Source organism: Scomber japonicus, chromosome 15 (assembly GCF_027409825.1).
Source record: "Scomber japonicus isolate fScoJap1 chromosome 15, fScoJap1.pri, whole genome shotgun sequence".
NCBI classification, from domain to species: Eukaryota; Metazoa; Chordata; class Actinopteri; order Scombriformes; family Scombridae; genus Scomber; species Scomber japonicus.
In genome coordinates, this window is record NC_070592.1 from 26,894,751 (window position 1) to 27,009,673 (window position 114,923).

At 39.6% G+C, this 114,923-nt stretch overlaps 3 protein-coding genes across 3 annotated transcripts; 2 read left to right on the forward strand and 1 right to left on the reverse strand.

The window, feature by feature from the left end:
* The first annotated feature begins 7,851 nt into the window (after positions 1-7,851).
* maneal (mannosidase endo-alpha like) lies at positions 7,852-18,786 on the forward strand. The gene is made up of 4 exons (XM_053334117.1): positions 7,852-8,356; positions 9,410-9,519; positions 16,470-16,546; positions 18,150-18,786. Exons 1-4 carry the CDS (start codon positions 7,852-7,854, stop codon positions 18,784-18,786), a joined length of 1,329 nt encoding a protein of 442 aa, XP_053190092.1.
* An 11,926-nt stretch (positions 18,787-30,712) lies between these two features.
* Positions 30,713-39,542, reverse strand: sf3a3 (splicing factor 3a, subunit 3). The gene is made up of 17 exons (XM_053334115.1): positions 39,340-39,542; positions 39,198-39,245; positions 38,231-38,283; positions 37,925-38,030; positions 37,756-37,828; positions 36,592-36,683; positions 36,423-36,505; positions 36,202-36,340; positions 36,019-36,087; positions 35,864-35,931; positions 33,187-33,294; positions 33,016-33,085; positions 32,722-32,886; positions 31,409-31,519; positions 31,218-31,308; positions 31,076-31,131; positions 30,713-30,954 (listed from the first exon to the last, which is right to left on the reverse strand). The coding sequence occupies exons 1-17, from the start codon at positions 39,433-39,435 to the stop codon at positions 30,877-30,879; spliced, it is 1,506 nt and encodes a 501-aa protein (XP_053190090.1). The 5' UTR covers positions 39,436-39,542; the 3' UTR covers positions 30,713-30,876.
* Positions 39,543-42,108: 2,566 nt separating this feature from the next.
* Positions 42,109-114,297, forward strand: LOC128373929 (ubiquitin-conjugating enzyme E2 E2). Its single transcript, XM_053334130.1, has 6 exons — positions 42,109-42,223; positions 46,294-46,491; positions 53,802-53,852; positions 97,839-97,971; positions 106,124-106,271; positions 114,071-114,297. Exons 2-6 carry the CDS (start codon positions 46,301-46,303, stop codon positions 114,166-114,168), a joined length of 621 nt encoding a protein of 206 aa, XP_053190105.1. The 5' UTR covers positions 42,109-42,223; positions 46,294-46,300; the 3' UTR covers positions 114,169-114,297.
* Positions 114,298-114,923: the final 626 nt, after the last annotated feature.

Below are 114,923 nucleotides of genomic sequence, written 5' to 3' on the forward strand. Positions count from 1 at the left end.
GAGTGTCTTTTTTCCTTCATGATTAAATTGAATACACACTGACAGCTTCATTAAAGATGAATCAAACATTTATAATGACTGATGGTGAATTTATGAATGTGAAGTAGCCTAGAGACTAATTATGAGACAGAATAAGAACAGGATGTAAGGGTGAAGAGATTATATTTTTAAATTGATATGTAAAAATTGAGAACCCATTAACAACAACTTCAATTCATTATTACTGAATTAGTGAAATATTTCATATCAGTGGTTAAATTAGATAAAGTTGTTGGGTATTTTTTTACAGCTAAATTAAATATGAACTATTAATTATGAGAGTATTTTAAGCTCTTATTTTGTAGTGATGGCTGTTTCTGACAAGCATTAAACAACATTGTGCTGTGTAGTAAATGATTAGACATACCGTGGGTCACCATGCTGTCATCTTAGAAGACACTCTGCTCCTGAATGCTCTCTTTATGTCTACATGAGTGAAGATCAGTGCTGTATTTATGTCCTCAGTGATAAGTACACACACTAATAGATGAAATTCAGACACCAGATGGCATCTTCCTCTTCCTTTAATCTCTAGGATGAATCATATTTGAGCATGAGACGCATCTGCTCGCTTTTTGTCTGCTTAGGTGAGTCACGTCCACCTGTCAAGGGTTGCAAGAAAAAGGCAAACGGTGGCCTGTTAGGGTCAGTTCATTCACTCACGCTCATTAATAGGTAATTAGTCGCTTTCAAGCTGCTGTATAGGACCACAAACCTGCTCTGGTTGCAGCTGAGTCATGGGACTTCCAGTAATCACACAAAGACACACACACACACACATACACACACACACACACACACACACACACACACACACACACACGTATGCACACACACACACACACACACACACACACACACACACTAATACACAACGTGCAAAAGAGAATAAGATATCTAACCGTTTTTCTGACTTCCTCAGTGTCTGTGTGTGTGTGTGTGTGTGTGTGTGTGTGCATACATGTGTGTGTGTGTGTGTGTGTGTGTGTGTGTGAATGACAAACTCAGAGGGAGGAAATGAATAAACATAAATAGTCATCACATAGTAATAATTTATTTCTCAGATGTCTCTTTATTATCTTGCAGTGTGCTTGTTTTGCCTGCAGGGGAGCTGGCCTTGTCACAATTCACTCACATGGATGTGTGTGTGTGTGTGTGTGTGTGTGTGTGTGTGTGTGTCAGAAAGAGTGAGAGAGATAGATGTTGCCTAATTAAAACCAAATGACTCCCTCCATTCATGCATCCTCTCTGAAAGTCACCATGGAAATGGAAAGCCCCACCGGCTGCTGCACAACAAAACAGGCCACCCTAAGGTGACCCAGGTCACTCACAGGGGCTTGTGGGAACAAAGCCTTGGCACGTGCTTGTTTAGCAGCCATCACTGAAAGAACACACACACACACATATACACACACTCATTTTCTTTTCAGTGGAAGTGGAGTTCTTGAACAGCAGAGCGTTTGCCTGGATCACACACATATAGGAGCTCCATTAAGACTGCAGTATTTATAGTGTGTAATGGTGTGGTGATGGTTGAGAGCCACACTTTGGGAATGATTGCCGTGGTCGTTGTGTGTTGATGGGTGAGAAAAGGGGGAGGGAGAGGTGGGGTGTGGGTGTATAAGCAGCGGCCCCACTGGGAAGCCTGTCAGCTCACCTTTCACCCCTTCCTCCAGAGGGAAATCAATCGATAAGCCTGATCCATAGTAAATCTATAAGCCGCTGCCATGTTGTGACAGATATCCCTCCTACAACAAGCCTTGAGGAAGGGAAAGCTGCTACAGATCACCTCAACTCCAAGCAGGCAACCATGACAACCACCAAAGCTTCAGGTAAAGGAATATGACAAAGTTTTTGATTGTTGTTCTGAGTTTTCTTATCTTTCACTCATGAAAAGAAGCTCATTTTTACTAAAGCTAATATTAGACTAATGCAACTTAAAAGTGTCTTCCACTTGACCCTCACTTAACTCTGCGCATACATTATTCTGAACAATGGAGCTCAAACACCTCAGTTAAATAAGCATTAACTATAAGGGGGACTTTCGTTTTCACAAAGTCAAATTGTAAAACAGTGAGTTTTCATTGGCTGAGACTAAAAATAATTTAGTCTGTAATAGAGAACTATGAGTTTGATTGGTTTAAGTGATTGTTCATGTTTTGCTGTTGGGCCATACTGATATTCTACAGTAACACATAGTTTGACAGCTTCCCTCATCAGGTGAGCTGATACTGCTCATAGGGTTGTCAGCACATTTTCTTTTCATTTGCACCAGATAGCTGTGATGGACGTTTCCCATTTCACTAACAAAGACCATGCCAACTTAGATATGAGTTTAACATTTTTTTTTAATACTTTATTTATTGTCATCAAAATTTTAAAATGTGATTTGGTGTATCACCCACTGTATACAACACAATAAATACAATAAATAAATAAGTAAGTGAAAATAAATAAAATAAGTAATGAGTTTAGAGATGTATTGCGACAAAAGTAGAAGGGTTAGGGGTTGAAGAATGAAGAGTGAAGGGATAAGGGTTGAAGGTTTAGGGATGAAGAGTTGAGGGATGAAGGGTAAGGGATGGAGGGATGAGGGTTGAAGGGTTAGGGATGAAGAGTTGAGGGATGAAGGGTTAGGAGTGAAGGGATGGAGAGATGTGGGTTGAAGGTTTGGGGATGAACAGTTGAGGGATGAAGGGTAAGGGATGGAGGGCTGAGGGTTGAAGGTTTGGGGATGAAGAGTTGAGGGATGGAGGGATAGAGGGATGAGGATTGATGGGTTAAGGAGGGAGGTTTTAGGAATGAAGGGATAGAGGGTTAAGGATGGAGGGTTGAGGGATGAACTGTTAGGGGTGAGGGGATGGAGGGATGAAGAGATGGAGGGTAAGGGGTGAGGAATGGAGGGATGAAGGGATGTGGTTAGATGGAGGACGATGGGCCAAGCTCATGGTTGGTATAGGAACCAATAGAGTTAGAGGTGAGACTCTGAATAGAGCTCCAGTTATTCCTGAAATCAAACAAAAGAGAGCAAATGTTCCAATGGGTTTAGGAGAGAGGGATGTGAAAACTGAGATAAAGGAGAGAGGAGCAGATAAGGTGACTTAAGTCCTACTTGTCAGGAAATAAGGTATGACGTGTTGTCTTTGTTCCTCAGCTTAGTAATAAAACTTCATCTATAAAACTACAGTGTGCAGATGTTAAAGTCATCATGTGGTGTGTTTAGCCTATTAGGACAGATGCGTAGAGGCATTACTCTCTACATAGTACAATTCTTGATACATCCACAAGAGGGCGTTAATAGGAAAACATTTCAAATCCTACACGTGGTGACTTTAAAATAGGGAAATACAAAATGGGCATTGGTCATTATCTGTATGTGTTTGGCCTTGAAAGTTGAGTCTATTGCATAAACCTCCACTTTTTTAGAGTTGAGGAATCTAATAGTGCGGGATAGGAGAAGGTACAAATGATTTAAGTCATAATTTTGGAAGCCATCTGAAATTCTGATATGTAGAGAATGGACATTTTCAGAGGTATGTCAACAAGGAGGACAAAATATTAGGAACACAGCTCATCAATAACATCCATCACAATAAGGGTGGAGGGCCTTTTTTTTATTTCAGGACCATAGACAGCTCCACTAACAATGCAAAGCACTTCAAACTGGCTTTTGTGACATTTCTATTACTTTATGCCTCAAGATTAAATCTATAAATCAAGAAACTGTTATTTTTTTAACTGTGGCCATTTATAGCTGGTATATACTGTAATAACTCACTGCTGTCACATCACAAGGCTAACATTTTTAATTTGATATTGGAGTGTGGCACCACGTTTCAGATCAGAAACTCTATTGTCTGCCATGACAGAAACAGCATTAAAAACTCAGACATAAAATACATCCTTCTAAAACAGAATAAAATATACAGCATAAATAATAATAAGGAAGAATATAATACATGGTATGGGTGCATATAAGTTGGGTATACAAGAGAATACTGTTGTATATAAGGATTCATGCATTTATACAGTCAGAGATGCTGCTAGGTAAAGATGCTTCAATCCCTCAATATATTATCAAATGTCAATGGAGTTAACATACCATGTCTAGCAAGCATTGTGCTGATGAATGACAACTCATGGTCATTTTAATTGTGTGACTGCAACTCATTTGCAGATTTTTTTAATTTAGTCATTTGGTTTTAAATCCTGTCTGTGAATCACTTCAGCTAAATCCTTTGTTATCACCGCCCTGTGAAAACCATGTATCAAAAACACATCTATTTTTAGATGATGAAAGAGGCTCTGTGTTCAGCTTTGTGCCAATTCAGTTTAAATAATAATCCAATAGGTTTTGTAACCCTTACATACTGCTCATATTCTGATTCATAATTCATGAATATTAATCATTTGATTAATCCTTAATGAAGCTGTCAGAGAGTGTATGGTATTTATTTATGGGAGGAGGAAAGACATTCACAATCACTATTTTATGGTCCAGGAGAACATTTGAACATGTTTGAAAGCTGATTTTGTATTTTTTGAATGAACATGGGTCAAATTTATATATATTTGCATATACTAAAATGTGTATCACTTAGACACACACACACACACACACAAACATAAAATATAAACATATTAGGTAAAGTCCAGCTAAAAGAAATATGTTTAGATTGTTTTTACAGCTCTGAAATGTAAAAATGGGTGACATTTGACCCTGAACAGTATGTAGGGATTAAAATGATTTATTTGGCATAAGATAAATAGGAGACATTTCTTAGGGCACACTTCTTCATTCTCTTTATCTGAAATATTTAGAATCAGCACAGCTGTAACAACAGCAATCAATATATGTTCTTATATAAACATATCCTCTGTGTGGATAATAATAAAAAGTTGGTCACATAAAACTGCTTCACCTAAAGTCATCAGTGGTTTCAAATGTATGGATCTTCTGTCAAGTGCTTTTAATTTATGCAAAAACATCCATTTGAAAGCATGGTGGGGGTCAACCTGTATTCTCTTGTGTATTTGACTCTATTTCAAACACACACACACCATCTGTGGGTGACATTTGGACTTGCACTTTATCCAGTCATCATCATCATCTCCTCTCAAACACTGTTAGATAATAACCAGCCTTACACACAAATAGGTGCAAACACACAATGATGAATGCACTATTTGATCACTCCCACTAGATGTCACCTCTACCATGTACTGTGCTGTGTGTGTGTGTGTGTGTGTGTGTGTGTGTGTGTGTGTGTGTGTGTGTGTGTGTGTGTGTGTGTGTGTCTGTGTGTGTCTGTGTGTGTGTGTGTGTGTGTGTGTGTGTGACTGTAATGGAAAATGTATTTGACCTTTTAACTTCATACTCTGGTGTTATGTGTCAAAGCTCCCAGACGGTGAAAGGTGTTGCGTCTAACTCAGTTCCTCTGCACCGTACACACACACTCACACACACACACACACACACACACACACACACACACACACACACACACACACACACACTCACACACACACACACACACATACAGTGTACGGGCTCTTAAAAAAAACAGGACGTTGTGGTTAAGACGAGGCAGCAGCACGGTGCTGACTCAAACACCTTTGTGTGAAGGCCTCTCATTTACATGCTCACTATTGTATGTTTAGAAAAGCGCCTCGGAGAGAAGCTCTGGGCTCTTGTGTGGATCTCTGCATGATTGAACGCATTTGTAAATACTTTGAATAAACTGACAGAAAGAAAGACCATTGTCATTTTTCTTTATTACACAGATTTCCAGCACAGATTATACCCACAATTATATAAGAATGATTGGTAATCCAGTAAGAAAGGGAAATGTATGCATCACATACAATTAACAAGCAGGAATGACTAAACAGTCCACTATTCATCTCTTTAGAATAGATGTTAGTGTACTGCTGCAGCTGAAGACACATTCAGCTTTCCATCCAAGCTGAAAATATTTAAAGTCATAATGTATTTCATGCTAATAATATAGCTAGCTCAAGGGCCTTTATAAATTCTACTGAATAAAATATACTTTAATATTTATGATGTTTTCTATGCTCCTTGTTTGTTGTTCAGTGTGTACATGATTAAATAATATATGTTAAATTAAGCATTCACTTAGTACACCAGCAGATTTATAATAGAGAGAAGATTATAAAAAGCCATGTTGATTGTTTTGCAGGATTAACTGAGCTCTGTTACTATTAATAGTGACTATTAATACAATGGGGTACAGTTCTTTTGATAGTAAATGTGTCTCTCTGTTAAATGACAGAAAAGTACATAATGTGTGATGTTATGTTGTGGGCTAGAATAAATAGCACAGTCAAGAAGATGGAAGTGGAAATGTCTTTTAAGGAGTTATTAATTAATGTAATATTAACTGATTGAATTTCATTTCATCTTTTGCACTAAACCTCAACTACAACTACCATTGCCTCATATTTTTGACAAATTGATATAAACTGTATATGAAGCATGTGAAATTATGGTTTGAAAACATGCTTTTAGATATTTTTCAAAAGTAAGCAAAATGAAGATTTTTTTTTTTTTACATTACAAGTATGAAATATGAAATATGTTCTACAGCTGTACAACACAGGATTGTATTTTTAAGTTTATTATGATGCAATAATAACTCTTTGTATCACCCTTCATATAAATAATAACAAAGTACAATTATTATGGGATTGTTGGCAATGTTGATTATTTTATGCTGAATGACACAAAACTAATAAACATTTACTGCTACATGTTAGAGCAACAAACTGTCATTCATTTTATTACTGTTTCTATAGCTACCAAATGTTGCCAGCATACTTTTCATTATAAGTGTTGACAGTGTGGGAGCTGATTTATTACTTTTACCACTCAGCACATGCATGTACAGTATAGACCTATACGTCACTTTTCATATATGACCTTTCACCAGTTGCTTATTAAATTGTTCTTTCCTGCAATGTAATTACAGAACAGTAAAATAAAGCCTTGCCAACATAATAAAACCATTCTCTCATTCTTTTATACAGAAATATCTCTTTATATCCATGATAACATGAATTCATAGAGAAATCTCCACCTCCTGCTCCTCTGTGGCATTAATCACCTCTCATACAGCTCTTTCCGGTCGGGGTTAATCCCTCCCTCCCTCCCTCCTGCCTCACCACACCATCAAATGCTTCATCCTCTCGTTTTGTGAGAAAAAAAATAGTATTTCTTCAATTCAAGACTCAAACCACTCTCTTACAAAACAGCTGTGTTCCGTCATAATAAGGATGGGATAAAAACAGGAGGAGCAGATGATGGAGAGGAACCTACGATTGGATGCAATACAAAGGTAACCAGCGTCGGTTTATTACAGCTTTAATAAAAGCCTCGGCTGTGAGCTTCAGTTTTCTATAGACACATGCGGAGATTGTTGAAGGATGGAAGAAGAAATGATGAAGAGAAATAAAATCATCATGGCTGTGTTCGGGGTGAGCAAGAGGTGATTTGTTGAAGCGTTGTAGAGCGGGATGCCCTCAGGTCCTGATTATGGAAGTGAGATGAGATCGCTTTGGTTATCGTGCGTGTTACAGGCTCGATTTGTGTGCCAGCCGCAGCACTGATTGAACGCTTTCCTCTGCTACCTGCTTCGACGCCTGTTGGTGCTGACAGACGATGACTGCATTGATGGGATGTAGCAGCAGCAGCAGTTGGTACTAACAGGAACCCCCCCCACCCCAGTGTTATCCCTCCTTTCTTCTGGCTTCTGGACTGGCTGTTCTCTTGCAGCACCACGGACAGCGACAATGACTCGGCTGCGTAGGAAAGCTCTGGTGGCACTCTTCCTCTTCACGCTCTTCATCTTTGGAACCATGATGGGACTCAGGACTCTGAAGCCAAGCGATGGTTTCTCAGACCTGGCTCCAGGGATGGACTTCGCCGGGGAGAGATCTGACAAGAGGAGGCTGGATGTGAAAGATGTGATGGTGTCGCCGGGACAGTTCCATATGGGCAGTAGCGACACCAAGGTTGTCTTCACCAAATCGGACAGAGAATACAGTATTTTCTACGACGTGCACATCTTCTACTACCTGTGGTATGGCTCTCCAAGCATGGACAATAAGTACATCCACTGGGATCACGTCCTGGTGCCACACTGGGACCCTAAGATTGCAGCCAGTCATGCTCAAGGAAGGCACACACCTCCAGAAGACATTGCCTCAAGTTTTTACCCAGAGTTGGGACCCTACAGCTCCAGGGACCCAAAGGTGCTGGAGTCACACATGACCCAGATAGAAGCTGCAGCAGCAGGTAAACTATTCTCACATCAGTGGCTCCACATGTTTCCTTTGTTATGGTCAAATGTTGATACTGTTCACTGCCGTAACCAAGACTTACAGGGGCTTTGAGTCCAAGCCCCCCCCCCCCCCCCCATGTTACAGTAGTAAAAATTGTCAAAGTTAAAGGTAAATTTAATCTAAAAAACTGGAATAAGCGTATAAAATAACTACATGTTTTATTAATTGGAAAGTGTAAGCGAGCTAAGTTAATTAATCGTAGTTTTTGTAATCATATAACGTAACAGCAGACGTGGATATTGGACGATAAAGCAAATCGTTGGATAAAAAATAATGCCAATTATTTTTTAAATGGAAACTGTTGAAAACAATATAACATACAGTATACATGATAATCATCATTAACAAAGTTAATTACTTGTTTGTTCACTTTACGATGTAAAAAAGTACAAAAAAAAGTTTCTTCTTTATTCATCTTTAATTAGTTTTGTTGTTTAATCAATTGTTGTTTAATGTGTTTAATTCATTTAGTTCGCAATAACTCCCATCATCCCCTTCATACTTCTAGTTCTACTAATGATCCAGTTTCATCGCAAATTTTGGTAAAAAAAACAATGTGTATGTGTTCCAATGGCCACTAGGGGACATTAGTGCATTATTGTTAATCATACAACCTCCACTGAAATGAGTTTCCGAAAATGTGACTATGTATAAAGTTTTAGGTGTGATGGTCAGCCTCGCTACACACCCAGCCACCAAGCCAACCTCCACACTGTTATTCCACCTGGCATTGGAATTGAACATTGGCACCACCAATACATTATAAGGTTTACATTTGTCCAATATGGACATCACTTCTAGGATACTGGGCTAAGTAAAAAATGAGGATTGAGATTCAGAAACCCAACTACTTTACCATCACATGAGTTAGGAGACACAGAAGGGGGGTCTGCTTTTAAGATTTTAATAATACAAATTGATACCTTTACTTTTAACATCATTACATTCAAACTTCATGTCTTACTGCAGTCAGACCAGACTTTGTCCCCATGCTATGGTGTTGTAGGGGTTCTAGTGTTGTCCTGGTATCCTCCCGGGGTGGCAGACGACCACGGGGAACCCACCGAGGATCTGGTCCCTGCTGTCATGGACGCTGCCCACAGGCACAGCATCAAGGTAACTGGTGAGACAACCGGTATGTTTTTTTCCTTTCTGATGATTTGATAAATGAATGACTGCAAGTGTTAATTGTGTGGTGCCGCGAGCAAAACTGAGAAAGACATTGATCTGAATGTTATATCATCAGCGCTGTGTTCTCACTGTCATACTGTTGGCCCAATGGACCTTTTTCAAAGCAGACATTTTGACTTGACATAGTAGTCATGTTAGTAATACCGTTAACAACGGCTCCCTTCTATCCAAATGTTCCCACAAACCATGACAGTGTGACAATGAGCCAGGACATGCAATACCAGCACCATGAAACTGATTCATTTTATTAAGTACACCTTTGCTTTTACTGTGACATGTCAAAATGTAATCCGTGAAAAAGGCCTGTTGGTTGAGCCAGTTTAAGCATGCAGAACAGAATAATGTGGGACAATGGAAAAGAGAGTGACACAGAGTGACAAGAGGAGCTTTAAAGATGATAATTCAGTCAAACTTCATTATATTGAAAGAAATATTGAGGTGACATTGTTTGTCATTTGTTGAGTTTCTTTTTGACACGAGTGTCACTTCATGTTGCTATCAGATGTGGGTTAGCCTACATTGTGGAATAGATTCACAGGGCCATTCAAAAAAAGGGGGAAAAAACAGATATGACAAATAGATGAGTTCTGGGCATGAGTCCATGCAAACACAACAAACACAAGAGTAAAGCTGCCAAATGATGTATATTTAATCCACTTAATTAATCCACCATGTGGATTAAAGCACACTTCTAAATTCAGAATATCCTTTATTCAGTTATTCTAAATAAAACATTGTTGTGTTTCTTTGCATCCAACCTCAGATATGAAGAGAGGAATAGCAAGAGTAAAAACCACCAGAATTAACACATCTTCACTATTTAGGTGTTAGTGGAAACTACTGTAGGTGACATAGTGACTATACACCAGGCTAGCTGGTTAACTATCTGCTAACTATCTCTAGCTGCTGACCTAACAGCTACAACACTGGCTAGTAGGGAACACACTAGCACTACAGGTTACTCTCAAAGTTATCTGGCTTGCAAATTAAATATAAGTTTTGAATAAGCTACGCCAGCTAAGCTCTCTTTTGCTTACTGGACAATAAATTCACACTGCTTATTCAAGAGATGAATTTATTCTGTCGTACAAAGCACCCAAAGTCCCAAAAGTCCCTTTTGCACACACATTTCTTTCAGGACTTCTGGGCTCTATACCATTGGCAACTGTCCCATATCTGTCTGCGGCCTATTTCTCTTCTGTGGAGCAGTTTATACCCAGCAGAGCCAGGGTTATATAAACGTAGATGGTGAAAAACAGCAAATAGGCTGTGATAGCTTCCACTGTTTTGGACTCTCCGGCACTGTGTTCCCTCAAAGGTCAGCACACTCAGGAAGTTTGCTGTTTTATCAACAGAGTGAATTAAGGTGTCAGAGTGAATCAAAGTTGAATTCACCATGATAGATTTGCCAGATTGAACCCAGCCACCACAAGCAAATCTATCAGTCACAACAACCCCATTAAAGTGGAATGATACCACTGGTAAATGTTGCTGTTTTAAATGCTGGTGTGACCATGCCTTAAGGCTCAATTTTTTCCAGTTGAGAGAAAGTGTGTCACGCCCTTTATTTTAAATGAAACCACTGACAGTGATGAAATTTGTACCTCCATGTTGGGTCCCAATGGCGGATTTGATGATGATGCCCTGACCTGCCCTGACATTTACAGTAATGTAAGCACATACATGTACTGATAATGCCGTGATAATGAGCCAATAGCTGTTTGAAGGGTGGATTTCCCCTTTCAATGCACAACTCCAGCTAACCAAATCTACTTTAGCATTAAGGGGCTTTCAAATGCCATTAAGCCATAACATGCTGAAGGTGCCTGAGAAGCAGTGGCAAAAACAAGCTGAGGACAGACTGTAGATTCAGCGTTAACAGGACAGAAGAGCTTTCCCTCAGTCTATTTTCATACTCCTTATATGGAAGTCTTAGACCGAGAACTGGGTCTCTCTGTGTGTCTCAGTAAGACTTACACAACAGCGTGTATCTCACAGCTGACCTGAGGGCTAATGCTCTAGTGTTTCAGAGCACCAGAGCTGCCACTGACAAAATACAGGCTGAAGTCTATGTGTGTGAGCAGTCATGTGTGTGTGTGTGTGTGTGTGTGTGTGTGTGCATGTTCTCTACAAATGTCATATGTGTGTCTACAGATGTCGCATGTCATCCGATGTATTGTTTTTGATACAGCCGCTTCAACGTTAAAAGGTGGAATGAGGCGTAACAATGAATCGCCCGTCTAAGTTCCATCCAAACTAGACCACCAGTGTCACAGAAAATCAGTTGACGCATCAGATATGACACATAGGAGGACAGAGAGTGATCCATAATCCCCCCCCCCCCCCCCAGTGCTCCATCATCACTAATTAAGCATAGATTGACCCTGTTTTCCCAGTGAGAGTTGCTGTTGGGATGCTCGCTGCAAACTAGAGGAGAGAAATCAAAAGTTAAGTAGAGCAGAGCAGCACTATGTTCTCTCACCATCACCACAAGATTTCATATTTCAGTGAGATCTAAATATTTTATATTGAATATAATGTATATGCAAATGTGACTAAGTTACATCACATGCACTCGTCCATATATTTTTTATAAATATATTAACAATGGGTCAAATGAGTGAGTGTCGCTCATTTCCCCCAAAGGAGAATTATCATACAACTCTGCAGTTCCTCTCAGTTCTATGAAGTTATTTAGCATTTTTAAATTATTCTTTTGGTTTTTACAGCGTTTGCAGGTCATTTTAGTGTACTCTTTCTCATCCACCTCTTTTCCAGCACTAACTATCAGCTGTTTAAGATACAGTGTACTGCAAAGGACCAAACAGCAGACAGATAAAATTAGTGATTAGCTGGTGAACGATGCTAGTAGAACATTTAGCAGCTAAAGTGCCAGAAAGCCTTCTTTCAGGAGTTGGTGGAGACCAAAACCAAACTAAAAAGTAGGAATGAATATTAGAATTATATTCATGACGTGGCCAGACACTCAACTTGAATGATAATGGTGCTTCTGTGTTTTCTGGATGTTAAAACAGTCAATAGTTTGCTAATAAATTAACCATATTAACTTTATTATGTCCGACGCCTTCAGGAAATGTGGATTAATGCAGTTTAGGAGAGTAAAAGAAAACATGTACATGTATAGAATAGAATAGAATTTTATTGTCCACCATGGTGGAAAACTTGACATAAAATACATAAATACATAAAATATGTAAAGAATAAAATATAAGTGCATATCTGTTCCTGTTCCTGTATGAATTGCTCTGTTGAGTTTCCTATACCATTAACTCCATTTGATGGAAGGTGAATGTGAATATTTTGCGTGTAGTTTACTCACATTGCAGGATTTCTTATTACTCTTGGTACACCTGCCATTTTCTGCACTCCATTTAGAGTGGCTCCCTTTTTTTCCCTTCCGTTATAGTATTTTGCATCATCTCAGTATACATTACCAGCTGAATTCATGTAGTATATTTCAACATGATGATATAACATTGCTTCAGGTTAGTGTTTGTCATCATCTGAAGAAAAAACAAACATCAGTGAAAACTGTAGGAGAGGCTTGTTTGTTGCGGCATCATCTATACACCTGAGGCCTGGAATGTAAATATGAGAGTCTGTCAGCATCACACAACACAGAGCCATCTGAACAAACAAAGCACTTTTCATCCACATTCATCTGTGGTTCATTCAGCCAAACAGGAACAGATTGAACAGCGTCTTACCTGGCTGGCCTTTCATGATTTCCAACCAGTCGAGACGACTGACAAACCCGAGCCCAGGCGCCAACGCTGCCACGTTACCATGGAAACTGTTTATGAAGACCTTGCAGCCTCTTTGGGAAGATGGAGTGGGGGCGTTGAGCGTTCAGTGTTTGTGGCTCGACAGCTCTGTCGATGCTTTACTGTTTGCTGCTGAGCTGCAGTAGACCTTTTTCCACCTTGTGACTGCCGTAGTTTTTCATTGATGACAGAAGGCATCCATCACTCAACCCTAAGCTGCTGCTAAAGAAACACAACACACTGCTCTATGTGACATTATTTTCAAACCTCCAGTTTTCATGATTCAGTTGTTTGAATTTGGTTCCTCTAAAAACTCTGTGAACTTAAATCCCTTGGGGATCGCATAAATCTGAAAAAATAAGTCTGATGATAGTCTCTAAAATTATAATTATTACCGAAGGCAGCTACAAAAGATTTCAGAGACACTCTTGGTTAGTTGAGTAGATGCCATCCCGTGTCACCTGAATGTGCTGACAGATGGGGTGACAATGCAGGACAAGCCTGCAGGGATGGTGAGCATCTGCTTCACTTGTTTGCTCCTCCTCCTCCTCCTCAACTCAATTTTCAAGAAATACTCATCAACCTGCCGGCTAAACTTAGGCCCTGTGAGTTTATTTTTAAACCATTTTCCAGGCAAGGCAGAATTTCAAGCACACTCAGTCCATGTCGATAAGAATGTTGAACGCTGTGTCGATAACTGCACTGAAATTTTGATGTATTCAAGATTCTCCAGTGTAACAGTAACAACACATGAGAATGTTAATGATGTTTTGCTGTCTTTTATATTGTCTTGCACCAGCCTAGAATGAGAACATATGTTATGCAAGTATGGGGTTGATGTGGATAACTCTGCTAGCTGCAGGTGGTAATGAGCAGTAATGTAAATCAACAGTTAGCAGTGATAATGTGCCACAAAGTCTAGCAATTTCCCAATAAATGAGAAATAAAAATGTGTAAAAATATAATAAAAATGCAAGTACAAAAAACAGGTTTCAAAACACTATGAATATTTAAAAGGATAGCTCCACAGGGTTCATCTAACAAGGAATATTTGCATTGAAGTGCAACTTCACAGCTCAAATTGATGTGTTTCAACATTTACAATGCTATTATTGTCAAGCAATGGTGAAAATCAAAGTTTAAAGTCATGCTCTGCAGTTAAACTTGAAGGTTCATTATTATTATATTATAAATTATCATCATTATTCATTAATGCTTGACAGTGTTTTCACTGTCATGCTGACATAAGATCTCACGGCTGAAAAGATATTTGCTTTATCTCTTATAACAATACTTTGCAGATTACCCCTGAATAAAAAACTAATTATAAAGTGTGAGTCAAACATTTACTCTGTCAATTATAAAGACACACACACATTTGTCTTTATATCCTTGTGGGGACACTCATAAACACAATGCATTGCCTAGCTCCTTATCCTAACCTTAACCATCACAACTAAATGCTTAAACCCAAACTTTACCCTAAACTGAACCTAAACCCAATTCTAACCTTAACCCTAAAACCAAGTCTTTGAAGTTGTAAGGACCAGCCAAAATGTCCTCACAACACCAAAATGTCCTCACAACTCTGGTTTGAAATTGGTTCTCTCAAAGATAGAAAGACATGCGTGATTACACACATGCACACACACACGCATAACTTCCTTGCAGGTGCTGAGTTATGATTATCACCACAAAAGAACAGGATGGTACTCAGTGGATATGATTGACAACATTTCAACTACAAATGCTCTTGAAGACGACAAATGATTGACAACTCTTTGAGAACAAATGTCATTAATGGTTGAAATGTTGTCACTCTCATCCGCGTACAATAAAAGAAGAATCTGGAACAAGATAGCAACATGCTGTTTTTCCTTTTCTGACAGTCTGTGCAATGTGAAACTTTGTGTGCAATATGCTTATGCTTAGGCTTCAAGACTGAAACAATTATGTTAAGGTGGTTTAGAAATACTACAAAGTAAACACGTTACGTCTTGGACATTTGGGAGGTATTCTTATTCACTTTCTTTATGAGAATTAGATAACCTCACAACAAAACCCAGGAAGTCACAGCGCACACAACCCCCCTATAAAACCACAACTTGTTTTTACACTTTGGTTTTTGTACACACAAGACAAAATGTGTTAATAAGCAGTAGCTTTATATAGTATTTAGCTTCATATTTAGCATACATACAAGAGTTGTAACAAGCTTCGCATCAAACTCCCGACAAGAAAAGCATATGTCCCAAATGTCAAACTGTTATTTGAATATATAGGTAGATATACATGATATCTACCCAACACTAACCTAGTTTGAATTGCTAAGCTTGACCATAAACAACATTAATCAAAGACAATGACTGTTTTGTTTACCTGGAAGAACACAGAAGTGACTGTAAACTTGTGTAGACTTGTATTGTTTGGATATGAGAAGGCAAAGTACAGATTTTGTCATTGAGTTCATAATCATAATTTACATGTGCATCAACAAATGGTCCATTTTCTCTTGATTAGAAGCTTCATTTGATTTGATTTGGTCACAGTAAATGGAGCTGATTTGCCTTTACCTATTCAGCTGTTTTATGACTACACATTATTGAGGACCTAAATAGAACTGCTTCACAGGAAGCCATTGCAGAGCTCCTCACAAAAGATTTAGGATATAACATTTTCATTGTGTCCTCTAACTGTCCATCACTACACTTCGTTGGATTGGTCCTTAAAATGAAAATGATGCTGTCATTTTGAGCTGAGCAGTTTGGTATTTGAGTATTCATACAAAAACATGCAATCACTGTGACAACAAGTACCTCCGGAGTCGGCATGGCATGACACTTCAGTCAACACTCTAATTCACAGACAGCGAGTCCAAATAATTAGCGATGTCCAAAGATTACTAATTAAATGTTGCCTTCATACTGGCTGTCCATCAACACAAACATTGCATTGGAATAATGAGCAACTGAGTGCTAAGTTTGAAAATCATTGTTTAACCTCTTATTTTCCAGGTCTTTGTGTATTTGTGTTGTTCAGTGTGATTTATTTGACATCACAGTGTCCCGCTGTTTGTTTTTTTTTGCACAGGTGGCCTTTCACATACAGCCATACAAAGGGCGGACGGACCTGAGCATGCATGACAACATCAAATATATTATTGACAAGTAAGTTTTTCTAGGCATCCACTTTCCTCTGTGCCAGAGAAGGAATAGTTGCCTTTCACTAACCAAAGGCTCTGCTTTCCATATCAGTGGTGCTGACGTTAGAAGCCTACTGATCTGGTGAAACATGAAGCCTGATGTGGGAAGGTGAGGAACAGGTAGTTAAATATAGATGTCTCCCCTGTGATCCTGCTACAATGGATCCGAAAGTGGCTTTTGCCCCTGACTTCAACTAGTCTGAATATATCTCAAAAGAAACCCGACTCCTAATCAATCTCATTTAATTTGATGATATTTAGCTTTTCCTGTGGCTTAAGGAGGATGCTTGAAGAGGAGGACATGGAGAAATGCTGCGAGGCTAATCAGATAGTGTTTCATCTTATAAGATATTCAGTGGTTATCTGAAAAAATAGACAGTTATGATCCCACACTGTGTCTAGGAATGGGAATAAAGGGTTTCAGTGATGCCATGTTTGTACTCATACTAGATTGGAGTCAAATAAAAGGCCAAGCTGGAGGGCTTTGAGTTGAATCCTATTCCTTTATATTGCTGCCAGTACTCCCAGAAACCCACTGTGCTGACCATCTGTGTGAAATGGAACAAAAACTAGAGAGACAGAAATTTGAGATGATGGTTTTAGAGAGTCATAAATATTTTCTGAAGTCTTCTTGTGTGGCACAAACTGTGAAATCTTAGCTGTATTGAAGGTGCTACATTATCAACTGAGTGCAAGATCTATTGAATCTTCCCATCCCCACTTCTGATTGCTGATGGATTCTGCTAATGTGCACCTTATATTTTGAGTATCCTGAATATATTGAGATATGTGTGTATTTGAATATGTGCACTTTGCTGCATATGCTTTTCATTGCCTCCCACTTGGGATACATTAAGTGCATTAAATTTGAGACATTAGTATAGTTACCATCAAACAAACAAGACCAATTGTTTTACATCATAAGCATGAAGGTTGTTCACTTAACTGCCTGACATTGTTGTTCTAGTTGAAAATGGTAAAGGGAGAGTGGAAAGAAGCTGGACACATTACTTAACCAATGTGGGGGCTTAAAAAGTGATTCATATCTGACACCTTAAAGCTGCAGTAATATTTTACATGGATATTGATTCAAAAGACCATGCAATGGGTATCATTGGTAGTGGCAAACCCACAGAGGATTATCACCCAACCCTTTGGTTTTCTGGCCAGAAAATCATCACTGTCATCTTGTTTCCAGCAGCAGTAGGTGACACCCATTGTTCACTACCTGGCCTGCACCAAAAAGCAGACAGGGAAATGTAACTGGTGAGCATGCATAGAAGACAGCAGCACAAACTGACAAATCAAAGCGTGTCATCAGTCAGCCTCGTCAACCTAATCTTATTTTTAGAGGAATTATACCAGAGACTCTTAATATGACAACAAATTAAAACCCCATGGATTTGAAGATTTCCAGTTTAATACCCTACAGTGGCAGTGTCAAATTAAGACAGTGTTGCAGACAGCAATGTACACTGCAACCATAATAATCTTCTTATAACAGCTTTCTTATGCAACACTCGTCAATGCTTTTTTTCTCTATTATTTTTTTGTCTTATTTTTCTTAGGTATGGAGAACATGGCGCCTTCTACAGATTCCGGTCCAGCACGGGGCGAGTCCTGCCCCTGTTTTATATCTATGACTCCTATCTGACTCCACCAGAGTCCTGGGCAGAGCTCCTGACCACTCAAGGCTCCCACACCATCAGAGGCACACCATACGACGGGGTTTTTGTTGCCCTCATTGTTGAAGAGCGCCACAAACATGACATCCTAGCTAGTGGCTTTGATGGCATGTATACCTACTTTGCCTCCAACGGCTTCTCCTTTGGCTCTTCCCACCAGAACTGGAAAGTCATCAAGGCCTTCTGCGACTCAAACAATCTGCTGTTCATCCCCAGTGTTGGTCCGGGATACGTAGACACCGCTGTTCGACCGTGGAACAACCATAACACCAGGAACCGGGTCAACGGACGTTACTATGAGACATCCCTGCAAGCAGCTCTGTCTGTCAGACCAGAAATTGTCACCATTACTTCTTTTAACCAATGGCACGAAGGCACGCAAATAGAGAAGGCGGTACCCAAGAAAACAGTGACCCGATTGTACCTGGACTATCAACCCAATCAAGCAGAACACTACTTGGAACTTACGCGCCAGTGGGCAGAAAACTTCAATAAGGAAAAGGACAAGTGGCTAATGTGAACATGGCTTTATTTACCCTGGTTGATGCCCTGAGCGTGACCAGAAATGGCATTAAGTCAGCTCTCTCTGTTGTAAGACAGCAACTTTATAGTCATCCATCTACCCTGTTTCTCTCTCAGCAATCCTTGAGATTTTCTCCAAATGTTCACTTTACCCTCACTGTTTTTAATCTCTAAAGTTTTTTGTACAGGATTGTGATTGATAATATCACTGATATGTTGAAGCTACAAGGTCATGATGGACAGATAATCATCATTTCCTGATATGCTAACAACTCGGTTAAGTATCTGTTTTTGCGACGTCAAGTGCGGCTATGTACAGTAACTCTCCTCTGTAGGATTTCTTTCTTATTTTCTTATGATGAAAAACTGTTCTTTCCTGTATTTCCTTAAAGAACAATTAAAATGTGTCAGTTTACTGTTGTGGAATGAGTGACATGTTTGAAGAAAAGTGACAGAAGGGGTCACTGGGCAAGAAAATGAACTTTTAAGGAAAGGTTAGAGATCTGCGCAGAGCCCTGGGTTCTAGACAGGCGTGTGTTTGCTTATGAAATGCAGTACTTCAGTCAATTCCTCCAGACAGACTCTAGTTTCGAGGTTGCATTTGTTTGTACATGGTGAAGTAATCAATACAGTCAAACATAAAAGCGGGCTGTGCAGACAAAAACATTGGCCTCAAATAGAAGCTGCAGAGAGCTGCTCCAGCTGGTCTAAATTATGGGAGCAGTGAGGATCTGAATCAGAATGGATTTGTTTTCTTGGTATACTGTTGTATTTGGTTTGTTTTAGGTCACACAGTCTAATTATAATCCAATCAGTGCTTAAAAAACAAGTCACACAGCCTCTCCAGTTGTTTATTCCTTGAACAGAGATTTGGTTATATGCTGAAAAATTTCAGCAGTGGGGAAATCAGAGCACACAGTTCTGAAGGATTCGGGTGTAATTGGCTAGCATTTCTATTTGTTGTTAACACTGAAGCAGAGATCTGAGAACACTACAACAAAATCCAACAGGGCAAGGAGTCAGATCATAAGACAGGTTGTAAACAAGTTAACATTTTAGCCAGATGAAAACCACTTTATTTGGAGATAAAACTGACAGATAATGCACCAGAAACCCTAACCCCATGCACAACTTTGGTATAAGAGATAAGTGTTAAAATAGAAGCTAAGTCTGTAAACTGTGTTGGATGGCTTTGGTAAGAACGTTGAATTGTCTGAGTTTACAGAAAACTAGCCAACCTCTGGGTCTGATTGTTTGGTCAGTTGTACTCCTGTACCCATTGGACAACTTTTAAGCTATTGTTCAGCATTTGCAGAGCTCAACAAGTTGTGATAAACTGGAAATAGTAATCTATTTCCCAACAAAGACTGTGCTATTTATATATGTAAATAAATAAATTGGAATGACAACTAATGGGTTTAAGGGGTGGGATGAAATTGAGTCAAACTGAGATCTATGATAGGCAACAGAGTGTTGCAGTGAAGAACCCAAGCAGTAAGACTCAGGGTGGTGGCATGTCTCAATGAGGCATCGTAGGTTCGTCAATCCCACTGTGCTTCCTATAATGACATAGAAGAAGAAGAAGAAGAAGAAGAAGACATAGAAGAGGGGAGAACTGAGACAACTGAGAAGGGGGGCATAGATCCCACATGGTAACCATAAGAACTGTGATTGGTCAGATTTGACTGCTTGTGTTTTGTGGACTACAAAATAAAATTTGCACCATAGGCATCTGTGGCAGTTAACCCCTTGTGTCTAGTATAAATCCAGTTTAAGGCACACCTACTATATGTAGGAAAGGAAATCAGGTAAGGCTTGGTCTTTGTTCCTTTAAACTATAAAAATATTAGAATATATAAGATAGTAAGTAATGAGCTCCTTGGTGTAATATAGAAGTGGTGGATTTTTTCCTTGCTTCTTGGACACTGGAGTTAACTCCTGCGGATTTAGATTATGTTTCCAATCCTGCATTGGTAAGAAACCAGGTAACTTATAAAAAGGATGAAATCTCTGTTTTCAGGCATTTCATGCAAGTAGTTCAGTAAACTGAAAACTCTGGCTGTCAGCACTCCCTTACTAACACCTAGACATTTCAGGCAGTTCTAATCCATACTAAATTCATAAACCACCGAAGCAGCTTTCAGTATGTAGAACCGACTTTAGTCTGTTGATGAGGGGCGACATGTTCATGTGTAATTTACCAGTGAAGCCTGAGGAAATGACTCTGTGCCAGGCAGTTGGAAGTAGAACAGCTCAGGCGTAGTGAACCAACCAGTGTCCAAGTAACCTGGCTTCAGCCCTCATCTGAATGAGAAACCACTGGAGCAAAGATGATCCCCTAGGACACTCTAATGCTACGCTTTAATGGCTGTGCCCTCATAAAGCCTGTGCCCACAAAAATGACATGTTAGCACCAGGCTGCTGGCAGTCCACTTTCAAATGCCAGGCCTGGGAGCAGCTAATCATCGCTAATCTACAGTTCTGGGTTTTAAAAGGCACGTAGAGTGCTTTTTACTTTGGAAACTAAAATAGTGAGGGTCAGGACCAGGATAATACTGCCACTATCACCTTTGCAAAAACTGACAATAAATGTATCCAGCTACTGCTGCTGCTATTACTGCTACTATTGTTGTCAGTGTATCTTGGTGATGGGGATCACTTTTAGCCATTCTAGCACCAAGAAAGTAGCAATACCAATGTCAGTCAGTCTTTTCACCTTTTTGGTCCAGAAATATCTCAACCATTGGATGGAATACTAATGAGTACAATTTCCTGACTTTTCATCTTGTACCACTATCAAGTCCAGATTTCCATTTGCCAATACTTGCTTATTCAACCTGTGTTTGAGTCAGACTCACCCATCTATGTCAGTAGACACTGCAAATTTGCAAATACCTGCAAAACTCCCCATCAGCCTCAACTTCATCTTGTGTTTTGTACTGATTAGCAAATATTGGCATGCTGCTCAATATCTATTGTGGAACCTCCTTCTGTTACACAAATTCTGAACCAGATATGAATTAAAAGTAAGATACCAATGGTGTTACTATCAGAAAGTAATATAGTGAGGCCTAACCCTCACCCTAAAACTGTCTGTCTGGCACTAAATATTCACGGAGTGTCTTTATCTGAACACTTGGGTACAGAGTAACATATAATTAGGGTTAGGGTTAACTGCTAACCAGATTGTCATGACACTTTTTGTGGATATACTTCAGGCATGTCCAAACTATTCCATAAAGGGCAGTGCACCTGTGTGAAGAACTGCTTGGTTGGAATGAAAACCTGCAGCTACATGGCCCTTTATGGAATAGTTTGGACACCTATGATATACTGAGTCAATTTTTAGTCTATTATTCCGAGACTTTATGGCCAGATTTCCATGAAGTTTGCTCTGGATTGTCCCATTTACATTTAGGAGGCAGGAACTTTACAGGAATGTCTAGAGACATGACTGACTGTGTTAACAAAGTGTAGAACCTGTTGATGAGGTGTAGACTGAACCAGGTGTATATGCAGGACTAATCATGCTGGTGACTCCTGGACACCTGTCTCCACTCCTGTAATCAAACACAGAGGCACAAGGAAGGGTGAAGACAAAAAGACAGAGAAACTGCAGACTAGCAGGCAAAAGTGAAATGCATGACAGTACCTTGAAATCTAATTGTCAGAAAACCCTGAAATGTGTTATGACTGAGCACAGTCATCTTGGCTCATGCACCAATAGTGACACCTCAGGTACAACAGATTGAGTTGTCACTTGTTTCGACTCAGTTAAAAGGTTTTTGTTCAAGGTTCATGTTTACTACACTAGGAAACAAAGAAGCTAAGGTATACAATACATCATCAAAGATAGCTAATCAAATTTATAACTACGTGTTTTTTCTATAAAGTCTCGATGAAGATGAGATGTTTTTCGATACAATATCCACACTGTAAATATGCTGACAATGTTATAATGAAATTAGTAATTGTGCTGATATGTATGAAGAAAAATATATGAGTCAAGCTTTTCTTTAAAATGGAGCCATATGTCTCAGGCAGGAAAACATCAGATAAGGACTTTCCAAGCACCACTTGAACATCTGCTACATGACAGGTCATTGATCAAAGGAATCCTCTTTATCCAGTGTGTGTGTGTGTGTGTGTGTGTGTGTGTGTGTGTGTGTGTGTGTGTGTGTGTGTGTGTGTGTGTCATATAATGTATGTAATGACTTTTCAATAATTCAATGAATTAAAAAAACTATTAATTATATTCTGTACTTATTAATCCACAGAAATAATGCTTCATCACTTGTTTGCGGCACAGAAATGTAATCTAATGGGATTCAGGAGAGACTCTGTTGGCATTTGCACTGTTAAAAAAGAAAAAACATATAATTAATGATATGAAAATAACATTTTAAGAAGAATAGCAAAGGTCCGAGAGTGAGAGAGATTACATTACTACAACAAACTATTTTAGCTATTATTTTTACTGATTATTTACAACCAGTGAATTCAAAGGGGTGATCAGCTGCAGAGCCAGTGATACCATGGCTACCTATCACAGGTGTAAGCTAATGACCATAGTAACCATATCTCACTGCAGAATAAAGGAATGTGTCAAATAAACATAATTATAGGTGTACAGTACATGAAAACCATGACAGTATGCAAAAGAGGGGGCGTTCACTGGATCACGTGACTGGATATCTCTCTATCATATATACTGTACATACATGTATCTGCAGTGTGCATGTGGAGTCTGTGTGTTGCCTTGTATATTATGTAATCCATAATAGATATAGAAGCCCTGTTTAAAGTGACAGAAACATTTGCTGCAAGTGTCAACATGACTATGGTTCAAGTGCAATTTCTACAATGCTAACATTACAGATATAACGTTATAGTATAATGATACACAAAAATATTGGTTCCATCCCACCTTTAAAAAAAAAATTACATACATATTTGCAGTTTTCAAGTTTAAACTGACAGAAGTACTGTTTTTGGTGTCAATCTTCTTTACTTTATACACTTTATACATTAAATATTTATGAAACTTTGCTTTTGATTTACAAATAAATATTGCTACCCTTAACTTTAGAGGTAATAACTGTAGTCAAGCTCTTTCTGTAACTGTGAATAAGGTTTCTACATACCTCCACTGGTAGTTTAGCTCATTCTTTTTGAGCAAACTGCTCCAGTATTCTGAGGTTTGATGGGTGCCGTCTTCAAACTGCAAGTTTAATCTCTTTCCACACATGTTCAGTGGAATTCAGATCAGGACTCATGGCAGGCTGCTTTAGAACAGTTCAACGTTTTCTTCTCATCCACACTTGAGTGCTTTCTGATGTATGTTTGGAGTCATTATCATGCCTGACACTAGGCTGCATGTTTCATTTCAAAATGATGAAACTGGTTTATCAGTGATTCAGAGATTAAAGGGAAAGCTAAAGGATATATAACTGGTCATATTTAATATTATCACCATGGTTACTCCACTTAAGGTTGTACTAGACGTCATAATGCAACACTGTTCAAAAATCCAACTTGTTTTTAATATCCTGACCTCATGAACAGATGTGTCTGAACAGTGTCTCAGCTACATTAACACAGAGACACCACAGATTATTTCAAATATCATTTTAGATGTATGAATCTTTAAAAAGTAGATTAAAAGGGTGATTTTTTTTCCAGTTTAAGTGAACCCTTTATTCTTTTAGTGAAATCACCTGTTTTTCTCAAACCCAGATCACATTAAATTAGACTAATATTGCAGTCTGTCAAAGGCTTTGTAGATGTTTAGTGCATGGGAATATACATACAGTACATTAATAACTCACAATAATACAATGTATACTTCATTCATTTAAGTGGTCGTTTAAGAAAAAAGATGAAAAATGATGACTAATGTCTTAGTCATATTTATATGAGTCATTGATAGTGTCCATGGAAAGCTATAATATAGATCATTACTGCTGATAATGCAATGAACACACTGTAATGTTACAGAGTGAGCTGAGTGCATCATTAACAGAGACTGTCAGTGCCTTATTATGGCTCCGGCAGTGCAGATGTATAATGAAGACCATTAGAAGGTTATCTGCACGGTCATATTGGACAGAATCCAGCAGATAATACAGAGGCCTTGTCTGTCTCTAATCTTTCTCTCTATTATTTTTTCATAACCTCACTGTGCACGTCAGAGTATGCTGTATCTATTAAAGCACTCCGACTGTTTCTACTAGACAGTCATGGCAAAGCAGCACCATCTGCAGGCTTTGATGAATTGGAAAAGGGTGAACATTTAATTTAATGGTTAAATTTGCAGCTTTAAATAGACTGGAGGCTTTTAAACCTTATATTGTCCTCAGGTCAATTTTGACCCAGGAGGACAACAGGTATGAGGTATAATGTCATTTAAATGAAATCCATCATTTCTAATAATATATGTACAACCTGTGGTAATAAATTGGAATGAAGAAAGCTGGAAAGGTCTAACAAAGAATTGGGTAAACCAAACAGTCAAACCAAACTGGGTCACTTTTGACAGGAGGGTTAAAAATGACTATAGGACACCACAGGACTGAACCAATCAAGTTTGTGAAAGCCAGTTCTTTTATTTCCCCAATATTTGTTACAATATCTGTCAGGGCAAGATGGAATCATCTCATGCAACATGTGACACCACACCATAATACGCAAAGCAACATATTCTAAGTTCAAATCTTGCTGTGTCATGTGTTATGTAAAGCATTATGTTACATGAAGACTATGCAGCTTAAAAACAATAGCTGTGTCTCCTCAGTCAGCAGCATGTGTTGCTTTAATGATCACAGGCATGTGATGTGGGTTTAATTCACTTTAAAAGATTGCTGAGAATCCAGCAACCATCACATCTCTCCATCACCACTGGAACCAAAGACTAAAGTTGAAAGTAAAAACTGAGTCAAACAATAATTCACATGACTGATTTCTCTCATATTTTATGAACAGAAATGGATGCAACACTAATTTGAAACATCATAATTACACTATCAACCATTCTCTGTGATGTCTCCCTGTCTCACTGTGATGTTAGACAGCTGCTCAGTGGCAGTAAAGCAATGTGCTAAAGATGAGTTATTCTACTATCATCCACCGCCGTTTGCAGACTACACCGCTTCGTTGTCTATCGATCGAATTCATTGATCAAAACCTCTAAAGGTGGTGAGACAAACAGACTAGTGTTTCCTCTGCAGCCACCAACAGGTCAACAGGTTTGACTTATCAGGTGAGATATCTCTATATGGAGATGACAGACTGGCACAACAAAAAGACAATTCAACAGGATAATCATAAAAGTTCAATATTTTACACTTGTTGCATTCAGTCCTGGGTTTTATTTCAGAGATGCAGTAGAGGATATCTTCTCTACAGAATCCTCCGTCTTGATTTACTTTGGCATTATAATGCAATGAATGACTTCATATATATTTAAATAAATGTTAATGTTTTGTTACCCAAAATAAGCCTGCACACCAAACACGGGGATACAAGAGCCCCATCTGCTGGACTTAAGAAGCCACTTGGAGACATTTTACTGGCTACAAACCCTCAAGCTGTTCTCCTCCAGCCAGTCTTCCAAAAAGCAGTGTGTAGTCAGCCTCACATTTCAGATGTCTATGAGTTGTTAACAGCTCCACCAAATACTGATTCTTCCCTCTAAACTTCTCACATGCTTTCATTTCAATAAATGTTCAAATGATCCAATATTTCAGCAAAAATTTAAGATTAGAGAAAAAGTCCAAAAACTGAAAACACATTTGTGTATCAGAACTTAGTTTTTTCTTCTTTCCTCTCCCATTAATCATCTCACCACCCCTCACATTTATCTGCTGACCCTTTGGAGGGGCCCCACCCCTAGGTTGGGAAGCACTGGACTAAACTAGCTGACTTTATATAAAGTAGTATAAACTAGCTAACTGTATATAAAGTAGTATAAACTAGCTAACTGTATATAAAGTAGTGTAAACTAGCTAACTGTATATAAAGTAGTGTAAACTAGCTAACTGTATATAAAGTAATGTAAACTAGCTGACTTTATATAAAGTAGTATAAACTAGCTAACTGTATATAAACTAGCTCCACCTCCAGCAGCTACAACAGTAACATGCTGCTCTAACACTGATGCTTCACTATTAATAATCTAATGATGTCATATATAATAATATATCACTACTTTTACTGTAATACTGCATACTACATCACTATAATACTGCAGTACTTTTACTGTAATACTGCATACTACATCACTATAATACTGCAGTACTTTTACTGTAGTACTGCATACTACATCACTCATAATACTGCAGTACTTTTACTGTAATACTGCATACTACATCACTCATAATACTGCAGTACTTTTACTGTAATACTGCATACTACATCACTCATAATACTGCAGTACTTTTACTGTAATACTGCATACTACATCACTCATAATACTGCAGTACTTTTACTGTAATACTGCATACTACATCACTCATAATACTGTAGTACTTTTACTGTAATACTGCATACTACATCACTCATAATACTGCAGTACTTTTACTGTAATACTGCATACTACATCACTCATAATACTGCAGTACTTTTACTGTAATACTGCATACTACATCACTCATAATACTGCAGTACTTTTACTGTAATACTGCATACTACATCACTCATAATACTGCAGTACTTTTACTGTAATACTGCATACTACATCACTCATAATACTGCAGTACTTTTACTGTAATACTGCATACTACATCACTCATAATACTGCAGTACTTTTACTGTAATACTGCATACTACATTACTCATAATACTGCAGTACTTTTACTGTAGTACTGCATACTACATCACTCATAATACTGCAGTACTTTTACTGTAATACTGCATACTACATCACTCATAATACTGCAGTACTTTTACTGTAATACTGCATACTACATCACTATAATACTGCAGTACTTTTACTGTAGTAAGCCTACTGCATACTACATCACTCATAATACTGCAGTACTTTTACTGTAATACTGCATACTACATCACTATAATACTGCAGTACTTTTACTGTAATACTGCATACTACATCACTCATAATACTGCAGTACTTTTACTGTAATACTGCATACTACATCACTCATAATACTGCAGTACTTTCACTATAATACTGCATACTACATCACTCATAATACTGCAGTACTTTTACTATAATACTGCATACTACATCACTCATAATACTGCAGTACTTTTACTGTAATACTGCATACTACATCACTCATAATACTGCAGTACTTTTACTGTAATACTGCATACTACATCACTATAATACTTCAGTACTTTTACTGTAATACTGCATACTACATCACTCATAATACTGCAGTACTTTTACTGTAATACTGCATACTACATCACTCATAATAGTGCAGTACTTTTACTGTAATACTGCATACTACATCACTATAATACTGCAGTACTTTTACTGTAATACTGCATACTACATCACTCATAATACTGCAGTACTTTTACTGTAATACTGCATACTACATCACTCATAATACTGCAGTACTTTTACTATAATACTGCATACTACATCACTCATAATACTGCAGTACTTTTACTGTAATACTGCATACTACATCACTCATAATACTGCAGTACTTTTACTATAATACTGCATACTACATCACTCACAATAGTGCAGTACTTTTACTGTAATACTGCAGTACTTTTACTGTAATACTGCATACTACATCACTCATAATACTGCAGTACTTTTACTTTAATACTGCATACTACATCACTCATAATAGTGCAGTACTTTTACTGTAATACTGCATACTACATCACTCATAATACTGCAGTACTTTTACTGTAATACTGCATACTACATCACTATAATACTGCAGTACTTTTACTGTAGTAAGCCTACTGCATACTACATCACTCATAATACTGCAGTACTTTTACTGTAATACTGCATACTACATCACTATAATACTGCAGTACTTTTACTGTAATACTGCATACTACATCACTCATAATACTGCAGTACTTTTACTGTAATACTGCATACTACATCACTCATAATACTGCAGTACTTTTACTATAATACTGCATACTACATCACTCATAATACTACAGTACTTTTACTGTAATACTGCATACTACATCACTCATAATACTGCAGTACTTTTACTGTAATACTGCATACTACATCACTCATAATACTTTTACTGTAATACTGCATACTACATCACTCATAATACTGCAGTACTTTTACTGTAATACTGCATACTACATCACTCACAATAGTGCAGTACTTTTACTGTAATACTGCAGTACTTTTACTGTAATGCTGCATACTACATCACTCATAATACTGCAGTACTTTTACTGTAATACTGCATACTACATCACTCATAATACTGTAGTACTTTTACTTTAATACTGCATACTACATCACTCATAATAGTGCAGTACTTTTACTGTAATACTGCATACTACATCACTCATAATACTGCAGTACTTTTACTGTAATACTGCATACTACATCACTGTAATACTGCAGTACTTTTACTATGGTAGGATTTTTCATGCAGGACTACTTTGAATGGACTATGTGTACATTGTTTTATTGCTGCTTTTACTGAATATTTCCTCTAGCACTGCTGTATGTCTGTCAGCACAGCAAATAAATCTTGCATATTTGTGGATTTTTTCAAGGACCCCCACCCAAAAAAAGTTTCCCCAAGTTCTTTCCATTCCAGTACAGTACACTACAACTTTTTCATAGCAGATGTGATTGTAAACTATTCCCATATATTGAGAAAACTCTACAGTGTCAAACATTACACAGATGCTATCAGACATGGTAGAAAACACATTCCTCAGGTTGGTAATATACACTTCACTCCTGCTGGGACACACATTCACTGCAGCAGTAAAATAAGTCTCATGCCATCTCCTACTTTTTTTATTCCATATATTGAAAAGAAATCACTTTGTCATTCCACCATACTCTAGTGGACAAATCTGACCAATTTACAACCTTCATGAATCATAAATATGTTGAATCATAAATGTGTTTTTCATCTGGTTGCCTCAGGATATCCTTCACACTGGGCATTTCAACATATAAAATTGCTAATCACCACTCTCATTGAATTTTGAGTGGTTTAGTAAACATAGTTCCACCTGTGATCCACCATAGGAAATAGATGGATAAGACTATACTATGGTTATTAGCCTTAAATAAAAGCAGTGCCTATAGTACAACTTCATAAATATGTATCTCAACAATCACTTGACTATCAATACTTATTTATTAATTATCAGACAGCTCTGTGTATCCTGGAAACAGCACAAAAGGCTTTCTTGAATTTTAAGTTGTCATATTCTGATAAAAACTGACTTTTTTGGTGGGGCCTGTAGGAACAATACACTTTATTCTATCTCCTCTGAAATCAATTATTCATAACACAGAAAACTATGGTGTTAAACTTGTGGAAAAGATATGGAAGGTTGTCTTTCCTGTTACTGTTTACTGCAGCTTGTCAAATCTACTGTATGATTCTCTCATTCTTTGCCAGCAGCTGTAAAAACCGTAGAGTTTTTTTTTTGTTAGTGTATGCATCGATTATATGGCAGAAAATCTCTCCCGCCTCCAGCAGCGGGTTTTGCTTGTGTAAAAAAATTACAGCTACCATGACTTTAATCTATTACTCAAGTATTTAATAGCACCATAAAACCTACAGTAGTAAAGCACCCTGGGTAAAGACAGTTAAAATATGCTTACGAGTCAGTGGCGCCGTTAAATCAGTGTCTGCCTCTGTAAAAGTCCAAACGATGCTGATAATAAACCTCCTGATTCACTGGCAAAGCAAACAGTGACAAATATGCAGCGGTGACAAAAAGTTTACAGTTTATTAGAATGATCGACGGTTGCCATGTTACAAAGTTATCAAAGAGAGGGAGGAAGGGATGGAGGGCGATCTGTAAAACAACATGACTGCTTACAAATAAAAAGAAACGAAGGGAGACATGAGTGATAAAAAAAAATCTTGATCTTTTACAGCAGGCCTTGTCTCTTCAGATCCTCGTAGGTCTTCTTGTTGACCACATTGCCGCTTGAGTCCTCGTACTCTTCCTGAAACACACACACACACACACACACACACACACACACACACACACACACACGAGTCATGAGAAGGGCAGGTTTATTAATTACTAGGATGTGTGTCAGCTGTTCTTGAGTGTGTACTTACTTCTGTGTCAGGCTGCCACCGCTCTGATGCCTTCTGGGACTTCAGTTTAGCCCACACTGGATGGAATAACACATACACACACGCTTATTAAAACTTCCAAAATCCACACGGGTCGATGAGAAAGTGACGAGTCGACACTTACGAGAGACGGCGTCCTCGATTTGTGTGACGTTGGCGAAGTGAGCCGTGTTGGGGATTCCCAGGCAGCGCATACCGTGAGCGTGCCTCCATTCCTAATACACACACACACACATATTCCACACACTTTAGTTTCAAGAGATGCCACACAAAAAAACCTCTTATTGGTGTTTCTTTGATCAAACTGGAACGTACTGCGAAGTGCCTCTGGAAGGCTTTGGGTCCTCTGTAGGTGTAGTTTCCACAGATCTCACAGTTGTAGTTGATGTTCAGTCCGTGGAGTTTGTAGAGCCAGTATGGAATGGGCTGCAGGGAATTAAACACACAGTAGCTCAGTCACATGGAAGATTGTGGAAAGTTTAGATGAATCAGATACATTCAGTTTCTAACACAGACAGATAAAAGCAGGAAGACTTATCATAGTGTATTTAAGAGCTACTTAAGCTATTTACTGCTGCGCTGTATTCATTTGCAACTATTTTAATAATCAAATAATCATTTTTAGTTTAACATTTGATGGTTTCAGCCTCTCTAATGTGAAGTTTATAAGCTTTTTTGTGTCATACTGGACTGATGATCAAACAAAGATCTGAAAATGTGAAGATGCAAACATGAGCTCTTAGAAATTAAAAACGGGCACCTTTCACTATTCTTTAACAATAAACAGACTAATGAACTACATGATAATGAAAATGATCCTTAGTTGGAGCCCTAAATATCATTTTGAGTCACTTCTACTCCAGTGTTTTCATTTTATGCTATTTTATAATATTAATCCACTACATTTAATCCATTTCAGAGGGAAATATTGGAGTGTATCCTCCACTACATTTAATCTGTGGAGGAAAAAGTAAAATATTTGGACCGTAGCTTTAGCTCCTTTTTACATCCAGATTTTGAGCAGCAGAACTTTTCTTCTTCTCTCTCCCATTAATCATCTAATGACCCCTCAGATTTATCAGGGGACCTTTTAGGACCCTGAGGAGTTTCTAACCGCTCAATGAAGCAGTATTTAATGAGTCCATGGTGTGTTTGTCTCAGGCACGTGCACGAGGAATGCACATGCACGTGGCTGACACGTTCCTGCTGAGGATTTTCACACTAGTCCAAAGATCAGCAGAGAAGACTGTAAGCTAGTAAACATGGATGTAAAGAATAAAAGATGTAAAGAATAAAAGATTTAAAATATGTTTCTTATATTTTTTTTATTATTATTATTTTTATTATTATGAGATTTATTTAAAGTCATGTGGCGTTTCCCACACAGATATCTGTAGCAGCTCCCAAAACAGAATAACACTGCTGATAAAAGCTCTTGCTTATGTAATACAAGTATCTTCATCATCATCATCGTCATCAGTGCACAGCCCACCATCAAGCAACACTTTAAAGTTTGACACGTCTCTCAGCATCTGGTTTGCACTTCATTTTCAACATCGTACCTCTGAGCTTGTGTTTGCTGAAGCTGGAGAAAAAGCAGCTATTTTTGTGTAGGAGTGAGACCTCACCTTGCCGTCCCAGCCCAGTGGCAGGTTCTTGGGGTTGTAGATGATCTCGTTGTCTTCATCCTCACTCTCGCTCTCGCTGAGCTGCTCTTCCTCCTCTTCCTCGCGCTCCTCTCCCGTGCGGGCCTGCTTCCTCTGCACGTTCTCGTGAGTCAGCTGCCTCTGCTCCTGTAACCCATGGCGACCACCGGATAGAGAGAGAGGGAGAGAAAAAAAGAGTCCTATGTGAGCCTACGCTATAGATAAAGGAGGCTGGTTACCTCACACTTAATAATGTTTGAATAAATTGAGTCTTACCCCGAGGATCTCCACATATTCATAGACCTGAGCCTCCAGGAAGGCGATCTCCTTGTTCCGCTCTGTGTCTCTGCACATATGATGGATGGATGGAAGCAGTTAGGAATTATATCATAAATGTTATGACACGCTTTCAAATGTTTTCATCTTTTTTTACAACCTCTCGCTTACTTTTTGGGCCCTTTGGCTTTGGGATTCTTGGCGAACAGGGAAGGGTCCAGTGATTCCAGAGATTTGCCCTTTGTGCTGAAAAGTCTCTGAGCTCGCTCCTCCAGAGTCCTGCTCAACACACACACACACACACACACACACACACACACACACACACACACACACACACACACACACACACACACGTCAGACTGCTGCTCCACTGCCTGACAACATGCTCTATATGGCCAAAACCTGCTGTCGGTGATGTTCAGCAGAATGTGCACTGACAGCTGTACAGTCTGAGAGTCTTTTTTTTCCCACTGCAGCAACATCACCTGAAGCACTCCCAAGCTTCAGAGAGTTCCTCTGTGTGTTTCCACTGTTTAACAAACATTCTGCATATTTATTAAAGATGTGACATATTTTTTATGGGTGATTTGCTGCATAAAAATGAAAAACAACATGTAATAAATCATTCTCATGCACTAGCAGAGAACACAGTGAAAAGATAAAAGCTTGTTAGTTATTCACTTAAAGCAACAGGACAGTGGGCTTGAACTTATTAGTAGCAGCTCTGATCAGTGTTCACATTCAGTCCTGTATGGAGCTTTATAAGCCTTTTCTTACATCTTTTTTCTTTCTTGAACACTTTTCTCCTTCTTTCAACAACTGACGGAGCAGAGACCTCAACTGTACATTTGCATGTAAAGGGTGTTTTTTTAAAACTAATCAACCAATAGACATTAATTGCCAGTGATTATGATAATCAGGTAAATGTGATTTATTAAGTAATTATTAGATATGGGATTTTTGAAACCCATACTGATTTTACAGGTGAAAATTTCACCGATATTGTGGCCGATATAATGAATGAATTTTTGAATGGGAATTAAAATAGACCTTCTCTATGTGGATTGATCACTGATATGAGGCTGCTTTATTAAACAAGTAACTAAGTAACATTGACGAAATTAACTCTAACTAACTAAATAAAGAAGAAATAAATAATAAAATAGTAAAATAAACATCAGTACTGTACCATATCAGTCATTATTTCAATTGATTGAAATCCAATCAGAATTTTTTTTCTTCTTGATTATCAATAAATGTCATTATCAATTTTTCACCTTTCATGTAGAACTACAGTAAAGTTAGTAAAGTTATTCTGTTACACATGTTCATGGGAAACTTTCAACAGTGGAAATTTGAACTTTAGTAAATGTAACGAGTGTAATTGTTCAGCTGGAGACAAACTGAACTGTGAGTCCTGAACAAAAAGTGTTTGCTGTGAATACACGTTCACACATTAGCTTCCACTTAGCTGACGAGCTATGAAAGTAGCTACGTGGTTAGCTGGCTAGCTAATGTGGCTAACGGTTAATGTGGTTGATGAGTTTGATGAGCTGGTCGTCACACACAGAGTAAAAGTTGGGGGAAGTTGTTTCAGTGTTGTGTCTCATCAGCTCGGTCACAACCTAGTGTGAAATCAACAGTGAACACACTCAGTCCATCGCTGTCTGCTGAGCTGCACAAAGCTGCTCTGATGCTAACCTTTCAGTCTGCTACATTACTGACTACTGACATTATCAGAAAACATGTGCACTGATACTGATATATCTGTGAAAGGCTCATATAGGTCGTTAATATCGGTCTGGCACTTTGAATATTTGGTGGATAAAACAGACTGTGGCTCAGAGATACTAATCAGCAGGTTGGTGGTTCAATCCCTGGCTCCTCCAGTTCACATGTCAAAAATGTCCAGGAGCAATACATTGAACCCCCGATTGCTCCTGAAGGCTGTGTCATCAGTGTGTGTGTGTGTGTGTGTGTGTGTGTGTGTGTGTGTGTGTGTGTGTGTGTGTGTGTGTGTGTGTGTGTGTGTGTGTGTGAATGAGTGAATATTGACATGTAGTGTAAAGCACTTTGAGTGGTTGGAATATAAATGCATCCTGTTTATCATTTAGCATTTTAAAACTGTGGGCTCTGGGGAAATCATGGAGACATGTTTTAGTATTTTATAACACTTCAGAGTCTATAAACAAGATAAACACACTTTATATTTGCAGTCCAAGTGGACAAAGATACTCTGAGACTGTTAAGGAAAGGAAAAGTTAAAGACTCTTATTGATAATGAGATGACTCGTAATGAATCTGATGGAAACTGATTTATGTTTTGTTTATGTATACTTATTATATTATATACTTATTTATTTTTTAAATATATTACTTTTTTTTACATGAAGCAAAACACTTGTGGCTGTATTATAAAACATCTGGCTACAAATAAAAATAATATATTAAAAAAGACGAAGACATGAACTGACAATGAAAATAATAACTAGTCTTTTGGCCTGTACCGAAATTTTTTCATTCTTACATCATGTGCCTCTTTCTTCCTCAACCCAACTCCTCTCTTCCTCTCTGCTTTGATAGACAGCAGTGAGTCTCCATTCTCTTGCAGTGTAACACACACACAGACTACATCATGTAACAGTGTGTCAAACAGTACGATGACACCTGTAGCAGACAGTAGAGGCTCTGTACAGACTGTAGCAGTGATCAGGTAGCAGAGGAGAGAACACCACGCTGCCTTTGTGTGATTTTATAGAAGAAATAAAAAGGTGCAGGTGTTCTGACTTGACAAAAAGTTTGCTATCATCAGAATAATGGTGTGTAATATTAGAACCATGCTCACCCTCCACACTTCAGCCCCAACGCCATGAGAGCAGACTTCAATCTGTCCAGACCCAGAGAAGCCAACTCCTGTGAGACAGTCACAATCATTAATGAGCAACATTTGTATTAATATTACATCATTCATCTTCATGTATGAGAAGTTTGATGTCTTACCTCCCAGGAGGAGAAAGCAGAGAGATCCAGATGAGCTCCGGCATGAGTCATGGCGCTGCTCGTCTCTTTCTACGCTCCAAGAAAAACAAAACGGAAGGAAAAAAAAAACATCAGCTGAGCTACAACAACTAAAATCTGAAATATCATCACACATGAAAGAGGAGAACTGAGAGGAGATCTTACAGGCCAGCCAGGAAATGTGCCGTTCTCCCATTTCTTCTCAAAGTCTATGAGCACTTTGCCGTAGAGCTCGTTCTGGTCCAGCAGAGGTTTGACCCGGTCTGTGTAGTCCTGCAGGTACTCCAGCATCATCTCCAAATACCTGCACCGACACCACACATCACAGCTCAGCATACAAGTTAAACCTCACAAGATACTACACGTAAAAAGCATGCTGGACCTACTTTTTGTACTCAGCGTTCTTCCTGTCTTTTGGGATGTCAAAAAGCTGGTCGAATGAGGACAGGTAGGTGATGTACTCCAGTTTCTGTAGGAGAGATCACACATGGTGGTTAATGAGAGATCGGTCTGAGGGTGAAGAATGAATGAAGCAGAGAATAAAGGGATCAGAACCTCAGCTCCCTTCAGGTTGATGTACTTCAGGTAGCAGTCATGCAGATCCAGGTAGCGGCCGTATCCTTCCTCGTCGGTGAACTCCACGAGATCTGTGGAAAATAGACCCCTGCTTTATAATCTGTGCAATACCAGTATCACACTCATGTACATAATGTTACTATACTTTACTACTATTGCTTTTATTGCTTGTGTAATTACTTCTTATGTGTTGTTCTTCTTTTTATTGATGCTCTTATTTCTCCACCGTGGGACTAATAAAGGATTCTCTTATCTTACACTACTGCTCTACTTTTAAAATGTGCTATCTTTTTTTAATACTTTCTTTATTGTCATCATTTCATTTTATGCATCTTGCACATGTTATATAAGCTACATAGTGATGACAACCGTGAAGTAATGTGAATAGGTGATTAACTGATATGGCAGTTCAAGTAAATCAATAACAGTATTATAAACATCATACTTTTTTTGCAGCTTGTTCCCTTATTTAGCTCTGCCTTTTTGTGTGTGTGTGTGTGTGTGTGTGTGTGTATAGTTGGGTGGGTGAGGGGGGAAAAAAGCAATATTCACAGTACAGTACATTGTAGTCATTTTAAATTCATAGAAAGTTCAAAGAAAAAAAAAAGAAAAGAAAAAATGTTGCATCTAAATTTGATTTCATATACTCTATATATTGTTTATTCTTTGATTTGACTACTTTTAGTTGTACTTTTTACTATTTCAAAATGATTACTATTTGAATTATTACTGCTATCACAATTTCTATGTTTAAATTACTATTTTTATTTTTATTATTATGTATTATTCTTATTAATTGCCATTTGTATTATTAATATTTTTAAAATAGTATTATTTTATTGTTATTATTATGATTATTATTATTTTCCATCATATATTAATGTTTCTGTTCTTTTTAACATTGTTTTATGCTTTTAGGCTCTTAATGTGAAGGACTTGTATGTCATTTATTTTGTTGAAAAGCACTTTGAGCTGCATTTATTGTATGAAAGGTGCTATATCAAGTTATTATCATTATTATTAAAAGTGCTGTGTGAGAGCAGTTCCTGTAAACATTCTCATTATTAGACAGGAACATCCAGGCGTCAACAGCTTTTGTTAAACTAGGTGAGATGAAACGTGTTGCAGAGGATTGAGACGTACTCTGAGCCTCCTCGCTGGGGTTGTCTCTGGCCTTCATCAGCTCCTCAAACTCTACAGACATGGGGATGGAAATCTACAAGAGACACAACAACAACATTAGGATAAAGTAATCCACTGCTAAAGCTTTTACGTGTCTGATCTGAGGGTTTTACAATCAGAGATGTATTACCTCATTTGGGTGTTTTCTGTGAAACTCCTTGATCTGTTTCAGTCTGTTGTAGAACTCTGCAAACTCATTTGGTCCTGAGATGGCAGCGAGTTCATCCCTCCTCATTCTGACAAAGAGAAACATTTACAATACTATTCAGACTATTAAGCATGATATAATCCACCATATACACAATAAATAATTAAATCTTTTATGGGGAGTAAAGTTTCTGTTTCAAAGTGATACAAATGATTCAAATGAGAGTAAAAGCAGGAATATCCACTCATTACTGGAGCAGGTTAGTAGAGTCACTGGTTAATGACTTACCCATCTTTGTCTTCATAGGAGTCTCTGAGATTTGCGCTCACTTCCATATACCTCTATAAAAACACAGATAGAAGGATTGTCACCACTTTATCTTTGCCATTATGACTTCTCCAGAACACATTTTTGTTTTACACAGAAAAGTCACAAATCTCTCTAACTACATCTTTCAAATTGCAACATCTACGAGTTCACTGCCAATTTATTGTGTGCCATTTCTGACTTAAGAGCACTTCTGAACTGTTAAAGTCATTTAAAAGTTGAAAATAGTTACGTTTACAAAAGGATGACTACAGAAGTTGGACTCATTTTGATAGAATAAAAATGATGGAGGGACTTATAAGTCAACCAATCACAGAAGTTAACTTTTTTCCTATTATAAAATCAACAAACACTAGTATCAATACTTAATAAAGCTTGACATTGTGTGATACAGTCATATGTATCTATTAATAATCAAAGACACGTTAAATTGACAGATTTTCAAGTGGAGTTTGGCACAGCATTAACTCCAGCAGCATAGAATGATGGAGGGAATTGCGAGTCAACCAATCACAGGTGACTTTATTCCTGTTATAAAACCTGACCGGCGGATCACTTGTATGCCGAATGTTACAACAAACACTATCAATACTTAATAAAGCTTGATATCATGTGAATGCAAGCGTATTCATCTGTTAATGATCAAAGACACGTTAAATTATTTTTTTTTTTAAGATTTTAAAGTGGAGTTTGGTGCAACGTTATCTATCGGATAATTTCCTAGTAGATAAATGAAGCTATTAACTTACATATGCATGTTTCTAATCTTGAATGAGGTTATTATATCTTACATGATCATGCAAATCATATAAAAAATGACTCTATAAGTGTCTTTAATACGTTAATATGTTAGTAAAGTGTAACTGTAGCCCGACGAAAGCTTTTCTATAATTAACTATTAGCTTATAGATGAAAAACTCTCTCTTACATCCAGCATTGCTCTTGTTCGGTGGTCAGAGTTAATCTGTTCCCGCAACTGTCAAGAAAAAAAAGAATATCATTAAAAAAACACAAGTTAACTTCCAGACGCTATAGATTAGCAACAATGCTAACGTTAGCGGACAGCTCACCGTAGACTTCTTATGTAGCATTTCTTTAGTTTTAGCATCCATTAGCCGCTCTTTCTCTTCATGGTAGCGACGCTGCTGCTCTAAAATAGTCTCCATGGTTAATGAAGCTAAACTGTGTTCACTACAGACAATAACAGACAATATCAGGCTCGTAACTAGCTAGCACATAAATGAAAGAAACGTTAGCTACGGCTAAGTTACGTTTGTTTTCAATGGCGCATGTTGAGAGCGCTAATGTCCGTCACTGAGCTCGGCGTAGAGAAACATTGAATACTTTCAATGGTTCCGCATTGGTGACCGCGCAGACAAATACACCCGACAATATTTAATGACATTTAAATCGTTTTTGAAAGAAAATTGTTGTTCGTAATCAAAATAATGAAACATAAATAATAGTTAATTATTCATGTTCATAAATGTGACTACAGGTTAATATTCAGGCATCTACCTGAAGTGTTTTCCTGTTAATTTCAACTAACCTGTTTTAGATTATTAAATAAATAATAAACATGGAGCCCTAACAATCTCCCACCAGCAACAGGTCACCAAACCACAGACATAATGAATAAGTCCACTGAGGCTCTGTGCATAACCTGAAGGAATGGCTGTAAATATTTAATAAGTAGGAAATAGCTTCTGAGATCTTCATTCACACTTTAAAGCGTCGCCAGCGTGATATTCCTCTCCTTTGCACTTCCTTTGTAGTCCACACTATCATCAAAGCTGCCATAACGCTTCACAGAGCACACAGTCTGCGCGCATTCGCGTGGGAGCGCGCACGGAGGCGGTCTGATTTGTCAAGCTACTGCAAACAAAGAAAAGAGCGGAAGTGAGAAGTCCCTGCCTAAAGGTAAAAGACTTTTGATGAAGCATAACAAAGTCATCACTACGGTGTATAATAATGTGTGCCTTTGTGGTAAAATGTGGATAAAATGACTCTGTTTGTATGTATGTTTCCTACACATTTAATCTTCTTTTTGTTTTTTCATCACCAGATTAAGTTCAATAACAGCTTAAATAGTGTTAACCACCTTTAAATCACTCCAAATTTTGGATGCAGTTTTGTAAATGTTATTTGGTGAACTGACTCCCTGTACAATTAACACCAATCAACATTCGAGGCCTAACAGGGCCAGGCTCCTAATTATATCTCACAGGTGCCCTATGAGACCCTCAATGCTACCTGAGACCCTCAGACAAGAACATTCTGTGTGTTCTCTTTACCTGTCTTTTAACCAAAAGGGGACCGGGCCTTATCTGTCCGGCCCTTCAGTTGTGAGACTCGTTGCTTGAGTATCTCAGGTGAGCACAATCAGTATCATCTTTTAAATTTCTTCTTAAAGCTCACTTTTATGAAAAGGCCTTCTTTTTACTCACTATATTCCTCATCCTTTATATGTTTTTAATTCTATATTCTATCTCTATTTCATGGTTTTGACTATTGTTGGTTTAAGGGGCGATTTTAGACCCATTTTAGGGAGGCTCAAGTACCCCTAAATTTGATCTCAGCACCCCTAAAAATAAATAGTTTTTTCCCCTAAAAATTCAAATGGTTTAATTAACAGCTTTAATGTACTTTGGATAGTTCTGTCATTTATATTGTCTTTTCCTCAGGGTTCATTAACTATCTTTAGGTCCTCTCCGTAGTCTACTATAATTATTATACATAGTAGATCACTCTACTGTGTATTGTTGTAATTTACATTATCCAGTTAAATGAATTATCTAGCAGGGGGGGCATTTCCACATTCCAATTAGGAGCTGAGCCCCTCTAAAGGTCTGAGAATCCCCCCTGGTTGGTTTTACTGTTTTATGATTTGATGTTTTATCATTTAACTATAATCTGTAGGCCACTTTTATCAGAATTATCAATTTTGCTCATTCTGTTTTATTTGATTTTATGGAAAGCACAGTGTAACATTATTTTGAAAAGTGCTATATAAATCAAGTTATTATCATTATCATTATATATCCCAAAAGGGCAAATTCACGTCAACAGTCTAAAGATAGATAGATAGATAGATAGATAGATAGATAGATAGATAGATAGATAGATAGATAGATAGATAGATAGATAGATAGATAGATATACTTTTATTGATCCCAAGCTGGGAAATTACAGTGCAGCAGCAGCATTACACACAGTAACGATAACAACATATAATATAAGAATATGAAGAACAAACTATACATAATGAAATAGCAAAATATCAATAGCAAATAAAATAAAATAAAATAAAATGTACAAAAGTATATACAACTAATTGACAGTGTTGATTTTAGTGCAAAGTAAAATAATGTGCGATGTGTGTAACTGTAGAAAATAAAGTGCGTAGTGACTATAAGTTTTTTTAGCTGTTATTATACAGTGTGATGGCATGTGGCAGGAAAGATTTCTTGTATCTGTCCCTTCGACAGATAAATAACTATTTAAAACAATTCATACAGCAAAATAGGACAAATGTAAACATATCATCTACATTCAAAAGCCATTTTTATCATAGCCTATATATTCGCCTTACTATTGCCCTCTATACAAGTATATAATGTAAATATATACGCAGAAGTAATGAGTTAAGCAGTGAAACTCTTGAAGAAACCAATGTTTTGCTGCTATAATGACTTCACGTGCAGTTTTGTCACCTTGTCTCGCACCTCTTTTGAAACACGCGCGAGACGGGCACGCTCATGCTTTTATTTTGTCATCTCGCGACCGGAAGCGGCTCTCTTATCTTCTGCGACACTTCACAGTCTCGTTTCGGTACATTCTCCAGCAGTCAGTCAAAGCCGCGGACAGCCAGCCAGCGTACGGATTACGGAATATACCGCTGAGGACATTCTCACGCATTTCTCCCGCCGCCGTGCGTCCAGCCCGCTTACAAAGGTCAGTGCTTCTTACCATTCCTTTCAAAATAAACCTTCAACTCCACTGATAGCGGAGAGGTTTGTTATCGCTGTCTCCTCTGAGAGAGCGAGAGAGAGAGAGAGAGGGCGAGAGAGAGAGAGAGAGGGCGAGGGGGGCGGTGGGTGGTGAAGAGGAGGAGGGGGGGGGGGGTGAAAGAGAGAGAGAGGGAGAGAGAGAGAGAGGGGGGCATCCGCTCCGTCTTTTGTGCTGGAGCTGATTTGGCAGCGGTCAGTGCTTCAGCTCCATCGTGTCCTCTCTCTCTCTCTCTCTCTCTCTCTCTCTCTCTCTCTCTCTCTCTCTCTCCTTACTGTATGAAGATGTCTCACACTCGAAGCTGTCCGTCCTCTCACCCAAAAAAAAACCAAAAAAAACGTGTGAACCTACCTCACACAAGGAGGCCTCTGAATGATCGTTAGCAGCCACCGTTTAATTCACCCTCTGCTCTAAACAGCACTCAACTGTAATACATGTCAACTTCTGTCAACCTATTATAGCTATACCCCCCCCAAAAATGCGCGAGCTTAGGTAACAGCGCGAGACAAATACAAAAAAGTTGCCCCCCCCCTCAACTGCCCCCGAGCTGCTTTGTTTACTAGGAGATAATTAAATTGATAAAAAAAAGCTTGTATAGGAATGTGTAGGGGGTGTGTGATATTTCTCTAGGCCTCCTCAATTACACACACACACACACACACTTTCCTGGAGCTTTTTTCTAACGTATGTGTGTGTGTGTGTGTGTGTGTGTGTGTGTGTGTGTGTGTGTGTGATGTTTGACAGCTTCACTGCTGAATCTCTTGGGGCAAACATCTAAAGTCATCTGCAACTTTTACCTCCAATTTTTGTCCTCACATGACAGCTGGAAACACATCATTTCCTACATTGTAACAACTCCCCCCCACCCCACCTCCTCTGCGTTATCCTAACCCATATAATCCCCCCCCCCCACATAATTATCTCCTGCATCAACTCACCACCAAATGCAGTGAATTGCATCAGATAGAATAGAATAGCTTTATTGTCATTGCACACAAGATACAATGAAATTAGGATAGGACATTCACATAAACACACATACATTTTACACACATCCATACAAATAGCCTGTGTGTGTGTGTGTGAGTGTGTGTGTATGCAATGGCTGTTTGTCTAATGTCAAACGCCAAGTCAAGCTTGCCAAAACCCGCTGTCATGTTTATTGAACAATCTGCCCTTACTTCTGTCCAATTTGATATTCCTTTCAGCAGCAAAAAAAAAAGAAGAGCCCTCACACTCATTCATCTGTAGCATGCATTTTTCATAGAGAACCTGGGAATGTAAATAGAGGCATTCACCTTGAGGCTCATACACACACACACACATACATACATAAATAGACACACACGCCCACGCAGCCAGGCAGGCAGAGTGATGGGGGGGGGAATTGGATTTAGTGAACATGACCTTGTAGGCGTCGTTTAATATTGAGACTTGAGGCTTGTGGCGATTCTTAGGACGAGTGTTAAAAGATCTGAGGTGTGTGTTTCACTTTTTTAAAATCCTCTTCTCCACAGAGGAAAACAGGAATAACCTCGGCGTTGCTACGACTAAACGCGCTTCATTTCCAGATTGTTTTCTGACAGATGTTTTCTAACGTCTCCATTTGTCAGTTTGTGGAATAGCCCAATCCCTTTCTCCACCCACCCTCCATCCCTCCATCCCTCCCCTCCCTCTCCCCCAAAGGACAATCTGACATCAGTGTTTCCCACAGCTTGACAGTGTACTCTGTGGTGGTGGGTGGCACAGCGTGTGATGGGCGGGTTCGGTAATAAACTAGTCAAACAAAGCTTTATGTATAAATCTTATTTATCGCTTCATGTGAAATGATCTCATTTTCCCAGGGTGCATCATTTCTGACATTTTCATTTTCAGAAGAGTTTGCATCCTACTTGTGGTGCTCTCTTCATCTTCCTGGCCGCTTAGTAGTATTAAGTAGTTAATCTTTAGGAATCTCACATCTGGATTTAAGTTAACAGGGTTAACTGATGAATAAATGAATTTGAACGCATCTTAAAGTCTCCTGCCTTTATGAGCGGGGGGGGGGGGGGGGGGGGCAGGCTGCTCCTCTGTGTTATTAACATCATCACTGTCCAGCACTGAGCAGGTGCAGGGTTAATGAGGTGAGACGAAGCTGAGCACCAAGTTATTTTCTCAACCTCCAGAGTTGGTTTGTGTTGTTTAATGCTGCAGAGTGTGTGTGTGTGTGTGTGTGTGTGTGTGTGTGTGTGTGTGTGTGTGTGTGTGTGTGTGTGTGTGTGTGTGTGTGTGTGTGTGTGTTGGTCAGCTGCTCTCCTTTGTTACAGCTGAACTCTGCTGCTCTTCTGCGCCAACGTTACTCTCTGAGCGACGCTGTAGAAAGTGTACAATATACTTAACATTTGTCTCGCATCCCTCTGCTGCCTGACTATAAGATAATTCAGGTGTGTGCGTGCTGTAGACCGTCCAGATGTTACACTGCCCTCACAGTTTAGTTCCACCTTTTTCGTTCCGTCAAAATCACATCAACGGACATTAAGAAAATCAATTTTTGAATTGGCTCTTATGTGTGTCTTCCTTCTTCTTATATGACAGTAAACTGAGTATCTTTGGGTTAACGAGACATTTGATGACATCATCTTTAACTTTGGGAAACAACGATGAACATGTTTCACTTATTTTCTGACATTTTTATGAACCAAACAACTAATCAGTTAATTGGTGGCGGCAGCTCTGCTTTTGGTGTGAACAGTGCAAGATGATTGACTGACATCCAGGAGAGACTGTCTGAAAATATGTGTGTATATATTACCTCATTTAAACTCTCCCCCTCTCTATGACAGCTGACTGCTGACTTCACCCTGGAGTGTATCCATCCAGAGCATAAAGCAACATTAACAGTTCCAAACCCCAAATATTCAGGTGATTATCTCAGAACAGGAAGAGAACCTGCAAAATTTACTTTATTTAGTATTTAACAGAGTACAGCTGAGGCATTTCACAAATACCTAGTAGTTCTTAATTAAAGATATATACTCAAAACCAAAGAGGAAAAGTCTGAGGATGACTAAAGTCAGTAGAATACATCATCAAGGAAATGTGAATGTGAATGTGTGTGTGTGTGTGTGTGTGTGTGTGTGTGTGTGTGTGTGTGTGTGTGTTTATGTCTGTGTGTGTGTGTGTGTGTGTGTGTGTGTGTGTGTGTGTGTGCCAAAGGGGGAAAAAAAGACAAACAGCAAACTAAGGACAAAAATGATGACTAATGCTAATAACATTAAGCTTTAAATAGCAGTTTGGTTAACAGAAGGTTCACTTACTCATTATTTCTGAAGCTTTCAGACATAAAAGTCAGAGAATTAGTAGGAAAATGAGGTCAGTAAGAACCACTACTCATCATTTCATGTCCCATCAATGGAATAAACTCACACTACACATGTGGAAATGAATGATTTAACCAGACTAATACACTAACCCTAAACATCAAACCAAAGTTAACACTTGTGTTGAAAACTAAATGATAGAAAATCAATTAAGAATGTAATGAATTGTTATAAGTCATGTATCAACTTTCACCAGTTTAAGCTTTTCCTCGATTTGATATGACTGTAAATGGAGTATGTTTGGGTTTTGGACTGATTCTCTGACCAAACAAGCCATTTAAAGACACCAGATGTTCTGAGCTGTGAGACATTATGATGGACATTTTTAACACTAAGGCTGATTAATCATGACAGTTCAATCTTGATGTTGGAAAATAGTAGCTTGACGAAATAACTCCAAATCAAGGTCCTGTTACCGGACTTTTTAAATATCACCATGACAATAAAATAGCAATTGTTATTTGCAGCTATATTTGAAACATCCTCCTCCTTTATAACAAAGGATCTGACTGATTACAGATTTATTCCATTACTTCAGTTCATAAATAGCAGCATTACAGCATCGACTGTAACACTGCAGCAAATCCTGTTAGGTGTGTGTTTGTGTGTGTTCAGTAAGTATGCGTAACACTACCTGTGTGTGCAACCTTCTGCCAGTGTCAGCATGTCCAGTGAGGTGCAGCCGAGGCCGGACGACAGCCCCAACACCAGTGGGGGAAGCTCAGATGCTGAGCAGAGGGAGGCGGCCCCTCCGGAGCAGCCGGGCCCCGAGCAGCGGGACCAGACTCAGCCCAAGAAGAAGGAGGCCAAAATCTCCAGCAAGACTGCTGCCAAGCTGTCCACCAGCGCCAAGAGGTAGATCTGCACTAGCTCTCTTTTACTTAGTGTTCCTCGTCTGGGTCTCTGCCCGCTCTGCCCCGATGGCTCTCTGTAACCGCTCGAGTGCTCGTCTGTCGCTCCTTCTTTGGTTTTTCTCTTCGCTGCTGAGTGCTCACCGTCTTTCCACGGATCAGCTGTCAGTCAAAGACAGCTGGTGACACTTGTTTAATTCATTGTTATAAGTCAGGATGAAATGAAAAATGCATTTTTAACCCTTTCTCAGCCAGCATGTCCATCTGGGCCCCACATGTCAGTAACATGGGCCCTACATGTGAAACACATGTGGGCTGACTGTATGAGCCCCATAAGGGATGGAAGCGGGCTAAGCAGGCATGGGCATAAACAAAGCAAATTGTATGGGCCCAATATTGTTTCAGAAACATGGGCCCCCCATGTGAAGCCCATGTAGGCTGGCTAAATGGACCCCATTTAAGGTCCATTCTGATCCCACTTAGACTCCATATGGGCAAACATATGGGGTCTACATGGGTTTCACCCATTGGTCCCCACCTGAAACCCAGTCAGAACCCACTTGAAGCCCATATGGGCAAACACAGGTAGGAAGTGCGGTGCAACCCACTTGGGACCCAAAATTGAACCCAAATTGAACCCTTACAGTATGTAACCCACATGGACATGCTAGATGGGTTTTAGATCACCCTTGTGTTCTTGCATCAAAATCCAATCATGTTTTCCTACTGTAAAATAAAATATGTGTGTGTGTGTACATAGGCTTGAATCAATTTCAACCAATTATATCATGATGTCCACCCATCAATCAGCCTACACACCCACTTTTCAACATTTAATACTCTGGAAATGCAGTTTCATTTTGACTTCAAGATGATTATAACAGAAACATCTCCAATAGTCTCCGATAGTTAATCATTCAAGTCATTTATCAAGCAAAAAATACCAAAGATTGACAGCTGCCAACCTGTGAAATCTGAGGATTTGAGAAAATTTAAAACACACCAAAATGAAACACCCTCTCCAGTTTTTGATCATCCGTACAGCACAATGTTTCAGGGGTTTTTGTGGAGCCATTTCATGGAAACTCAGCACTGTTAGATTATCATCAAATGCACTTCATGAAAGAAAGTGGGACTTTCCATTTCACCCTGCTCACACAGCTCATACTATCACTTTTCCTCTTATTGGTTGGAAAAAAATAAGTAATTTAAGGGGTGTCTCAATTAACGTTTGTCATTCTAAGAACCAAACCTAAAAAAAACACAGTTGAGATTGATCAATAATGAAAATAATGACTTGTTAGAGTCCTTAATGAGGCTTGATTTTCTGTGAGTGGCGCTGTTCTCTTTGTCTGCTCAGCTGCTAACTTGTACATGATTGTTCCTCTATTTTCTGGATAGAAGAAGCACCACTTCCCTCTGCAGCAAGAGACACACTAAACTGCCAAATCATGACTATGAATTACTTTTAGCCATTTCCTATGACACTAACCTGAGTATCTTGTGTTTTTTTTTACTGTTGATTAGACATCTGGGGACTTGTGATGGACATTTATCACTATTTGATGACAGTTTACAGACAAAAACCAGAGTTCTGGGTAACCTCTCTGTTACTGCAAGGGAACTCAATGATGTGTTGATAGCTGTTTGGCACTCCTGTTAGGTCACTGCTCTGCTGGGTTTTTATCACCAACATAATGGCTCGAGCTCCTCTACACACATCCAGTCCTACGTTAAAGGCTGCTGCACAGCTGGGAGTAAACACATCATTCCACAGAAAGGAACATATTTATATCAAAGGTCGGCACTGTGAAGATGGTTCGCAGTCGGTCAATTGAGCAAATTTGTGGGTCCAAGTTTACTGATCACAGCTATTCCTTTCAAATACTTTGAGTTAGGTTAGAGCTAATAAAGACTGTTGAGACTGCACCCTAAGGTTTGTGGGAGGGAGGAAAAATAAGTGTGGTTTAGTCCTTTTATTTCACTAACACACTGTTTCAAAGACCAAGAATATTTGCTCATCTACCAGACAACCTTGTCAAAATAAAGCAGCAAATTCTCACATTTGAGAAGTAGTGACCAAGAAGTATTTGACATTTTTACCCAAAAAATGAGACAAAAATGACCATTGTATTATTATAATAGTTGCAGAACAATTTTCTAGGCCCCAACAGATACTGGAATTTTTGGGGCCGATGCTGATACTGATATTAGAAAGGTTTTTGTCAAGACTATATAAACACTTTTTTTAAAAATGTGGTTACCAAATACTGTGTTGACAGTAATATGCAATGGAGGCATATTTTACAGTTTAAGGATAAACTTTATTTAACATTTAACATGTATATATTAAACTTGAAATATACATAAAATGCAGCCTATACATTAAAAAAAGTGATTAAGCTAATATCAGCCGATAATATCAATTGACTGATATATTGGTCGGGCTCTATAATTTTTTATCATCGAGCACTCATTGTAGCTCCAACGCTGAATTTGTTAGCAAACACCAGCTTATTTACACATATAGCAGAGCGACAGTTTTGGAGATTAATTTCACTTAAAGAATGTAAATCGTGACTTTATTCTCCTTTTTAGATCTGTTTTGGTCTCCACCATGTAATTGAAAGCTGCTACATGTTCACCAGCTAGTTGACTAACAGTGATGCTTTGAGCTCTGAAACCAAAACAATGAACTGAAAGACGCTAAAAGGCTGAAACACAGGAAACCACTGTCACATCACACACATTTGATCCATTGTTAATATCTGCTAAATGTCAGCAAAGCATCTGCAATCCAGTGACAACCGGGCATTTTCCATGTGCTGAGGAAGACTGTGTAATACAATCAAAAGCTCCAGCATGCCACTATTATGCCATAACCCCCCCTGGGATCTATAACTCACTGAAACTGAAAGCTTCCACAATGACTCCTACAAACAGTCTTTAGCAGGCATTTCCTGGGAAAAACATCCTCCAGTCCGGCTCAGAGGAAGCGTGCAGCGTACGCCTGTCTGACAGCGTGGAATAAATCCAGCGGTGACTTCTTATCACCAGAGACGGCCACAACATAAAAAAATAAGGACCTTGAGGGCTACCGCTTTTATAGGAAGTTTGGCAGGCGTGAGGTTTAGATGCTCTACACTCATAGTTCTTGTCAGTGGATGCACACGAGCCAAAGATGTTGTTTTCCAATATAAGGAAATAAAAAAAAAAAAAAAAAAAAGTAGACTCAGATGACTTATTTGTGGAGGATGCAGAATGTGATAGTTTAGTGCTGGCGGTGTCTCGAGGGATTATCAAACGCAATGAGCTGCGGAGCATTAGAGGAAGCCAGTGTTTGGTTAAAGAGGCCGTGTGTGCGTGTGTGTGAGGAAGTTACGGCGTAATCGGCGTCCCCCCCCCCTCACCCACTACTGTAGATCCTCATTCAACACGCCTCTGTCTCTCTCTCTAACAGCTCCCCAGTTCCAGCTCCATCAAAAATGTGCCACCTCAGGAAAAAAAATAAAGTAAAAAAATACAGCAGATAAAATGACACAGCATGCACTCAAGCTGAGAATGAATCCGTAACCGTGGAGATTGTATTACAGGCTTCTTTGCAAATATACCCCCCCCCCCCCTCCCCAAGTGAATCGTGTGCAGTCATTCCTCCCCTACTGAGGGGAGTTTAAAGGCAAATCCCCTGTGGATACTCTACTCTATTACTCTACTCGCCGATGTATCATCAAGCTGTGATGCACAATCCATGATAAAGTGTTGACTTGTTTCTTCAGCTGACCTCAGACCCCCCCCAACAGGAGAAAATAGCACATTTTTTATTTAGGTGCTTGAGACAACGTGTATTTCAAACCATGGCCTCACCACACCCTCAGCAGCCTTTAATAGCCCTGTGGCCTCGATTTGAACACAAGCTGCAAAATATAGTAAATGCATGTGACGTACAGTACAGCATGATAAGAAGTCAAGAGAGCAAACTCTCGAAGGGTTTGTCATGTTCCTGTTTAAATAAAACCTATGGCAGAGGTTTTAAAGTAAATATGTATGATTTGGTTAAAGAGATAGTTCAGATACAGTAGTTTTGGGGGAATTGGACTGTTTTTCTAACTTTCCCAGAGTCAGAAACTAATAAAAGCCTTCACACAGACTTTTTGATGTATATAGTGTAGTCTGAAGTTATGTCAAACAGCAATATCACACTATCCTGGCTCAATTGTTGAGTGTCTATGGGATCAAATAACATAATCATGATCCCTAGGCAGGCAGGAATTGAGCCAAGTAAAATATTCATATTCAATACCATCATGTCTGCAGCTGCTGCTATGGCTATAAAGCCTTAAGGCACAGTCAGAGCATTAACATAAACGTATCTGCGTCCTCCTTAGCATAAACTTTCACTTCAACTTTAATGCCAAATTTGTTGTACTAATGAATAAGGAACTCTCTGGCCAGTGCTGTCTTTTGAGGGAACATAGCACTAAAGAGTTAAGAATGCTGGAAGCTATTTGAGCCTATTAGCTGTTACTCCATGTACCATCTACTTTTATAACCCTGCTCCACCTAAAACTGCTCCACAAAAGAGACACGGCTTACAGACTGGTATGAGACAGAGAAGTCAATTGGAAACAAGAAACAAAGGGACTGGACAAGGAAAGAATAAAAAAAATAAAAAGATCTAAATACAGTTCAACATTGGCAAGTTGACTTCAGCAGTCCAAACTTGAAAGAGTGGAGGACATGAAATATGAATTCTGTTTATTGCAATATTCTTTCTAATCACCCACTGAGATGGGATACGTTAACACAACTGTAAACCTGTTCTCACTCTCATGTATATTTACAATACTTTCTATTCTAAGATCACATACCACACTGCCCCACTTCACTTTAATTTCTGTATATTTTAACATTTTTCTTGAAGGGTGGCTTAATCTCTACATGTATGGAGCTAAAAGAGCCAATATCTGTAAGGTCCAATAAAAACATGGATCTTAATTTTCAATTCTATGATATGTTCAAACACTATGGAGACATCAGTGTCTTTGATTAATAACCAGAGATAACTGAGCTCAAACTCTTGTCATTGGGACAATCATAGAATTTGACTGGCTGCTTGTCTCCACAGCTGGCCTCGTAGCTGCTATGATTTTAGACCAGGTTTACCTGTCAGCAGGTCATCACATCTTCAGAATAAAATCAGTCAGTGTTGATGGTTCATTTCTGAAAAGTTTCTCTAAGTGGTACACCTCTGTGTCTGAAATGACTCATTCATCATTCACTCATTGATAGTAGACACTTTATTGTATTATTGTATATAGTGAGCACTATATTGGACACTTTACATCTATAAAAAGAGAATGATGGTTAACAGAAAGTAGAGTACATGTTACAACTTGTTTATTTAGAGTTGATTTAAAGCCCCGTTTCCATCAAAAGTTCTAGGTACTTTGCTCCCAGGGGGACTAAACTTGGAACTTTAAGCCCCTGTTGTGCATCCTGTTTGCATTTCCACTGTATCTGAGGAAGCAGGTAGATCATGCAAATTAGACCCATGAGGAATTTAAAAATGATTGCAGCGTTTAGAGAAACAGAGGATCCTCAGACACACTTCCTCATGTGTTTGAGGATGTGTTCTCAGACATGAGGAAAGACAGATTTGTCCTGCTGTTCTTTGTAGTCACTGCTGCATGAGTTAGATGTACTGAATGCATGAAAAGGAGAACTGCAGAGATGGAATATGAAGCTGAAACTAAGAGCGTCTGTGTCCACATTAAAACATCTGCTGAATGTTTGAAGCTTATTTATTAGTGCTTTCAGAAACAATCAGAAAACATTTTATTTCTCTCATTCACTGCTTTGTTCTCTCTACAGCAGCTCCCTCCCCTCACTCAACTACCAACGTGCTGGCTCTCTTTCTCTCCCAGATCTCTTTTTTTTCTCTTACTCTTTTTTAAAAAAGTTGGGAAGCTGACAACAAAGTCGTACTTTACTATTAACATCAACAAACAAAGAGAAATGTCCTCCTTTTGTCCAAAATAGATCCTAAATCAATACTAGAGTGTCTAATTGTTTTATGGTTTTATGAATGAAGCAACACCTAAGTTGAAGCAGCTGAGCTGTGTGTGTTTGACCAATCAGCAACAGTCATCCCTGCAAATCTTGCCCCCAAAGTTCCTGTACTTTTGGAAAGTACCACCCCCCAAAGCAGGGACTTATTCAGGGGTGAAACTATGGATCCTGATCCTTCTAGTAGAAACACAGGAACTGAATTCTCCAAAAGGTTCTTAGTACTGGAGGAAAATTCCAGCAGTTAAAACACATTACATGGGGCAAAGTTTCACTCAGAATTCAAACACCCAAATAAGATGGTGAGGCATGGCACGCACTATCTAGTAAATATGGAGTGATTTTGGACATTTTTCGGCAAAGCTAAGATCAATACATTTATAGAATATCACAGAATTTGACTTTAGAATATTCCAAACGTTCCACATATTTTGTGTTTTTGTGGTAGTCCACTAAACTGGATCAGAAAAAAAGAATATTCAACCTTCTAGAAATATCACACAAAGAAGAAGAGAAGAAATAGTTTAGGTCATATAAGCACATTTACTTCCAGTCTAAGGAAAGTCATGGAAAAAGCTGTTCAGTACTGTAGAGAGATCAAGACCTCGCAGAGAAAAAAACCCCGGTGTGAAACATTTTCGAGTCGCTCCATTTAACAAAAGCAGGAATGTAAATGTAAATGAGGCAGAGGTGCTCTTTCTCCACACAAGAGGGAATAACTGCAGCGTTCATAGCTGAGTGACTGAGTGTAAAATATAACACCTGGCTGCTGGATCCTTTTAGGCAAATCACTGACACAGTTATGTCATGAATACTTAACCAGGGAGGAAATTTGACCCTTCTTCGGTCTATTCATTAAACCTTTTTTTTTTTTAATGTGCCCTTTGAGGGAAATGCTCCCAATAGCCTCCTGAAATCATGAAGGGTGAGATCAGCAGCCAAATGAATTTCCTCAGATATGTCAGATATGATTCCTTCATCCGACGCGCCCTTATGACATCAATATCAATTTATGCGCGCCATAAAAAAAAAAAGGCAAATATTCCTCCGTGCGTCTCCGTGTTGATCTTGCGTGACAGGACTTATTCCTGTGTTCAGTCGCAGCGCTCGCAAGCTCATTAGAAAATCAATGAGGTATTCAGTGTGTACACTTACAGATTGATTTTTTTTACAGGCAGGATTTATATAACTGTCTGTGTCTCGTGCACGTGTGTGGTGATTGTAACTCAGATCTTGGTCTCGTTTCAGGATCCAGAAAGAGCTCGCAGAGATAACCTTGGACCCGCCGCCAAATTGCAGGTAGGAGCCTGTTGATTGTGGGGTTTTTTTATGTGTGTGTGTGTGTGTGTGTGTGTGTGAATGGATTGCGTCAGCTCGGTGAGTCACATGAATCGGTGGATTATTGTGCTGCTCCAGCTGAAACGTCATGAACGGACCTCGTAAGCAGTCTGAGGCATGAATCAAGACTCACGGGCAAAGAAGGGAGAGTAAATAAATAAACATCTGTGCAATTGAGCTGATTGGCAGTGTTTACCATTAGGATCACCGTAGCAACACTGTCATGTTTGCTCACGCTCCCTAAGGGTGGGAAAGGCCCGCTCTCTCTTTCTCTCTCTATCTCTCTCTCACCGCAGCTCAAACTGGTTCGCATGGTTTATTTTTCCTTCCAGAGGTGAAAGGTAGGCAGAAGGTGCCAATCAAGATCTGCGTTTAAGAGCTTTCATTGTGTGGAGGTTTTGTTGAGTCAGCATTTTTCTCAGCAGCGTCAGAGGGCGAGGGGAAGGTGGAGGTGCGGCCCAAAGTCACTGAAGTCCAGGCATTTCCTGTAGGGCTGAAAAAGTCAGTGATGCGAAGACGCTGGCAGGGCTGTTGGGCTGAGGTTACACACTGCAGATAGTTGTAAAAGCAGGTATACACATCTGACTTCTTCCCTCTCCCATGGCTGACCTAAACTTAAGAGTGTCTACCAACAACTTCTGCAGATGTGGTACCAGAGCTGTCTATAAACCTCACTCAGTGAAATTTATTGGGATACTTCTCATGTTTAGTTTAGTTTAGACTCAGATGCACATGTAAATAAATAAAGTAAATGATCATACATCCTTGTTTTTTTTATCTCCTTTAGAAACAGTGGCTGAAAAGGTGTAGGCTGAAGCATTAGCTTATAACACCAACGCTTTTTACATTCACCTTTTTAAATAGACTCCTACGTACATAACAGTACAAAACATTTATAATAATATTTACATAATGTACATATACTAATACAAATAAAAATATACACATATACATATTTCTTCATATAAATATGCATGGTTATAAATCTCCAAAAGTATCAAGGTTCAAATACATAACGAAATCCATAACAGCATTCATATATGGCTCAGTGACACACAAGGGTTGGCGAGATGAACAATACAAAAATATAATAAAAAATATATTTAAAAGCAGCATCATTTATATTTTTGTAGGTTTTATGTCATTTGAAATGACATTTGCACCATTTTTTACCTAACCTTGAAAATGTCAAATGGTGTAACCACAAAAGAATGATAAATACTAAATATGTTATCCACCTAGATTGTATTTAAGTGGACTTATACTAATAATTACTTTTTTACGTTTTAAGCAAGTTGAATTATTTGGTACAAAGTTTTTATGGTTACACCACTTAGACATTGTTTCCATAATCCTCTAATATATTCTCTCAAAATGGATTAAAAGCAGAAATTTGAGCTGGGTCCACAAAAAAAGAATGTGTGCAAGTTAATCATACATGTATTTTCATATTTTAGCCACTTTAATTTTGACTAAACCAAATGGACACAAAAAACCTCATTGACCCATATACCATGATATTAATAGCTTATCTTAAAATCTGTGTAGTGTGTTACACATTTTCAATTATATTCCACAATTGTACTCCTTTAACTGATATACATTTTTGCTTTGCTAAGTTAACATGAGGTTGTGAAAGCCGAACCACATAGCGGAACAGACTGGCTTTAATCAATTAAATCTTATCAATCCACCGACCCTGAGACACGTGTGAGTGTCGTACGTCTCTCGGAGTCCGCCTGTGTGTTTTTCTTCTTTTTCTTTTTCTTTTTCTTTTTGAGTCTATTTCTGTCTCGTTTAGTGAAGCTGAATCTGAGCAGGCAGCTGTTTAAATCACACAAATATGTGTTTAAATCATACAAATATCCAGCTGTATATATATGTGCTTTGAACTTATTAAGCGTATCTATATTGACGATCAAAGCTCCTAGTCTGTCTGTGCGATTCCTCTCTGCCTGCTACACTCAGGAAATAAAATCACTGGATCAGTAAATACAGACGCTGTTGATTTCTTCCCGTAAAGCCGACATGAAGATTATTTAGCTTCTGTACATTTCTGCTGCTGCTGCTGGTCAGGAGCTGCTGCTGTGGACAGAGATGTTGACCTGACCTGCATGTGAATTTCCAGTTAGACGTCATTCCTTTCAGACTTATGCATATCTTTGTTATATTGTTCTAGTCCATTTCTAAGATTGTTTTGTTCTAATGCATCCACATCCATTACATTTTTATATATCCTGACCTAACAGCAGCACACGATCACCTTCAACTTGTCTAGCACAATCCCTTCTGTCGGATCAATGAGACATCCGAGACAAAAGGTGTCCTCCAGCTTAATTACATGCTTCTGCAGCTTTTCTGTAATCACCTTTTTTTTTGGCTCACAAACCAAAACTGATTGTATCATATCTGCTAAACCAACATTACAACACTCCTCTGCAGTGCATTTTGACACCAGTTGCTAACTATTCATCACTAATGAGCTGTAACTTGCTCCTTGCTTTCAAGCTTTGTTTCTTTCCAACAAGTGCAGAAAATGTACTACTCAAAGTCGTTTTTTGGTGAGGCTGATGAACCCCGAGTGGTGCTGTCAGTACTATCGGTTTCCAATAAAGGCCTTCCAGTGCTTTCACATTAAAATGCACTTACTGTTGAGGCACATGAAGGATGTGATGAGTATCAGTAGAAGCTTAATGCATCAAACCAGTCCAGCTTTTTCCTCCTCCTGATACCAACTCTTATACCTCGACTCAGGGTTTCAATCTGTCAGCCTCACTATGCGGATCTTTTTCATGTGAGGCCAAGTCTACTGTAGCACTAAAAACTGATGATGGAACTGGCAAAGAAAATGACTTCCATTAATTACTTCTACTAATAACCTTAAACCTCTAACCCTAACCCTAACCCTAGACACTAAATCCACTTAATAAGATCACTATTGGTGCCAATACTGATCTGATAAATCAGATGGCTGCATCCTTAATACACTTTTCCAGTGCTAGAACATTCTCTGACCACATGTTGCCGACATACAAATGATCCCAAAGGCTTCCAAACAGTGACATACACAGATTTTAATGTTTGGACAAAGAGAGCTCAGGTATTGGATTGGTGTTGGTTCTGCCATGCCTCTACACCAGAGTGATTTAACTACATGAACAATAGTTCCACCTGGACAGCGTACAACAGACCAGCTGACAGCAGCCATCCATCCAAAGCAGTAGGAACAAGCCTCTGGAGAAGATCTGCATCCATTGTTTGATTGGAACATGAACTCTGAAGTCGTGTTAGTGATTTTTCTCTTGTGTTGCCGCTGCCGTTGTAACTTTGAACAAATGCTTTGTGTTCAAGACTTCCTGTCAAAAAAGGTGACATTTCATTTTGAAAGGTGTTAAAGCAACTTCTGCGTTCAGAGGTTTGTTTCTGCAGACAGCCACATCTGTACAACTACTCCACCTGGTTGCTTGTAGAAGATGAGATTCAGTAGGTGAAAATAAGTTCTCTTTATAAAGGGACTATCCATCAGAGTCTCGATTTGTTTTGTCGGCTCTTTCCGATCTCAAACACGAGGCTAAGCACAACCATTATGTTTCCTGACAATAGGCCAAACAGCACAAAGGAAAAAAAGACACCGGCAGACATTTGTATTAAATATTACATTTTTTGTGTAAGGGAGGCTTCCTTGAACAGAACATCCACACTGAAAGGAGCTCCGGTGACAAATGGATTCAACCCGGCTGCAGCCCTCAATCATAAGTGAAAAATTAGACCTCGAGCGTAGTTCAGCGGCAGGTAGAGATACGAGCCGGCTCTACTTGAAATGTAGATTCCTGTATTCATACGCCCCTTGGGGTATTTGCCTCACTCTAACAGCTCCCCAATTCCCCCCCCCTCCCCTCCCCATTCCTTCCCCACCTCCCACAAGGCTGTCACAATCCCCGCCGTTTGATTTAGCCTACACCTTTTCACCGCGACAATCCTGATTCAGGCTGTTCTTTTGTGCCGTAAGCGAAGCACAATCGCACATTGTGAGCGTAAAAAAAAAAAAAAGAAAAACTCGCTCGGGATGAATCCCGTACCTCGGCTCTCGCACCGTTTGTCCATTTTGAACAAAAGGGCTTCCACGTCCCCGCAGCCCTTTCTTCACCTGCTAATTGATCTGACAGTGTTAAATAGGCTGCGTTCCCCTGAAAGACATCAGATGTGTTGGGGTTATGAACGGACGCTGTGATGCAGCTCATTACCCTACAGGCTCCCGCTCCTCTCTCTTTTTTTTTTTTTTTTTTTTTTTTCTTCCTCTAGCCAGAATAAAAGCACAGCTCATGATCACAGCCACTCCTACAAACATCCTCTCTCCGGCTGGCTCATTTTCTGCATTCCCCTTCTGCAATAGAGGGAACGGTGCTGTACTGTAATCCCTCTGGGGAGAACCAACAGAAAAAACACCTTTAACTTTTAGAAAGGCGACGGGCCTCGTTTTTTAGATGTAATTTGGCTTCGTTTAAAAGGACTTGTTGTGGGGATTTTTTTTTGGAGGGATATGAGGAAATATTTTTCCATCATTCTTTTTAATCATCTTTGTCACACTGCCAGAGAGTAATTAATTGAATGTGACAAGCGCTCTGGAAGGGTATGTAAATAGCCCCCACACCAGACACATTATATTAGCCCTGCGCTTGCTCGGCCTTTCTGCCTGCCTCTGTGTGTGTATGTGTGTGTGTGTGTGTGTGTGTGTGTGTGTGTGTGTGTGTGTGTTTTCCATAATTACCATATCCTTTCATGATCATCCTGGCAGCGTTTTGATAAGAATCCCCCATCGGCTGAGGGGGGGAAACAATGTGTGGATTCCAAGGGGGAATTGGCCATGCTTTCTCTCTCTCTCTTTCTCTCTCTCTCTCTCTCTCTTTCTTAATCCCAATAAGACGTGTGCGTTCCAGAGGAAGAACTCCTCAGCGGATATCAGTGAAGATCTTAAGAAATGAAAGCAATAAGGCAGAAGAAAGTATCGGCACAGAATGGCTCTAAATGAGAGAAATGTGAATTCATCCGTGACTATCAGGCTGGAGATATGATTGACTCAAAACACAATTCAAGCTTTCACCGAGAGCCGGTTTCACTTTCTCAAAAAAGGGGAGATAATAGACGCTGAGCTGAGCTTTTACTGTGACCAAATACTGCATTTCCATTTAGCTGTCAATGGGAATTATGTTTATGTCATTTAAGTTAATGCGAATGATTTGCTTTGTTCAGTTTCACTTGTCCCTCAACAGGTGATGAATATTGAGAAATGCACTCAGAAGGATTACAGCACAGGGGTGACTGACACTCTGACAGCCGTATTTAATTAAATAACTGATCTCAGCCCAGCCGCATCATTCACCTTCAGTACCTCAAGCTCTTAGAGACCAAAAGGTGTCACAATGATCTTAATGCTCTTTTAGGTTTCAGATTTTCCTCCTTGATGATAATAACATAGTGGGTTATCATCGGGGCTCCACAGTGAATTGTATTGAAATGCGACTGCAGCTAAGGATTATTTTAATTATCTGTTCATGTTCAATATACTTTCTTTAATTGATTAATCCACAACTAATCAGTCCATGGTGATGTCTTCAGATCTCTTCCAAAAGATATTCCATTTACTGTCATTTAAGACTAAAGAAGCAGCAAATGATCATATTTATAAAGCTGCAGCACATTTACTTGAGAATTCTTGCTTGAAAATTGACTCACATGATTGTCAAGGGTTAGGGTTAGGGTTAGGGTTATTTTCTCCCTAATTAGTTCATTGACCAGTTGTTAAAATTGCAATTGATCATTTTTCTCAAAGTAGTTGAGTACTGCACAGCATCAAATTGACCCTGATCATCTTTTTATCAGCCACCCTGCTCCAGTGAATAAAGCCCAGTGTTGTGGAGAAGAGATGAAGCTCCCACCACTCTGCACCTCACAGTGTTAAAAATTACAACATTTAAATCTAGCAATCTGTGCAAGCACCCGCTTGTTGTGCTGAACAGCATCAATTCTTCCTCTCTGGTGACCTTTTCAGGGTCTCCCACTATGTTTTATGGCCTAAAACACAGACAGTCATAAATAATAAATACACTTCTATGAGCTAAAACATTAACCTTCAAGGAAAGCGGATGTGTTTAGGCTATTATCTAAATTGATAATGAGGCCAAATGTGTGTGAAACTGGAGGGCTTACAACCTGTACTAAGCATGGACAGCCAGGTGTGGTGTTTTTAACAGGGGCCAAACAGCAGGCTTTTACCCTTAGGGCCCCTCATATGGTTAACCCAACCATGACTATCTGCTGCATTATTTATTGCCACCATGCAGTCAGTACAAACATATAAAGCAAACAAGCAAATCAAACATCAGTTTAACATTAGCATGAGTCACTAAGTTTAGTTCTCACCTAAAGTCCCTGACAGCTGCTATATTTAAATGGAACCATTTTCATGTGAGATCTTTAAAATCACATCTGGGTAGTGCAGCACATGGTTTTCCTGGTCCTTGTTCTGGTCCTGGTCCTGGTCCGGCCAGCTGGACTGTGAAAAGTAGTCTGAGTCAAGGATTCCACATAAAAGCTTTTTCTTTTTTTTAAATTTTCGGGATCAAGCCCATGACAGACTTTTGAGTCGGTAAAAGGAAGAAAAGATGTTTTATTGGCAGCGTTTCTCGCAATGACTCCTCTCATACATCTGTCTCGTAACTCTGTGTTTTTAAGAGGTATCAACAGCTGTTACGGTTACAGTGCGAGGACTGTAAAATACATGCATATCAAAGTCAGAAATAGGAGTTCTATATCTATATCTTCAGGGGTTTCTAGTCCCCTTAAGTGTCTGATGCGACCACGAGGCAGGAGTTTAAAGATGTCAGTAAAATGTACATGAAGAAAATTCCCCACAGCTGTCTCACAGTGATTGACAGAAGGGAAATTAGTGCTTCTGTATGTTGCTTGTCAGCTCTTTACCAGCCATAGTAAAGCAATATAAACGGAGCTTTTACTACAGAGATGATAAATCTACAAGCCAACAAAATGTACATGTCAGAAGCAAAGGAGAAACATTTTATACACAGACCACAGAGACATCTTCTAACAAACAGCATTTTAAATGATTTTTAAATGGGAACCTTATGGATTATGCAGCGCACTGAGCCGAGCCTTTTCAAAAACATGTTGTTTAGAAGATGCACGAAACATGCGCTCCTCAAAACAACCAAACACGCCTTCATGTTTAACTTGTCTAATACATGCAACACACACACATGTAGTTGCTGCTGCAGGATTCCTGATGCGGTGAGCAGATAGAAACCTTACAGACAGTGCAGACAGCCGTCCTCGCTGTCCTCTCCGTCATCGCTATGTCTGCAGGACAGCTGAGGCTAAGTGCAGCCTTCAGCTTTATTACACACTCCTGTATCTCCATTTTCTCCAAACCAAACACCATCTGCCACAATGTAGTTTCATCAATAGCTAGGTTTAAATCATGCTTTGTTAAAGAGGTAGGTATTTTCTCAATGCTCTTGTCCAATAAGTTTATTAATAATTGATTAGTAGATTGACAGAAAATGAATCTGCATTGTTTGCAATGTTCTGGTAATTGAACATGTGCTGGTTCCACCATTTCATGCTTGTGTTTGTGGAACATGATAGTAAAGTGAATGTATTTGGGGTTTGTAATGTTCTTCAGACAAAACGAGACATTTAAGGAAGTGGCTTTTGGTCCTAGGAGTTACACACTCTATTACGTCACTATTGTCTGTCATTTTACAGGTAAAATGACTAATTGATCATCAGATTAATTGCTAATGAAAATAACAAAATAATTATTTGCAGTCCAACTTTCCACTGAAAAGAGCACAAAATGTCCAAAACAACAGTTTCAGACACAAACTTTAATCCAGACACAAATGTGTTATCCCCACATTGAACTTTGTTCCAGTGACAGATGCTATTATCACCACCTCTGCTTTCACAGTCAGGTCCCACCTCTGCTTTCACATTAACATGCCGTTACAGTGACGCACATGAAGGATGTGATTTATAGGACCAGCACATGCTTTACCCATCGGCATCAGCTCAGCGCGGCACATGAACAGAGCTGAACACAAGAGTGCATTTAATGTATATCAGTCACATATACCCGATCTGCTTATAAAAAAGGTCAGTCTCAACTAACCCATCAGTGGATCCCTCATTTCATGTACATTAATGTTGAACTGTTGAGGGGAACAATACATTCTGTTAATGATGTTCTGTTTGAAGATGAATTTCTGAAGCAGCCCACCTTTGTTTAATTGGACAACATCCACCAGCATCATTAAAAAGGGCTACACTTGTATGATGTAAAACCCTACTTATTTATGGAGCGGAGTTCAGGGCTAATGTTCTCTTCGTCTGTCTCACAAAACATCCTATCTTTGTCTTATCATGCTGGGATTGTTTGAGTTGTTTTTACAAGATCCTCTTAATATCAGAATCTGAAGGACATACAGGATGAGAGTAAACTGCAGAATGCCTGAGAGACCCTGTAGTTTGTTTCTCATTTGGCCCATAATTTAATGAGAGAATAGTGCTTCTTTTTAATAAGGGACATTTGTCAGACAGCTGTCCAACCAATGTTATGTGAAAGTTTAGATAGCCAGAGCAGAGTCGATTAACTGATCAATCAGTGAACAGAAAATGAATCTCTAGCTATCCCGGTTGTCATTTCAGTCATATTTCGAAAAAATGGCAAAGATTCAATGGTTCCAATATGTGAGGCTTTGCTGCTGCTTCTTCACCTTTCATGATAGTAAATTGAATATGTGACAGTTTGGGGACTGTTGGTTGGATAAAACATGACATTGAAAGATGCCACCTTGGAGTCTTGGGAAGCTGTGATGGACAGTTCTGAAAATCAATGCAACCCTAGTAGTTACATTTCATCTTTTACATTTCTAGTCTTGCTATAGAAGTTGTCTGGTTGCTATAGAGTCGCTTTGCTGTGGCATGATCGGATGAGGTTGAAGCGTGTGTGTATGTATGTGTGTGTGTGTGTGTATGTGTGTAAAGTGGTCTGGCCTGTAGTTGAGGTCTGCATTTCAGCCCTGCAGCATCTCAGCCAGCTACTGTAGCTGTAGCTGCGGTCTTGTCAGATAAATGGGAGGAGGTCCAGTTTGTTATTAGGAAACATCCCGCAGTGAAACAGCCGGCGTGTGGGTGCACCAGCTGTTCAGCCAGCGACTCGCTGCTCAGACAAAAAGCCGCATTTGCTCATACAAGAACAGAGACGGGAGGGGAGGGTGGGACGATACGGCAAAATGATTACGACAACAGCTAAAATGAGCCTTACTATTAACTAACAGCTGTATGAAAAAGCAGTATGTGTTAGGTTATGCAGGATTCAGTGGTGATGACTATAGTTTTGTGGTTTGCTGCTGAGAAATGAATGGTTATTTACCATGTAAGGTGACTGGTAATGAGGGAGGAGGAGGAGGATGTGATAATAATAATAGGTTGTTTCATGATAACAGCCTGAAATAATGAAAGTAGATTGCTTTATTGCTCTACTTCGCCGCCATGATTCTTTGTCAGCGTACACTACTTAAAAACATCCACGACAGCACCGTCCTATCAGAGACGTCCTTTTCATTTGAGCTCAAGGTTCAAGCTCTAGAGACAGCGTCGCTGTTATCGTCAAGGACTCTCAACCCCTCTTGTGTGTAATGTTAGAAAGCAGTAGCAAGTCACACTGTGGTTAGTTGTTACAGCTGACTTTGAAACCACACAGTTGACATAGTGTGTATCACTCAAGAGCCTACTGTCGAAGCAAAAAAAGGCTGTAGACAAGGACTCTTGTATATTTTTAAAGAAAAATTCAATACAGCTTTAGGTAGGTGGACAAAAGTACCATTCTGTTTATTTTTGATGAAGAACAATCTCAAGGCTTCAGCATACAAGGATATTTTAGATGATGAGTGTATCCCAAGTCCCTAATATTGCATCCTTTACCTCACATGCGTCTTTTTCTTGTGCTTTAGTCCCTCCCACCATGGAAGCACATGAAGAAATGGCTTAAGGAGAGGAGGAAATATGATTTTAGGGGGGTTTTTTGTGTTTATTTGGACAGTTAGTGGTAGAGACGCCAATAGGAAACAAGGGAAGAGAGAGAAAGTGGTATGACATGCAACAAAGGTCCTTTGCTGGTGCTTGAACCAGGGTTGTTGCAGGTATATGCTGTAACCACTCGACTATGAAGGCACTCCAGAAATATGATTTTAGAGACACGAGTCGTCCCTAGCTGCTCCTCGCTCCACAGAGCCGAAATAAGAGACTTGGGACATCCGTCACAAAGGTGGTTCGGAACAACTACCGGTACCAGGATCGAGGAGCTAAGAACCATTGATTAAGAGACTTGAGATGTACTTCATATCGTGATTCCAGCTTTGCCTCAAAAATGTGTGCTTATCCCTTTTCCTGTTTCAACATTACCATCCACCCTCCTGTGCTTAAATCAGGCTCCATAAAGAAATGCTTCTCCCAGTTTACCGTGGCAGAAGTTGACTGGTTTGCTCAGAACTATCAACACCATCCAACACCTTTTTAAGAACTGAATCCCTAAAGCTTGGCTCCAAAATCTGGTGCCAAGACTGAAACGAGAAGACTGGACAGAGGCTGTTAAATAGCAGCAGATCAATACTCATGTTGCTGGATATACATTTGGCCACAGACTTACTTAGACCTTTTTGTATACCGACTAAATTGGCTCCCGGAAGGCAATAAGGCCGTCTGAGACAGCCTGCTCTGTTCTGAAGGACTAATTAAAAATTGCCAATACTGCTGTTATACTTAAACCTGCAGTTAATAACTTGTAACAGTCTCATTTACGCCTGTTAATGAGGTAATAATTCATTGCTCAGTGTTCCACCTGATGCAAACACATAGAACTGTACATAACACAGTCAATGATTTATTTAGCTGGATACTGAAATAATGGTCAGGGTACATAGATGATTTGGTTTTAATGATTATGTTAATGATGTTGTTGTCACTTCCATAAATGCCCACAGTACCTGCCTCTATGTCTTGATGATGACGATCTCTGTAGAGTTACTGGATCCAAATCCACCGTCCTATCCGTTGCATCCAAATCCTTTCAAATCCCTTATCCAATCTAATTAGGTTTTTTTCCCTTCCGATACTCGCATGCAACTAAAGTTATGAATAAATAAAACTCACAGATTTCATTTAGATCTGTAGACATTTTTTCTTGGCAGGGAAGGAAGAAGCATATGTTCACAACCTCCAACTACAACCCGAAAACAAGATTATCAGCAGACGATATGCAGCGCTGATTAAACGACAGGATGAAATAACATGCATAGCCTACTTACATTGCATACCTTCATTTTTGTCAAGCTGTTTGATCCAAAAAACTGAAAACCAAGATAAAAATGGATGAATATTGACAACAAGAATGAAAGTTTAATGCCAAATGCTTCAGAAAACGACGTGAGGTGACCGGATAGATCGGTCCGAAAAAGCCGCCAATCATTTGGTCTCGTAGATAGATTGCAAAGATTTTCACAGATTACAAATGAAATCACAACAAATCAGTAGAAGTAAAACAACTGGTGACATTAAACCATCGCAGAAGACGAGATGACATCATTAAAAGAGCAGCAGTCAAAGCTCAAATGATTCTTTTTGTTGCCACAACACCTCAAGTGTTAAAAACACTGAAACCCACATAGAAACAGGTGGATGGAAACACCTGCGGAGTTAGTTTCTTACCCCTCACTAACAATCTTTGGCTGTGTGTAGACGACAGCTTGCATCTTGCAGCTCGCAGAGAGCACAATATTATCACACAGCAGCCAGAGGGTTAAGGAAATAAAGCTAATTAACTACAGCTGATATCATCTGCTGTGTGTGATGTTTGTCATTTAGCAAAAGTAGACAGTCAGACCAGGTTCAAATAAGACACAGATGAAGGGACACCTGAATTTTTCCCATATCTTTCTTTCCTGCTAAAAAAGAAGATTTGTTTAAACAAATCAGGTGTTTTGTCAGCTGGAAACTGAATCTGAAATGTTTGGATCACCATCCTAAATCTCTTTAACAGGTGTGACTTCATGGGAAAACATGCTGTGATGTTGTGTGTATCTCAGATTTTAGGGCTTTTAGGGGTTTGAGACAACAACTAAAATGATGTTCCATGTATAATGGACAGTTAAGAAAAAGGTGGATAATGTAAAAATGGAATGAATCCCAATTCAGCAGTAAGTTGGACTTAAATATCCTAAATTCACAACAACTATGATCTGCTGTAGATCATTTAAACTGAGACTGTCTAAATGTTAGTTCCAGTGCAGAATCAGAGCGATACACAGAGCAGACATGCACACAAGCACGCATAACTGGCCTATTTATTCCAGTGAGTTTTTCAGGGATTATGTGCTTGTATGTCTAATGGAACATTTGCTACAGTTGAGGAGCTGCTTTAGCACCACTTTGTTCTCCTGTAAAAGATTTCAAGGGATCTGTAGAAAATCCTGATCTGTCAGTTCACTGCAGATCTGTGCAGCCAGCCTGCAAAATATGAGTAGAATCCCTGAGAATTTAGGGAGAAAAAAAAGACTTGTGAAAAATAATTTTCCTTCAAAGTTCACAGTTTAAGGAGGAAAAATCGGGGATGAAATATGAAATTGGGCTGAAAGCGACAGAAAGGAACGCACCCGTCTACTTGACAGAGGAGAGAGTAGAGAGATTTGTGCAGCCCCCCCGCAGAGAGACGGAACTATGGAAATAGTGATTTTTCACCATCTCTTTACCCAGCCCCTCTCCCTCCGGCTTCCTGTGGAAGTCTTTTTTACTTTCACACCTTGTACTTGTCTTTATCAGCTCTCAGCTACTTCACACTGTGAAAAAGCTGCTTCTGCTCAACACCAATCTTCACCCAGTTTTTTTTATATTCTCATATAAATAGTGTTGATTTTGTCTCATTCTTAGTTATTCTGTGCATTCTTTTTAACAGTTCAGAGGTCATGAGGCGGTCATTTATCTGTACTTATCTAAGAATCCTATGTGTATGACTTACTGATGTCATGAGTGACACACTGTTTGTTCCTGGATACAATGTGGTTAATAGATAAAGTGCTGTGTGTGTCAGAAGCAACAATGATTTCTAATCAGGGTACGACCCATACTGAACATACTGGATTGTTTGGGCCAATACCAATATTAGAGACAAAAAAAATTTCAATATCGATATATCTTATTTATATATAAATAAGATAATCTTATTTACACAGAATGAACACATAAACACACATTTGCAGTAATCCTTATAATAATAGATAACACTGGGAATTTAATATGTATATATTAAAGTTAAAATAAAATGCTGTGTGTGTCAAGCATATCAGTCAAGCTCTACCGCCAGTATCAAAAACAAGCTTTAATATTAACTTAACAGGATATAATTAAATAATAAGTGTAACTACAGACCAGAAACATGGAGAGGTGGGGGTGGGTGGGTGGGGGGGGGGGGTTATGACATGCAACAAGTAGGGGTAAAAATCTCACAGTCTGATTTGTCTCCAATTCTTGATTCAATTCAGACTCAAATCTTGATTCAATAAATAAAAAGGCAGCTGTTGTTCAGCACTGCGTCCCAAACTCCTCACTCCTCCTGTCCTTTGTCCTCTCAGCTGCTACTAACTGGAACCAACTGGTCTGGATGAAGGTCTCAACAGTGTGTGACCAACAGAAGAAATAAAAGCAGAGAAATAAGAGAGTGTGAGAGTGTAACTGAACTGCAGCTTCCAATCTCCTGTATGACAAGAAGAGTGTGTGTAGAGGAGAATAAAGAGTATTTACTGGTCTGACAGCAAACTGAACATCTTTGAGTTGTGGACTCTTAGTAAGGACAAAATAAGACATTTCAGGTTGCACTTTGGGCTTCAGGGAAAAAAACGTCACCCACATTTTTCATCATTTTCTTTGATATCTTTGTGAGCTAAGGAGACTCATCATCAAAGTGCACCGCAGCAGCTCACATCCTCCTTTTTTTCTTATGATCTGATATTTCAGGTAGATGAATAACCATAAGAAATATACAATACAGGATTTGATTGGCTGTTTAGAACACACACACACACACACACACACACACACACACACACACACACACACACACACACACACACACACACACACACACATAGGCCTCTGTATCACCTCCAAACTATTCCACACCTCCTTTTCCTTCAACCACTTCTGCTTCTCTATCCTCGCTCATTTCCTCCTTTCTCTCCACTGCAGTTTGCTCCAGCTGACTAAGCCTGTCTCTGCAGTGTGTGTGCATGCGCGTGTGAATGAGGTCATAGTCAGTGTGTGTGTGTGTGTGTGTGTGTGTGTGTGTGTGTGTGTGTGTGTGTGTGTGTGTGTGTGTGTGTGTGTGTGTGTGTGTGTGTGTGTGTGTGTGTGTGTGTGTGTGTGTGTGTGTGTATCAGATATGCACATCATGTCTCTGTGTTGGATGAATGATTAGCCTTCTCATTAGATATGCTGTCCTGTTCTGTAGAGGAAGGACTGCAGTATCCTCTTAGTCTCTTACAGAAATGCACACAGGCAGTTCTCTCTTTTTCCTCTGTATCCACACACACACACACACACACACACACACACACACACACACACACACACACACACACTCTCTCAGATACACTACTCAAACAGAAACACAATTGCACTTACACATAAATGTACCACTTCCTCTCTTCCTCGCGCTTAAAGAGGAAACTTCATTCATATCGGCTACACACACACACACACACACACACACACACACACACACACACACACACACACACAGAGGCTTCCTGAGCATTACCCATTAGAACTACACCGATACCTCCATCATCATGAGGACCACCTCATTGTTCATTAATGTCTCTTTTGAAATCAGGTTTCATTTGAAGGCTGGAAAGGCTTTTTCTAGTCATCAACTCAGGTTTTAAGCAAAGACTTCAAGTGTCTCTGGATGGTGTAAAAATAAAAAAAAAGCTGCTTTTATAGCTTGTAATAATAAATCCACTGTCTATGAACGTGAAAAGATTTGTAAGTATGTGAAGATGTTGATGTTAAATATAATTTGTGCCACAGAAATGATTCATATGTAGATAACTCACACTAGTTGAAGCCTGGTGACACATACTAACATTAACATTCTTCCACTATGTAAGCATGACAATGTGTGAGCAGTTTTATGTGGATGCTTTTATTTCTTTGACATCAAACATCTTCAAAATTCAGTGTCAAATAAAGGTTAGAAGAAGCCGCGGTAGCCGAGCAACAAGCATCACAAGCCGCTGTGTGTATCTTCTGTCAGCACCTTTCTCACCAGCTCTCCACCTTTCTGCAGTAACTTAGATTTATTAAACATTGTAAACAACAAACTGGGTTTCCATAATCAAGTTAGGAAGAGAGGAAAGCTGATTTCTACAGTGAGAGAAAGACAGTTATATTGAGTTTTGTACTCGTGCGAGACAAAAGAAAAAGTGCCAGTGTGACAGCAGAGCAGCAGTGTGACAGGAACACAATGAAACCAACACTGAATAACCTCAATTCATCTAAATATATCATTTCCACAAGAGGTGAAGAGATTAGTAGATTAAGCAACTCCTCCTCCAACAACTCCAACTCCTTTTTGATAAGTGTGATTCATTGTTGAAGCAAAAAGGCCAAACATGTCAAGCTTTTCAAATGTCCAAAATCCACTGCTTTTGGAGACGAATCACTCACCCCTACAAAATTGACTCGATCTGGTTTGACTGTTTAGAAAGCATAAGGTATAAATTATCACCCAATTCTGTGTTACACCTTTTAAGCCAACTTCATTCGAATTTATTACCCACAGGTATTACACATACTTCATTTTTGAGTTAACACCTGTAGGGTTAATATCACTTAATGAAAAGAATGATCAGTTGCAATAAGGAAAGGAATGATTAGCAGCAGCCTTTAGTTTCCACTGCAGTAGATCAAACTGAAGTGTGCTCTTACCACAGAGACTGTTCTCTTACAAAAGATTAAACAAGTCAGGAAACAGCGTGTCACAGCTTGTATCACTAATATGAAGTACTATAAGCATGCTTCACACTGTACACTCACATGTTCAACTATGTTATTCACTCTAAACCTTTGTAAAAACCTTTTTATGGTTGGATATTCAAGGTTTCAGGCTAGATGTTCTCCTGTATCCCACCTGTTGTCTTCCTGTGGACCGTCTTTTTTCTTCATTCCAATTTATTACCACAGGTTTTACTCATATTTTTGGAAATTATATTCAATAGGCCTCATTTAAATCAAAATATACCCCAGTTTTGAGTTAACACCTGTTGTCCTCCTGGGTCAAAATTGACCTGAGGGCAACAGGAGCTGAAGGTTACTAGTTCAATTTCAAATATATGCAACAAAAGTACAAAACACTTCTCTCTTTGACTTAGAACTCAGTCATGACTGAACACAAAGATACTTTCCAATGATAGCATCTCATATCTGATGTCCATCATGGATAAACATCTGTTGAGCCACTTAGAAGTTGTAGAAAAAGATGCTCCAGATATTTGCCTAACACAACATTGTGTTTAGAAGTTTTCTTCAGTATCTGCAGACATCCAGGAATCATTGTATGTACATTCAGGAACTGTATGTACAGATTAGCCACAGTGTAAAGAATAAGAAGAGTGAGTAATGATCAGTGATTTATGACTTCATATAAGATACTGGCCCCCAGCCACTACACTACAAACTGCTTAGGTGCCATCAAGTCTAACTGTGTTAAAGTGTACAGATGTGAAGCAGGATGTTGCTGCACAGCTCATCACACTTCTTTCTCTGTGTGAGTACAGCTGCAAAAAAAAAAGAGATTTCCTACCAACTCTGGAGCGGGGGCATAACTCAAGTTTCAAGTGTTGTATTTATACAGCTCTTTAAAAAGCAAACAGACTTTGCAGCAAAGTGATTTACTAAGGAGGAACATATGTATACACATATAAGCATAAGTGCATTTATGTGCATAGCAGATGGTTGTGTAAAAGATCAAGATTAAAACCCAAAGAAATCAGATAAGACCAAGGGTGTCATTTACTGGGGGGGGGGGGGCAGTGGCAGTACTGGACCCCTCCAACATTGACTGAACCTACATCGATACACTGTTGCTAGGTAACATTGCTCCTATTACTAATAAGCATAATAGTCACCAGCCAGTCATATATTTCCAAAGGGGGGGGGGGGGGGGGGGGGGGGTGATTTGACAAATTATATATTTAAGGTGGATGTAAGACAGTGTGTGTTTCAATTGGACTGTATAATTTGAAAAGGAGTCCACCTTAACCCATCAACAATGTATGCAAAGCAGAGTCTCTCTCACAGGAAACACAGGAAATGGGATTCAAATCACCTTCTTTTTTTTTCAGAATCCCTGTTTCATCGTACACACACACACATACACACACACTTACACACACGCCTCTCAAACCAAAGTTATGCCCTTGCTCATCTCCCCCACCTCGAGCCAGCCTGCTGCGAACATAATTGAGAAAGCAAAGTTAATGTCAGTAAATGAACATCAGCTCCTCTGATCTGCAGAGAAGGCAGCTGAGTCATATAAGTGTGTATGTGTGTGTGGCTGGTTAGTAGCCAGGGCCCCCCCCGCCACCCCCCCCCTATCATCATAGAGATAAAGCAGACAGCTGACAGAAACAGTCCTGGGCGTCTCTTTATCTTCTCGTGTTGTTACAGCTTAACTCCACCAACCAGTTGTGAGAGAGAGAGGGAAGATAAGGTGACACCAGTCATCATCGCACATACCTGAAGCTGACACCACCACAAAAAATGTGTGGCCTCAGGAAAGCCTGACAGATACACCACACAATGTGTAGTCTGCTTTCTCTCTCATCACGTTAATTATGGAGGGATTAAAGACACAGTGAAGATGATTTGTTTAATTTCTACTTACACTTGTTTGTTATACGGCTCTTATACTCATTCCTACCACATAAATATGCATGTGTCAGACAGTTTATAACACAGTTAAAACCCTGTAGTCTCCAAGCCCAACAACTGCCTACTCAAGTAATTATAATGATCGTAATAACTTTATTTATAGAGCACTTTTCAAGACAATGTCACTGAGAGCTTTCCATCAAATGAAGTAGAATATAGAAAGAGCAATCAAGTGTGTAAAACATCATTACATAAAACAATACAATTAACAATAGAATGTGAAGCAGAGATAAAATTATAGAATTAAAAACCAAACATTTAAAAAAAGGATGACTTGTCCATGCCATATATAGCCTAGACCTCCTACTGTGAATCAATGGGATGTGGACATATTCAAAGTTATACCAATACAGAGACTGAGTGCAATCTTGAAGGATATTGAATGTTCCTTTGATAGAATGTGGCAACACTTTCTTCACTATATCCTCATTCAGTATTTCAGATATCATACAAAGAGGGCATCATGGCCTAGTCTGGAGCCCCTCGTGTAACCCTCAGGGTGGGCGAGAATGAGGCCTTTGTATAAAACTGAGTCTTAAAAAGTGATTTAAAAGATGAAACTGTTTGTCTGAGATACTCAGGGAGTTCAACAACTGAGGAACCCCAGACAGGAAATGGCCTGGTCCCCCTGGGTGGTGAAGTCAGTTGTCTGAGTCATTTTTTCTCAGACTGGACAAAACTTCTCCAGGGCCGTAGAAGACATTATACAAAGCTGAACAGAAGTCAATACGACTAGGAAATTGACTTTGACATGTAAAATCAACAGAGTTCCCTTTTCACAAGCCAAAACTAACTAAAAGACTGAAACATTTCAGGCTTTTGTCCATTTTATGAAAGATATTGGCGCCCTGTCAGGTTTTCTATTCAGTGTTGAAGTTTAAACTGATTGTATGAGACTGTGTGGGAATACCAAAGTGTATCAGCCAATTAACAGACTTGAAAACTAAAAAAAGAGAGCGATAAAGACAGAGAGAGAGAAGTTACTAAATGTTTCTGTAAATAGTTTTTTTGGACTCTAACCATAAATGTCTATTCTTTATCTGGCTCTTCAGTTTCTGTTGCTCCGCTCCCACAGCTCCCACACGCTCCCTCTATGTTTATTTTCCATTTCTTCATATCCAGCCGATGCTTCTCTCTAAACTGCAGTGCTGCTGAATCAATAGTGCAGCGAGAGCCAGGCTGCACCCACAGACTGGGCCGTCGACTACACCTCCCAACCTCCTTCAAATCAGCTCATAATATGCAGTGTTTTTGCCTGTTTGGCAACTCTCGATCCCTGGCCGCCGCCTTTTTCCGAAATGTATCCGTCGCCCTTATCCTCAACCGCGAGGGAGTATTTTCATCCGGCGAGTCTCCTCAGCTGTCCTCGCCACACACACACACACACACACACACACACACACACACACACATGTCCGCCCTTGATAAGATTAATTAACCGCTCGGCGCAAAGATAGTTGATTTTCAAGGTAGTTGTTCCGACTGTAGGTCACCTGCGTGCCAGCTGCAGCACTATGGAGCCTGTGGGAGCCATTCACCTTACTATCCTTCCCCATTCTGATACCAGTCACTGCACTGGCAAGGCCCAGAGCTGCCATTAATCAAAAGAGTGTATTACATAGGAGAGCATACAGGAGGAAGCATCAGATTCCACATACCTCGCAGGATCATCCACCTCCTCCCTGCACAGTAAATCTCTGCTTAATTGTCTGCATGCATGCCTCAGTTGGTTTTTCCAGTTGATGTGGCCGCGCGCTAGCTTGTTGAATTGTTAATGTGCCCTTTTGTGGTCGGCTTTCAACAGCTATCACCTTCAAGCCTAGGCTCTTTTAATGGGGAGGGTGTCTTCCCCCTTTTTAGTTTTCATGGCAGTTCAGGGGGAAAAAAGGCATTAATGCTGTTTTAAGGAGCACTAATGGATGAGCGTAAATCATCGCCAGGGTGGATCTGTCCTTGCTGAAAGAGCTTCCGCCGCAGCACTGTGTGATGAGGAGAAGCAGCTCTCCTGCATAGAGGGTTGAAGGGGTTAGATCCTACCCGAGGGCTCGTGTGGGTAAACAGTGAAATCTTGGCACAGGGACAAATAGTTCCTACACAGAGCGAGGCCACGGCGAGATTCCATTACTGTTTTGGCAGGGAGCTCGGTAGAGACAGCCAGGCAGCCACCATACACACACACGCACACACACACACACACACACACACACAGGATCAGCTTCCCCACCATCAGAGCTTTGCATTTCATTCAGGTGACGAATCCCCAGCAGCTGGCACTGCGGGGGGATCTGCAGGACATCACGGGCTCGGACACCGACCATGTGGAAGATGGTCTGGAAAAAAAACACAGAGTGAGATGTTGATGCCTTGATTCAACATCGCCTCATTCGGTGTTGCTTTGACAGTCAGCTCAATACTGCAAATGTAGTTTCTTCATCATTATTCATCATTGTTTTCATCTTACTCTAGGCCTAATTAAAAAAAAAACTGTAAGCAACATAATTAACGCATGTCTACAATGTCAATGAAACGTTCACGCACATCACGCAGTCTTTGTTGGAATTAGCTTTAATAGAGTTATTTAGTTTGATTAGCAAGATATTCTTTGAAATGAAGATGTAATTCAGTGAAGCTTTATTGAAGTATAATTGCTAAAGATCTGCTGATACAATTTGCAGTGGAGTGAAAACACAAAACATGATTTATGAAGGTGTTTCCAGCCGACAATGCTGTAATGCACAACATCAATAAAGAAAGCATTGACAAAGATGTTGAGTGCTAATGAACTCTATCATCTTTAATATATAAGCTTTATTTAGTATGCATGCTGTTTAATAGGACAACTTTCTAGTAGGAATATTGAGAAAATGCTTTTACACACAGCATTCAAGCAAAAAAGAATGAAATAAGCACCAACTTCATGTCAGTTATACTATGCTTAGGCACTGTTAGTGTTTAATTTGCACTACATAGTACTACAACTAAGGCTTTGTATCATTTAAAAAAATATGATACCAGTACCAATCCAAGTACCCTTAAAGTGATACTGATCACTGAGGCTCGTGTTGATTGGCTGTGAGCAAGTCCATACAAATAGTCATATTTTCTAGCTCTGGAAAAAGGATCTATTGCAGGTATCGTTTGACGAGAGACGTTTCGATATTACTTGATGTTAATTTTTCGGTCGATACCTTAAAAGTATGGAGTGGAGTACCAATACCCAGCCCCAACTACGAATAGTTTTGCCTGTCATTTTGGAGGAAACATAATATCTGTATGTAATGTACAGAAATGTCAGCATGTCCCATCTGGTGTCACTATTGACATTTTCAATATTCAATACGAGTTGCCTAAGAAATCACTGTCAGTGAACATTTTGCAACGTTGCAGATAAATTAATCTAAAAAAGTAAAAGCTCCAGCAACATCTGTAGTACAGAACAACTCCATTGATAGACCAGCACGTTTTGGCTTGCAGCTTTCATCAGTGTCATAACACATTTCAAGCAGTATAATGATTGAAGTCATATGACCATATGCCCAACCCATCTTGGTAGATGGAGCCCAGTGGCTCATACATGTCTGGATGCATTTTTAAAATATTTTTTAAATACCGTGTTTAAGTATTGCTTGAGATATGCCAATATACCATTTCTACTAGCAGTGAAACATGCTGACAGTATAAATACCAGCAAACCATTTCCATTACCATCATTACTGTGATTATCGTTCATCACCAGCTTCACTTGGTTTAGCCACAAGTGAGAACCCAATGTAACTGTTATTATGTTCTGTGGAAAAGCAGTCAACACCATGGTTGAGGATTTTCAGCTTTGAAACGACAGTGCATCAAGGACAGTCTCAAAAACACAGATTGAGCCTGGCAGGACTTGGTGCACCACAAATCTAAGGAACCAATCATTTATAATTGAAGATTATTTTATGCAAAGTCGAACCTCCTGAGGTTGTCCCCAACAGCTGTTTGTGAGACAAACACAGCAGTTCCTCATCTCCTGATCAGATTCATTTTGTTATCCAGTGAATGAGCGTTGACCAGAAAAAGCAATGGAACAACTGGCCTTGTCACGTTAGCGTTTAGCTTGGCTAACAGATCGGCCCGCTAACTCCTCTTCTGCTTCTGTGCACACCTCTTCCTTTCGCCTTGGCCTCATTGCACTGGTTGTTATCTGCACACTGATGTTAAGAGAAGAGTCCATATCAAAAATCATATCAGACACACATTATTGTTCCAGAGTATCTTTATTCATTTAATACATGTCTTGAGAGGATTTTAAACACCCAGCAGATAACATTTACTGCAAAGTTCTTGAACTCCAGAAATCAATCAACCAATTAAATTAGGGAGAATTTATGAATTTCCAAAATATGAATGTGTGTGTAGAGTCACAGACACTGAGCTGCAGTTGAAGTCATTTCCAGTCAAATGTCTTCAACTGTGAACAGTATTTAACCATTTTTGTGGTTGTTATTTCTTATGCTGAGTTTAACAAAACTGTAATATACTGTTCAGTGAATACAATCCAAGGCAATCATGTTAGGAAGTAATTTATCTATAGTTTAGAACTAATAGTGAGATTTCAGGAAACATAATAATTGTGATAATACTGTTTACCATGATATTTGATATTAGCTTAATGATAAATGATGAGACTGATTATGATGATTTATTGTGGGATCCCTTCCCTTACCTCACAATGATTTCATCCACAAAATAAGTTTAAAAATACATCACTGATTCAGCCTGTGTGAGAAGTGAGAACACAACTACTCCCTCTTACATACCAGATGCCAAGTATTGCAGGAGCTTCATGGTTCTTTCTGTAACACTCCTACCATGTTTGAACTGAGGCATTAGGGAATATTTACATAAGCCCCAAAGCCTTTACTTTCACAGACAGGTGAAGCCAGAATTGTTGCAGATTGCATGTCTAAAAAGGGCTTTACACTCTATATCACACCTTGTGTATCTATGTAAATAATTGACCCGTAGAAAAGAATCACTCCCTTTACATTCAGCATAAAGTGTGAGTGCAGAGTGCAGGCTGGTGACAGATGAGGGGATGAAGGACAAAGTGAATTATAGATAGACTGAATGTTTCTGGTTGTGAGTGATTGCAGTCTATGGGAGCGCATCTCAATAGAAGAGTGACGTGAAATCAATGTTCTGAGTGCAACCTGATCAATGTTGCCATGATGACTATGGAAGGGAAGGGGGGGGGGGGGGGGGGCACTGAGAGATTGTTTTATTTGGTTAGCCTGGGAGGTCACCCTGTGTTTCCTTTGATACACCCACACCCTTTCTTCTCACAATAAGCTTGGCAAGGTTTAGTACTACTAATGAAATGGTCCTGCTGTTTTGACACCAACCGTGTTTGGCACGCGGACTCCCTCGTGTTCCTTTTTTTTCACTGTATCTTGGCAATTTTTCCTCAATCACTTAATTTCGTCCCCGCAGAAAATGTGTTCATTTTCTGTAAAAGCGGGCCGCCGTCAGCTCCACATACGATAATGAGAGAGCGGCTAACGAGCAGCTCAGGACATTCACTCACAATAGCGAGCTGAGTCGGCAGGTCTCTGTGACCTTCGTGTCTGTGTGTGTACCGCTTGAGGACTAAATAATAGCACAGCCAGGTCCTTGTGAGAGGCCAGAGGGAGCGACTCTGATATATTATTGAAACAGTATTTTACTTCATCCTAGACTTCATCCTGTATAGATAATAATAACTACACTTTACTTAAAGTGGTGCTTATAAGCCATCAGAAGCATATTACACTGCGAGCAAGAAGGAAGTGCATGAACATTTATAAAATCAGGATAGTATAAAGCACAGTATCTGCCAAAAGTGGAGATACGGTGGGGGAGTACTGTATTAAGTCTCTTGGGTCACTTTCACACCTTTAGTTTAATAGTTTCCAGATTTTCATAGTTCAGCTCTTCAACATCTCTTAAAAACGTCCTTAAACTCTTCTTATTCCCACTGTGTCCACACTTCATAAGCCATTTATGCATCAAAACCTTGACTCATGCTTTCTTTCTTTACATACAACCTCATTTTTAACAAAGCTACTTGATGCTTCAGTGCCTTTGTTTTATCTGAAATTTCAACCACTTTCACCTCTCACAGTACGTGGTCGGCTCGCATTTCAGATGCATTCAAATCTTTAAAAAAAGGAGTAGAATGTTCCACTTCCACTTTATTCGGTTACACAATGCCGCTATTTTTACTATTTCAGCTGGCATTTAAACTCAGTTGTTCCTTACTCTTCAGCTGACAGTTCAGTTACTTCCAGAGCTCACACTTCATCTGTAATTTCAAGTCCTTTAGACACTTCTATTTACTCACACTTCAACTGCTTTTGCAACCACGATACAGATTCTTAGTCTTCACCTGACCGCTCAACAACTTCCATATCTTAAAAAAAGTACATTTACAAACTGACATTTTAACTTCTATTAGTGCAAACACATTTCAACTGCTTACACTTGAACTCTCCTCGGTGCTTCCACATTTCAACTACTTTCACTATTTAGGTTTCAGCACATTCATATCTTTCTCTGCAGCAGTTGACTGACAGTGCAACTACTTTCAGAGCTCACTCTTCAACTGAAATTTTAAGTCTCCCAAACGCTTTTATGAACTCACACTTCAACTGCTTTTGCAACTACATGACACAGATTTCTATTCTTCACCTACTTCCATATCTTAAAATATACATTTATACAAACTGACATTTTAACTCCCATTAGTGCACATACATTTCAACTGCTTACATGGGAACTCTCTTCGGCTCTTCCACATTTCAACTACTTTCACCACTCACATGTCAGATGGCATGTTTCAGAGGCATTCACCTCTTTATCTTCAACGGTGACTTGATTGACAGTTCAGCTACTTTCGGAGCTCACGCTTCAACTGACATTTCCAGCACTTTAATCACGTACACTTTAACTGACATATGAACTGCCTTCACCTGTTACATGTCAGCTGACATTTCAACTGCTTTCGTCTTTCAGTCTTCAACTGACAGTTCAACTACTTTCAGTGCTCATATTTCAACTGACATTTCACTGATAGTTTCACACCTATCATTAGGTTTAGTGAAGACACAAGCACAACACACCTGTTCCAACCCCCTTTTCGCTTGCTGATAGATCAGGGAAAATCCAAGCACTCATCTGCTGAATCTCATAACATGTTAACACAGCGACAACATGATCTAGCATGATTATTTTAATCCCTTTTATAAATTGCCTGGGAGATTTTTTTCCTGTATTTCCTACCATCGGCACATGGATCTAGTAAATGTAGTTTGAAATGATGTTGAAATTATATATCTATTATCACATAATCCTGTGGTTGGTTCAGTTTGTATTCACACCACAAATGAACCTCACCAGTATTGGTCCAAGACTCTCCTTTTCACACTTGCTTCATGAGGTTTTACATTATTCCATGTGAATCTAACCAAACCGCACCGAATTTCATTTGAACTGGTTAGAGATGTTTTAGCCCTGTGATGGACTGTCGACCTTTTAGGGTGTCCCCCACCTCTCGCCCCCTTGGTAGCTGAGATTGGATCCAGCCTCCACCCCCACCCCCGCAACCCTCTGGAAGATAAGTGGTATAGATGGAAGGATGGTTAGAGATGTGGTCCAAACAGGACAGATGTGAAAATACTCTTAAGGCTCGACCCTTAAGCCCATACAACTTCAGGTTGGAATGTTTTATTGCCGTCCTGTGTGTTTGTTCTATATTCTGCCGTGACACTGTCAGCATTTTGATTGGGTGGCTGTCTATCCTGGACGCAATAGTTGTCAATCACTTTGACATGTTGTCACAGTGAGATTATGTCACCACCTGTCAGATGTTTCAGCAGTATTTTCAACAACAACCTTAGCAAAACCAACATTAAGTATCAAGTTTGGTTTAACTTCCTCAACTTTGATGGACTCACTCATTGGTTCATTTGTACTTGTAGTAAAAGACAGACAAATAAGACCATAAGATACCTCCCATTAATTATCATAGTTTTGACTCAAGTATCATTTGATCTCATGTTACAGCCTTAAAGAAGTGTTGGAACAAGCAGATACTGAGTAGATATAAAACACGGATACTTTGAATAATGGGTCCGGGGAGATTTGAGGGGAAATTCCAGGTTCAAGAGATTAATATAGCATTAACCTCATGACATAACAAAGCACCTCCTGTTCTTAATTGGTCACACTGTTTAGTGGCTTTCTCTCTATGTCTGAATTGTAAATGGGGACTTAAAGATGCACCTCACCAATTAGTCATGTGATGATCAGTTGGTTATTTTGAGTAATATTCAGCTTGTGAAAACAGCTGTGGAATGTCTTCTTTGGCTCTAAAGTCTTGAGTCAACAACCCCGAAGACGCCATAGTGATGTCATCAGTAGGGGTCGGAATCTCTTTGGGAATGTCATGACTCAATTCTGATTCAGAATGGTTTTCCAATACAAACTGAAAGAAAAATGCGCAGTTATCTCAGCATGGGGTTTGAAAGACATAGATGTCTACTGGGTAGGGAAAGTCTAAGGAAAGATGCTTTGGAGCTGAATTATGGGAAGTGTAGGAATTTTAGAAGTTAAAACCAACATATGCGCTACAGTTTGGATATTTCAGCCTACCGCAAGTCTTTCAACTTTATGGAAGTACAATCATTTGAGTACTTCCTCTAACACACCCAACAATGGAAGAGATTGTGCTTTATTGGGCAATGATCCAGGTAATGGCATGGTATGAAGTGGTAAAAGTATCAGAAGAGAATACTTGTTTTGTCAGTCCTATTTGAGCCTTACCAAAAGGTTTTTCCCCTATCATGTCTGTGGCTGGCATTGGGTTATACAGTGTACAGAGGCCTTAGCCTGCATTGACTTAATGAATCAGGTCATCCTCTCACATAAAATACACTGCCAGATTGTCAGATACCATTTTATGATTGAACATAAAAAGAAGATTTTCTTGTCACTCATCGACTTTCCCAGAATTATTCAAAGTGTGAACGCTCCCACCTCGAGCTCTGTCTCAACATTTTTCAGGGACAGCGTTTGTTGCTTGCAGCATGGAGCTTGAGAGATGGCGTCAAGGCTGAATTAATTCTGAACAGGAGTTTCAACTCTCCATAGAGCTCACTGTTGTGATGCCACTGCTGGATGTACTTACTTTTTCAACAAGATGGGACACTGCCGACTGCACACACACACCAGTGGCAAATCTCCCTCCTCTCACCAGTGTGGAATTTTATGCCCTTTTTTTCTTGAAGAGGATGAAAGAACTTTGACTTAAGACATTTTACAAAAGATGAAAGAGGCCTTTTAGATAAAAGAGTGCTTTTCTGGGGTAAGGAACATCACACTAGCATTGGTCTGAATTTTCTAAAGACCACAACTGAGGCCATAAGAAGTGACCTAAAATTCTCTCCGGGGTGACTTTATTTCATAGCTTGTTACATTTGAAGATTTCATTAAAACCAGATTCAGCAAAATTTCAGGTGCTTTAGTAGAATACAGAATTCAAAAGTCAGAACAGCATGTTTTTTTGTTTTTTTTTTAGAAATCTAGCCTAATGAGTGGAATGAGAGGAAGTCCATGAAGACTTGCACTCTCTGAATTGTTGTAGTGGCAATGAAAAGTAACAGTAAAAATGTGGTCCCTGTGAGACATGGACATCCTACAGTTTCACATCAAAAAGACGTTTTTGATTCATTTCATGGCTTGAAGCAGCCTACATCAACTAATGCCTGTAGCACACACCAAGTAGTCATTGTACTGGAGCCAGAATGTGAGTCACTGTCAGACCAATATCAGTATTGGTACCTATGTATGTTCCCTGTGACATTGCTTAAAACTGGGGGACCAGACAGCTGTTAGAACCTGGCAGTGAGGTCCTCCAGTTCATGCCTGTTGGCAGAAGTGGATGATCCTCCTGAAAACACCTTGGATGCCCTTGTTGAACTGGTGAACTATGTCCTGATACGTGCTGCGGGGAATATCAAAGGCCTCTGACACAACCCTGTCGGATGTGCTACTTGCCAACCAGTATACAAACACAAGAACCTCGATTACCTTCCCCCATCCATGGCCGTTGTCCCCTTGTAGGCGTATTAGGTTCAGACAGAAGACCTTCCTAGGGTCACCTTCCCCAAAATAGAGGCACAGTAGAGGAAGATGAGGATTTACCTTGCAGTATGACCCTCTTACACCAACTGATAAAGCATACTGATGAATTTATTTAGCTTGACTATTTATTCTTATAATTTCTCCATTACTTTTTTGCTTATGAGTTGCTTCCATGTTTATTTATACATGTCTACTGATGATCAAACATATGTTTCAGGTTTTATGATCATGTAATGAGGCCCTTTTCACTTTTTGAAATTTGTTTGATGCATGAAGGTTAAATGATCGCTTTAAAGATGAATTTATTCATGAGTCTGTTCCGATGCTACAGAGATTGTAATTTAAGAGAGAAAGAGTCTTACTTTCTCTCCCATCTCAACCTTTCACATCACATTAATATACTAGGAGCTGGTGAGCTGACTGAATCTAGATAATGTGCTAATACTTACTTCTGAGAAAAATCAAAAATTCATGTACATCTGAATCATGAACTGCAGACGACGGGCCGATTGCCTCCACGGTCCCCGTGCTGATGTATTCTCACACGTTGGCTGGTTAAATGTATGGTTGGATAAAATAATTAAGACTTGGGCGAGTGAACGTAAAGCAGGATCTACTCTGGCACTAGGACGTTACGGTACAGTTAAGAGGAAAAATGCATATAGATTAGATTCACAGACTGATGGTTTAATAGGATAACTCGACTCTGCTTTCATATGAGAGATTAGATGAGATGGCAGTGCATATAGAAGACATTGAGTCGAAGCAGGGAGAAGCAGCACTGTGTTGCAGGTCCCTAAATGTGCATAGAAAGGCCATCCACTTCTCAAACCAAAGTTACACCCTTTGGTTCATGGTATGCATCCGAAAACCACCAAGGACTAACGCACATTGCACTTCCATTTTGAAGGAACATATAGTACTCTTGACAAAGGAATCTGCCTGTATCCTATTCCATCAGTACACACTGTGGGAAGGCAATTAAGACACCGCCATGTGTTGGTTCAGGCACAACCTCATTCTCTCTATCTGTGTTTACCTGGGGATCTAAGGATAGAAGATGTATCGCTGTACAGATTGTAAAGCCCCCTTGAGGCAAATTTGTCATCTGTGATTTTGTTCTATATACAGTAAACAAAACTTGACTTCCTTCCCAAACACAAGCAAAAACCTCGCTATCTAGTTAGTCTGATTGAAAGCAACCTAAATCAGGCCTTTACTTTATGCAAGGGAATGGATAAATACTGGAAAAAAGTGTGACATCATTGTCTTATGACACCTACAGCTGCAAAGCAAATATCCTGCTGGTTTATTGGAACTGATAGCAGCAGCTGGACAATTGAAACATTTAAAATGTAATAGCACAACTTTGTATTTGTTTTGGCCCGTTCATGTACAGGTTAGCCTTGGCACGGTATGACAGCAAAATGCAAACAGCTTAATCACATAATGACAGAATAATTTATCACCATCATTGTCACTTTCCAGCTTTCTGTCTGTGGAGGACGGTGGGATTTGGCATCTTCTACATATTGCACAGTATTGCAGATGTAGAAAATGATGTTGGGACACACACTCCCCTCAAAGGACATAGAATCGTCTCTTTCATTGTGTAATTCTCCTTTCAGCTACGCCCATTGTTAACCTATGTGCCTACACAGATGTGGAAAGAAAAAGTCTTGTGAAATAAACCTATAACACTCTAAACATTTCTCTAAATCATTACCCTCCCACCCCCATCTGTACTTTTGAAACGATAAAGCAATTTGCATGATTGCGGCTTGTTTTTCCGTGACTTCACACTGAGTAGGAAAATGAATGAAACTGAGGTTCTGTTTGATGTATTATTCCTGAAAATTGCTAGTTGTGACAGACCCAAATCATCACCGTTGCAAAGCCGCATTTGTCGCCAAAAAAGTATCATTCGCCGAGGATCCCGGTGTCTGCGATGGCACTGTGTGTTCTTCATGTTGACAGGTAACAAAATGATTCAGTTTTTGTGAATACTCTTTGAATAAGCTCATAGTGTCAGTCCTGAAACACCATCTCCCAGCAGCTCCTAACAGGTTAAGACCTCTGGAGCTCTCCACATATCGGCAGGAGGAATAATTCTCTAAGTCGATAAAGTTGAGAAGATCTTAATCCTCAAAGAGATCAAATGTGATTTCCTATCCTAAGATGCTTGATAAATATACATCCAGGTGTCTGCAATGTAAGATTTTTCCTTTTCTTTTATTCCACCACAGTGTGAAAGACCCCTTTTTCCATCTACACCATTTATCCACCGCTCCTTCTTGAAGTTCAAGGCCAAACACATATGTAAGAACCTCTGAAGACTATTCCAAATTTCCTTCCTCCTTTCATCTCTCACTGGCGCAACGATTGGCGTACACGGAGACGAACAGCCCGACAGAAAGAAAAGGAAAAAAACAAAACAGATGCAGTCTAGTCTAGTCTTTGTTTCAGCACTCAGACAACTGCAGTCATTACAAACATCGCCGCAGTATAAAACAAGATTTACTCTCAAGCACAGTTTGCAAAGGTTATTAGTCAGGATGGAAATAGAATGTAATCCAATTAAATCTTAACATTTGCTCTATGAGATGAAAAGATTTCTGGCTTTTAGGTCATACATTATGAAAAATGTCATTTTATCTCGCATCATTTTATTAAAGGAAAGTGTTCAATATATGATGATGTGTGACTTAGTGCTGGAGTTCATTAAGTGCTGTCATTTACCTTTATGGAGTGCTCACTTTCCCAACCTAATACATCACTTGATTTAGTCTTTTGTGTGATTTTCTCTTCCTCCCCTTGAGCGTTCCAGCTTTACAGAGCAAAATCATCACCAGACTTAACTCTACTCTTGTTCCTCCTCCTCTATTTTCCCATTTTTACCGTCTACGGGTGTTTTATTGGCGGTAGTTTCTCCCAGCTTACTGCTGGAGTGTTACCATCACCGTTTCTGCTCTGTAATAGCGGCCATTAATGGCTACAGCAACAGTAAAGGTTATCATAAACACATTTGCCTCCCTTAAGGGGCCTGAAAGGGGTGAGCAGATGAGGGAGAAATGACTCACATCCATCCTCATCATTTGCTTAAATGATCACTGTGGATGCAGAGTAACACGCTGCATGGGAGACATGCACTGAGCAGTTATTGAGAAAACATCAGGAAATCATTCACAAAGTTAACACCGCGATGTTGTGTCTTTGAAGCAGAACTGTGAAATATGAGAAGGATTTTTATGGTTTTATACACAACCCAAGTTTACATCTTTTGTGGCAAGGTTTATTTGATTGACATAAAGCTGGTTATTTAGCCTAAATATTTATTTTGTTGCAATTAAAATCAGATTGGAGCAATTTTCATGGCTGGTTTTATTTAGACAACATTCGACATTTCAGAACTTTGACCTCTTTTGTTAGATTTTTTAAAGGGTTTTGTAGAAAATGCATTGTCAAAGAAAGATATTAAAATGTATTCTGTTTGATATACAATTGTAACTCAGGGTCCACTCAGTTTTTCCAGAACTTTCAACTTTATATTGTAGTCTGTATCACTGAGCAACTAAGCAAACTTCATCCACTGATGTGTATATCTTTGTCTCTCACTCATAGTGATACAATACACTTCAATTGAAAGCCAGTTTGATACAATTGGATTTAGCTGTAGGATTTGTACAAATGTGACTAAACTAAAGTAACTATGTCCTCAATTTGTATTTCAAAACCTGAATCAGAAATTCCCCAGGTAGCAGCTCAAACAGTAGTAAACATAGCAGTGATGCATCTGATAGCTTTTTCTACATTTTTCTTTTCTCTAAAATGCTGTTGACTGGGAATTATATGCCTCAGTTCCTGAGTCAGCTACCCCCCCCCTCACTCCCTCCCTCCCCTTGGTATTTCTGCCTATTCTTTACTCATAAGCATCCAGTCATGTGTTGCACACTAACTGATCTGTATCCTTTGTGAGAGGATACTCAGGCTGTCACTGTGCCTCACATAAGATATGAGAGGTAAGTGAGTTGTGGATGATGAGCTTCTCCCATGACTGCACTGTCAGTGCTTGCCATCAAAGCAAATCAGGCACCAAGCCTGAATGGCTTAATTCATTTCCAACCGCTCTATGTTGATGCAAATCTCAGTTTTTATTTGAGGCGTCATTAGAACAAGCATGCAGGGAATGTATTAGATCTTCTGTAACTAACATTTAGGAAGCAACGTGTCTTTATTCATTCCATATGATCTCATTGGCTAATTAAACAGCTTAATGTGTGTTGACTTGTCCCTGAAGGACCTTTTATCTAGAGATTATGAGTCATAAACTAAGATGAATGTGCGAGACAATTCATTCTTTTATTGGCCCTTATGTTTGATCCGCTGTCTAAACAGTTTGTAGTTGAGTCAAACAGCACTGTTGTGTCTGCTGGTACCGCTGCTACAACACACACTGTTGTTTCCATGGAAATTCATCTTGCAGCACAAAATGCACACACACACACACACACACACATGCACAATCGCTGCAGGGATGTAATGTTGCTAGGCAACATGTCCAAGACAATGGGGAAGTGCAATTGGTTTAGTGCTGATTCAAAGGTTAGAGGGTGTTGGAGTTACACCAGGGTCGACCTTCCGCCAATCAGCGCTTGTCACCTCTGCTCCCACTGAACTTGTGCTTTGTGAATATATAGCTGCACCAAGCAAAGAACCACAAAGGCCTCTGCAAGCTGACACTTGATCCTTTTGGCTAAAGCGACAAAGGAATCAAAAGAGCTTTTATCTCAAGGGGATTTAAGCATTTCACCCCTTTCTGGAGCTGTTTTTTTTTTACAGTGGATTATTCCCCAAGACCTTGAACCTGCCCTTAATTAAGAAAACTGGCATGAAATCCTGCTACCCAGCAAGGAACAGCTTTCTGAGGTTTATGGCTGGAACTACTTGGCGGTTGTCAGTCAACCACTACACAGGATCAGTGACATGAAAAAAAGCAAAGTCTACCATAGCTTTTCATCTCAAATAAGCCCCAGAAAATGTGAAAAACAAGACTAGAAAAGAACTTTTTTTGGTCTTTTTCAGGGTGCGCCTTGGACAACAACAAACAGGGTCAAAGTTGAAAGAGATTGAGCTTTGAGCACAGCAGTAAGATGTGAAATCTAAACACCACTCTATGCCAACTGTAGCGTTGTTGCAACATAGTTTGTCAGTGGCTCATGGCTAATCTTCTGGCTTAAAAGTTGCATTTAAAGTTCATGCTGAATCTACAAACGTTCACAAAAGTTGAGATTGATTGGTTATCCTTGACCTCGTTTGGTCAGGTCAAGAATCATATTTCAATTAAAAATCTTAAACCAACATCGGAAGAGAAGTAGTTAAAACATACATTGGAACATCTACTGTTCCATAACAACCTCATCTGTTGAGGAAGTTCATGTGATACCCTTGAAAGCTCCAGAACAGCCACTAATGGGTGGTGGTGAGATTGTTTTGACGAATCCACAGATGTGTTTTTGAAGTAGATTAATGTGTATTGGGAATGCATTTTAGGCAGCGCAGCATCGTATCATCCGTCGTCAGGTTTTAATCCAGTTAGTTTGTAATCTGGAATGGGGAGGGAGGATTAGCCATCCGGGCTGAATGTAAGTAGATGGTAATGCTGCTGGGTCGGGTTTCATCCTCTCCTCCTGTCCTCTCCACTCTGGTCCTGTCTTTCTCTGCAGCAAACAGGAGGCTGAGGCTGACAGTGTCCCGCTGGCTTGTCTTTTTGAATCTCTGTGTTCATGGGTATCTATTTGTCTTTATGAATCACTCTTGCTCCTGCTTGTCAAAGCGTGCAACACGATCTCAATTCAATCAGTCCACCGTTGAAGGGTGAAAGAGTTCCTCCGGTAGGGGATGCTCAATCGAGGGGCAAGCATCCCTTTTAATCTCACAGGGATTATCGAATAAAATTTCCTGTCTGGCTGAGACGGTCGACTGAGCAGCAAATGATAAATCTTTTCGGGGGTTGTTTCACTGCTTTTTACAGTTGAAACCATTATGTATTTGGCACTTCCCAAGTAGAAGAAATCCTGACTTACAAATACTAACAAACACTTGCAATACGATGTGACATTTCACACGTAGTCAAACACACCCGCTACAGCAGAAACAAACAAACCCAATCACATATGAACAATGTCTAAATCCCCTCCTTCCTATCTGACTACCTTTGTGGGTGTGAGGTATATTTCTTTATTTACCTGTTTGTAATGATTTGTGCGGTGCAGCCTCTCTGTACCCTCCCCGGTGAGTCACTGACATTTGTGCAGTGCCCTTGAGCGTAGAAACAAAGCCGAGGTGCTTCTACAATAATAACAGCAGTGCTGGTGGGCTAGATGTCGAGGTGTCAAAGGCGTCAAAGACACTGTAAGCAAACATAGTGAGAGCCCTGTTAGATTTGTTTCACACCCAGAAGAACAAAAGGTCTAGAGGTTGTAGGGTTCAGGGTTAGATAAATGCCAATGGAACAACTTGAAGAAAGATAGAGAGGCCTGATAGAAGCTATTGAGTTTTTCATGGTCCCAAACATCCAAGGTTTTCTGGTTTGTGGTTTTCACTAAATTACATCTTTGTTTAGTTCTAAGCACCACTAAAGCACAATTAACTAATTAAAAGGTAAGGCAGCTTGATTTTACCCGTTGGGCACTCTCTTATAGAGGGCCTTAAAATCTATTTTCAGAACCTTAATATTTCCATTGATGTTGTGCTTATATGGTGCATAATCCTAAACTTGCATTACATGATTGATTCAGTTGGGAATCAAAGTGTATTTTTGTCCTCTGGTGAGTATCATCCTAGATATTAGACATTTCAAATATAAAGTAACGTGTCTAGTCAGTTGGTGTAGTAGAGGAATTCAGAATTCAACTCACCTTTTCTCTTTTTGCAGTCAAGATTTTTCTGGTTACAATATCCAAATAAAAGAATCAACTGGCATTTTATTAGGCTATGAACAAAGGAAGGTAGTCCATCACCAGCTAAAGGAGCGATGGGAAAAGCTTGTTTAGATGTATATTAGTGCAACCATCTAACCCCCCCCCCCCCCCGTGAACCTCCCCTCAGGATTAAAACCCACAGTGTGTGTGACTTGATAGAGATGGACAGTTAGAGCTCCTCTCTGTCAGTCAGTCTCATTAGTTGAATTGATTAGCTAACGCAATCATTGATACGCCCGCTGGGGAAAATGATAAATGATGCCACTTTTGAGCGCAGAGGTCACACAGCCTTGTTTATTCAAGAGAACACTGCCCTGAGCTGTTAGGAGCTGTTAGCTTTGTAGAGCTGCTTCTAGCTGAGCTTTATACAGTTCTAACAAGTCAGTGTTCAGATTGTATCACTGGCAACTAAAAAGGTGTCAGTATCACTTTTACTCTTTTGGTTTTGACTCTTATCAGTTTTTGGAGGAGAGTGACAATGGCTGGTATTCCGTGCCAACAGTTAGTATCTTTCAATTTGACTAATCTGTAACCCCAGATTCAACCACAATGTCACCACTGTCTTTACATATACGTACATATACTTCTACATTTACATGTACAACCTGATGTTTCCAAAGGGTTTTTTAGCATTGTAAATGAGGTCTTATCAAGGCACATCTGTGTCGGCAGGGTTCTCTTTTTTGAGAATTAGTGTAACCACACTTTAGAGCGTTTAGGTGGCATCTTTGCTGCTGAACTGCAAAGCGTGTTAACTCAAATTCACTGCAAATTCATCACAGACGGGTTGTAGGTACTTTGGCAGTGGGCCAATCACATGTCGCATTAAATCGAAGAACGCTAGCGTTGATTGGCTGTGAGCAAGTCCATACAAATAGTCACATGTTCTAGTTCTGGGTGCAAAAAGGATCGATGGCAGGTATCATTTGACGGGAGACGGTTCGATTCCACTTGGTATTGATTTATTTTGGTCAATACCTTAAAGGTATTTAGTACCGATACCCAGTCCTACAACACCCCCAGATGTAATTTTTAATGAAACATTGACCCAGTTATTAATACAATGTTCATTGGAATTTTTTAAAATCAAAATGTGGTTTGTTGTTGTTAGTCCGGAATCTCTGGTTTCATCACCAAGGAAACTCCTAATAATAAACCAACCTGCCAGTTTGATGCTCTGTGTAATAAACCATCGTGAGCTGCTGTGTTCAAAGTACCAAAGATGAAGATCAGGAGAGGGCACAGTGTGTCCTTTTATAGAGTTCTTTGAAGATTTCAGGCGATCAATGCCCATTATCATCCTGTTACGTATGCATACACTTCAGTCCCGGTTCAGGGCCTGTTGTCTGTTTGTCAGTCAGAGCAAAGAGAGGAAGAGGAAGAGGAATGATGAAGCTCAGCACACTTACTCATCACTTTGTCCTTTTAGGTCTTGTGTGACTGTGTATTTGAGCGTTCTGTTTAAACTGCAAACTGTTTGGTTTTTTGCTGCCTCCCACCACAGTGTAAGCATCACTGTATGTGCGTGTGGGTGGGTGGGTGTGTGTGTGTGTGTGTGTGTGTGTGTGTGGCAGTGGAATGTAGCTCGGCTGGTCTCGGCATGGCACAGAGATTTTACAAGAGTGTTTATTATTGTGCCTTCACAGAGCTGGAGTCAGTCCCAGAGGTCTGCCCCAAAGCAGGACAGAGCTGGCAAGACCGCTTTGACTCAGCCTCCGTCGTTTCCTCACATTCTCTTTTTATTGGTGAAGCGGGGCGTTTGTATTCAACTGTCAGTGTAAGTTTGAAACGCTGCAATGGAGAAATGAGGTTTGAGTACAAAGGAGAAACCAAAAAAACTGAAAGGTCTGCATGAATTGTGGCAAACTGTAAACTGTTATTGTCTTTCACTGTCGGCTAATATTCTTCACGCTGTGTCGAAACGTTTTTGAACCATCAGCTGTTGATTCAGCACAGCAGTCTAACAGATTAAGGTAGACGGATGAATTTTTCAGAACGTCCCGTGGCATATTTCAAATATCGGTGACTAATGGTGTTTTCATTCAGCTGTTAATCACTGATGTAATTGGGATACGAGAGGCAGTTTGTGATAATGATGCTGTCATTCGATTCTGCTCACAGGCGAGGGTGTCATATTTTTCCTACATGATAGCCAATATAATACCATAGTTTTGACTTTACTTTGAGGAATGTACTGTAAATTGTCAAATAATATTTACTTCAGCTGCTGAGAGAACCAAACCTTTTATTTAGAGCATGCTCATATTACAGACAGAGCTTTATTCTTAGTTTCTCCTGTTCCCTAGTTCAATGCAAACTCAGCCATTACTCCATGTTTACCTGTTATAAATATAACAAATCAATATAAATCCACTATTATCATGCACACTGATTCTATTCTTATATTTATTCCCAGTTCATCTTCTCTGATAGAAATACTGTTTTCAGTCACCTCTACTTTGCTGTTTTTTCCATCTCGGTTAAGGCCCAACAGTTCCTGGATTGATAGTTTACATTAAACTTTCATAATTCCTCCCTTATTTGGGAAACTTTTATTGTGACAAAATCTCCAAGAAGTGTTGGCAAAGTGGAAACAGTGAGAAATAATGAATGGGCCTGTCACAATAATTGCATCATCGACTTATCGCACAATAACATAGCGTCATCATGTCTGTATATGGACTTATCATATGATACATGGATATGACCTTGGTCATTTGTCATGTCATCATGTCACATTGGCTAAACAAGTAGTGTCCTCCATTCCTCACTGTGTACATCCTGAGTGGAGACTGTAGAAGAATTAAAGGTAAATAACTCTGAAGTGTAGCACTCACTCTCCAATCCCACCCCCCGCCCCCCTTACATTATTATGTTATTATATTATCATTATATCAGTGGTATAAAATGATCTTCCAATGACAATAATATCGTTTATCACGGTTATTTCTGAGACAATATATCGTCTAATAAAAATAAAAAAGTTATTGTGACAGGTCTAATAATGAAACTACTATTTCTGTTAAACAGAGAAACTATGCAGCAGCATAGTGAGTACTACGCTGTACTTGATGATAATACTGCTGAAATTACCACAAGACCTTTTTATATGTTAGCTCAAGACTGCTATTATCCGAATACCAACACACTTACTGGCTACTTTATTGAGCAGGAAAGGGGAGGATGGCTTCAGCTGAGCACCTGTGTAATGGTTAGAGGTACACATGGTGTTGCAGGTTTTATGTTGGCATAAATGTTTGAGCTGTAGATCAACAACAGAGAGGTTCAGTGCCTCAAGCCTTTCCTTTTTTTTAACCTCTCCAGGGTCTTTAGGTCGAAACCCTGTAACTAAATAAATGACTCACATGATTCATAATAAACAGAAAGCTTCAGATTTAATTCTATTTTCTGATGTGTGAGTAAGTCTGCTAACAGTGGGTGATGTAAGGGTGAAATTAAGGTCAAATTAACATACCGTGTATCATCTGTCAACACTGCTTCAGAAGCATCTGGGTGTGCGCCAGTGTATTTTTAGATTTCAATTTAGGCTTTTTTTTTTTTTTTTTAAATAAAAGTCACGGTCTGAATGCTAATGAATTTTGTCAAAGTTAAGTATGCACTCATCACTCACACACTTAAACATGCATACTGTATGAGCTTTCACATTATCATTAAGACAGTAACCTGGAATCAGCAGCAGCCTTTGCGGTTAGAGAAGCGGAAGGTCAATATTTCAAATCCTCCCAACATTTCAGCAAATCCCCCGAACTGGCTGGAAAACGTGTGCTCGATGAAAAGTGAATGAGTTACGCTCTCTGCTTCCTAAACAAACCACTGTGGAGGTGCCCTTGAGTGGGACATTGAGCCCCCAGCTGTTGCTGCTGTTGCTGCTGCAGTACAAGGCTGCGCTTGTACTGCACTGCTGCTTGTGTAAATGTGTCTCGTCTGAGAGTGCAGCAGAGAGAGAGAAAAAAAAAAAAAGAGCACGAGGCTCACTCAGACTTTTTCCTCGATACGTAAAGGTTTTATAAAAGTAATCTGACATATTCACAACCTTAGGTGACTTCTGCTGTTTCACTGTGATGTCCTAACAAGCTGTCACAGGAGATTATGGGTACTATCTCTGCCACAACTGACAAACACCCACTCAGTTCAAACATTAGTCACATTCAGCATTTCGGGCGCTGAGGCGAGACTGCAGAGAGTTTTTCTGTTAGCCGAGCTCTTCCCCGTGGCTCTGGGCAATGAAACGCAGCAGTCTCAAACCTCTGTAGACACCAATGTGGAAGTTCCTGTATTTTATGTTGCCTGTGTGTGTGTTTTTAGGAAGAGCTACAAAAAACATGGGGCGGGAGGGGGGACGGGTGGGTCGAGTGATCCAAGTAGTGTTAGAAAGGTGATGGATGGCACAGTCAACAGCAAAACTAAGGGAAATAATGAATTTCAGTACAACATGTTTAGATACAAAACCTGAGCTTGAATTCCTTGTATTAAGTTCTATAAATCCTGTAAGAGTCCATAACATCCCTGCAGTCTGAATACTAATGTCTTTACAGTCCATTAGCTCTGAATATGCTCCTTAGCTGTTTCTGACCAATGATAACATCATAGTTGAAGGTTTTAATATCTGTGAAGCAAAAGCTGATTGATTAATGAAATCCAATCATGCTTCTAGACACTTTTTCTGTGATGTAAATCTGTTAATATCTGTACAAGGTTCGGCCGTAATGTGTAAATCAGTGAATACACAAAAGAGGATTCAGGGGGTTAGGGTTAGGGGTTAGGGTTATTTTCTTTATTCAATCATTTCCCCATCTCTTGGAAATCTGTACATATTAATATGGAGCTAATGTTTAGTCTGCATGAAACATAACTATTGTTTCATGTCTGTTTCATTCTTGTGGAGCTTCTGAAGTAGATGAATAGAGGGTTTTTTTATAATACGAGCAGCTGTAAATGCAATTGAGACACATTTATACTAGGTTGAAATCTGATGGCCTAAACCACTTTAGAATGTGGTCTGGACGGTTTGTTTTTGGTTAAATTTCAGTGCCAAAGAGACAGTTCACCTTGTGTTGTTCATGTGGTCAGATTGTATTTTTCCAGTGGTCAGTTCCAGGCTTTGTATAATATATAAAAGATCACTGTTGAAATGGAGGCAAAGGGTTTCGAAAAGAGCCTCATGTTAATTGTAATGATCCTCTCTGGCAGGGCGCTCTTAATGCTCCAGGTTCATTATTAATGCCTTACAGTGTGGAAATTAACACCGTGGGAAATAGCCTATGCCCATCATCATCATTCAGCCATCATTATATACAGCACTCTTTCTTCCTGAAAGAGTTTGGGTATGCTATGAAGCAGCTCGAAAAGGATTTCAAAGAAAGTTCTGCAGCGGCTGAATGGAAATAAAGTCAGTCAGCTTGCCTTGGATAAATAAAAGAGCACGCACTGAGGTAAATCTTGGAGGTCTGTGTTCTCCATCATTCTGACAGGCCTAGGCAGGTGGTAAAAATATAGATCTTTCTCTACTGGATCCCAAATCTGTCCTCCTGTCAGAGCTGGTTGTACCAGGCTACAGAAACAGAAACAAGGAGGCGTTTGCTGGCAGAGCTCTAAACATTTCCAGATGCTGCAGACTTAACTGTGGGAACTCAGCTGGGAGAAAAATCAGCGGTCAGCCAACCTTAAGAAGCCTAGATGACGATTTGAAAAGTCTACCTTGCCATAGGATTTGATTAATAATGGGTTTTTCCAGGCAGACACTGGTAGTTTGTGGGTTGAGCATACCGACTGTTGTTCTTTTGTGCTGACGTTTATTAAAATTAACCAGGGTCATGAAACAAAATGGACTTGGTGGGTTGTTCGCCGAGGGTACATTAAGCGTAATAGGGGAAATTATAAAAAATAATCATCGTTTAAATGAAACGCTGTGTGTTCACCCAGAATTCATTACAGTGTAGAGAAGCCTGTAAAACAGCAGTTAGACCATTGTAAAACACTTAAACTGTCCACTGAAACCATTTATCATAATACTAATGATACTACTACAAGAATTACTACAACCAATACTACTAACATAATAGAGTAATGCATTGTAAAATGTAGAGTCATAGCTACAGAGGCTCTATCCTGTTTAGATTTGAGTTACATTTGAGTGGAAGTGGTTGAACTCACTCTCTTACATCTTTCCAGTCCAACAATCTTTCTTTTCTGCAGTTTGCGATTTGTCAGGGGTGTGGAGGTGAGAAAGCAGGCAAGATTCAAGCTTCTCTCTTCAGCCCTTTTTTTCATTCTTCACACAACTCCTTTTTTTTTATTGCACAAACAAGTGTGACAAAATGAATGCCTTCCAGGAGAGTCTGTCTGAAAATATGTGTCAGTAAGCCGTTTAGTTGAAGGATTATCACATCTCACCCCTTCGCTATGATGGTAGGCAGTTTGGTGCTTTTGAGACATCTTGCGTCAGACCTTTGTTATAGTTGATTTATAAAATACTGAGAAATGCAAGAGAAGAGCATTTCTCTAGTAGGAAGTTATAAAGGTATGGATGACTTTCTTGGTATTGTGTGAGGTGAGTAATATTTTCAGAACTAAAGGAAGTATGACTGAACCATTTGTGTGTTCTGACTGTGATAACAGACATGAGCCACAATGATATTTTTAATTCTTGCAGAATGGCATTACTTGGTAAAATAAGCAACCCAAGTAATATTGAAATGTTCAGAAAATAGGAATTGGAACATTACCCCAATTTTACCAACATCCAGAAGTTCTTCTCGATGTCATGAAGATTTGATAGTCTTCTAATACTCTAAAGATTAAACTGGAAATCATCTGTATAGAAATGGTAGGAAGTATTGTGCCAGCTGATAATGTGACTCAATGGTAACATATAAACAGGAAGCCATATAGGACCAAAGATAGTGAGTGAACATTAAAGGAATAACAACCAATCAAGACACAACTCTAACACTCAGACCCACTGATCCAGCTTGTCAATGAGTAGAAGTTATGCTCTATTGTGTCACAGGCAGTGTTTAACCCTCATGTTGTCTTCTGGTCAATTTTGACCCAAGAGGACAACAGGTGTTAACTCAAAAATGAGGTATACTTTCATTTAAATGAGGCCCATTTCCAATAAAAATATGTGTAAAAGCTGTGGTAATAAGTTGGAATGAAGTTGTCTAAAATGGTCTAACACAGAACTGGTTGATAATTTATACCTTATGCTTTATAAACAGCCAGTTTTGACCCAGGAGGACAAAAGTTGCATTGTCAATGAGAAGAGAACAGGAGGGCTAAATATAACAAAATGGCCTTGAATATCTGCCCAAATCTGCATCAATCAGAATGTCATTAGTGACACAGAGATGTGTGTAATGATAGCAGGAGCCAGAGTGATCGTTTTTAAATGCACTGCTTGATTGGAAGACCCTTTTCTGAGATTTTCAACACAAAAAGGCACTTAAGCTGGGTCTGTAATTGCTTTAAGGGTTGTGGGTTGAGGTTTGGTTTCTTTTAAAAGCATGATTGAAAATGTTCCGGTACAGCACCACAGCGAAGAGTTGTTGATAATAGTAGAAAAAGACCAACATTGACCCCATATAGTGGTTTAATCTGACTGTGCTGCTCTGCAACCGTTGGCAGCGGAAAAGCTATTTGACACACAAAGATACAGTAGATTCCCCGTCACCCACAGAGTCACATCAGGCTACCGCCTCATGCTGAGCAGAGCGATTTATTGGCCATGTTGTCCCCCGTCGGCCCTGGCACACTATCGCTCTCCGGACTATTTTTATCCATCCAGGGGAACATGTCGGCATCCTTTCCCCTGCCCGCTCCCATAATTCCTCTCTGTGTCCAAACACACGCTGACAAGAAATAGGTCTGCAGCGGCCCGGTGCTTTACAACAGGCTGCTGTTTCACATGAACAACCCCACTCACGCTCTCATCTTACATTTATGTGCCTCACACATGCTCTCACTCTCTCCGGATCTCCTTCTCTCACTCTCTCTCTCACTCTCTCTCTCACTCTCTCTCTCTCTCTCTCTCTTGTGTGTGTGTGTATGTGTGTAAATGATGAAAGTAAAAGTAATACAAGAAACCGACAGGGGCATCTGGCCTAATTCCAGTTGAAAATGGAATTGGATTAGTGCCTCTCTTCTTGCAGATGTGTGTGTGTGTGTGTGTGTGTGTGTGTGTGTGTGTGTGTGTGTGTGTGTGTGTGGTGAGAAGTGAGAACGAAGGCAACAATGGAGCTCGGCAGCAGCCAGCTGCCCAACAGTAAAGTGCTGATGAACAGTGAGGAAACAAAGCCACTGCTGCTGCTCAACACCTTCCTGTGTGTGTGTGTGTGTGTGTGTGTGTGTGTGTGTGTGTGTGTGTGTGTGTATGTGTGTGCACGTGCGTGTGTGTTTCACGCTTGCATGCACATCCCAGACAGATCAGTCATCCACATGACATTGATCATACTCATCATTTCTCCTGGCTTACAGATGCAGCCTTTGTTATGTACACTGTAGTAATGTTGCCTTATCGTCTAATGGATAAGAACTTTAAATGGCAGCTCTGTGCGGCTGATTTAACTGCTGATAATCACACACTTTATTTATTCACTCCCCTTGCTGCCACAGAGAGAATTGAGTTAGACGATTAGAGGATCTTCGCCTCTCCAAACATCTTACTGGTAGATTCAATCTTTTCTCCTTTTCTTCCCTCTGCTCATTATTTGTGTAAATACAGCGCCGGGCCTAAAGGAGACAACATCTATGAGTGGAGGTCGACCATCCTGGGCCCTCCAGGCTCCGTGTATGAGGGAGGAGTGTTTTTCCTGGACATCGCCTTCACACCAGACTACCCCTTCAAACCACCCAAGGTGAGTCATGGCCTGCAGCAACGCAGCCTCCGTCCACACCCCCTCCCCCTCCCCCTCTCCTTCACCCAGAGCTTTGAACAATGCCACCATTGTCGCAGCTGGCTGTCAGCTTTTCACCCCGTTGTCCGACAACAATGACTTGTTTAAGGGTTGTTCACCTACAGCAAATAATGGATGACGCTGGCATACAGAGCTGAAGCTGGTCTGAATACAAATGATGGTCCTATTCTGTTTCAATGGGTATGTTTCTTAAAGTCTGTGTAAAGTAAGAATAAATATGTGTCCTGAGTTTGACATACCACAGAAAAGTGTGTTGTTAACCACCCTGCCAAATTTGAATGATTAAAAAAATTGCCAAATATATGAAATTAGGCTTCAAAGTTGTGTAAAAATCAGCCTCTTTCTCTGCTCCCAAACACTGTGGGCATGGCCGTCGAGTTCACTGAAACCCCGCCCCCTACCAAGTGTCACCTCTCAATCAAAGTCACCACCTCTACCAGAAACATGGACGCTATGTCTGAGAGCTTTCTTTTGCTAACTCAGCTGTTAGCTTGGCTGCTAGCTCAGCAGCTAGTTCGGCGGCTAACTGGCTAACTGTAGACTGTAGTAGTAGTAGTGTTAGATGTAGTAACGATAACTGGCCACTAGGCAGGTTAACCACTGAGGAGAGTGGACTCTCGGTCTTATATAGTAGGGGAGGGACCAAGGGTACGCCACTACGTCACAGAATAGCCCTTTCTTGTACACTCAGAAAATCAGGAAAAATGAGAGGGTGAGATACAGTTTAAGGCTCTATCTCCACAATTCAGTACTGCATAGATATCAGCCTTTTCACATGCTTTCTGTAACCATTTTCCAACATGTATGTTTATATGTTTAAATATGTCTAGAAGTAAATCAATGAATTGACTTTACACGGAATTTAATCAATTTCTGCAATTTTTTATTGCCCATGAAAAGATTATGTTATGTTTGTCCACATAACACCATACAACTAAGTATTTGACACCTTTTTTTCCACAACAAAAAAAGACAGTTTTTATTTTTTTTAAAAACAACTAAACTCATAAAGACAAGAGGATCACCAAATAAACAAATTATTGTTACTAATTACATTGTTAGATCTTCACAAGTTGATTTAGATGCTACACCTGTTAAACCCCTTATCTAATGTTACTGGCACCAACCGACTCTGCCATAAAGACCACCTGTAACCATGGTAACTGTGAATGTCACAGCACACATTGTGGCCTCAGAATGTCTAAAAGACTTTAAGGTAAACATTTTTTTTTTTTCAAGATAAAAGTTTTTTGTTGACTACATGAAATTCAGTTGCAAAAATTCACACATTTATGGAAAACAGCCACAAATGTAAAGGTTCTTCTTTTAAAAAAAAGCCTCAGTAATTTCATAAAACAGCTGGTTACTTTACTTCTTTAACAAATGTTACTCAAACAGAAGAAAATAGTGCATCTTTTGGGGACTATTTTCAGCTGTGGATTAATCCACACTTGGTGTTTTGGTGAGTATTTCTAGCAATAGAAATGTGTGCGTTTGTGTGTGAGGCTGAGTCAAAATAAACTACAGTGTGTGTGTGTGTGTGTGTGTGTGTGTTGCTTCACGGTAATGAAGCAACATGTCACTCAGTGCAACAGTGTGACTCACTGATGTGTTTTTAATAGTTTTTGGGAATAATGGAGCTCTATGGCACAGAGGAATAAGACACGCCAGGCTCTGGATACACACACACAATACATGATTGAAGGATCAATTCACTCCTAGTTTTAGTCTTTTCATTGCATTTCTTAACAATAAGAAAAATCTAGAACATCACAACACTTATCCGTGAGGTGCCTCTTGTTATTTTGTTCCCCTCATGATATGCATGCAGCCAGCATTCAGCAGCGTTTGGCTTCCCTCCAGTGACGCTGCGGGTTTGTGGGTATGTGTGTGTGTGTTCTGCTGATGCAAGTGTGTGTCAGTATTTACACAGTAGACTGGCTGACAGCGGTTGCCACCTCCCTCGGTTTTAGTCGTGCTTCTGATTTTTTACCATGAGTTTTGGTTTCTAGTCTAGAAATACTCGGCCAGCTAACCTCGATCAGCTATTGAGAGACGCGCGATTTAAAAATAAACAGGAACAGCAAACAGGAGAATATTTTAGGATATGTTTGGCTTGCTTAGGATTATGGTTGAGAAGTGAGAAAGAGAGAGAGAGAGAGTCAGTGAGGAGAAAGTTGACAACAGCATTAGTAGAGAATTTGCCTATTAGATCATGAGGTACCTCATATGCAAAACTGATGTTAAGTCCTGAGGGTGATGCTGGAACAAAGGCCAGGTGGACATTAGGATTGAACCTCTGGAGACCTTGAATATTCACAGCAGTTTTAATGGAAATCCAGACATCAGATTGTCAGATACTTTTGACCAAAAGTTGTGGTTAAATGGAATTTTTTATGTGACTGTGGTAACAAGAAAAAACACAAACTCATAAGAATCATCCTGTAGGGAACATGAATATCCACAAGGAACTCAGGATAATCCCTCCAGTAGATGTTGAGGTTGAAGTTGTATGTTTGTTTGTTTTTATTGCAAGTACAGAAAAACAGCCATACATGGCACTAGGGCTGGGTATCGGTACTCAATAATCTTTAAGGTATTGACCGAAATAAATCGATACCAAGTAATATCGAAACATCTTCCATGAAACGATACCTGCAATCAATCCTTTTTACCCAGAGCTAGAAAATATGACTATTTGTATGGACTTGCTCACAGCCAATCAACGGTAATGCGACGTGATTGGCCCACTGCCACAGCAGTTACAATCCGTCTGTGGTGGTGAAGTTGTGGTGAATTTGAGTTAGCATACTTAGCAGTTCAGCAGCAGCCAAGATGACACCTAAACGCTCTAATGTGTGGCTTCTCTACACGCCTGTTACACCGGATAAAAGCAAGTGCACAACATGTGTAATGGGTATCAAATGAAGTACTCAGTTGGTATCGGTATCACTTTAAGGGTAGTTGGATTGGTACTCGTATCCCAATGTTTTAAACCATAAGGGGCCAAGGTGGAAAATCCTCCCAAACCTTTGTATAAACTGATTTGAAAAGGGTATCTATATGTATGTAATGTTTGAAATGATACTCAGCCCTACATGACACCATAAACACATAAATGATTTGTCTCTTACAACCAACTACCTCCCTACAGTCACCACCTCTTGTATCAACGAGCTCTACATTTCGAGTGATTCATTTTTCCCCCTTCTTGGAAAATGGGCAAATAAATTGTAATGAAAGAGAAGTACTGTACTTAGCAGGAATGATGATTGAAAGTTCTCGTTTCTTTAATTTTTCCCCTTAATAGTCTTTTTTTTTCTCCTAAAGCTCTCTCAATAAGTGTATCTCCCATGCAGCCTGTTACACTTTATCCACAGTGATATAATTGAAGCAATAATAAGTAAGCTGAGTAGGCTTTTCTCACATATTCAGGCACTGAAGGGAGGCCAATGTGTTGATGTTAAAATTTGGAGAAGCTCTTGCGTTAAATAGAAAAGAAAGTTAATATTCTTTAAAAATAAATGAATTAAATAAAGCTGCAGCCACAAATGAAAGTTATTGGCTATTTTGTTACAGCCTCAGGTATTTGATCCGCGGTCTGCTGCGAAACACGACTCCCGAGTAGAGACGATGTCCAGGAACGAGCCATGAGCCCGTCTGCTCCTGACCAGCTCAAACCGCCTCCGTCCTGGCAGTCCACGCCGAGGGGGAAACAGAGCTCATCTAAACTCTTGGCCTCCTGCTGCCTTGTTTTTCCAGTCTGGCTGTGAGCACTGCCATCCAGCAGCTCACCAGCTCACAGCCACCAATCTGACAGCTGCAGCTGCTCACTACACTGGCTCACCCACTAATGTTAGGATGATGAGGCCAGTTTAGGCTCACGCTGATACTCTTAGATAGAGGTTGAGGATGGCAAGGGCATTACTTCAGTGTTTTTGCTTTTATATGAGGTGTCATATGTTAGTCAATCCCTCAACCTGTTCAACAGAGCCACCCAGGGACAAGCTGTGAGATTAGACCGCTCCAACTAACATTACACCCTTCCATCAACTCTAATTTCCTCATGGCTTTGAACTAAATTCTGCCGCACACTTTTATCTTCCCCAGCATGAGATCATTCCAATTTTGAAACTTGCGAAATTGGCTGTTTAACGTGCCATGTAGCGCCATAAAGTCAAGTTTGAAGCTTACGGATGATCAGAGCCATTCAACACATTTTCTCCTTTAAACCAAAACCCTTCTATTCTGTCTCATTTATTAAATGTGTCTTGATGGCTGCCTTGCTCTAAAACTATGAATCAACTCAATTGATTTTCTTTCGTTCTTTCTGTTCGCCCTAAAATGACTTCAATGTGAGCAGATTTGAGCTCATGATAGAGGAACATGCTCTATCACTGCAAAGCCAAATGTGGCCCTTTTTTTTTTTTTATAAATGTAGGAACTTTTCAACCTGCAAAACCATTAAAAGTCAAGCACTTCAAACTGCACGATATCATGATATCTATGGATATCACAATATCTGTAAATATCACAATATCTGATACATGTATATAATTACATAGATTGTGATAGAGGGTTTTATCCATGTCTTCAACCCTTATATTACCATGAACCCATAATTCAACAGTTCTTCTCTGTCAATGTTTCCAGATATCCATGTTCCAGGTATACTTTTTTCTGTAAATGCTGTTATTTGAGGTTTCATTTTTTCTCTGATAACAGTAGGACAGTAATATCACTTGTGAATGAACAAATTACACATTGTTCCTCTTACAAATGAAAAGTTGAATTCATATGCCATAAAACACACTACTGTTTAGTTCAACACACTGAAAGGCTTTGTTTATACAGCCTTACTTGGTCTGATATGACCAGTAGCTAATGTTAGCAGCTGTTCAATAGATGCTTACTATATAAGGAACATTCTGAGACTGTTTGGTACTTTCACTACTTATGCTACATTTTAGCATTTACCTCCCAAGATTATTTACCTTTTTTTCTGTAATTACCACTTGTGGCCACAGAGGGCACTCTTCAGTAACATATTACCCTTTAAACCTGCATCAGTTAAGTGTTCTGGCTACTTGGGGACAACAGAAAAGGCTGTTAACTCCACTTTGACATTAACAAACAGTTGCTTAAATACACATTCAGGAGACGTGAAATACAAGGAGACATTAGAATTGATTTGGTCCTGTTAAGGTCCAACATTCACTCTCCTTTCAGCTCAATTTTGGTCTCCACCAACTGAGAAAAATATGTTTCTTTAGCTGCTAATCTGCTTGTTGTTTGGTGCTAAGCAGGTTGTGTAGAGCAGGTTTATCAGAGCAGAACGAAGCAGCAAAGTTGTAATAATTCTGTGTGGTTTCTTCGCTCTTCTCATAATCACCTGATTCATTGTTAATATGAAACTATTGATTAGTGCAGCTTTCAAGGATTGAAGTATAAGTCTAAAACTAAAACAAATGGCTGGATTGTCATGATGTTTGCAGCAGACTTATGCATGGAGACATTTAAGTGTTTTCTGTGGAAGCTGCATTTACTCTATAAACACATAAAGATTAATCAGAGCTAGAGGCGGGATATAAAATGAGAATGCAGAAGCTGTGTTTAGAGACTGAGGGATGAAACCATGATACAGAGGGGATGTAGGATTAGAACCGTAGCTTTTGTTACTGCAGAGGCAGGCATCATAATCTATTAGCATCAGCCATGATGGGATTACAGCCTGCTAATGAGACCACACAGGCTAGCCAGGGATCTGTTTCATGGCTGCTAGGCTTGCCAGCATTAGCATGCCACCGCTAACCCATCTCGACTGAGGTGTAAGAACGGAAGAGGAGCGACTCCAACACGAGAGCGGCCCTCCACCAGTCACCATCAATCGCCTCGTCTCCAGTCAGCCTTTCTCCTCACATCTCCGGAAAGTCCTTTCATGTAACGGAAAGCGTCCTGTTTATCTCTCTGTCTGTCTATCACGAGTCAGCTGGCATCCCCTCCCAGGAATGTGAGGAAGCTGTGGGTGGGGGGGGGGTTATTTGTTTCTCATAAGATGGAGATGTGAAGGGAGGAATGGAGAGTTAATGAGAGGATAAAAGAAGAGGGCACAACGCGAGCAGAAAAAGGGAGACGGGACGCTGGCATTCCTGCACTGTCAGTCCTGGTCAGCAACCTCCGTTTTTAAAGAAGCAGAGAGGTCAAAGGTCGCTCCTTAATGATGTTGTGCTCCTTGTGCTGATGTTAGGCTCTGCTGAGTTCTGCAGGGCTGTCTTCACTTCACTGTTGACTAAAGCACATCCACAGGGACCAACAGGATCCCTTTAGACTGTACAGATTTATGACAATCTTTCACTTTGTGTTAAACTGTGACATAGCTTAAAGGGTCTCCCAATTAATTTAGAAAAAAATAGATGTTTATTAATGCATCAACATATTGGCAGGCATCTGTTAAAGGCCAGTTTAGACTGTAAAAATCAATCAGACTGCATGTTTTCATGTTAACAGCTTTGAATCCAGGAAAACTGGAAGGGCTGCTTATGTGAGTCAGTCATTCGAACCTTTGTGAGATTTTTTAGGACATTTTACCACCAATCAAATGTAGTGTAATGCTGAAACAACATTTGCTCTTTCTTCTCAAATATGGTGATTTTCAGTCATTCTTTGTTTTATATCATTGTAAAGAGAATGGATTTGGGTTTTGGGGATTTTGAATTGTTAGGTGGGTGTCTCCAGGTTATGATGGCCTATAACCACAACATCCACAACATCCTCTCCTTTCATTTCCTGTCATCTCTCCTCTGTCACTATAGTAAAGGCTTAAGATGTCTCAATAAATATAGAAGTATTAGTTGAACAAAACAAGACATTTTTAACCTTGGGCTCTGGAATATTGTGATATTCACTCTTAGTTTCTGACTATTTTTGTGATTACTTGTAAAAAAAAAAAAAAAAAAAAAAAGATAATTTAAAAATGTAATTTGTAATATGGTATACAAGAATATAAAGGTAAAGTTTTCAGGTATCCCAAGATAGAAGAATCTGCTGTTGACTGATGTGGTTGAAATAAGAAAGCACTTCCTGTTCATTCACTACACTTCATCCCTTAGTCAAATCAGTATGATTATTTTTGATGTTTAAAAAACTTGAATCATGTGATAAACAGTAATGAGATACATATGCTAGATTTACTACAGTAAGAAATGTATCCTGTGTCATAATGTTCCATATTCATGGCCTTCAACAAGTTTAAAGGGGAATTCAACCAATTTTGCACCTCACACAATGTTAACAGGCTTCAATTTGGACCAATTTGTTTGTGTTTTATGTGTTGCTTGTGAGGCCACTAACTTTATATAAGTGCACTTTGACTGGAGTGCCCCTTTAATTGAAAGCTGTTACATGTTTACAACATATCCTGTTAACTAAATAATCTCCTTAGTGGGTGAAGGTAAAATGCACACCATGTATTTCATTATATTTTTCCATCCAATGTTCGCACCCTTTCATGCTGTGTTGAGGATTTGAATGTACATATTTATGTTTCGGTTAAATGAATCAAAAAATGAAGCATCAATGATATTAAGTGAGCCTACACACAGTGACGCAAGCTAATACTCTTGATTTTGGAAGTATTGGATCTGTACTAACTCTCCCTTCTATTGTAATTTAATATGAATTTCTATGATGTCTTATGTTTATTTTATTGATATGGACCTACAGCTGTGTCCGAATAAAGTTTTCTTCTAATCTGACAAAATGTATGAGATCACATAATTTACAAGTATTGCAGTATTCTTCTTCACACACTTCTGACATGAGGTAGCAGTTTGAGGTCATGTTTATTGTAGATATCATCACAAATGTGCTCACCACAGTTCATTTTAATGTGTCATTTCCTTCAGGTTGTGCTCAAGCATGTGATGTTTAATGCTCAGGAGAGTTCTTGTGTCCCACGTTTTTCAGAAACCTTCATTACTTTCACTATAGTCCTGGTCTAAAACTATCTATCTAAAGCCAGGACAAAATATTGATTATATTACATTCATAATCAAAATTTAAATTTCTGATCTAACTCACTGTCTGCTTCCAGGTGACGTTCCGTACGAGGATCTACCACTGTAACATCAACAGTCAGGGAGTGATCTGTCTGGACATCCTGAAGGACAACTGGAGTCCTGCCCTCACCATCTCCAAGGTCCTACTGTCCATCTGCTCCCTGCTCACTGACTGCAACCCTGGTGAGAACTGCAGCACACACACACACACACGCACACACACACACACACACACACACACACACAGAGACATTATCTGTCCTTGACATACCTCTCTCCACATTAAACTGTGACAGGTTGACTGACACATCCATTCTGTGTGGATAAATCGAAAGCTTGTTGCAGCTCTGATATATTATAATCCATATAATGGTTTTATTCTTAACCCTTACATGCTGTTCAGTGTCAAATTTGACACATTTTTGATCCAAAATTGCCAGAGATTTGATGACTTCCCCTAATGTGACCCAGAACATAAAAAAGGAAATATTTCAATTTTTTAAACATATTTTTGTAGTATGTTTGACCCATATTTACCCAAAATGTAAAAATGGTCAGTCTTTACATTTAAAATAAGCCATTGAAATAGTTTTGTTCTCATGTTTTATGTAGTATTGGACCACAATATAGTTTTTTTTACAGATTTTTTTCCTCATAAAAACTAGAAAATAAACTCTTTGTGCTCTCTGAAAGCTTCATTAAGGATTAATCATGTTTATTTGTGAGTGATAACATATTTATGAATGATTTATGGTTCAGAAGTTTGCTGTAGAGACTAATTATGAGGAAATACTGTGACTGTGGGTCAGAATATGAACAGTATGTGAGGGTTAATGTTACACATATTTGCCTTTATTGCGAGCTGTCAAGAGAAAATAAGAGAAAGAGAGATGACACGACAAAGATCTTCTACTGGAACTGAACTGGAGACATTGCTGTTATGTCATTTGGCATTCTTGGTAACCCTGCAGCTACCAGAACACCCCACCCTGTTAAATATCCACACCAGTATCCATGGGAGCATTCAACTCACACTTTGCCAAGTTAGAAGGATCTTATCTGTGTAATTGATGTCATAACTTTTACAAAACAAAAAGTTAATAGACATCACATTTATGTAACAAAGAGCATGGCTGATTCATGGAGTTTCACACAGATCCACTGCCTTGCTCAACAGCGTCTGAGTCAAAGCTTCAGTATGCTTCAAATTTATAAGGTCATAAAATGTGACGTGGTGTTTATAGAACAACTCCGTGTCTTTGTAGTCTCAACGTGATGAATTATATAAATGGTGCAGCTCACTTTCTGCAAGTCTCTTCTTGAAGGCGTTCATGCCGCTACACCTCCTCACCCGCCCCAGCCAATCACCTCTCCACGTGAAGTGGATGTGATTATTTGACTGTGGCGAAATAATCGTCAGCCTCTGCAGATTGAGCCGAAGAGGAAGTGAGATTTCAGACGCTTTTACATGATCTGACGAACACTTTGTTTGTTTTTGCACTGCAATAACCACACATTACAACTGCTGGTGTTGGTTTGTGGCGACCGTGGGCGAGAGAGAGAGAGAGAGAGAGAGAGAGAGAGAGAAAGAAAGAGAAAAGAAAAGAAAAAAAAACGACTGTAGCATTTCCATAATATTTGCATCCATCCTCTTACAGTGTCATAAATTGTGCTCCTGGGTTGTTGGTTTTTTTTCTCTTTCTCCCTTCATTGCAGCTCAATCAATATTTAACCAAGACCGGCTTGCTAAACACAGTCCTGTAAACAGCTGACACCACACACACACACACACACACACACACACACACACACACACACACACACACACACACACACACACACACACACACACACAGAAAAAGAGAGAGAAAAGACGTCAACATTTTTAAGGCTAATTGGATCCATTTAATGTGTAGTTTACCAGCGGCCGAAGAGAGTCGGAGGAAGTTCAATCTGTCTTTTATGAACCAGTTAAACCACTTTTCCATTCCCACCGCTCCTCTGCTACCAATATAGTTAATATCTCTCAGTGTAAAGTATTAAATTGAGCTAGCAGAAGTGGTAAAAAAAAAAAAAAAGAAGAAGAGAAAGAAAAATCTATCCGACATCACAGCAATGAAATCGGGAATGAAAGAAGCAGAGGGGAGGGAGAGAAACGTGTCGAAGCAAGAGGAGACAGTTTAAAAGAGAAGGGGAATGACAGGTGATTTTCAAGATGTGAATCATGGTGGAATGAGATGGCAACAGAGGAAGAAAGAGAGAGAAGAATGAGGGGGGGGGTACTAGTACTGATTGTGAAGACCTCTGATGATAGCCTCTCAGCGGGGATTGCTCTTTGATAAACGTAGCGGCGGAGATTCTCCCTCCTCTTCCTCCTTTGTCGCTTTTTTTGTTTTTTCTTACATGAAATGAGCCAATTCCTTTTAAAGCATGATACAAAAGGGTCTTGATCGACACCCCATACCACCCCCCACTTTAAAAAAAACACCCTCCTTCCTTTTACCCACGTACTTTCTATCCCTCTTTCTGCCTCTTGCCTCATCAAAATCGGGCTGGCTCGCTACACACTCACTACTCGTTTAAGTGCAGAATGAGGACCCTGGATTTGAAACACCCTAAAAATACCTCCCCACCTCCATCCTTCTGAAAATTTTCCACCCACGTGCAGGCGGAGATCATCGGCATGTAGCTCATTAAGGCGAGCAGAGAAGAAGAATGACAGTTAAACAACCCACTCCCTGGAGGCCGACGTCCCCCGCTGTCATGCCTCGCGTCACGGTCCCCCACGCGCACTTCTACCTGGGGCGTCCCGGTGAATTCGTATTTCGGGGGCCAAGCCAGACTCCTTGTCAGAGTGTATCTAGGGCTCAAATCCAGCCCAGGGCCTCTGTCACATGTCACCCCCCCCCCTTTTTTTTTGTCATTGCCTCAGCCTCCGTGGAACATCAGCCACAGGGATCGGTCCTCTGTGATTTCTTCTGCCGCCGTCTAGGCCTGGATCGTATATCTGGCTGATGTGTGCAGATACGGGGGCAGTCTTTTATAATAAAGGTGTCTTCTCTTTTCTAACCCTCGGTAGCTTCAGGGGTGTCAGTTTGTCAAACTTGTAATAACAGCCGCCTTACCGTGCCTTAAAGGGATAGTTTACTATCTGGATGGATTCCAGGATGTGTGCAATGAAGACAGTTTAGGGTTGTGTGTCCTCAGCTAAGTGCAGCTCCCCCCTGCCCTCAGCGCAACAATAAAAGAGGCTGAAAACAAGTACTTAAATCTGGCAAAAATGACCATAAAATTAGGGTGAACGGCTCACTCAGCGTAATCTGTCTTTATGATTGCACGGTTGGTCCAAAAGGTCTACTGTTTGCCTCATTATCAAAAGCAATTAAACTTTGTGATTTGTAGGCGCCTCTTTAATGGATTGTTTAAGCATGTTGATACTGAGAACAAGTGTGGATACTTTTATGACAGTGGTAGGCAAATCTGGCTCTCCAACAAAAATATTTGGCTTCCTAACAAAGCTTTCCCTTTTATAACGTTAGATGAAGTCAAATCTTGACTCTTAATAAATCTACAGTAGATGACGATGCAAAGACATGTAAACCCCAATGAATAGCAGCTTGTAAACTTTTTTACACTTATACAGTACGAGTACTTAACATAATTTGTCCATTAGTCTGACCAGAACAGATTTGTATCAATAACAGTAAATCACATTCAACCATAAACTTTGCCTTCAGAAACAACCCTAAAACAAACTTACAAAAGCATCTCATTGTGCCTGTACAACATCAGCCCCTAAATGAACAGTGCTGAAAAAATCTGGCCAATGGTTGAACTTGACCTACCTAGTTTAAGAGGTAAAGTGAAAGATTTATACTCACAGAGGAGAGGAAAGGCTTCAGAACACAACACCAGCTTTTCAAGATCGTTATATGCTTTTGTTCTACCTCTGTAGATCTCAACATACTGTTCCTATAGTACATTTCATACACAAATGCAATTCAAAATGCTTTATGTAATGCATTAAAACCATGACATGCAAATTGAAAGGACAGAAACCTTTTGAAAGTAAAATGAAGAAGTTAAGCATACAGGAGAAGTAATAGGCTAGATAGATAGTGATAGTGACAGCGCAGTAAAAAGTTGTCAGTTGTCTCTAATGCTACAAAGTAAATCAAAGTTTTAAAAGTTTTTCAAGTGTCACAAGTCGAAACACATTTTTGCAGCGTTGTAGTTAATGATGTACCAGCTTACTTCTTCCTAGAGATCTGAGAACACTACTGGGTTTATATTCTTCAAGGAGATTAAACAATTTGGCTCGATGCCATTAAGTGATTTATTTACCAGCAGCAGCACTTCCAAATCCATTCTATAAGTAAGTGGAAGCCAGCCTAATATGCTCAGTGCTTCTTGTTAGAACTCTGGCTGCCGTTGTCTGAATGTGCTGAAGTTGTTGGACGGTCTTTAAGAACCAGAAAAGAGGCCATAAAATAAATGAATGAGTCTCTCTAAAGCCAGTCTGGACACAAGACCACGCTCTTCAGAGTTCTGTCGTAGAGAACCGGGAAGCCGCAGACTGTGGCGATCAGCGACAGATCGGTAATTTAAAGAAGCTGACTGGAGTACAAAGCATTTCTGCTCTGTTTCGTGTGAGAATCCAAAGCAGCGTGATTGGTTTGCATACCCACATGCCTGAGGACATCTGTGTGAAGTCGAACCTTTTTTAACATCCCACGTCTACCAGACTGTTTTTTTTGTGGCTCAGTTCACAATGAATGATATCTATTCCCATCTCTAGAGTTGTATGGTTGATTCAGTGAACTAGTACTTTATACAATGGCTGAAGGTGTTAATACCTGTTCTGAATGAATCCAAGGAAGCAGGATGGACGCATGCGGTCACAACAAGGAGTCCCGTTCCAAGTCAGTGTGTTGGACTTCCTCCTACACACAAAAAGTGACAATTTTCAAATAAATCCTGCTTGATTTGTTACCTCAAGTCATTGGACACAACTCCATACCTCTGGTGTTGGAAAGGCGTCAGAAGTTCGGGGGGTTTTAGACACTGACGATCCAACAAGGACACGTTTGAAACATACCGGCCTCTTAAGTGTGCTGCTTTATGGAGAATAGCAACTCTTGGGAGCTTGAATCTAAAAAGTCCGGTTTTAGATCTGATCTTTAAAAGCACATATTGCTCAAACAAGTAAAGCTGAATACATTGCAGTCCTAACTCATAAATAAGCAGTGACGCAGTGATTCAGGAAGCCGTAATTCTTCCACCGAGACCGCGATCCTAACAGGACCTTGGCTCGGGTTGTCACTTGTGAATTTGGACGTGAATCTAGAAAAACAAGGCGACGTCTTGACTGGAAACTACAAAGACATGATGTGTAAGGATCCATTCATCCAGAAATATGGGTATAAGCCTGTAAACCACCACCACCCCCCCACCCCCATCATTGAAACCCTAGCAGGGATTAGTGCGGGGAGGGGTGTTTGTGCTGCTTGCTCAGCCAAGCTCATCGCACTGCTCCGTCAGCAGGCCGAACCCCACAGGAGACAGTCTGAAGCCAAAGCAGAGAATGTGTGTGTGTTTGTGTGAAGCTCTCTCTGTGTCACCTCACTGAGAAATTGACCAGCGGCTGAGCAGCAGCGCAGTCGATAAAGGAACCGGCGGGAATTCATAATGGCGTCTGTTGACTGACCGGACGTGTTCGGCGTATCAACAGACGGGACGTCTCCAAGCCTCGCTGTCAGTGCCGCTGGAGCCCACCATGATGACCGCTGATTTACAGCAGCGCACTCATTTTACTCTACTGCCGATAAAACTGTCCTGCGGGCCGTACGTCACACAATACAAGCTGCACTTCAGACCATGGCAGCGATAGAGCTCCATTTGTTTGACTTACGGCTTTTTCTGTGATTTTTCTCCAGTTGTAATAAAAATTCCCATGCATGCTGATGAGCCGAGGTGGACCGCTGGAGGTTTCTACAACATTCTAGACTTTGATACGTAGGGTCAAGTAATTGGATGTCAAACAGGAGCGTGTGGATATTTGTGTAAACATGCTGCATGTCCTAATAGATAAAATATCACTCACACAGATGTGGATTTCTTGTGGCTTTTTTTCTCCCTTCAGAAAATCTGTTAGTGAAGGTTTAGATGTCAGTGTGACCCTGACACATTTTAGTATCTCTACAACTATCAGCTGGATTATAAAGCAGTTTGTTCTGGATGTTCTCGGTCCTCTGTGGATGAATTTCTTGATTATTTTTTCTTCTTGTCTTTACTGAAGCAACCCAACCCTGTAATGCATATTGCAGTCTTGTTATTGCATTACTCAACAGCAACTAGTTTGATAATTGATGTCATTTTTCAAGCACAGGCGCCAAATTTTCAGCTTTTAGCTTCTCAACTGTAAGGATTTGAAGCTTTTATACATCTTACACCATGGTAAACTGAACATCTAAAAGAATAACCAGAAGATCAATATGTAATGAATATAATTGCCAACACTTTGGACTGGGATGATGATAAATCTGCTTTTACAACAGTCAAGGCAAAGCTCTTTTTTTTGCTCAGACTTTTATTCTTGATTCAGTGGAAGATGCTGAAACAATATTTTGACAGTCTTTTTTTGTAACAGCAATAATAACAATATGTTCTTCAGTAAATAGAGTGCAGAGTCCAGTCAAAATCAATCAGTTCAAGTTGAGATTAGTGTTGAAACAGTTGAAGAAAATAACTTCACAGCAATATTGACATTTAAAGTGTAGACTGAATATCTTTGGGGACTTTTTGTTGTGTTTTTTTAACCATCAGACAGAATAAACTAATTGAAGACTGTCATATTAGACTCTATTGATTTATGACAGAGATTCATCATTATGCGTTGACATTTTAAAGCAGAACCAATCAATACTTCTATATGAACAATGGATCAAATGATTATATATGATGTGAAACGTGTCACTCATATTGACAGACCCACAAAGAATTCTCACCTAACTCAGCAGTTCCCTTTTTTAGCCTCTTTTAGCTCATTGTGATTCACTCTCACAGCTCTCATAAAACTCAAATTCTCCAGCTTCTGCACTCAGCTGTATTCTATCTGTCCAACACCAAACCACAAGCAGAGAAAATCAACCAGCTGGTGAACAAAGTGGAGCGTGTTGCAGTTAAAAAGAGCCAGATATTGTCTCTGGGATTGATGGAGACCAAAACAGAGATAAAAGAGAGTGAATATTGGACTTATATTCATCAGGAACACAACGCTAATGCTAATGTATCTCAGTATCTGCTGTATATGTAAAAAGTAAATGTAACTGGAACATCTTCATGAGGTGATAAAATAAGATAATATAACCTTTTATTAGTCCCACAGTGGGGACATTTACAGCGTTACAGCAGCAAAGTGGATAGTAAAAATAGAAAGCATCAATAAAAAAAGAACAATAAAAAATAAGTAAAAAGCAATATGAACAATAATAATGTGTGCATTATGAGAATACATACTCATGTTACTCAATATTGTGTTTCCAGCTTGTTGCACTGCTCCTGACTACCAGCTGCTGGTTTAAAGACAAAAAGTGAATAGAAGTAAAAGCTGATACATTGTTACATTCATAGAACATCTGACCTCTCAAACAGAAAAACCATCCTATCAACATATCTGCTAGGGGTGAGAACCACCAGAGGCTCCGCGATATGATATTATCATGATACTTCTGTCACGCTAGAATATTATTGCGATATATTGCATTCCATTACCTTTATACAATATTGCCATGCAAAATGTCATGATACTATGCTGTATCGACCCCTAATATCTACCATACCCTATGTACTGTAGGCATCACTAATGGGTCCAGACTTTGGTTTTAAGCAATAGTTTAGTTAATGTTACAGTAAATAATCATTACATAATCAATACTTTGTTGTGTTGAGTCTGACTGAGTCCACTCCTCTTGTGTTTACAGCTGACCCTCTGGTTGGAAGCATCGCCACACAGTACCTGACCAACAGAGCCGAGCACGACAGGATAGCCAAACAGTGGACCAAACGCTACGCCACATAGACCAGCATTACTCCTCCAGGACCTGCCCCACCCCCCACTCCCCACATCCCACCCGCCCTATATACATATATATATACACACACACACATACACACACCTCCGACACCACCCCTCCTATGAAATCTATGGAAGCACACCCGCCCCACCCCCCTTCATCCACCCCACCCCACCCCACCTCCCCTCCCCTTGAGAAACGAACTGTTATTTGTTCCATGCTGACTTGAAAAGCTTCTTTTTTATACAAAGAGTCTATTGGGATTGTATTTTCCAATACACTGAATGTTGATATGGTCATGAAAAGCTTTAATACTGTTATTGTTCTTGTCGATGTTGTTGTTCTTTATTGTTATTGCATTGTTTATAACATTGTCGCCCCCCACCCTCGTCATCTTTATCTTAACAAAAAAAAAAAAAAAAAAGCGCGCGTGTGTATTATTCCTGTTTCATGTGATTTTATGTAAAAAGAAAAAAGGCAAAAAAAAAAAACAAACAAAACAAAAAAAAAAAAGGATCATACTGAGCGAGCGCATTTAGTTTTGTTTTTTGTTTTTTCTTTCAGTGGTTTTTACAGCTCATGGTCAATATTAGTGCATGGCATCAGGATGTGTGTTCATGCAGTGTGGACATGTAGGTATTATTTCTGATATATCTGTCCCGGCAGAGTTTGGGCATGGAGAGAGCCCATCACCATGTATGACGATAGTGGTAGTTTGCTGTACATTTAATGCCTTGTGAGAATACATACTCATTGAATA

Excerpts from the sequence above, each read along its gene's own strand:
- maneal (XM_053334117.1), top strand. The coding sequence starts at position 7,852 with ATGACTCGGCTGCGTAGGAAAGCTCTGGTGGCACTCTTCCTCTTCACG. Across the intron at positions 9,520-16,469 it reads CCCACAGGCACAGCATCAAG|GTGGCCTTTCACATACAGCC; the intron begins GTAACTGGTGAG and ends TTTTTTGCACAG. Across the intron at positions 16,547-18,149 it reads ATCAAATATATTATTGACAA|GTATGGAGAACATGGCGCCT; the intron begins GTAAGTTTTTCT and ends TATTTTTCTTAG.
- sf3a3 (XM_053334115.1), bottom strand. The coding sequence starts at position 39,435 with ATGGAGACTATTTTAGAGCAGCAGCGTCGCTACCATGAAGAGAAAGAG. Across the intron at positions 39,246-39,339 it reads TGCTACATAAGAAGTCTACG|TTGCGGGAACAGATTAACTC; the intron begins GTGAGCTGTCCG and ends TTTTCTTGACAG. Across the intron at positions 36,088-36,201 it reads GCACATTTCCTGGCTGGCCT|AAAGAGACGAGCAGCGCCAT; the intron begins GTAAGATCTCCT and ends CTTGGAGCGTAG.
- LOC128373929 (XM_053334130.1), top strand. The coding sequence starts at position 46,301 with ATGTCCAGTGAGGTGCAGCCGAGGCCGGACGACAGCCCCAACACCAGT. Across the intron at positions 53,853-97,838 it reads GACCCGCCGCCAAATTGCAG|CGCCGGGCCTAAAGGAGACA; the intron begins GTAGGAGCCTGT and ends GTGTAAATACAG. Across the intron at positions 97,972-106,123 it reads ACCCCTTCAAACCACCCAAG|GTGACGTTCCGTACGAGGAT; the intron begins GTGAGTCATGGC and ends GTCTGCTTCCAG.